We start from the raw sequence: 114,510 nt of genomic DNA, 5'->3' as shown, positions 1-114,510 counted from the left end.
AATTGGATACGGTTCGACACGCAGACAGCGGCGTCCCTTGTGCATCGCCGCGTCGGGCTGCGTCGGACGTGGGTGCGGCCGCCATTTTGCCGCATCCGTGCTTCATAGGCTAGTAACAACTAGCTTTAAAAAATGAACTGCATCACTTTGAATATTTGTCGACTGTTTTATATATTTTCCTATTCAGTTTATTGGCAAAACTTCATGCAGAAAGTTGTGTAGTTAGGACTTAGGAGAGCATTAGTTGCGTGCTACAATGCGCAAACTACATTTCATCCACGGTTATGGTTGGGAGTTACAACTTACTATTTATGTCCAAATTGAGTTCCCATGACTAGATCTTCTTTGTCCCACTTTTTTGCATTTCACTTGCATTTATCCGAGCTCTCTTATCTGAGAAAACTATTGATGACTGAAATTTGTCTATAATTACTAAAAACAACTAACTAAGCTTGGTTCTTAGTTTCCTAATCTTTCAACCCTAGGGAATAATCATGTCATGCAATTTCAAGTCTAAACTGAGTTAAGATTTTGTTGGGTTTTAGGCTTCATTGATTGGGAAGATAGAAAAATGGGGGGATAAAAATGGGGAGCGATGGAAAAGTGTGTGAGTGGTGGGGGGAAGGGGGTGATAGAAGAGTTTTAATTCTCTCATGTTTGGTTGAAGGAGTGGAAAAGTGGAGGGATGAAACACTCATTTATTTGGTTGAGAAGATAGATAAATGTAAGGATAGAAAGTGTAATCTTAATGAATTTACTCTTATGCCCCTATTATATATAAGAAATATTACATATACATATTTTCCTGAGAGAAAATATATATGAAATAGTTTGACACATAATAAAAGTGACACAACCCAATTATTTCTTCATTATTATTTTAACTTCTTTCTTTATCTATTTATTTTTATATATAAAAGATGTGGTTAATTAAATTTTTAAAATAACAAATCAAAGAGAGGGTTGACTCCAGATTTTTAAGCAATTTGTGATATATATATATATATATATATATATATGTGTGTGTGTGTGTGTGTGTGTGTGTGTGTGTAGGCGCGCGCGCTGGGTTCAAGTTACACTTAATGTAACTTTAAGTAATGTTACACCATTCAATAACTTGTTATTGATTTCATATTTTGAAAATTTAATTGTTGAATTACATGTATATATTCTTAACATGCATGTCAATTAGATGTAATTTACTATTCGATCTATAAACTTATCTTTTTTGCTTTTTTTTAAACTACAAAATTTGAATTTAAACAATTGATTGATGACATAGCTATTGATTTTTTATCATCTTTAAATTTTGTAAGCTTGGAGAATACATAAAAATAATGTAATCAAGTGGTAGATTTATTAGCTAAGGGCATTGTAGCTGAATTGACACTTTCCAATATACAAAGTGTTTGGAAGTTTAAGATTTGAGTTGGGAGGTTAGTAGCATATTCTAATTACATCTAAAAAAAAAGCAGTGAATTTATTAAAATTCACATCTAATTAAAATATTAAGTAGTGTACGTGTAACATGTCTATATGTATATATACTTTTCCCAATATATTCCTCGGCTTTAAGTCGGGTTAAAGTTCCGGATCCGGATCCGGATTCAATTTTGTCAGGTCTAGCCCAATCGAACGTATACGAATACGACCCGTCTCAGCGTCTTTGAAATTGTGCGTAACAAGTTCGGCGGCGATAGTGTGTCGTGATTGGGAATAATATGGAAACCAAAAGGGTAAATTTGTCATTTCAAATCGATCTGAATCTGATCATTTTAGGTAGGGGATCGAAGGTCGTTTAGTTTCGTTTCGTTTCGTTTGGTTTGTTTGTATGAATGGCGGGAAGAATTCTCCGACAAATTCCCACCTGAAATCAACAACCTAAATCACCCCAAACAAATCCCTTATCCCCAAAATGTCCTTCCTCGATGAATTGCAAATCAGTAAGCTCCCTCTCTCTCTCTCTCTCTCTCTCTCTCTCCGCTTCGATGGTACTATAAACCCTAACCCTATTCCTCTTTTAGTATTTCTTTTTCCTTCTTTAAATATCTTTCACTTCCTACGAAATTTGTTCAATTTTTGGCAATCAATCCTAGTATACTCTCTTATCAAATTTGTTGAAACATATATGTATTTCTGTTTTGATTGCACAATTAAGGTTAATTTCTTATTAATAATACTTTTCTAGTTTGTACTTGTGCGTGTTTTTTTTTTATTACATTTTTTTTTTCGGTTTCTCTGTTGAATGAATGATAATATGTAACATCATCATCATCATGTTCATGTGCTATGTTATATTACACAGATTTGGAGTCATTGCCTGGTATTCTGCAAAAGAAGTATGCGTTGTTGCGTGATCTAGATAGAAGTTTACAAGGTATGACTCAGCATCAGTAACAACGACATTGTTTTCATTCTCACCATTATCATCCTTATAAATTTTTACTATGCCTATTTTAAAAAAAAAATTATACTATGCCTAATTAACTGCTATAAATGTGAGGAAGACAAAAAAAAATTCAGTCACCACCGGTTTTGTGTAATATGGCCAAGTGCCTTGTAGCTTAGTTGCATTGACTAGTTTCCTTGATGAGAGGAGAACTAGGGTTTAGAGCTCCCATTCTTCCACCAATTCGAATTATTAAAATAAGAAATTAAAAATAATCATTATATATATATATATATATATATATATATATATATATATAAGTAATGTACTTTATTGCATAAGAACTAACTTATGTGTGTTAAAACTTAAAAACACAAGGTAGTCTAAAAAATATATCAATGATTATTTGCACTAGGTTAGCAATAATTATATATATGTCCTGTACCCACGATAATTTGAATCCCAAACCTCCATGTTTGCAAGGAGAATTGCTACTACTCTACAAGGCCATTGGTGGGATAATTATGTTCATGAATGCGTACCTATTCTTAGAATTTGTTAAGAAGGCGTGAGTCAAATCTTTGTTTTGACCAAATTACTAATTAAAGATCATACCTAGTGCACAAATCTCCCACTTCTCTGGGGTCCAGGAGAGGTCATTTGAAGCCTTTCCCCAAATTTCTTTAGGGAAGTTGATTCTTGGACTTGAACCCATGAATGTCACTTTGGGACTTATTATCACATCAAAGCCCGACCTCTTTTGGCCTAATTACTAATAATTCCAAAAAAAAAAAAAGACTCAAATGAGGTTGTTAACTTGAGTTAGTTTTGGAAGAGTAACTTAGCAAGCAATGATATTACAGAATATTACTACAAGAGTTTTATGATAATTTACACAAACTCTGTTTCTACTTTGGTTTTCTTTATTTTATTTTTGGCTTTTGACTTGCATGAGAGAGCCTGTACACCTCCTCCCCTTATAAGTTCTTGGTGCAGGGTGAGGTTATGGGTTCAAGACCCATTGGGTGCATATGTAACTTATTAAATTTTTTTAAAAAAAAGAGAGAGAGAGAAAAAAAAGAAGAAGAAGAAGACGACTTAAGCTTTATGTGCATATGTATAGCTTTTGTTTTACTGGTCTTCTTATGCATTTGAACAGAAATTCAAAGACAAAATGAACAGCGTTGTGAACAAGAAATTGAGGAGATTAGGAGAGGAGTTAGGTCTGGAAATATTACACCTAATTCATCACTTACCAAAATTTCGGATGAAGCACTTGATGAACAAAAGCATAGTATCAGGATTGCAGACGAAAAGGTTGCCTTGGCTGTTCAGGCATATGATTTGGTATGTGAAATCTCCATCTTTCCTTGGACTTTTCACTGCATATTGCTTGTTTTGTATTTTATCTTCATTAACCAAGATTAGCAATGGTGATTGTTATGCCATTCTGGCAATTGTTTTGTCAATTCTGTTACTGCCAAATTTTCTGTTCATGTATTTGTGGTTTTTCTTTCCTAGGTATTATTTTATTAGGCTAAATCATAAGTATGAAGATGCTGCTAGTTTGTTTGTATACAAGTTACACAGAATGGACTGTTCTCAAAGAAATTTTTTATACAAAGTAATATTATGTATGTGTTTGCATGCGCACTTCAAAGTTGAAGCTATGCATGCTTTAATGCATATTTTCCTTAAAATGGGTCGTGCATTTGACATTAATTCTATACTTGGTTTAATTTTCCATGTCATCTGTATAATTTGGTTTAATTTTCCATGTCATCTGTATAATTTTAGATCTATGTTTCTTATGAGAGTTCATATTTGATCTCATAAATCTTGGATGAAAATGTTTGCTTTTCTTGCTTGAGACGACACACTTTCCATGCCCTTGTTGTGAGTAAAATCATATATTTTGATTTTATTCTGTTCCAATACACTTATTAAAAAAATTTCTGTCCCAAGTCATGAATTAGACCTTTTGGAACTGATTGTAGCTTGTAAGAATTTATTGGACATATGTTTCTATCAATAGTTTCTATCAATAGTTAAAATAGCAGTAACTACCAACTATAACTTATATCTTGTGAAGTTTTTTTGTTTCTCTTTGCTGCACAATACCAATAAATGCAGCATGAGATTTAAGTGACATCAGCAGTAAATGATGTCATTTTTTCTTTAGAAAATTGATATCATAGACTATATAATAAAAGATCAGTCCTAGAATTCGTCTCAGATCTGGAATTTAGTCCTGTTGTGCATCCTATGGTGTATTTGGAAGGAGCGGAATTGGAGGACTTTTGAGGATTTGGATAGCTCTAGTGATCAGTTGCTTGCTTTTTTTAGTGGAACTCTTTTTGATTGGTCTCGGGCGTGGGGACTCACGTCTAGTGATTCCCTCCCTTCTTTTCTTTGCTCCCTTTTCCTAGTGTAATTTCTTTGTTGTTTGGTTTTCTCTCTTGTTTCTCTTTGTTTTCTTCTTCTTGTAATTTCTGGGTTGCTCTGTGTTTTTCAGGCATAGAGTAACCTTTCGTATATATATCATTCTTACTTATCAAAAAAAAAAAAAAGAATTGTGGTTGCTCTAAATAGTTTTTTTTTGTTGAAGGTTTGAATAAATTATATATTTCTTGCATAATGTGGGTTGGTTTCAAATTAAAACTTAAATTTTAATAAAGTTTTTAATTAAATCCATGAAATTCTTTCAATTCACATCCTCAATGAGTCTCAATTTCTGTTAATTTATTAGTTGGAGGTGTGGCATTTGAACCCTAGATGTCTCTATTGGAAATATCATGAAGTGTCAATTAGTTGAATTACAGTGTTAGCTAAAAGTACCAGAAATTCACAGATGTTATGACTAAAACTTATCTAAACACAAAAAATCCTTTCACAATATGAGAATTTCAAATTATATAATAATCAATCCTTTATGATGTATTGCCACAAAAATATGTTCAATGAAATTACATATTGTATAAGTTCATGTCCAAATCATTTCATACCAAGTATTGTATTTGGGTCCTATAAGTCGTGGTTGGGCTAAGTTGTTATATTCTCTCTATAACAGGTTGTGACACTCTTCTTTGTCCCTAATGGCTATCCTTAATTAAAGACTTAGTAAATTACATAATTCCCGTAAATTTTGGGTAGTTTCAAATGAAACCCTAAATTTTAAAAATTGCAATTAATTCCAAGAACTTTTTAAAACTTTTCAATTCAGTTATTGTCACCACACATCAATATATATATATAAAAGCAGAGACCTCATGCGGAAGAGCATGAGGTCCTGCCATGTGGCGCACTATTTGAGCTCTATTAGACCAATTATTGCATTTAACATTCCCAAATCACCTTCACTTGAAAAATAAATTCCAACATCCTTTTAGAAATTGAAAAGATGCACATTACTCATTGTTTAGCAAAATCAAATTCACCTCTTTCTCTTTCTTAACTCTTCAGTTCCCTTTTAAATTTGAACCACACTAATATATTTCTTTTTAAATCAATATATATATATATATATATATATATATATATATATATATATATTATCTGTAGCCCTCAAAGCTTGCTGGACACTGAGGAAAATAAATCAATGTAATAATTATTTGGACAATAACCCAAATCCCATTAGATACCTCTACCCTTTCTAGCTCCATTGATGCCAATTTGCTTAAACCATTATATCTTCTTCTTGGAGCTATGCTTTAGATCCCAAATTGAATCGTAAGGTCATTCTTCCTCTAAAAGGTGGGTATATAATCTCTAAAACAACCCTTTCTCTGTCAGTCTTTTAAATTTTTACTTTATTACTTTGATATCTTTAATTTTACTTTGTAATTTTGGTTTGGACGCAATTTCCTTTTATTTATATGTACGCAAATTGTTTGATAAAATAGCTGAGTGTTTTGCTATAGGCAACAGTTAATGCAGAAGCAGCAAACTATTTTTTATGTGCTCATATTGTAAATTGTAGCAATACGCAATAAATATGGTCTGTGCTAGAAGTAACGTTGTAAATTGCTTCAAATAAACACTATTTTGGTTTTGATTTCTTTTCTATAGTTTTTATGATTTGCTTAACTTGACAATTTTGTCACTACACCAAAACAAAATAAAAAAACAAGGCAGGAGAATTCTGTAGCTATGAAATTTATCTTAAGTGATGCCCATTTTGCAACATTTTGATTGTGTATGTGTGAGTGATATTAGAATAATTCAAAACATTTAAGAATATATATATATATATATATATATATATATTAATTACAAATCAATTCTTTCCATTTTTATTTTTATTAGTGTGACTGTTATTTATTCCAACAGTACTATAAGCATGAATTTTTTAGAAAGGTATATAACAAAATCTACCAATTTAAATGTTCAAATTTAAATGCACACTACGGATAAGCACTTGGCAAAGTGAGACCAAGCTTTGCACTGTTAAATTTTAATATATTTCCGTTAAGATCAACCCATCTTAAATTTTTTTATTCAGTTATTCTCTCCCTTAAATCTTCAGTTCTTTTAGAAAATAAATAAATAAATAAAAACTATTTCACTTCCCCTTTCAATTTAAACACACACTAATGTACCTATTCTTTTATCAATTGATGGATCTTCCTTCTATTAATGGATCAACAATTCCACTACGAGTTCATGGACAAAAACTCCTTTCTCAGTGTCTATAAATAAATCAATAAATATTCTGACTCTCACTCTTTGTTTATTTCTTTCATTTTAAAAAAAAAATTATTTGAGGTACCGAGTTTGTGGTTTGCAATGTTTGAGAGAAGATTGACTCGAGGAGATTGAAGCTTCAACTTTACCTATTTTGGTTGGAGACTAAAGTCACTAAACCCAAGAAGAAAAAGCCACCGGCCCCTAATTTATCATACCCTTATTTAGTATCTAAGAGGTACGAAATACTAAAACTCTACATTAGTAGCTAAGAGGTAATGGGTTTTTGATAATCAAACTAGATGGTGGTTTGTTTCTTTTCATTTGAACTATTTACTGGTCAAGATTTTTACTGAGTCACACCATTTTTATAATTTATAATTTGGCTTTTGGTGAGCGATTTAAATATGTTACATGAGGATGTGATTAAGAAAATTAGTTGAATTGGGTACTATTTAGACCCTAAGGCAAAGATAAGTTGAGTAAATAATCCGGTTTTGTTAGGCAGGTAGAAAGATCAATGAGGAAGAAGCTTAATCAACAAATCAAGGTCCTCCATGCCACATGTAGTTGGAGCACATACCCATGTATCTATATGGATTGGATCACATTCAAAATGCCAATGGAGCCAAAAATTTTGTGGGATTTGAAGTGCTAAGAGCCCAGGAATAATTATATATTTTATTTTGAATCTATAGTGTTTGATAAAATGCTTGAAGAAGATTTATAATTTTTATTTGATTGTATGATGTAGCAGCCTATATAATTGACACGAATGAAACAAATTAACTTAACTACGGGTTGGAAAGTTGTTATTATTTTTAGGTGAATAATTGTCTTTTACCTATTGAGAGTTTAAGTATTATTTGGAAGCAAAGTTTTAAAATAATCAACACAATCTACACATATTCTATGTCCTACTAAATAACAAAAACTCAATTGTTAAAAATAGGAACAAAGAAAGAAACAATGAGGACCGCAAAGGTACAAATTAAGAACTAAGTGGGCAAAAAAATTATGTGGTGTCTCCATTATTTGAAGGTTAGCTTATAATCTATATTAACTCAAAATGGTATTAAAAAAATTGTTAAATATATTATACTGATACACCTTTGTTAAAAATTTGTTAAATATGCTGAATCATGTCTAGCTCAATTATCATTGAAGTTGCTTGCTTTATTTATTTATTGGTCAAGTATCATGTATGGCTGTCCACGAGAGCCTTGACAATATCAGTGTGTGTTTGTTGCTTTGCCTAGACATAAATCACTATGCAACCTTAGCACTACTATAATTAAAATATTATTGAAGATGCTTCATAAGATCAATGTCTTAGTTAGACATTTCGTATGACAAGGGATAGGTTCAAGGAGTTTGATACGCAATTATGCATAATGTATCTTTGCAATTAATTGGTTTATGATCAACTGATGGTAGGCAACAAAATATGCCTACATACTCTGAAGTTTCTACTATAATTGTAGGTGATTTTAGCAATGAAAATATCTATTATTTATGCTATAATATATGTACAAAAATTTCCAAAACCATTTTACATAAAAGTTTACAGCATTATCCGTGCAACGCGCGGGCAACCTTTTAGTTCATAATAAAATTTCATAACATATGAGGTTATGTCCTAATGATATCATATCACAGACCGCATAATAAAAGTTATGTCCCACACCTAGTGGTTTTGCCAAAGGATGCCCTTTCGTTTTTTTACATTTTTTTACCCATATTTTATGTCTTGCACTATAAACATATTAAATTTTTAATGTAGTTTACTTTAAGTGAAACTCTCTTACAGATTTTTAGGATAAAAAAATTAAAATTAAAATACCACTGATTAAAAATCAATTACCCAAAAATTGAAGAATTTCACAAAAAAGGTTTGAAAAAAATTTAAAAGGAGTTTCATTATTTATTTTAAATTATTTTATAATCTATCATAATTATTTGATCTTAGACAAAAATACTTTTCACGCCAAAGGTCTTGTAGCTAAATTGGCATCTCCTTATGCACAAAGTGCTTGGGGGGTCTAGGGGGGAAAGGGTTCGAGCTGCGGGAATAATAGCATGTTGTAATTATCTCTCAAAAAAAAAAAATTCAGTGTAACTTGAAGTAATTTTTTAAATTATATATTTATTGTTCAATTTCAATTGAGTGTGTGTGTGTATGTGTATTTGAATTCACATACGTTTTTTTTAATATGTACATCACATGGTCATAGTGTTCACATAATAGATCAGTTTTTTTTTGGGGAATTGAGATATGACATTCATTTTTTTGAGAAAAAAGGTTAACAGTATTTGGTACTATCAGAACAATGCACTCGAAGGCTTAAAGTGTGGATTTTCCTAATTGATTTATTAGCCACTTGAATCACATACAGGAAATGATACCCTCCGCCAATAGCAGTAATTTTCCTGAATTGTCTGTTAATCACTAATAAGGTAGTGACAGGAGTTTCTTTTATATTCTGATTTTATGGCCTCATTGATGAGGTTAGATTGCATATCTTAATTCTAGGTAATCCTTATTATTGCTCCTAGTATGGGGTTATAATCTCTTGCTATTTTGAAGGAATTAGCTTGGAATTTTTGTTGTATACGTTCTCTGCTAATTGTCTGTTCATAATTCTGCTTCAGGTAGATACACATATACAACAACTTGATCAATATTTGAAAAAGTTTGATGAAGAGCTTCGACGTGGTACTCTACTAATTGTCCATATTTCCAGAGTCAATAATATGTATTCACTTCCTTGCACTTTCATAGGTTCAATGGTGTGTGAATACTAAAGTATTTCCACCTTCATATGGAAATTCTTTATTTTTATACAATAATAATATTTTTGACAGAGAAAGAGAATGCTGCTGCAAGTGGGGTGCCCTCTCCAAGTCTTGATGGTGGTGGGAAAGCTGGAAGGATGAGTGAAAGTGGCAGAGGAGGGCGTAAGAAGTATTTATCTGGCCTATACATGCTCATTTGTAGATAGTTTCATGGCAGATTACTTCACATCTTCTTATTTGGCTTAGGCTTTTGATCCTGAATTTTGATTTTTTTTCCGTGGAAGCTCTTAAGTTGAATTTTTATCAAAGTACTTCTGTTTTAATGGCTATCTGCTAAAGTATTTTATTTATGACATTAACGGGATGCGATCCTCTATATTCTTCTTCTCCTAAAGTTAAGTAAAACATTGGCTGCGTTAAAATATAATTGGATATTGAAAAATATTTGAAAAGCGACAAAAAAGGGGAATAGTGCAAGGACCTCACAATATAACATGAAAAGATCTGAAGGGGTGGAGTAATCCCTTTTATGAGAAAAATCCATTAATTTTCAAACAGTAGTAGTAGCTTCACCACATCCAATTTAAGAATGTGAAGTATGATTGCATGTATATTCAACGTACTTGGTACAAGACATGGTGTAACATTGATTAAAATAACATTTTTGTCAGAACACGCCAGGCAACAGCAGCAGCCGCAGCAGCAACAGAAGCAGCTACTACTGCTGCAAATCCTACAGGTATGGATTTAGAGCTGCCAGTAGATCCAAATGAACCCACATACTGTTTTTGTAACCAAGTTAGCTATGGGGAGATGGTTGCTTGCGATAACACTGATGTATGTAATCCCTTTCTATCTTTTTCTTTTTTCTTCTAAATTTCTCTTCTACATTCTCAATTTATGATCTGATGAAAGCCCCTGTTACCCTTTCAACAGTGCAAAATAGAATGGTTCCATTTTGGTTGTGTTGGTCTGAAGGAGCAGCCAAAAGGAAAATGGTACTGCTCAGATTGTGCTGTGCAGAAAAATCGTCGGAAAGGCAGATGATGCTGGGAAGCTATTCTTGGCCACTCTATTATTTACATTTGCACTGCTATATTATGAAATAGAGTTTTTTTTTTTCACTGGATCTGTGTATATTCAACTTTATTTTATTTATCTTTGCAATAACGGCATATGCTTTTGGCCTTGTTTAGTGTGTCATTCTTCTATTATTTTGTTTAAGAGAACTTATGCGGGCTCTTCTTCTCTTTTCCTTTTTATTTTTAAAGAGAGAGAGAGCTTTCAAATGGTTCAACCGCTTAGATGCATTTTGAGATGTTATGGAAGTATGATGACTCAGGCTCTTTTAAGTTAATTTTCCATCTTTTCGTTTTCTAGTCATCTGAATGTAACTTCGTGGTGTTAATTGCAGGAACATCCTGAGTATCTTTCCTTCTGATGAACAAAAGCTTCATCAACCTTTCAAGGTTTTGATACAGTAATTTTTCACTCTTAACCAGATTTTTTTCTGCATAAGCAACTGTGGTCTGTGTAGGACCATAGGTCCGTCATATCCTACATTCATATACCAGTTAGAAGTCATTAACTGATGAGGATGGGTTTCATTCATGATGATGGTACCTTGATGGAAGGCACATAATGCCTGTGTAAGTGTAACACCTCGGGGTTGATTGTAAGCATATTTCTAGAAACAAGTAAATGCTCAACCTCTAATGAAGATGGTTCATTTCTTGGTGAAGACTTAAATTTTTCATGGTCTAAGATGTATATTTTGTCATGTCATTTTAAATGATTAAAAAAATGTACGCCTTCAAATGAATCAAACGTAAAAACTAAAATCTTTGCAATGAAATGGTCCCCCTTCATTTAAAATACAGACGGAAATGGTCCTAATTTGACTAGAACCTCTATCCATTCTAGGCCTGACGATTTTCAAGTAGTTATCCTTCGTATTCTAGGCAGACAATTGAACTATTATCCATCATAATGTCCCATATTACAGTCCAATCATACTTCGCACTAGCTTCCTACTTCTATGGTGATCCCACAATTAATCTAATCAACTCCTTGTGATTAGTCGTAGTTTATTGTTCTCTCTTCTTTTGGTATCCACAGCTTCTACTTAATTCAATGATTCTTGTATTGCCTCTAACTTGAGAATCGCTACATTAATAATATCTAAGATGTCTAATTATAACTTCTAGGGCACCACTTCATCATGGCTTATCCATCTATAATATCATGATAAGTGCAAAGGAATATAACATTTTGTAGCTCTTTTGGCCATGATAAAGATTCCACACCAAATTTAGGGGAAATTAACACTGTCGGCACAAGTAGCCAAACCTGCCTACTTAATGCTCCTGCTAAATTTGCTCCAAAGCTTCAGATTCTCAATTAAAGTTAAAGTTGTTTTGATTCCCTGTTGGAAGTATGAGTTCCTACTCTGATTGCTCCCCACGGAGAATAAAATCCCTCCAGAAAGCACCTGAGGAGAATTTCGCTGAGCTACGATGAATAGTAAAAAAAGTCAATTTTACTATTCACTATTTACTGTTCATTGTTTAAATAGTATTTTTATTTGCCTATAAAGGGGGATGTCCCTTTGGCTATCATCATCTTTTTGCTTCCCCATTTTTCTTTTCCTACTTCCAACCCAGTGACTACTATCCCTTTCAAGCCTTGTAACTCATTGTAATCACTATTATCCTGTAAGTGTTTAATCTGTTATCAAAACTATATTTTGTTAACATCTTAACTATTATTTTTACTTTACCCTTTTATCTTTAGTTTATATATATTTCCCTGTTTTAACTTTATATATATTGTGCGCCCTTTATATATATATATATAAAGGATTTCTATGGGGGCTCAACTTCGTGCAAATCCTTCCTGGATTGTCTTAACTCTCATGTGCTTATCTATCAAATTTCATCATAGATCTCAAAACAAGACGACAGTAAACCCTTTCTATGTGTACTTGCATTCTCTACAGGCATGAAGTTAGGCAAATTTGGGTTGGCTCAATCATAAGGTCAGATTTATTATATTGTGTAACCATTGCACACGCCACTCCTCTCACATGAATGTCGACCTCTCAAGCTTGAGATATACAAATTGTTATACAAGACATCACCTCGTAAAATTAGGGACAATAGGATTAAACTTTTGATCATTCCAAATATAGAATAGACCCGAGATATTATTGTGAAACTTTTGATTATTCCAAAAATAGCAATGCATTACTATAATAATAGACATAAGCTTTTAAGGAGCAATATTTAGATTGATACAAATAAGTTGAGACCAAAAGGGACATTGATAGCTAATATTTTAAAATATTTTAATAGTATATATTGAATTACTGAACTATATTTGAAAGTTTTGGTTAAAAACATTCATATTTGGTCCCCCAACATTAAAAATTAAACCCCTCCCCCCAAAAATTGAAATATGGCTCCAAAAACCCAAAAACAAAATGAAGCGACTTGGATATTTGTCGCCAAACGTATCCTTCCAAAGCAAAACAAAAATCCCTTTCACTAACAAATTAAAACAAAAAAAAAAAAAAGCAAAAATCCCTTTTACTAACAAATTAAAAAAAAAAAATCCTCTTAGTATTAAAACAAATGGCTAATAACTAGTTGTTTTGTATGACGAGTTTGCAAGAATCACAAATCTTGAAAAAATATTGTTGAAAATGAAATTTCATCATTATGAGCATAGTGTAGCTCAACATCTAGACTTTAAAAAATTATTAAATATTTTATAATTATATAAATGGCTAATAAGAAATAGAAAATAAATTCATTTTTAAAGTGGTTGTATGTATTATTACTTCTATAATTTTTTTTTTGTTGCAATTATGGAACAAACATTTTAAAAATACATTTTATAAAAACTGTGTTTCATAAAAAAATGGAACATGATATTCTAATAGATTCTTTGATTTTATATATTAAAAAAGAAATTGAGGAAAATTTAACTTATTTTATATATTAAAAGGGAAATTGTTTTAAAATCTTGAACATAATCAATCATAAATAATTATTTAGATTTAATAAAAGTCAATGTCCATTTTGATGTATTGAGTTTGAGTTGATGTATTAAAAATCAACTATTTTTTGTCTTAGGCAAAACTTAGATACAAATCTTTAGATATAGTTCTCCAATATGCATTATTGCATTAACTAATGACGCCAATGCTATTTACTTTTTGGAGGATAATTAATTTTCACTACCCTTTTTACATCCTTTATTTGTTATTATAATTATATTTTTATTATATTAACTTAGTTTTAAGTTTTAATATCCTTCTCTAGAATGATAAATTTTTTGGTTGATGTTTAATTCGGCCCCAAAAACAAAATCCTAATTACTATATTTACCGTTCATATTAAAAGAACAACCTCCAGAAGCTTGGCCTGTAAAATTGCCAAGTTTGTTTGACTCACTATGATGTCAATTCCGGACTCCGATAAGATTTGAGATATACACACTTCCTCATCAAAATCTGATTCATTCATGTATATACCCAACTCTTTAGGATTGATAATTTATGTCCAATTCCAAAAATTGATTTCTTTTATCATTTGTTAAAAAGGAAGGAAACCGATTGTTTATTTGGAAAAAAAAATAAACATAGTTCCGATACATGATGATTCCTCATTGAAGCAACAATCACAGGTTTCATCCTAAGTTACCAAAGCTACCTACTTTGTTCTCTATGATTACATGGATGCCTTGTGACCAAACCAATTAAGAGATGCAAGAAATATTCATGATGTTTGCATTAGTTATGGATCTTGGAGTGAAAAATAGGGCCGTTGGATGATTGTTCAACCAGCAAAAGAGCCTCAATAATCCATGCCACCCATGCCACCCATGCCACCTCCCATTGCCGGAGCTTCCTTATCATCCTTGGGTATTTCAGTCACAATAGCTTCGGTTGTCGTCATCAAAGATGATACACTATACAGAATGCAAACATGATTAACACATGATAACAATGACAAAGCATAACTGTAAACACAAAAACAGGAGGATCTTTATGCCTACCTTGCAGCATCAACCAAAGCAGTTCTAATCACTTTCACTGGATCAATTATTCCGGCTTTGACCATATCAACATATTCACCTGGTTATGCAATTGAAAGGTAGAACCAACCAAATCAGTACAAATTGAATACACAATTTATTATGGTAATAAGCACCTGTGTGCAAAAAGAGCTGGGGAGATTTAGATACCTTTGGCCGCATCATATCCTTTGTCAGGGTCATTTTCTTCCAACAGCTTACCAACAACAACAGCCCCCTCAACTCCAGCATTACAAGCAATTGTGTACACAGGTGTCTGGCATTATTAACAAATGCAAACAGATAAGCCCAGACAGCCAGATAACAATGTTCAAGATTTATTAAAGCTAAGAGATCTAAGCAGTATTCAACATGAATTTTTTCAGAACTCAGAAAGGGTTTTACTTAGAAAGAGGGGGGTTAGTTGGGATCTCTTTAATACAAAAATAATATAAAAAAAAAAAAAACACACGCCATTAACACCAGCACTGAATTTTTTTTTAATAGGTTACGCCAGAGCTGAAAATTTGTTGGATTAATCTAAGCTAAGTGCTGTTATATACTTTTTTATTCATAAATAAGTGCTGTTAAATACTTGTATATGAAAAGTATTGAGTCAAACCTTCAAAGCATTTTGAATAATCTGAACACCAATCTTCTGATCAAAGTTGGCAGTTTCCAGCTTTTCCAACTCTTTTGATGCATAAAGAAGAGCAACGCCACCACCTGCTTATTGAAAACTCAAGTTAGATTTGTACGCTAATTCAAATTCAACGAGATAACCCAAAAAGAATAGATAGATGATTCACCTGGCACTATACCCTCTTCGACAGCTGCCTTTGTGGCATTCAAGGCATCGGTCACTCTATCCTTCTTCTCACTAACTTCAGCTTCACTAGCTCCTCCAATCTGCAAATAAAGAAAATTTTAACCACTGCTTTGTCCACCATACAACTCCCCAAGTTGCAAGGACAACAAAAGATAAAGATAAAGCTAGTTTGACCAGACCTTCAAAACTGCTACACCACCAGAAAGCTTTCCCAATCTCTCTTGTAATTTTTCTTTGTCATAATCAGAGGTGCTATTTTCAATTGCGGACCGGATCTATTATCAAATTATTAGCAATATTAATCAAGTTAGGATATGATGAGATCTAATTAAGTATGTTTTAATGAGACAACGGCAACATCATTGACAGTTCAAATATCAAATAATGCGAAAAGGTGGTTAAACACAATCTAGGAGGTAGCAAGACAGACCTGTTCACATCTTTCCTCAAGAGCCTTCTTGTCCCCAGCACCATCAAGAATAACAGTGTCATCCTTTGATATTGTAACCTAAAACAAAAACCACTAATCATGCTCTGAAAACCATCATATGCTATACTAAGGATTAGGAAAAGGGAGGAAACCCTGAGCTTTGAGTGCAAAAATCCATTCAAACCACTGAGTACACATAAACTTCAAGTGATAATCAAGCTTACCTTTTTGCATGAGCCAAGCATATCCAGATCCACTTTTTCAAGATTCATGCCAAGCTCTTCAGTAATAAGCTAAATATAAAAGTGAGACACATCAGGATATCAGGGTCAAGCAGGAGCATGAATTAAGAAGTTCAAACTTATACAAGACAGTAGACTTACTTCGCCTCCTGTAAGAATGGCAAGATCCTGCAGATTGGACTTCCTGTTTTCACCAAAACCAGGGGCTTTGATAGCACAAACCTGTAAAAATGCAGTCACTTCAGTTAGTAAATAATGACACCATAGTATAAAGAGTAATACTGCCACCATAGTATAAAGAGTAATACAGGAAACAAGTAATACTGCCAACCACAATAAATAGAAAGTCGACCTTGATTCCAGCACGAAGCTTATTGAGAATGAGAGTTGCCAAAGCCTCACTTTCCACGTCTTCTGAAACAATTAGTAACGGCCTTTGTCTCTGGAAAGAAGGGGGAATAAAGTGAGAAGAAGACAACGGTAAAAGGTGAAACCAAATAAAATTGATTTACCAATAGTTGCCTCACCTTCAAAGCCAGTTCTAATACTTTAATGATGGCATTTAAACTTGAGATTTTCTTCTCATGGATTAGAATGAGAGGATCTTCCAGTTCCTGTCAGCACACAGACATGGACATTGTGAATTGAACATACATAAAGGTCTTTAAAAAATATGAAGACAAAAACATCTTGGACCACTGGTGACTCGAAGCTGTTTCACATTTTCCAGTCAAAAGCATGCCATAAGAGCTTTCACGATATATATGCTAGGAAGTTGTGTCCTGAAAAGTAATGAACTTACACATTTCTGGTTTTTCTGGTTAGTAATGAAGTAAGGGGATATGTAACCACGGTCGAGCTTCATGCCCTCAACAACTTCCAACTCATTGTACAATGTTTTTCCATCCTGCAACAATTAAAGAAAGTACAATCCATGTTTCAGGAAACATTTGGAAACAGCCACCAGGCAGGGGGAGGGGTAGGGTATGGAGGATTTGATAGTGAGAAAAGACAATGTATCAATAGTAAGTTACTTACTTGAATTGTGATTACTCCCTCTTTGCCAACTCTCTCCATTGCCCTTGCAATCAACTCACCAATTTCTCTCTCTCCATTTGCAGATATTGTCCCAACCTGTCAAATCATCATATATCAGACACCTGGATTAAAACTCCCACATTAATCATAAAACCCCAGCAAGAAGGCAGGCTGAGTTACAGGAAAGCAGCTAACAAACCTGTGCTATTTCGTCACTTTTGCTGATCTTTCGTGCACTACTCTTCAAATGATTAACAACGCAATCAACCGCCATGCTAATGCCACGTCTTAGGTCCATTGCATTCATCCCTGCGGCAACTGATTTGCACCCTTCGGTAAATATTGCCCGCGTAAGTACTGTGGCACATGTGGTCCCTGCATACAAATTGAAAAATTCTCAGTTGTTCAGCTTAACATGGTGTCAGAGTTACTAAAGTAAAATTATTTGAGGTTCCATTACACCACTTTCATGGAAAGAAGATCTTACCATCCCCTGCTGCATCATTGGTGGCACTTGCAACCTGCTTCACAAGGCTAGCACCAATATTCTTGACTTTGTCCTTGAATTCAATGCTCTTTGCTACAGTGACACCATCTTTTGTCACTTTGGGGGCACCCCAACTCTGTTCGATTACCACATTGCGTCCCTAAAACAGCAAAATACCAAAATTAACAATTATTAACCATATAAACTGATCCAGCATTAGGAAATTAATTAATTTTTTTTAACAAAGCTGGCTGATTCAAAATCAGCTATTGAAGAAAGCAAATACAGAGAACTTCAAACAACACTGCATCTTTAGATTTCCAACTTTCTTTCCCTAGTTTTCTTTTAGATAGGAAGCATAATATTTGCAATAATTTCCGTAAATTTTAAAAGGATCTGTATATTTTCAATGCTCAAGTGTTCCCCTCCCCACTCCTTATAAAAGTCAGAATTATTCAAAACATTGCCATCGCACTCTCACTCACACAAAAAAGGTAAGATCACAAATATCTTCAGCACTCAAGCAATAAGCAATTTAATAAGAAGCACAAACCCAGATATCTATACATCAAGCTCCACCAAGGAAGCACATTCATTATAAAAGATTATTTTTTGGGCCTAAACTCAGCAGAAACATCAATGCTAATCAAACTTCTTACTGAAATATGAGTTGCATAGAAAGCAAGTGTTGGAAAGATCAATTGATGAATAGTTTAATTAGGTAGTTTAATTCAGAAAGAAGAAGGTAGCTCTTAAATACCTTAGGACCCATGGTGACCTTAACAGCATCAGCAAGCTCCTCCACACCCTTTAGCATCAGAGCCCGGGCCTCCACCCCAAATCTTATATCTTTGGCAGCATAGTTTCTACTAGAATTCAATCTACTACCAATCTAAATCACCAACACACAAACAAAACACAACGCAGATCAATACAAAACAATAACCAACACAGATAATCAGAGCAAGTTTCAAACTTTATACAACCACCGATTCTCTCACCTGCTGGGTTGTGTTCCTAGCAAGCCTGCAAAACCAAAAGGCACCCAAAAAAGAGAAAAAATGAAAAACCACAAAAGCAATAACTTTTAACTATAAACCATGAACAAAAAAACGAAATCAGAGATCAAAGTTATTAAATTTTAAAACTAATTGTCTTTTACGGACGATTTTCCAACATTTTCTCTGGAAAAAGAGAAGAATAAGAAAAACCCAGATGGGAAATAAACGAAATGGGACATACCGAGCTTTAGAGGCGAGACTTGAGGCAAAGCGGTACATGGCTGAAACAGAAAACAAAGAAAGAGAGAGAGTCTGAGACTGAGAGAAAGAAGAAGAAGAGAAAAACGATGGGGTTTTGAGGGAAAAGAGTAGAGAGTCTTTTAAAGTGAAGAGAAGGGTCTAGAATAAGTCAAAGCACATGCGCAGGTTCTAGGGTTTAAGGGTTTTTGTGTTTTTACTCTTTATTTATTTATTTATTATTTTTATTATTATCAATTTTGCGTCTCTTTATATTTTTTTACCATTAGACCAACCCAGGCAACCCTAACTTTTAACTTGTAACTTGGTTTAAGCTGGTCTCTTTGTCATTGACCTTTTAACCCCCTTAATTGGACCGTGCATAGAAACTAGAAAGTCCACATTTGTCATTTAAGCCCACATACAAATTTTTTTTCGAGGGGCTAATTACCTTCTTTATTTTCATTTTCTTTTTTACACTAAACTATTGTCTCGACTATATTTAATCTTTTTTTTTTTTTCTTTTTATTTTTATTTATAGATTTTTAATCTATGTCGTCTATTGTTCTCTTTATCATTAGATCAAGATACCAATAAATTTTTAGTATAGGCAAAAATTGAACTCTAGATTTCTTATTCAATCATCACAATTACACTTAACTTATTGAATTATCAAAATGCACAATCAATCCCCCTAATTTTAAAAATGTTTTATACGTAGCCCTTGTTGGTTTGTTTACTATTAAATTTGATGGAATCTAGCATTGAAATACTAATTAATCCACCTGTCATATGTTTTAGACGGAGGGATAAGTTGGATTTTTTTTAATAATACATTTTTTCATACTTAACACCAAAATAGATAACAAGGGAACATTGAAACAAAATTATAACTTTGGGGGATCAATCGTGCATTTTGATAGTTCCAGAGTTAAGTGTAATATGGGTAAATGATTAGAAAAGTATATTTTTTCTTTATTTTTATAAGATCATCCCATGAAGCACTCCTTTCTTTCTCTTAGAGCATTCATATATGGGAATGCTATCCCATCCTATTTTGTCATTCCAAAAAGTTACTTTATTAATTATATCATACCATTTTACAATACATCCAACATCCCAAACTCTATTTTTTCCCATTTTATTTAAATATTCTTTTTTATTCTTTTTTAACTATTTCTCTCTCTCTCTCTTTTCCCTTTTGTCTCTCTCCCTCAACCTCTGGCACAACCACAATTGATAAGAAAAAAAAATGCCACCACCGTCAAACCAAAACCAAAGTAATATAGGCGAAAAACCTATTTTAGTCCCTACATTTTCACGCGATTCCCACTTTGGTCCCGAACTTTTTTTTCCACCGCTTTTAGTCCCCTGGAAAACGCCTATCGTTTAGTCCCTGATGTTACATTAGAGACGGAACTTGCTGAGCTGGCAAACGGAAAAAAATAGAAATATTAAAATAATACTTACTGTGGCCACGTGGCTTTCCATTTCAACCCCTAAACTAAAAAAAAAAATTATTAATTTTAACCGAATAAAAAAATTAAAAGAAGAAATAAAAACTAAAAAATTAAATTCAAGAACAACAAAACACCAAGAACAACAACAGATTCAAGAACAACAACAAATTTAAAACCAAAAAAATTAAATTCAAGAACAACAACAGATTCAAACCCATATTTCAAACCCCCACACCACTAAAACACTCTGAAACCCACCATATCCACGGCTACATCACACCCAATCAAAACAATCACAGCCAAACCTAGAAATTTGAATCTAAAACCTCCATAATCACATAAACCCAGACCATCAAACCCAGACCACCGTCGAACTAAGACCTAAAGAGGCACAAAAACCACCATCAAACCCAGACCACCGTTGAACCAGACCAGCCACCACTACACTCACTATCGGAAAACTGCCACATCCATGAAACCTATTGACCCACATCCACGAAACCCACTGACCCACGCCATCACCGATCACGCGAAGACAAATAGGGGCTCGGAGAAGATAGATCAGGGCACGGAGAAGACAAATCAGGGCATGGCAAGGTAGATCGGAGCACTATGAAGACTAATCTAGGCACGGCAAGGGAGATTGAGCATGGCGAGGAGGGAGATCGAGCACGACGAAGGAGGAGGGAGATCGAGCATGGTGAAGGTAGACCTGAGCATGGCGAACGCAGATCTAGACGGAGGCGAAAAGGGTGGCGATCGGATTGGTTTGGATTGGGTTTTGGAAAGGTAGAACCGCCGCTCGACTGAGAAACGGCGTGTTTTGGGTGGCGGTTTCCGGTGGACAACCTCAGTTGGTGTTGAGGGTGAGTGAGGGTGAGACATTTTTTCTGATACAAAGTGAGCGAGTGTGGGGGTTTGAATTTGTTGTTCCTGGGTTTGATTTTTTTTTATAACCCTGGGTTTGATTTTTTTTTTCTTCTTTTAATTATTTTATTCGGTTAAAATTAATAAATTAATTAAATTTTTTTTTTAAATTTAGAGGCTAACATGGAAAGCCACATGGCCACAACAAGTATTATTTTAATATTTTTAATTTTTTCCGTTTGCCAGCTCAACAAGTTCCATCTCTTATGTAACGTCAGCGACTAAAATGAGAGGTGTTTTCCAAGATAGGGACTAAAAGCGGTGGAAAAAAAAGTTAGAGACCAAAGTGGGAATCGCGTGAAAATGTAGGGACTAAAATGAGTTTTTCGCCATATATATATATATATATATATATATATATAGGCCATGTGCGGAAAATACAGATAAAGGCCGGCTGAGGCCATGATCAAAAGGGGGTAAGTTACAGACTAAGGCCGGTTGAGGCCATGTGCGAAAAATACAGATAAAGGCCGGCTGAGGCCATGATATTACAAAAGTGAAAATAGGCTAGAGCCATCTGATCACAATGCTAAAGGTTGTAAAGAAGAGGGAAAGCTGAGTGAGGTGTTTTGGAGTTCTTCCTAAAACTGGAACATCTGAGGTAATTGTTGCTACTACAATTGGACCTGCTGAAGAATGGAGTCTTGGCTGCCTTATATAGGTTGGAGGGAGCCTTGGATGCCGTCTGAAGACTGCTGGAATCACAGAAGGTGAAATGCTTTGACGGAGGTGAAAACTCTTTCCACTGAAAGTAACAGTGATTCTGAATGATTATATTTGTGAACAATAACTTTTTACTGTTCATGAATAGTGACTTGTCCCCCTGCTTTTCCGGAGTACTGTTCATCGCTCGCTGTTGGATGAATAGTAGTCTGTCGGGGAATCTGTTGGGTGCTGGTACTGTTCATGATGCGGGTACTGTTCATATCAGTGGCTGGTGCTGAATCTGAATAGTAACCGGATTGGAATCTTATCCTGAGTTACTTGGTCAGGATGCTTTAGTCAGTATCAAGAGCATCTGATGGATATCCATCGTATGGATCCCATGAGGAATCATCATCACAATTATGCTCGTGATACCTGGCATAGTGATTGCAGAGCCCATAGTATAGGATAGGTTCATGTACAGGTTTTTTCCCTGTGAGAAACTCCCTAGGACTATCAGGACCAAGCTTCTTGAGATTTCTGATAGCAGAGTCATATGATCGTCTTCCAAAAACATAGATTCTATCTGTAGAACCTATAAAATGGTAATCTTTCCATAGATCTTGGCTGATATTAAGAATTTGGTTGTTGAAGTAATTCCTCTAGCGTTCTACTAGAGCATTAGGGTATTTGTATGAAATATATGTGTCTCCTTCATACCATGGGCCCTGATAAGTGAAACCATTAATAAGGACAAGATGCTTTGAGGGGTGAACCTTCATCCAATTATCTCTGTCCCATTTTGGTAGAGTACTCCAACATCTGATAGAAACAAAAGGGCTGTTGATTTGCTTAACAGCATTTTGGATGATCTGGGGTAGTTTACTGATTTGGTCATGACTTGTTAGCTTGATAAGTCTGATGAAACCGGATTCAAACATTTGTGAGAGCCAAGTAGGATCTCTTTCATCATCGTCTGTTCCGTCTTCATAGTTGACCAAAAGTCCCGAAAAGGGATGTCTGTTTTCATATACTCTGGAGTTATTTCCAAAGTATTCTTCCCATGTGGCCTGTACTAGGATATTATCAATATTATCTGAATCATCTGGATTAGGGATAGTGGTTGTGACCAGTATTTTGAAATGTTCATATCAAAGATTCAGACTCTCGTTCATAGCCTTACTTTTCAGAATATGGGATTGTAAATCTGAAGGCAAGTTGGCAGTGGCACTTCTTAGAGTAGCTCGAGTCTTAAGACTGAGCCTGGCATAATCAGTGCCCATGATAGTCGTTCTATCCATTGAATAGATATCCTCTTTGCCAGAGAGTTGACTGGTTAAGACCTCATTCATAGCCTCAAGGTTAACTAGGTGAATCTCTAAAGCTCTGAGGGTTTTTTGGAAAAGGTCTTGGTTTTTTCTAGTGTAGGCAAATTGAAGGTTATCAAGGAGACATTTAATGGAGTAGGGTAAGTCTGTGTATGCTCCATTATTAAATTGTAAAGTCTTGGATAAGACTTCCTGTAAAATAATAGTCATATCACCACTGGAATATGTCACTGTTGGAGTGACAAGTTCCTGAAGGGATGTCGATCCTCTATGGCTGGTAGAGGATGCACCTTCATGCATTACAAGAGACTGTCCTGCTGGTAGTCTTTTGTCTTAAGGATAGCCCCTTGCGGGGGCTTTCCCCTTGTTCTTCTTCTCCGCTGAAGAAGTCATTGTCCACTTATTAGTGGTATTAAATATTGTTTTCTCTTTATCCTATGAAGAAAGGTTTGGATCATTTGAGATTTTCAAATAATTGTTAAAAAACCTTTTGTTTTTAAAACTAATGGATGCAAAGATGCAAATTTTTTCATGATGAATGCATGCTGATAACTGGGATCGATTGGAGTCAAAAGAATCATCAATTGTTTTGGCTGAATCAAGGTGCTGGGCTTGATTATAAGATGGAAGGGTTTGGATGGTTACAGTACTGAGAGTTTTTAATATAGAAGCTTTCTGGAGGGAGCTAAGTTCCCAAGGTTCAGGGCTTCTCATGAACTCAAACTTGACTGACTAACCAAAGGGATGGGCTGTGATTCCTTCATTGTCTGTGATGAAAGGGTATAATAAGCATAAGAAATGATTTCCTAAGATGACTCTATCTGTCATGTTTTTGATAAGGACAAATTTTGTCATAAAGGATATGCCACCCTGGCAAACCTCAGCTTGTGGGAGACTGAATTCAATTTGCATTCTTCCGCCACTTGCGGATGTCAACCGCTCCTTAGACTTATTAAAGTATTTAGAGGGAATGATTCCTTCTTGAATGCAATTGAGATCAGCACCTGAATCAATTAAGGCTATGACCTCGAATTCAAAATCTTTGCTAATGACAATCCTGACAATCTTTGGAATGCCATTTATGGAAGTTAATCCTGCTGATAGTATCTAAGAATAATTCTGTGGAAGGTTCATGGGTAAGATCAGCTGTAGGGTTAACTGTTTCTTCATCATCAGAAGGGTTTTGAAATGAGGGACCTTCCTCATTGCTTTGATGAGAAGTGTTTTCCAAAAGTTGGATTCTTCGATTGAGAAGATCATAATCAACCCTTAGAATGGTTAATTCTTGCTTTAGGGTTCTTACATCTGACTTGGTTTCCTTAATTTCTCTCTGAAGGTCGTTGATCGTAACTTCCTTTTTGGACTGGGTAAACCTATTGTAGATTTGCTCTAAATCTACTTTGGATTGTTGGATTCTTAGTTCAAGTTTGCTAGTTTCCTTTACTAAGGTTTGATAAAAAATGGTAAGCTTCTGAGCTTTGATGACAGGATCTTCTATTGCCTCTATGAGGTCTAAAAGAAGTTCTTCTTGCCTGTTGAGAACATTGATGGTTTTGTTCCTACAACAACCATCTTTGCATGGTGTGGGTTCATCCAGGCCACCAGAGGTACTGGTTCTAGAGGAATTAGAGGATGACCTGTAAATCTGCCTAAGCTCACCGTCACTTGCACTGCTAAATGAATCACTATCTGAGTGGTCAAGTTCTAGTAACATGAAGATCTCATTTTTGCTAGATTGGTCGCTAATGAGGGTATTGATAAGGGATTTGGCCTTAGCTCTACACTCGCTCTTGAAATAACCTTTCTTTCCATAATTGTAACATTTGTCTGATGCTAGTGGAATGGGTTCCTTGGATTTTCTTTTCTTATAGAAATCATCAGTCTTGTACTTCTGTTTTCTATAATACTTGGTTGCTTTTTTCCTATAGGATTTCTCAAATGATTCCTTTCTTCTGTGATTGGATTTCTTCTTGGAAGGTTTGACTGAGGGTAAGCCATACTGTGTACAAAAATGTCCCATTTCGTACTTGGCTTTGTTCTTGTTGATTTGGCTTTGAATTTTGAGATCTCTACACATCTTCATTCCTTCGCTTCGAATGGTGCTAGAGATGTCTCCATAGGTTAGGTTATCATAATCTATGACACCGGAGGGACTGCAAAGGGTTTCTTTGACTTTATGGCTGAAAAGTGTTGGTAAACCATTAATGAATTTCTCCTTCCAAAATGGAGAGTTACAATCAGTCTTGTGCATGACTCTGGTAGTAAAGATATCTTCATACCACTTGTAGTCTCCTAGGGTTTTACATCTAAGGTTACTTAATTGCTCGTAAATCCTAGATGTAATATTGCTGGGTTTTCCTATGAAGTGTTTCATGATCGTATAGATCAAGGTATTGACTCCATCAGGAATTCCTTGTTCAACCTCGTTGATGATGGGGGTTCCTTCCTCATCTTTTTGAATTGCATGCTTGATGTCTTCTTTAGACATTTCTGTTAGACAGTTGTTCCACCATTGCAAGAGTTTTCCAGTAAATCCTAAAACCATCATTTCTATGACTTCCTTGTGAGGACGGCCTTCGTCCAGGTAGTTGTTGGCTACCATAGTCATATGCTGGATCTTGTTTAGGATTTTTTGTTCTGATAAACCATCTATGTTCCATTCTTAGAGTCTACCAGATGATACTGAGAATTGGTTACTAACATTCCGTTCCTCATATTGGAGGTCAGGGGGTGTTGGTCTAGGGTACTAATTCTTGGTTGAGCTGGTTGGATTTATACTGGGGTGGTAAAGCCGTTTTACCTATAAATCCTGAAACTGGTTTTCAAGCTGTTCAATTTCCTGGTCAAAGGTTTGGCTAGAACTGCTAGAGGCAGCTTGGATGTCTAAAACTGCAATCGTCGAAGGGGTGGCAGGTTCCTTCTTAACAAGTTCATCTAGCTTCTGGGTAACTATTTCTAAAGCTGTTTTGTCCTTGGGGTAACTGAGGCTGGTGTGCCTAGTTGTGGGTAACTTGACTAGAGGCTTCTCTAAGGCTTGGATAGGTTTGCTAAAGCTTCCTAGCTAGAGGATAACCTTGTTTTCGATCCTATCTTCTATCCTATCAAGCTGTTTTCCTATAACGTTCAAACACTGACTGGTATAGTTGTTTTGTTCAACCATTTTGTTGATAGATTTATCCTTATCAGTGGAGGGTTTGAAGGGAGAGGCTATAACCTCCTACTTGCAGTGGGTAAAGGTTATGGCTTGAAGGGGTGGATGGCTAGACCTGACAACTTCTTTAGTTGCATTTTGTCCTTCTATGGTCCAAGCTTTGGTGAGAACACAAAACTGCTTATGCTGGTCAAAATACCTTTCGAAGTATATGAAAAAGGGGACATTACGGGATATTTCCCTCATGAATGCCGTCCATGCTTTCAATACTTTTTCTTTTTGCTCTATGGTGTAATTGGCTTTGTAGGCTTCTCTCTTGGCTCTGTTTTCCTCAGAACTAAATTCCTTTCCTAATTCTTCTAGGTCAGGAACGAATTCTCTGTTTAACACAAAGAGTTCTTTGTCTGGAGGTTGTTCCATATCAGTTCTAGATGGTGAAGGGGGGGACTGCTCACGATCGTCTTCCTCATTGACAATCGAATCCTGTTTGGCTGTGTAGCAATGTGTGGTAAGTTGGGAATTGGTTCTAACTCCCTGAAGCTGTACACCTAGATCTCTTCTAGACCATGGGAATGGTGATCCTAGAGGTCTGGTTGAGCTACACTGGGATGCAGATCTATCCCTAAGGTAGATGGGTGACTACCTATGGGGCTGCTGTAGATCTGTTGGAGATCTACACCGGGATATATCCAGAGGTGGTCTACACTCATAGTCTAGAGGAGTGCTAAGTCTAGATCTGTCAAAACTTAACCTAACCATGCCGTCGGCTAGCTGCTGGACAAATTCTAGATCTGGATTCTGGGCTGGGTTTTGGATCTGTAGAGTATGGTTCTCATTCTCTAAAGTCCAATTGTCTGGGAAAGTGACCTCTATCCATTTCAGGGTTCTTGGGACCTGAATCCTGGCACTAGGGTCAGTGGTTTGGATGAGAGTTGTCTCACCTCTTTCCCTTCTATCAAGTGCTCCGATATTCATGTTCGTTCTCATGCACTTGTAGTATACTCTGTATATCAAGGCGATCTGACTAGTTCCTTGCGTCATGAGGGCTTTATGTGTCTTGATATTGAGTGTGAGGGCTTTGATAACTGTGCTATCATGGATGTGGATGGTGAAATCCGGGAAACAGTTAAAATGGATTGGTCCATTGCTAAGACTGGTTTCTATGGTTCCTAGGAGGCTGTCGTTGAATCTGATGTGACGAGCATCTCTGAGGGCCATGAGGATTGAGCTGTTCAAACCTTTTCTGGTAAGTGGTTTCACTCCTACCTGGACTAAACCTATATGTAGGAAGTTATGACCTTTGTCCCTATGTGCTTGAATGGCTGAAGAGGATAACAAGTAGCACGTTTCGTACTCCTTGTTTATACCATAGACTTGTTCTATGGTCTTAACTTGGTAATCTGTCTTGAAGGCTTTCTTCCAAGACCATGAAGACTTATAGATCTGGTTGGTGGCTACTTTGGGGATATTCCAATCTCCGATGTCTAGATCTAGATCGGATAACTCATAAGACTCTGAGTTAAGTATTCCTACATCTGCTGGTATCTCTGGGATGGATGATGGTTGGGAACATGTACTGCTGGTAGAAGAGAAACTTCTAAACAATCTATTCATTGTTCAGGATTACAAGCTTAAATTAACAATTACAACCTAGTCACCTTTATCCTCAAACTTCTGGATCTAACCTTAGATCTGAAACAAAAGTATACAACAGTAATATATATATACATATATGTTTGCCCAGATTCAAGCCTTGAATCTATCAAACACATTTTCAAAAATAATGAATCTGAGCAAACATTTCTTTTTTTAATTATTGGGCCATGGAAGGCTGAAGGCTTCAAGCAAGTTTTTTTTTTTTGGGATTGGGCCACGGTTTAGGCCCAAATTGTGGCATGGTTGACGGGGTTTGCAGGTGCCCGACGGGCCAGGTTTGGGGTTAAGAAAAAAATCTGTTTAATAAATGGGCCTGGTCTGGGTTTTTAGGGCATACTCGCGGGTCAAGTCTGGGTATAAAAAAACCAGGCTTGAACCCGACCTGTTGCCATTCCCAATCATTATTCAGTTTCTCCCAAATCAATTGCTGATAAGCACAAGTCCTCCTAAGGTCAAATGAAGTGATTGGTAGTTATGATGTTTCCCTACTTTTGGGCTTGCCTAAACATACCACTCTTTTTTTTTTTTTTTTTCAGGGAATTATTTGACTTTATGTTCGGTTTTCCATACAGAGGGAAATAGATTAAAACATTTCGGTCTTGTTTTGCTATTCATTTCCAAGATTAGCTCATTAGTTATTACAAACAACGCAAAGATGGTGTTGAATTGGCTTTTGAAAATTAAAACTCATTGCAATGTCCTTCAGTGTTTTATATAGTCAGTCATAAGGTGCTAGCTTTGACCTCTGATGTTCTTGGAAAATAAATTCAGTCAGTCATACAGGGGAAGAGTTACTGGGCATGAGAGAGGGGAAGGGCTGTACGCAGAAAGAGAGACCAGGAAAAAAAATAAAGCATTTTGTTTTTAATTGTTTGTAAAAAGGGTGTGTTGGTCTTTAAATAGTGTGACACTTAAGCGAAAATCATGTGCAAGTTATATGATATTAATTTCTGGGGGGCAAGGTCCGAGGTTCAAGTCTCCAGAAGGGAGTTTCACACACATTTACACTTAGATTAGGCTAGAGTAGAATTCTATCTTGGATTTTAAAAAAAAAAAAATTCTGTCTAACTTAACAGTAAAAGTAATGTGAGGGTGTAAAGTATGATAGTTTAGGGTGTAAAATGTGCATTTGAATAGTTGAGGGTGTAAAGTGTAATTTAGTGTATAGTTTAGGGTGATAAAGTGTAATTTCTCAAAAAAAATTTACTCTATATTTAACTTGTACTTATCTCTCTCTCTCTCTCTCTCTCTCTCTCTCTCTCTCTCTCTCTCTATATATATATATATATGTGTGTGTGTGTGTGTGTGTGTGTGTGTGTGTGTGTGTGTGTGTGTGTGTGTATAAAAGGAGGCCTAAAATTACATTAAACCTTGATTTTAACATGGTAACAATTCTATTAATGATTTTTATATTTTTCTCTTTAAAAAAAAGAAGTATTTTTACTACATTAAAATAATTGGACAGTCCTAGACTCATAAACTAATGATGGAAATTAACATAATTATTTTAACAATTATATCAACAAATAAAAGAAAAAAGTTCCTAATTTTTCCTACTTAATTGGTGATTTGTGGCAATGGTGTGCAACACAAAAGATTCTTTCACTCTTTTCGCAATCTCTCTTTTTCTCGTGGGTTCCAGTTAGCTCAACTGGTAAAGTTTCTAATAGTTGTATAAGAGATTGGGGGTTCAATCCCTGCCTATATTAAAATCTGATTGGTGTCTTGGTCTGATGATAAAAAACTATCATCAAGAGCAGACGCTATAGGTTGAAACTCGCTCAAAAAAAAAATCTCTCTCTTTCTCTTAATCTTCGGCATCCAAACTCACTGTGTTAAGCTTGGTTTGATTTATTATATTATATATTATATATATATTATATATATTTTCTGATATATTTTTTTTTTTTTTACTTAAGTCGTTTCTCATTTATAAAGCAAATGTGTGACAACTGGTTTGATTGGCTTCGTTACAAGATTTGGTGGTTCCATTACGTGTATGGTTAAATTTGAAATCTTTTTTTTTTTTTTTGGTTGCCCACAGTGTATCCTCAAAGCTTTCAACCAGAGACTAATCACTGTTCGCGACGGGTGAGCCCATAACGGGGTAAATCGCTGGCCTAGGGAGTTTGAAATCTTCTTTATTTCTTATTAAATCAGTGATGTATTATATATTAATATATAACATTATGAATACTGTTTGATTTAGGCCATTATTATCATTAATTATGATAAAATAAATTATTTCCTCCATGATTTTATGTGTGATGCCCCAAATTGATTAGATATGGATTGAGTGTATTTGTTTTGTTTTTTTTTTGAGGGGATTGAGTGTATTTGTTAAGTCCTACATCAGGCATATATTGCGGTGATCTTAGCTTAATTAACAATTACAAAGTTTCGTTTGTGATTAGATTAGTCCTTTGTGGTATAATACAGATGCGACTAGTACTTTTCTTTAGGTCCTTACGTTATGAATTAAGAATTGATTTTGACCCTAAATTTATTGGATATCCATTCCTTTTCCACTTGACCCAAGATGGTACATGCTTCTATCCATACATCAATTTTTACCTCACTTTTTAAATTTTTTCGACAGTCATCCATATATTTTGGTCATTGCTTTTATTTATTTTTCAACTACCAAACACATTTTGTGTTGTCTTTTTTCTTTCTCTTCCTTATATACTAGTGAACTTGTTTGAGTCTTTTTCAATGAAAATTATGTTAACAAGGAGATGAAATGTATAATAATATTGTAAAATTATATATGACATGTCTTTATTTTATTGGTTTATTAGGTTACATATTTGACACTTGTAAATCTATTACTGTTTTAACAATATATATTTCAAATTGGATTTCAAATTAGATTTATATTTTTTAATTTCTAGGTGAGTTAATGTTGTGTAAATGATAAAGAGTCTAATATAAATATAAAAACTCAATAAAAAGAGTAAACTAATGTGTATATCCAAAAAATAAAATAAAGAAGAAAGCAAGAGTAAAATCATGTATATATTTATGACTTAAACAAGGTATAATTTGAATTCATATATGTGTAATTATGTTATTTTTAATTATATCGTGCATATGCACATATTATACACTAGTTTTATATAATTACAAAGTTAAGAGGTTTGGTGTTGAGTTCTAAAACAAAGATACAGCGTAAATTGTATGTTCGGGCATTTTATTTCCAAAGTGCCATTTTATACTAGAGTGCCATTAATGGTAAATTTTCATAACAAATTAGGAGTCATATATGGCCCCGAATTACAATAATAAAGGGCAAGTTGATCCAAACAAGCCTGAACACAGCCTTTTTTTTTTTTTCGAAAATGAACTGAGTGGTATTCAATTAATCAGCAACAGAAGAGTCCAAATACAAAGCCTCAAGGGCAGGGGGGTAGTTCTTCCAACCATACATAGTCCTCACTTAATTGTTTTGCAAATCGAGCCAAAGAATGGGGCAACACCATGAGCACTACATCTAACGCAACTAGCTGATAAACTTCGAAACCTCATAGCCAAGCAGCGAGCATCCTCATACATATTTCCCAGCATTGACTTGTCAGGACTGGTAGCTGTCAAACCCCTCATTACGATGGCATTGTCTCCCTCAACAACCACTTCTTGGAAGCCTACCTCTACAACAAATTCCAAAGCTTTCCGACATGCCAATATCTCTGCTTCTTCGCTGTTGGCGACTGGAGGACCCTTAGCTAACAGCGCTGCCAACACTTCCCCCATATTGTTCCTCATAACCACTCCAAAGCTCAATGACTTCGTACCCGTAAATACTGCAGCATCAAAGTTTAGCTTGTACATAGCACTTGAAGGTGGACACCACGACTACACTGCCTCCCGGGTTGTATGGATAACCAGCTGATCCTGTGATGCTTTAAACTCATCAAGCAAGTCAGTTGCCCGAATGTTTAGTCTTGAAAGATCCTGGACTTTCCCTCCATGCATCACCATATTTTTTTGGTTCCAAATTAACCAGCAATGGACCTAAAATAGCTCTAACCCTTCCTTGGACAATTTGTGGATCAAGTGTTCTATCAGTTGCATAAAATCCATTTGCTTTGTGCCTACTTGCTGCAGTCTACCTTGACCTCCTACCCACATATCTTGTGTTGCTTTGCACTCCCAAAGCACGTGAAGAACTGATTCTGGGGCCTGGTTACATCACTCACAGTAGTCATCCAGAGCCACTTTCCTGTAAAACAAATTCTCATGTGTAGGCATTATATTTTGGCAAGCTCTTCATGCAAACACACGTATCTTATTTGGCACTTTCATCTTCCATACATTTGCCCAAACTGGAGATCCTCCTGCTACTTTTGTGCTCTCCCCCAAATCCTTTTCCTGCTATAGTATCAATCTAGCTATTTGGTATCCCGATCTCACCATGTACTCCCCATTCTTAGTGTGAAGCCATATCATAGCATCTGACACCAATATGTGGCTCAACGGGATGCAAAGAATTGCATCAGCATCCTCTTTAGACATGGCAAAATGGGCAGGTCGGATCGGGCCAAACGGGTTGCGGGTCAAAACGGGTCATTTTAAGCGGATTAAAAATGGGTTTGAGTCAATAGGGTTGCGGGTCGGGTTGACCCGTATTTTTCACATGATTTTTTTTTTTAATAAATAAAACAACATGTATTTGTCATTTAGAAAATTATGCAACAAATTATTTGATGTAAAATGCATTATTTTGACTTCGCCACTTATATCAAGAACAAATTCAGTTAAACTTATTAATACTTATTCAATAATTTTAAAATTATACAAATCATAACATTGCTATCTAAAACAAAATAACACAAACATAAGTAAAACAAATACACATGTTTTATTTCTACACAATATCAACATTCCAAAATATAAAACAAAATTACAAATGACTTATTGGACAACTCATTTGATAAAGAATAAAAACATATAAAAAATTTACAATCTTGAAAATTAATTTGATAATTTATTATTAATTGTGGTTGACATTCTATTTCAATTTGAGATATACATTAAAATTTGATTGCTTGCTTATTTATACATGGTCTCTTTTATGAATATCATATCATTGTTAAGTAACACGCACTCTAGGAAATATCATAATTTATTTTGAAAAACCGTTTATTTTGAACATAAATTGTTAAAAAATAAGTCCAAGCATTCATAATTTATGCTCATATGATACTTTGGCTTCACTATTTTTACACTTGTAAATATTTCTCACACATGTCTATAATTTTAAATTTATATTTTTAACTCTACTGTAACTATATTATCTTGTCATGTACTTTGTTATTTGATATCTAAAAATCTTTACTCATTACAGAATGCTCAACCTTTTATCTTTCAATTAATTTGCATATGTAAATGTATCAATTGTTTCCTTAAAGCTCACAATAAACAATTAAACTACTATTGTCTTAATTTTACTTTTTTTTTTACAAAAAAAAAAAAGTTTTAAAAAAGTGATTCGAGTTTGGGTCGGGTCGCAGGTCGAGTCAAGTTGACCAGCAAAAAACTCGAAAAACTCGGGTCGGGTCACGGGTCAACCTGTTTTTGTTTCGGGTAAAAAAAAATCGAGTTCGGGTCGAGTATTTTTCGGGTCGGATAAAAAATTTTTGACCCATTTTGCCATGTCTAATCCTCTTTATGAAATGTAGCTACGATGAGTTCCCGATCCCAGGCCTTAACCCGCCAATCAATAAGCTCGGATACTCTCCATTCCCACTCCTCCACATGTGGCGGGTGGAGCACTCTATGTGTAGGATGGTTGGGAATCCAGCTGTCCTGGTGATCTGAATAGAGGACCCGTTGCCCACCCTCTAGCAACCACCTTTCCCTAGGATTGGTTGAGCTGCTAGTAAGCTCTTCCAAACATATATAAAAGTTGTTTGGGACATCTGTAGCTTCTATGAATGTACCACGCGGGAAATATTTTGCCTTAAAGCAATTATACACCAAAGACTCATGTTGTTGTAGCGATCTCCACCCTTGCTTGGCTAACATAGCTAGATTGAAACTGTGTAAATCTCTAAAGCCCATTCCTCCCTCTTTTTTTGGTTGAGACAACACACTCCACTTCTTCCAATGGATCTTACTTTCATTGTCAATTTGCCCTCACCAAAAGCGAGCACACATAGCATTAAGTTCTTCACAAAGTTTCATCGGTAGTTGAAAAACCTGTAAGTGGGGATGGATTGAGCCACCACTTTGATCAAGATTTCCTTACCCGCTCTTGATAGTAATTTGCCCTTCCACCCTTGATTTTTTTTTCCACACTCTATCTTTTAAAAATGAAAAGGTTTGGTATTTTGTCTGGCCAACCAAAGTAGGTAAATCCAAGTAGGATTCAAACCTTTCCACCCCTTTACCCCCAACAAATCTTTTATCCCTTGTCTTCGTTCCTCCTCCACATTGCTACTGAATACACGATCTTTAGGATGGCTTAGATATATTTTTTGATTTATTATATGACGAGTATATATTATCAATTGTGAAACAAAGCAAAATTTCTTGATACACGAGATATTACTTTGGTAGTTACGGTTATTGAAGAGGCATGCTTAGCGGTAAGGTATAATAAGCTTGTGTGTTTTCTTTCTTTTATACTATATGAATCTATTTTTTAATATATATTTTACCACATAATTATTATATTAGAATTGGATATTAAAAAAAAAAGAAAAAGAAAAACAAAAGAATTGGATATTCTACCACGTTGTTTTTTAATCTTTATCTGCTTTTCCACATTGTTTTTCTTGCAGTTGTTTTAGATACAATTAGAGGAGTTGGAAACGCAAGATTTGCTACCTAAAATTTTTCAAGAATCTCATGTTTTGAATTTGTGATGTTTTGAGTTATGTGATAGTTTATTTATGGCTTCTCTTTTTTTAAATGTTTAGAGTTTTATATTTGAGTTTAAAGACTACTTCAAAATCTAATGGTGTTATCTACAAAGTAATTATGCTTTAATATAAATAGGTATTGTACTGTTGATTGTAATTTTCCAGGTATCAATGGCAACCTAATAACGTCATGTGGCTCGGGTGCGCAACAACACAATTTGGGCTCAAAGTGGTGTCAAGAATTTAAATAGGGGAATTGTGATATTCCAAATTGTGTGAATGTGAATGGAATGGAATGTATGAGTGTGTAGTATAGGTGTGTGTTGAGTTCAATATTAGGTATTTATTAAATGGATCTTAGGCATATAAGTAATTACCAATTATGAGAAGTGTCTTTTTCACCTGTCAAAAGTAACTAAACTAATCCCTTTTAGATACAATGCAAAAGTGACTAGCATATATATGCGTTATTACAAATGAAATTACCCCAAAATGTCTGTTGACACAGTATTTTAGTTCGCCTTGATTTGCATGCCAAAAACAGTTGAGCCCTAGAAAGCCAAAAATTGCATTCTTAAACATGGAAAAGCAAGGAATTACAAAAGATAATTTCATTTATCCTGGTCAGAAGTTGGATAAATCATTTTGATAGTCCAAGAATTGAAAATCCCAAAATTACCATTTTTGACTAAGTTTGATCAAGTTGGACCAACTCTAATAGGGGTTAGTCAAATTTTGACCAGAATTCCAACCTTCTGATCGTGATGAATTTGAGCTCATCTTAAAGATAAAGAATTTTTCTTCAAAATGATAGTTCACATGCCCATATTGGACTTAAAATTGATGAGATATCGCAAAAACATTGAAGTCTTAATTTCAATTAAGTTATAATCAAATGAGAACCAATTGGTTCAAGTGATGAGTCAGTGGAAAGGATATGTAATGAATTTCAATTTGACATGCTTGGATGGCCAAAAAAAAAAACCCAGTTAAATAAAAATAATTTACAAAAATATTAAAGTAGGAATTGTATAAAGTTGTGATTTACAATTATATTTTATGTTGGCTTTATTCCATGACAAAATGTGTTGTATTTGCTTTAATTTGTTTTCTTGTATTTTTGTGAGATTTTATTGTATTGAGTTTAGTATTAAGTTGGTGAAGACTCAAGCTTAATTGAAGGTCAGTGCATTTCGCGATTAGCTCACGAGAAGTTCGCTAGAAGCTAATCTGTGAAAGAGCCACATGAGAAGCACATGCTGGAAGCTGAAACGTCGTGCCAGCTTGGAGGATTTCGCGAGTGTCTCGCGAGTAAGGCCTTCTCGTAAGATACCCGTGAAACTCTCTATCTTGAGGATTTTTAAGTGTGACTTTTTTACCCTTCACCCATACTATATAATACACTCATTACCCATAAAAGTATGAAAGGTCATTCAGAGAGAAAAACTCTAGATAGGTTTTCAACAACACACACACCCATCTTTTAGAGAGAGAGCTACTAATCCTTACTGAGAAATCATCCTAGCCTTTTCTCTTTTCTTCTTCCATTGTCATATCTTGAGAGGAAATTTAAACCCAAACACAACCTACACTTTTTCAGAGTTTAGAGAGTATTTTGGAAATTGGGAAGTTTTGGAGATTTGCCAAAAGAAGCCAGTGAGACTTGGCAAATGTAATCAGGCGTATTGTGGGATCTGGAAAACTAGACAAGATACGGTTCCAAGAAGTCTTGTTGGAGTAGGAGCTTGGAGGGCTTAGGTACATTGGGTAGATTAAGCTTGGAGGGTCTCTTACTATTCGTGTATCCTAACTTATTGTTTAGTGGATCGATTTACAACTTGGAGGGTGACGGAGAGGTTTTTCACCAAATTTTTCGGTTTCCTCTTCGATAACATATTGCCGTGTTATCTTGTGTTTGCATCTCTCTTCCCTTATTCTTGTACTTTACTTTTATTGTTTGTTGTTCATGTTTATGCACTTGAGTACTATCGATTGATTGCGCTTCATTTACTTTTGTTTCTGCACTTAGATAAGTTAGAATAAAATCAACTGAGCCGTAATTTTTAATTTGGGATCTAAACAACCTCTTGTATTTAAACACAAAATCGAACTTTCAAATTGTATATTAAAACGTGGTTTTTCCACTATCTTTTCCAAGGCCTCTACCATGATAAATTGAAGGATTTGGGGGGGGGGAACAAGAATCCTTAGAAAATAAACATCATTCCCTTTCCATCAATATCTTACTCAACCAAAACGGAGGTCAGTAAGTCCATAAATAAAAAAAAAAAGTTCAAAAAATTGGAAAGAAATGCACAATTCATTATTTTTCACGGTAAAATATGTTTTTTTTTTAATTTCTTTTTTGGGGGTGTATCGTGCAATAATAAACTGTACAAATCCGTTCACAGTGGGTACAAAAAGCCAGAACCTAGTTGAAGTACGATGAGTTAGCTGCTATTCCACGAAAAAACAGCTTGACGATATCACCTTTGGATTGGGATAAGTGCTACACAATTCTTACACTGTGTCACCTCCCTTAGAGCACTTGCAGCAGTGGAGCTAAATAGCTATATAGCTATTTTAGCTCCACCAAAACACCAAAAAGAAGCATGCAGCAGTAGATAAATCTATATTTTTTTAGCTCATTGCTACAGTGCACATCTATAGATAGATGTGCACTGTTCATGAGAGCTAAAAAAAAATTAATTTTTTATTTTGTGTTCACATTACCTTTTTATTGTGGTGTTTTTATTGTAGTGAGATGTATTATTTTATTGTGGTAGATATATTATTTTATTGTGATGTTTATATTATTTTATTGTGTTGAAAGCTAAAATAGATCAACTGTTGCAACATGTGTGTAAGTAAAATAGATAAAGTAACTTTTGATGAAGCTAAATTGCTAAATTTTTAGCTCCACTGCTGTAGATGCTCTTAGAAGTAAAATATCTTCGTGACCGCTGCTCCAAATTGAAAATGGCTAGACTCTATAGAACCAGACATCCAAACCTTTCCAATGCAATGATATATATGTTTTGAAGAAGTCTGAGTCCCAAAAGACCTCGAAACAACTGCACTAACACCGGGAAAGGCAGAGTATAGGAGCTTCTAGAAAACTAGTGAGGTCGCAGTAGGCCTAGCCGCCTTATGCACCCACTGCTAAATCTTCTGTCCCACTTTTCCTGCTCCACTCTATACTCCACCAATAAAAACTTGCCACGTGTTCACCTAATTAATTAAATACTATTATCATTAACTTATTAATGCTACCGTTATTAATTAATAGTAGTATTTAATTAATTAGGTAAACACGTGGCAAGTTTTTATTAGTGGAGTATATAGTGGAGCAGGAAAAGTGAGAAAGAAGATTTGAACTCAGGTTTGTCACGTGAATTTCATTGCTTTTTTCACCTTTTTTTTTTTCTTGTACAACTAGTCAACTATCCTAACTATCCTATTCTCTACCCAACCTCTCTAGAATTCTCTTTAGACCTCCTCCCTTCCCTTCTCGTCTCTGGACTAGCTTCCAAAGTCCAAACCCATTTTCCACAAAAAATCCACCAGCCTTTTTACCTTCCTAAACCCCCAATTTTTATTTATTCATTTTTCTTTATTTTCCATGTAAATACACTTGAATTTATGAAGTTCATCTATATTCTTGCTCTTTTATATTCTTGCTATTTGTTTTTAAGAAAAATTACAACTTACCTACTTATAGTTTAGCTAAAATTTAAATTGTTTACCTATGATTTGAATTTTGACACTTTATCCTCTTGAGGTTAGCTCAATTAGAGTTTTGTAATCCACTTCTCTTAAAAACATGGCTAAATATGTAATTTTCCTCTATTTTTATGTTTCCCTTCTTCAAAAACACAAAAAACATAAAAATTCAAAATTGAATAAGATAAAAAAGAATCCCGTAGAACACTTGCATCATGGGATTTCAAACTACAAGTAGACAATTTAAATTTCGATCAAATCTCAGGTGAGTAAAGTGTCAAATTTTAAATCACATGTAATAACTTAAATTTTGGTCAAACTAAAGATAGATAAGTTGTAAGTTGTAATTTGTGCTTGTTTTTATGCTCTTCAAATACAAGTCATTTACTTTTATGCTTTTTAAATTCATGTCATTTATTTTCTTGCAATTTAAATACTTGCCATTTTCTTTATTGTCATTTAAATACAAGTCTTTATATTATTGTCTTTATTTTTATACATTAAAGGCTGGGCTTTTCCTCATATTCGTGGGTATATGTTATACGTGAAGGTGAATACCTTTTTTTTGCACATATGAATACTAAATTCCAAGGTTGTCAAAATTGGAATTCTACGTAGAATCGTGGGAGGTTGATAGGATCGTGGATCGTAGGATCAGATCGTGAATCGTAAGATCAGATCGTGAATCGTAAGATCCTACCTATTTTCAGATTTTAAGCAAAAAACCTATTGATGGTGACTATATATGTTGAATAATCACTTAAAATATGAATCCATCCATTAAAAAAAAGATTTGCATTATACAATGTAATTTGCACACACACTCCATTATTACAACATACTAATGAAGCAAAATATATTTAACTTTTGACATAATGTATCTAAAAAGTTCAATACATGTTTAATTAGCAACTAAGTACCAAAATATTATCTACACATATAGAAAATGTTTTCAAATTCTAAGTTCCAAATCCAAAATAAGTTAGGCTAGTTAGCAAATAAAAACTAGCTGATGAATGTAGCCGTACTTCAACTAATTCATCATCATTGCCATCATCCTCTTCTTCTATATTATACCACATCTTATTCTTTATAGATGCTTCAGCTTGGGCATTCAAAATAGGCACAAATTTCTCCTTCACCTTTTATAGCACACGAGGACAAGCTGAAACATTTTTCCTAGTCCCAGCTAAATGATGCTTCAGCCGATATATACCCCCACTATGAATTTCTTTGCAATAATTACATTAAACTTGCCTTGAACCTACTTCAACACCATGATCCCATCCCAAGCCAGACCTATTTTCTTGGTGCATTTTTTCACTTAATTTTCTTTTTAGCCAAAGTAGACATTGTATATTTGTACTAGAGCTGCAAAAAAGACACCAAGATACAAAGCATGCTAAAAAAATCACAAAGAGAATTCATCAAACAGGTTCTGTGCAATTCTAAACTACTAATTGTGTTTACTAATATTTCTCAAAGAATCAAATAATGAAGATCTTGTTTCATAATTTTTCAAATTTTACTTAATTTAGTTAACAAAATGGAAAAATAAAAACCTAAAAAGCTTCATCAAAATCATATACACAACACAACAATGTGGAATTAAGCTATCAAAGCACAAATAAATGATAAACTACTAACTATCCAAACAAAGTACCCTATAGCAGAAAGCAGGCACAGCTGTGGGGCTGAATGTTTCTAAATATTTTAGGTTTTGTTTTTTAACACTTAAAACTTAAGTACTATAGGTTTTTTTAAAGATTTTATGTTGACATAGGGATAAATTTGGGACTTCAATTCGTTATTGGGCTTCTGATAACCCGTTGGGCTCGTGGGTTTAGTTGGATTATCTTAGCCCAAAGGTCCCAAATGAATCTCACTAAAAAAAAAAAACCCAAGCCGAAAATGTGTTTTGGTAGGATCCCATATGATCCTACCATTTTTGTGATCCTACTATGACTCTAAACTTTTTGGTGAGGTGGGATCATAAAATCATGCGATCCTGTGATCCAAATCGCAATTTTGATAACCATACTAAATTCCATGGATTTAAGGGAAGCCAACCTTGCATTTTGATTCTTTATATCCTAAATCAATATGGTGAGTGGAGCTATACCCATGTGCACCACCATTACTGATTTCCTATGGGTATAAAGGTTTATTCAAGATAGATCTTCCGAACCTATTCTTAACATCCTAAAATAATATGGTGAGTGCACTACAAGAAAACTGGGCTATTGCGGCGGGTACAAAAAAAGCCGCTATAAGTCGCCTATTGCGGCGGGTTTTTGGCCCGCCGCAATATACCAGAACTATTGCGGCGTACTACAGCGGCGGGCCAATGACCCGCCGTAATAGGAGACTTGTAGCGGCTTCAACTTACATATAGCGGCGAGCCAATGACTCGCCGCAATAGGCCTTAAATGAAACGCATACTTGGCCCTAAATTTTCCCTCGGGTATTTTTTTCCCTTTTCATTTTTAGCGCCTTTCCATTTCGTTAGTCTCCCCACACACACACACACACACACACACACACACTCAATGCTTCAACAAATTTCTCCTCAATGCAATCAGGTATATTAACAAAGACTTAGTCAATGTTTTGAAGACATTTTTATTTTAGAAAGAATAAAAATGCATTTTTTTAGAAAGAGTACAAAATTGAACTTGAAAGTTTAGTTGTAAGATAAATATTAAAAAAAAGTTCAAATTAAGCAACACCTGTTGAAAATGCAATATTGACTAGCGGGATAACATTTTCTTGTCATTCTATTCCATTTATACGCATTTATTGAGTAACCATACCTTGTATGAAGAATACAAATATTTATCAATATAACTATCTACATGGTACACAATTTATCAATATAACTAGTGTGGGCTGCAATATTTTATAAAATCAGTAAAATACTAGCTGTTACAAACTGGCAACGGAAATTTTTTACAAAAAAAAAATATTAAGTTGAAATTTGGTGTAGATCTCACATGTAAATTCACCAATGAGCTACACCGCTTAAGTCTAATCATTTAAAAATGGGAATACTGTTACCCCATTAAAGCTTCAAGCATTAACTTAAAACCTTTCAATAAAGGCTATGGAACTCAATAAAAGAATATAAGGTTTTAACTATAAAGTACAAACCATTCATTTCATATTTCAATTCCCATCTCCATCATGTAAATCACCATTTTCGCATGAAATTAACCATGAGTATCAACTTCATCTCTAATTTTAGTTCCCATCTCCATCATATAAACCACTTCTAGGCTGGAGTGACGATAAGTGCAAAATCTTGACTCTCTACAGCCCCAAAAAAGAAAATTGATGCCTTAATAGATGTAATGGAAAGATAAGAAATCATATGTCCTATCAGTTTTCATTGCCAAGTCACCAATTTCACATGAAATTGACCATGAGTATAATAGAACATGATTGAATTGTTTTATTCCCTATAGCTAGTGTCCTTGTTCCTTACTTCATTTTCCACCACTTGTTAGAATTTTCCGCGCAAGCATTTATTGAGTTGGTTGCAGGTAGAAACATATTATGGATCCACACAGTCACAACATTTTTTTTTCTCAATGTCATATCATATATATACACAAGTTTAGGATGTAATAGAGAAATGTAATAGACATTTTTTGCCTTGGTAATATTTTCTTATCATTCTATTCCATTTATACATACTAATTGAGTAACCATACTTTGTATGTAGGATGTTCCTTTGGCCGAACATTCTCCAAGTCTGCCAAAATCGTCAGCCGCATCCTATCAACCAAGCAGCTTATAAGTTTTATCTTGCTGTTCGAGGACTTTTTTGTGAACAAAGAACTATGGAAGAATGAGGCAGCATTTTTTGCAAGTGTTGAAGGATATTTTTTAAACACTTTGGAACTTTGATTATTGTATTAGCTTAATTTGAACAATTTGGAACTTTGCAAGACCACATCTTTTTTTGTTAATTTTATAATGGTGGTTATAGACAATGTTATGTATTTAAGAATATATTTCTATGCAAATATTACGTTAGTTTGGAGACATTTGTGGTGTTGTTAATTAATTATATTTGTGGTATTGTGTTAGTAGAGCTAAAGCTACTATATGTTCTTTGTAACAGGTTTGAACAATATATTTGATGCAAAACAGGTTCTTTGAAACAGGTTGTCCCTTATATTTGATGTAAACAGTAGTTTCAAAGCCCACTGGGAAAAAAAAAAAAAAACCTATAGCGGCGGTCAAAAAGCGCCGCAATAGGTCCACATTTCATCTATTAAATGTGGACCTATAGTGGCGCTTTTTGACCGCCGCTATAGGTTCAAACATATAGCGGCGGTTTCACCCGCCGCTAAAAGTGCAATTACAAGGTTTTAGTTGCAAGCTTACAGCGGCGCTTTGCGCTCGCCGCTAAAGGTGAACACAATAGCGGCGGGTTGTTTGAAACGAATTCAAACGTTGTATAGCGGCGGTTTTATGCCCGCCGCAATAGACTAAAACCGCCGCTAAAAAGCGTATCTACAGCGGCGGGTTTTTGTACTGCCGCAATAGAGATATTGCGTCACGACAAGCCTGGCGGGTAGAACTGCCGCAATAGCCCCCACCGCAATAGGTGAAATGGACCTATAGCGGCGGTTTTTGGGGCTTTAGCGGCGGTTTTGGCCCGCCACAGTAGGCCAGTTTTTTTGTAGTGGTAAATCTATATCCTTATGCACTACCATTATTGATTTCCCATGGGTATAAAGGTTTACTCAAGGAAGATCTAGTTTACTTTATGCTTTTAAATACTTATCTTTTCTTTTATTTATATATAAGTTAGATTGAAATTACACCAAGTAATGTTACACTACTCAATATTTTTTTTAATTAAATACAGATTTTGACAAATTTATTGTTGAATTACATTATCTTCGTATATTCTCTAAGTTTGCAATATTTTAAGGTTATCAAAGATCAATAGTTATGTTATCAATTAATTGTTTAATATATACTTTTTGTAGTTTTAAAAAATGCATAAAAGATGAGTTTTGGATTGAACGGTAAATAACATCTGATTGGAATGGAAATTGGCATGAATTTTAAGAATATATAGAACACACAACTCAACGGTGGAATTTTCAAAATACAAATTCAATTAACAAGTTGTTGGGAGTGTAACACAGGCAAAAATAACATAGTATCACTATTTTTTGAAATTATTAGTGTTTTAGTACTGTTTCAGAAATATGTAGGAATTTACCACTTTTTTGGTATTCAAGTTTGGGAAATTCGAGTTTTCCATGGTACTCGAGTTTCATGGAAAAATTTTGAAAAAATTTCATGGTACTCGAGTTTTATCAAAAAATTTACGAAAAATTTAAAGGCTATTTTTTCAAAGAATTTGAATTCATGGAACCCAAGTACCACTGAAAACTCGATTTTTCAAACTCGAGTACCCAAAAAATGGTAGATTCTTACATATTTCCAATACAGTGCTAAAACACTAATAATTTCAAAAAACAGTGGTACTGTGCTATTCTTGCCGTGTAACACGGTTATATATATAACCATAAGATGGGGGCCAGAAGCATAGATATTCTTTGAAAAAATTTAAAATGATTTTGATCACTCGTATGAAGTATATCCCCTTGATCTTCGCCACTAAAATCAAGGCTTCTATTTGGGATGTGTTTGATCTAAATGACTTGGACCAACAAAGTATTTGTTGTTCATAGATATTTTATTCGTACATGTGTTCATTCACGTGCACACACACACAAAACGAGAGAGAAAGAGTACTTGCCTATCTCAATTTCTTTACAAAACACTTCAATAAACAAATTCCCAAAAGATAGGCAGTTTTTGGTTCTTTGTAGCAAAAATGTTGGCAGTCTATAGCAATATGATAGTCTAGGTCATCTTGTGCAATGGGTCGTGCACATAGTGTTGAAAAGCCCAAATCATGCGCTTAATTTCTATAATCGTCCTCATTACCTTTATATGCATGTGGTTTACAACACTCAAGTTGACTGTAATGCATTACAATATTAGGGGAAAATTATAAACTTCTAAGTGATGAGGAATTGTATTTGGAATTGATGAGGGATGGAAAGTGGTGAAGGCATACTTAGTAGCTTTCACTTTAAAGAGAATAAGGATAATCAATAAAATTATCTCTAACAAAAGTTTCCTAAAAAGTTTCCTACCCATTTGTTGATATCGTATTTTGTCCGATCTCGATTTACACTTCAAAAAATGCCAACAAGAAAAAGAAAAAACTAGGCTTCTAAAATTGAATGATTCCCCCCCCCCCCCCCCCCCCGCCCCCCCCAAAAAAAAAAAAAAAAGAAATAAGCCCAAGTCCATGGTTTGTATTTTCTTTTCTTTGAAATTTGCAATGTATAGCCAGTCCACTTCACTGTTGGTTTCTCAAATTAATAGACCCCCACCCAAATAAAACATAGCCTTTTACCAAAACCTATAATAAATGCCGAGTTGGCTTGTGTCCTTTTAAAAAAAAATTAATATATATATATATATATATATATATATATATATATATATATATATATAAATACACACACACACACAAGAGTGTATTGTGTTCTTTGTGTATTCAATTGTTAAAGTGCAGTGTACATAGTGCACTGTTCAAACATATGAGGTTTTTTCCCCCACAAATTTGATCTTTTTCTCTAGTTGATTTTACTATTTGGATCTAGTTGCTTGATAAGTTATGCTAACATTAATTTGTTTTTAGAAGAGAATTTGGGCTGCCATAGACAAAAGATTTATTCATTTTTTAAGACGAATTGAAAATGAAATTGCTAAGAATTTCCCTATAGAATTTATAATGAATGATTTTTTATTTTATTTTAAAAATGAAGGATTGACATTGAGCATAAATTTTATAGGAGATGCCAAGTTTTTTTTTTTTTTTTAATTTTAATTTTGGTACATGTTTATAGCAAATTAGAAAAATTTTGTACACTCATTTGAGTTTAGATATATTATTATATTTTAAATTTGATTATCTTATTTATAACACATTTATGAATTATGACGAACAAAAGAATATGTAACTCGGCCCTCCCATGTAAAAAATCCTGGCTACACCTCTATTTTCTTGGCAGCCAAACACAATAGTCTCTCAAATAATTCTCTCTTAAAAGCTTTCACAATCTTGGACTTATCATTTCTCACTCTCTCATTGATTCTACTTTCTATTCCGAACCGATGCATTATCAATGGATACCACTGAGCTACGAGGACCTCAACATATCCAACACAGAGTTTGAGCAGAAGAAATACTGTGAAGGCTCAAACCAAAAAAAGCCCTAAATCAAATCCAAATCCCAAGACGAACTCGACTACAAACTCAAAAATAGTACCCTCCTTCCTCTTCCTCTTTGCAAAACGCATATTCCGAGAGTATATTAGATTTAATGGATTCATTTAGGGTTAAACTAATTTGGAAAAGAAAAAAAAGTTTAATTTTTTAGATTTTAAATTTATATAATTTTTAGGTTATTTAATTACATAAAATAATTAGATCCACGTCCGCATGATATCATTTCATTGGACCAACCACATGTGGTAGGATTAGGTGTCATATTACGGACACATCAATATCTTTCTAACTGAATGACTGCCAATCAAAACAAGCCATATTGTTAGAGACAAATCAAATTTTTAAACAGGGCAAAATCCAAAAACCCTTATTATGGCCCAAACGATGTGTTTTGTCCTTTAATAAAATATAAAAAAGGCAGTTATATTTTTCTGGTCCTTACATTTTGGCTTCATTCCCTTTTTGGTTCCCACTTTTCTATTTTACCGCTTTTAGTCCCTAAGAAGAAAAACACATTTCATTTTGATCTCTACCATCATCTCACTAACAGAAATTGCTTATGTGGCAAACAACGTGCACTTTTGGCACATAGAATGCCTATGTGGCCTTTAAAATTAATAATAAAATTTTTATTTAGCATTTAAATAATACCACATCAGCATTTTAAATATTAAAACAAACTATGTTATTTTTTATTAAAAAAAGCTACTTTATAAGAACAATTAAGACAAAATTCTAAAGTTGTTTCTCACAAAAAAAAAAAAAAAATCTAAACTTATGATTTATTTAAAAATAAATTAAAATATTTTCTTTTCTTTTCATTAATTTTTTGGAAGAACATGTTCATATTCTTTATGTTCTTCCCCAGAACATTATTGATCATGTTCATGTTCATAGCAAATTAATCCTTATTTTTTTTTCTTGTACTTTCTTTATAACCAAACACATCAAAATTCAAAACTCAAATCAAACAAATATCAACCAATTAATATCAATAGATCTGCATACCAAAAATTTGAACCCAACATACATTAACCAAAATCAATAGATATGCATCCTCTTTGTTCACAAAATCAACACCAATCTCCCAGTTAGAAACCCACCAATTCATCGAAACACAAAATCAGATCCAACTTGGAAACACAAAATCATATTCGCCACAAACCCATAAACTCATATCAACAAAAATCACAACTGAAAAACCCACCATCGGAATTTGCCACCACCTATCTCCACTGCGATCTCCATCACCAAGTTAAGAGATAGAGAGAGAGACCCACTGATCTAAGAGAGAGATACCGATTTGAGAAAGAAAAAGAAAAAAAAACAAAGGTAGAGACTTGTATTTGAAGATGAGTTAGTGAGAGAAAGGTGTTGGATAAATGGGTTATTGTTTTCAATTTAAATTAAAATTGAGAACATGATATTTAGAGAAGAACATGACCAAAATAATGATAAAAAGAAAAGAATATCTTATTTTAGTTATTTTATTTTATTTGTATTTATAAAAAATCGTAAGTTTAGAATTTTGTTTTAATTGTTTTTTTTATGTGGCATTATTTAAATGCTAATTTTTTTAAAATTATTTTAATGGCCACATAGGTGTTCTATGTGCCATTTTGGGATCAAAAGATAACTTCTTCTATTTATTTATTTATTTATTTTGGGATTAAAAATGGTAAAATAGAAAACTAGGGACCAAAATGGGAAGGGGGCAAAATGCAGAAACCAAAAGTGTATTTCTGCACACAAAAAAAAAAAAGATATACAAAATTTATACTTGTGGGACTAATATATATATAGCCAAAGTTCAGAGAAAATCCAATTATATTTTAATTGGATCATTAATTTTGTGCCATGTGTCCTATTTAATTTTTAATTTTGTCCCAAGTGAATTATTGAGTGTAAAAATTGAAGAGTCCAAATTCAATTAGATTTTAAATTGGATTTCAACTGGAGTCCAATTTTCCGCTATGTGTTCATCTAAAATTTTAATTTTTGTGGCAAGTGAATTATTGGGTGCAAAAACTGAAGAGTTTAAAACCAATTAAATTCTAAATTATATATATATCAACAACAGCAAAATAAGGAAATCAACAAGGCATCATCAAAATAGTTTGAATTAAATAGTTTACTTTGAATAAGTGAATACATCAGTGAATACATCAAGATATAGGCTTTTCGAAAAGATATAAACAAAACTATCTGGTTATATTTGCTGTTGATACCATTATTTACTTTGAATTAAATAGTTTTACCAGAGCAAAATAGTAAGGTGGTGTTCTTGATGGTGTTAATACTTTGGTTTACACCATTCTTAAACATTTTGTTGGTACTCCTTCCAATATTTCGTCTCGAATTTCTAACTATTTGAATAATTTGAGATGTCCTACTATGTCTGATTATAGATGGTACCAAGATGTATTTACTTCCAGAGTCATGCTCTTAAAAGACTCTACGAAGCCTTATTGGAAAGAGAAGTTTATTGACGGTCTGCCTCCTATCTTTGCTCATAAGGTAAAAAATGAATTAATTGGTAAAAATGATTCTATTGATTTTGATAATTTAACCTATGAAGATATTTTCAGCACTATTAAGAAAATTGGAATTAATATGTGCAATGATGAAAAATGGTTAAAACAACAGTTAAAAGATAAAAAGAAAGCTAAATATGAAATGGGTAATTTCTGTGAACAACACTATCGGCCAAGGAAAGCTAAAAATGTTGTTTATTTTCCAAGAAAAATATTAACGAGTTTTTGTCCAAGAAAAATCTTAAATATTTACACATCGGTTTGGTTCAAGTTGCTGTTAAACCTTTAACGAGAAAAGGAATTGATGCTTCTGTGCTTATGTGTTTACGTGATGCTAGATTTAAGAAATTCAATGATAGCATTCTTGGCATGATTACTGCTTCTTTGTATGATGGTCCTGTTTACTTTGATTGTTATCCTGATCTTGCTCTTGCTTTAGATGATCCTAATATTATTAAAGCTTTAACCTTGAATATATTGACTTCTGGTTATGATATGGATGATGGTAGTAGACCTTTTACTCTTATTTACCGAATTTTTTATAGATTGCTTGATTCCCAGCTAACTCCTTGGTCTAGAGGACGTGATCCTGCTGGAAAAACCATGTTGATTCAATGTTCCACCTCTGATGCTAAGATCCAAGTTCCTAAAATGATTCAATGGCAAGATATTACTCTTCCCAAAGAATGGACTTTGGAACAAGTTGCACCACCTGTTAAACCTGTTTTTGATGAACTTGATCTTACTAAAATTGCACAGTATACTGATGGAACTGTTAAAATATTTTTTGATGAAACCAAATGTTTTCCTACTAACAAACCTTTAAGAATCAATGAAGGAAGAAAGTCCTTTGTTAGATTTGAAAGTGTTGTTAAAAGAAATGCTGATGTTGACGAATTTTTGAAAAAGAATTTTGAACCACTTGATTTAAAGCTAAAAGGAGTTGCTAGCAACAATTCCCAGGTTAACAATACTTATTATTCAACTAAACCTGAATTTCTCCCAAAAATATGATCAAAAAGAAGAAGAAGATGCAAAATCTGAGGCTCCTTCTAGATCTGATTTTCCACCTATTGAAACTCCTCCTCCTTTCAAACATCTGCGTGTGATAAATTTGATGGATATGGATGTTGAAACCCTTGCTTTTCAAATTGATATGGTTGCTTTGAGTAATGAATTCTTTTCTAAAGCAAACCATGATAAAAGAAAGTATTACCAAAGTACTTTTGCTCAGTCTGAGAAAGAAAGAATCAAAAGGAAATGGAGAGAAAAAATGAATTTGTTAAAACAACATATTTTGTTTTTTGATTATCTTGAGAATTATTATGTTTCAAGAAATGAGGTTCATACCAATTACTTGAACGTAATAAAAAAATCTGCTTTTGTTAAACATGATAAAACTGTTGTTAAATCCAGCCATCCACCCCTTGAATCTGTTTTGATTACTTGCAAAAGTGATAAAGAAAGCACTGAGGTGAAAGCCTCCCCTTTCAAAATTGCTGATGATAAAACTCATGTTTTTGCCATTATTGAACAAAACAATTTTACTAATGAATCTTTACATATTATTGGTCAACAGCTTGACCATATTGAAGAGAAAATTGATGAAAAACCTGCTGTTTCAAAACCTGAGAAACCTTTGATTGATTAACCCAGTCAAAGAAAATCTCTTGATTTTAAAACCTCTTAGAGTAAGACTTTTGATTTAGTTAATTCCCAAGGATCAACTGTTGAAAAGATTGAAAAAATGCTTGCTGATTTAAATGTTAAAACCGAGCAAACTTCGACTTCTAGAAGCGCTACTTGTGCTATTTCAAGAAATGATAAAGAAATTGTTTCTGATGACGACACAAATTCTGACTCATTATCTTCCAAATCTTCTAAAAATTCTTTTGATGATGGCATAAGTTTACCAGAAATTAAAAGATTTGTTGGAAAACCCAATCCAACGTCTTTTACAAAAAATTGGTATTCTAAACCCACTCCTCCTGATGTTCAGTTTGAAGAAAGATCTTCTCAAACTCAATTTTCTGTGTCCGCTGATAAACTTTATGAATGGAATATTGATGGTTTGTCTGAACAAGAAATTATTAACAAAATGGCCCACATGTCTATGGTTGGTATTGCATACATAAATAACCATGACAATCTTGAACATCCTGATATTTTTGATTTGCTTGCATATGGTTTTACTGGTTGTCTTCGCGGATGGTGGGATTCACATCTCACAGAAGAATCCAGAGAATCTATTAAACATGCTATTAAAAGAAATACTGATGGTATGCCTATTTTTGATGAAAATATTAATCGTGGTGTTCCTGATGGTGTTAATACTTTGGTTTACACCATTCTTAAACATTTTGTTGGTACTCCTTCCAATATTTTGTCTCGAATTTCTGACTATTTGAATAATTTGAGATGTCTTACTATGTTTGATTATAGATGGTACCAAGATGTATTTACTTCCAGAGTCATGCTCAGAAAAGACTCTACGAAGCCTTATTGGAAAGAGAAGTTTATTGTCGGTCTGCCTCCTATCTTTGCTCATAAGGTAAAAAATGAATTAATTGGTAAAAATGATTCTATTGATTTTGATAATTTAACTTATGGAGATATTTTCAGCACTATTAAGAAAATTGGAATTAATATGTGCAATGATGAAAAATGGTTAAAATAACAGTTAAAAGATAAAAAGAAAGCTAAATATGAAATGGGTAATTTCTGTGAACAATATGGTTTACCTCCTATTGCCCCTTCCAGGCAAAAAGGAAAAAGTAAACATGATAAAGTTTACAAAAGTTATTCTCATGATATGTTTCACAAATAATGGATAATGTTTACTGGAGACCACCTCCCAGTCTACTTCCAAGGCTCCCTCTACTTCACAGGCCTCAGATATTGACAATTTAAGTAAAGATGATTTATATGCCCTTCTCAAGAAAAAGATTGAAGAAGAAGGAGGTTGAGAACAGAAATTCTGAAGAAGAAGGATCTGTTGTTGAAAGCCCTATTGCCGAAAGCCCTTACTACCCTTATCCTCAACCTTATCCAAAAGATTGGTTTGCACATGATGAAGAATATGATGAAAATACTCCTGACCTAGGAGCCTGATTTGTTCGGCCTGCATAAAGGCTACTGATGTTACAATATTCACTCAAGAGTAAAAGTATTTACTGAAGCTACCATGATTATAGTGTTGACCACTTTTGGCACTACCAGCCAACCTACTTTCGATCTCAAAAGCCGATTTGATTCCTTCCGGATATTGCGTTCCTAATGCCCCTCACGGGTCCTGATTTGAATAAGTAAAATGTCACATTTGTTTGTACTATTTACTGCTTTATTCACTTATATAAGGGGGGTTGTCCCTTATTGTTAAACTCAGAATCTTTTCTAGGATTTCCCTTAGAACTCTCTCTAGGACTTCCTTAGATCAAGATATCTCACTGATTACACAAAGCTTGTAACTAGGAACCAGGACTAGCTTTCAAGTCTTGTACTATTTACCCAACCTGTTGATCACTGTAATCTTGTTGCTACTACTACTGTAAGTATTTTGATGTATATTCAATAAACACTGCTGTTTTCAATACTTTGAATTATTTTGATAAACAACTGCTTGGCTGGTTCTACCGCCTTACTTTCAACTATTATTTACTTTGAATTAATTCCATATATCTGCTATCTGTTGTGCTTTCGCCTTCTGTGCTGTCGTCCTTCACCCTTTATGGTATCAGAGCCATTCTTTCCTTGGCCGATAGTGTTGTTGTGTCTTTCATATTCTGTCTGTGTCTACCTGACCTTGTGATACTTCGTTGTTGTGTTGATCTCACCGTCGTTGGCGCCACCGCCATTATAAAAAGTCCCAGATCCGAACAGTAAGGCCCATGAAGCCAAGAGAGCGTGAGGGCGTGAGAGGAATAAGGTTGATGTCCGGTATGTGTTACGAAATGTAACGGTTGTGAGAAAAACATGATAATTGAGTGTTATAACTAAGTTAGATATTGATAGGATGTGGAGATCCGACTCCTTTGTTAGCTCTAGGACTAGTTGTCCTCTTGATATTGTGAATGAAGAAGACCTCACTGTTGGAGAAAGTGAGTATCCAGATTTTAGAAAATGGAATATTCCTAAAGTTTCTACTAAATCTGTTTATGATCTAAATTGGACTGAAAAAAGTATTTTTTTTTTTCTGAATATAGAGCTAGAATTGTTGAACAAACTTTTTCTATTTCCAAGACTCATGAAAAATGTTGTTTATTTTCGAAGAAAAATATTAACGAGTTTTTGTCCAAGAAAAATCTTAAATATTTACACATTGGTTTGGTTCAAGTTGTTGTTAAACCTTTAACTAGAAAAGGAATTGATGCTTCTGTGCTTATGTGTTTACGTGATGCTAGATTTAAGAAATTTAATGATAGCATTCTTGGCATGATTACTGCTTCTTTGTATGATGGTCCTGTTTACTTTGATTGTTATCCTGATCTTGTTCTTGCTTTAGATGATCCTAATATTATTAAAGCTTTAACCTTGAATATATTGACATCTGGTTATGATATGGATGATGGTAGTAGACCATTTACTCTTATTTACCGAATTTTTTATAGATTGCTTGATTCCCAACTAACTCCTCGGTCTAGAGGATGTGATCCTGTTGGAAAAACTATGTTGATTCAATGTTCCACCCCTGATGCTAAGATCCAAGTCCCTAAAATGATTCAATGGCAAGATATTACTCTTTCCAAAGAATGGACTTTGGAACAAGTAGTACCACCTGTTAAACCTGTTTTTGATGAACTTGATCTTACTAAAATTGCACAATACACTGATGGAACTGTTAAAATATTTTTTGATGATACCAAATGTTTTCCTACTCACAAACCTTTAAGAATCAATGAAGGAAGAAAGTCCTTTGTTGGATTTGAAAGTGTTGTTAAAAGAAATGCTGATGTTGACGAATTTTTGAAAAAGAATTTTGAACCACTTGATTTAAAGCTAAAAGGAGTTGCTAGCAACAATTCCCAGGTTAACAATACTTATTATTCAACTAAACCTGAATTTCTCCCAAAATATGATCAAGAAGAAGAAGAAGATGCAAAATCTGAGGCTCTTTTTGGATATGATTTTCCACCTATTGAAACTTCTCCTCTTTTCAAACATCTGCGTGTGATAAATTTGATGGATATGGATGTTGAAACTCCTGCTTTTCAAATTGATATGGTTGCTTTAAGTAATGAATTCTTTTCTAAAGCAAACCGTGATAAAAGAAAGTATTACCAAAGTACTTTTGCTCAGTCTGAAAAAGACAGAATCAAAAGGAAATGGAGAGAAAAAATGAATTTGTTAAAACAACATATTTTGTTTTTTGATTATCTTGAGAATTATTATGTTTCGAGAAATGAGGTTCATACCAATTACTTGAACGTAATAAAAAAATCTGCTTTTGTTAAACATGATAAAACTGTTGTTAAATCCAGCCATCCACCCCTTGAATCTGTTTTGATTACTTGCAAAAGTGATAAAGAAAGCACTGAGGTGAAAGCCTCCCCTTTCAAAATTCCTGATGATAAAACTCCTGTTTTTGCCATTATTGAACAAAACAATTTTACTAATGAATCTTTGCATATAATTGGTCAACAGCTTGACCGTATTGAAGAAAAAATTGATGAAAAACCTGCTGTTTCAAAACCTGAGAAACCTTTGATTGATTTACCCAGTCAAAGAAAAACTCTTGATTTTAAAACCTCTTAGAGTAAGACTTTTGATTTAGTTAATTCCCAAGGAACAACTGTTGAAAAGATTGAAAAAATGCTTGCTGATTTAAAAGTTAAAACCGAGCAAACTTCTACTTCTAGAAGTGTTGCTTGTTATTTCAAGAAATGAGAAAGAAATTGTTTCTGATGACGACACAAATTTTGACTCATTATCTTCAAAATCTTCTAAAAATGCTTTTGATGATGGCATAAGTTTACCAAAAATTAAAAGATTTGTTGGAAAACCCAATCCCACGTCTTTTACAAAAAACTGGTATTCTAAACCTACTCCTCCTGATTTACTGTTTGAAGAAAGATCTTCTCAAACTTAATTTTCTGTGTCTGCTGATAAACTTTATGAATGGAATATTGATGGTTTGTCTGAACAAGAAATTATTAACAAAATGGCTCACATGTCTATGGTTGGTATTGCATACATAAATAACCATGACAATCTTGATCATCCTGATATTGTTGATTTGCTTGCATCTGGTTTTACTGGTTGTCTTCGCGGATGGTGGGATTCACATCTCACAGAAGAATCCAGAGAATCTATTAAACATGCTATTAAAAGAAATACTGATGGTATGCCTATTTTTGATGAAAATATTAACCGTGGTGTTCCTGATGGTGTTAATACTTTGGTTTACACCATTCTTAAACATTTTGTTGGTACTTCTTCCAATATTTCGTCTCGAATTTCTGACTATTTGAATAATTTGAGATGTTCTACTATGTCCGATTACAGATGATACCAAAATGTATTTACTTCCAGAGTCATGCTCAGAAAAGACTCTACGAAGCCTTATTGGAAAGAGAAGTTTATTGACGGTCTGCCTCCTATCTTTGCTCATAAGGTAAAAAATGAATTAATTAGTAAAAATGATTCTATTGATTTTGATAATTTAACCTATGGAGATATTTTCATCACTATTAAGAAAATTGGAATTAATATGTGCAATGATGAAAAATGGTTAAAACAACAGTTAAAAGATAAAAAGAAAGCTAAATATGAAATGGGTAATTTCTGTGAATAATATGGTTTACCTCCTATTGCATCTTCCAGGAAAAAAGGAAAAAGTAAACATGATAAGGCTTTTCGAAATAAACATTTTGTTGACTATTCAATATTTCTGTGAACTATTGAAACATAAGGCTGAAACATAAGGCTTTTCGAAAAGATATAGTGCTGTCGTGCTTTTAAATAGGCTGAAATTGGCTCTGATATACATATATATATAATGAGAAACCATCACATTTGTAGAAATGATTGATTTAAAAAATATATATAAACTAATACTCTGTATAATTTGAACCTCTTTTCCAAAAAAATAATAATAATTTGAACAGTATAATTGTAATATAATTGTGATTGTTTTTAATTGTATCCGTACATATGCATGAGGCTATACATTAGTGATAAATAAATGAAAGATACTTAGGTACTCCTAGAGTACAGGGATGGCAATGGGGTGGGGCGGGTCGAAGGGTGGGGTCTTCGCCCCCGCCACATCCCACATGACTGGATAAATTTTCTTGCCCTATCTCCACCCCAACCCATAAAATTATACATATCTCTAACAAAGATAATGTAGAATAATGGGGAAAAAAAAAATTATATGAATAAAATGAAACAATGATTTTTAAACTTCCAAGCCAAATAAAGTATATGCTAGTTGAATAAAAAATTACATGAGTACAAAGTTCAATATAGGTTAGATGTTTATCAGTAGATCACGAAAATGTCTATCAATGTAGGTTAATATAAAATCTAATGATATGTTTATTTAAATAGTAGGGATTTAGAGTGTGAAAAATTTACAATTTAATCATTCTCAACATGGGGTAAAGCAAGGCAGGGTAGATCTATAATGTCTAAACCCATCTTTGCTCTGCCCCATTGTACGGGGCTAAATTCTTGTCCTATCCCTATCCCACCACCTTTGCGAGGAGGGAAAAATCAGCTTGAGATAAAGCGGGGCAAGTCAAGCAAAGCGAGACAAAATTGCCATCTCTAACAGAGTACAGTGAAATAGTGCTATTTCTTCTCAAATTTATAATAGACCTACCCATGAATTTATTTCAATGAACCCTATCGTGAATGTAAGAGGAGTAAGCAATCTGAGAGTAACCTAAGAATTCCTCTAATAAATAATAAATAAATAACAAGCAAACCAAAAACTCAGCGTTTCAGAGAAATAGGGCATCAGTAAATTATCCTTCTTCGGCTCTGCCTCACGGATCTCTTCCTTCACAACCCTTCTCCTATACAAAAGTTTTGAACCGACTTTCTCCAAAAAATAAAGAGAAGTTTTGCACCGACTTTCAAATCCTTTATATCTCTCTCTCAGGAAATTCAAACCAAAAACCAAAAATCACTGCCTCTCCGTGACTTTAGATTCCCAATCCCAAAAGAAGTACTTGTTTTTTGGGTAACTTCAAATCCTTCACTTTAAACCCAACAAATACTTCTTCTTCTTCATCTTACTTACCTTCATGGCCAACTCCTCTAAATCGAAACGCCAGAAACTCAATTGCAGAGAAGAAACAGTGGGTGCGGATAGGATCAGTGATCTTCCGGATTGTCTTCTCATTCACATCCTTTCACTCCTCAGAACCAAACAGGCCATCCAAACTAGCAGGTTGTCAAGTAGGTGGAAACTCCTCTGGACTTACGTCCCAAAACTCAACCTCGACATTGACAGTTTTCCAAAGTTTGAGTGTGATAAAGTTGCTTCGATTATCAACTTTGAATGCTATGTGTTCAAGGTTTTGGCTAAACACAAAGCAAAGTACCTCCGAAATTTTCGCTTGAAATACAACTTAAATCATCAGAAATGTCTTGACAGATGGATTTCCACCCTTACTACTTCTGCTCTTAACCTCCAGGAACTTGATCTCCAGATTATCAATTGTCCTACTCCTACTGACTGCTGTTGGAAGTTGCCACATAGCATATTCTATTGCAACAAATTAGTGGTTCTGAAAATAGAAGGGCACATTGTTCTCGATCCTTCGTCTTCATCATCCTTTCAACTCAACACACTAAAGATATTGCGTCTTGAGAGTATTACTTTCGCAAATAGCGACTCTTTCGTGACACTCCTCTCTTTCTGCCCGGTCCTTGAAGATTTGACCTTGATAATAGATGATAAAAAGGAATTCAAATTTAAAATTTGTGTACCTACTTTGAAAAGATTAAGTGTCTCCTATTTAAATAAGAAACTCGAAATAGACACTCCATCTCTTGAGTACTTTGATTTTGAGGTAATGCCGTCCTTATTTCTATTTTTTCGTTCTAACCATTGTTACAAGCTTTTATATATATATTGTTGTGATAAAGATCTCTCTTCCTGCAGTGTCAACGCAGCTATGGTTTGATTTGTCCTACCAGATTCCAGAATTTGGCCTGCCTGGTTTTCAAATATAATGGGCATAACTTGAGTGTGCTAGAGGCATTGCTCCTACGGGCTCCTAATCTACGAGTTGTTTTAGTTGATAAGGTTAGTTTAGTTAATCAAAGGTTTTTTTTTTATTTTTTTTATATACTTTTCCCTAAATTTAAATTATTTATCTGTTGTCATAAGAAGTACCATAATCATGTGTCGTGTCATCATCAGATTGCTGAAGGTCGTACACAGAAATTATACTGGACCGAGCCACCAAATGATCCTAATTCTTTGTTATCACACCTTACAACATTTTACTTCAGAGGATATAAAGGATTAAAACATGAAGTGGATTTTGTAAAATTTATTCTAAAGGAGGCGAGAGTCTTGAAGGCAATGAGAATCGAAGTTCACCGTCATTCTAAGTTGAAGAAAAGTGTTTTTGAGGAACTATCCATATTCCCAAGGCGCTCTAGCACATGTCTACTTTTAGTTAAATAAGGCATGGGTTTGATATCTCTCTCTAAACTAGTTTATAAATGGTAGTCATCAATAAACTCCATAGGCATGTAACAAACTTTTTTTGTAGGGAGGGGGAGTATATGAAAGTGGTTCTAGAGCTAATTAAACATTTTGAATTACTTATTTTACCCTTCACCATTTATAGCAATTATAAAATATACATGTAAAAATTTCTCTCAAATCTCTTTTACGCTCTCTACCCCTCTCTCTCAGCTCTCTTCTCTGTCATGCTGATCTCTTGCTCTTCTCTTTGACGTTGCTCTCTCACTCTACTTTCTCAGACCCAGCTCTCTTTCAGAGATAAACTCTTTATTTCTATTGGGTTTTATTGTTTTTTTGCTTTTGCTGGATTTTTTCAAACTCTAGTTGGTTTGTGGCTTGAGGTATGTATACTACACATATTTGGTTTGTGGATTATGTAGAAATGGAGATTTCTGACCTGATGGATTTTTTTCCTAGAATTTTAAAGTTTGGAAGAGTTGTTCACAGTGTTTTTGATAAATTGCTTGATTGATTGTGTATACTGCGTGAGTTTGATTTTTTGGATGAGAAATCAACTTTTGATTTTAAAGACAATAAGCTGCCAAAGAACTTGAAATTACCAACTCAACACCAAGCCTCCCCATCTTTCTTATTCTTTCCCTTCGACTTGCCCACATCCAAAGCCACCTCCTCCTGGATTTCACTAGGCTGCAAAACCATCTTCCAAAAATCTTTATAATGAAAATCTATATTGTTTATGAGCAATTGATGTATTATCACTGTAGCAATTGAGGGATTGGTTGTTGCGGGGTCTGGTTATCCAAGGCTTCTATGCTATGAAGCACGGGTGTGAATTCGGATTCGGGTGTGGGTGTGAGTGTGGGTGTGGATGTGGATGTGGGTGTGAGACTCGGCAATTTTTGAAAAAATAGGGTCCAAGTGCGGAGATTAAAAAATTATTAAAAATATTTTTATTTATATTTTCTATACATTGCTAAGGATACTTTTTCACATTATATAAACATATACCAATTTAAGAGCAATAGCAGATAATAGCTAAAACATGATATTCATAAATTAGAATACAACCTAAGTTTGAAACTAAAACATTCCATGATGGAGAGATTAAGGCCGAGAGATGGAGGGTGAGCTTGGGCAATGAGGCAAGTGAGAGATTTTGACTTCTATGTGAGTGGCCGTGGGTTAATGAGTGAGAGAGGGGAGACAGAGAGTGAGATAACGAGAGAGACAGTGATTCAAAGTTCAAAATGGTGAGTTTTGCATTTTTTTTTTTTACTAGAATTTCAGCATAATTCATAACCGGTTTCGGCCCTTTTCGGCTATTTTGCCTAGTTTCGGCTGCCAGCCGATATGATCTGATTTAGTCAAATCAGCGCGAATCGGCCTGGTTCGGCGCGAATCCGAAAATGAAAAAAAAAAAAAAAATCAACACAGTATGGATGCGCAATTAGCGGCGTTGCACACCACACACCGCGTTGGTGTGTGTCGGATGCGGGTGCTGCTGCCTCGAGCCACACCCATGCTTTTTAGCCTTAGGTTGGGCATTTGTGAACAATCGGCATAACACTAGGGAACATTTTTATGTTTAGCTTTGATCTTTCAATTTCTCTTTATGTCACCAATCAAGCAGAATTAAGGCCTGAAGAAACAAAATTTGTATAAGCTCTTGTCAATGTTTTAAGAGTTTAATTCCTTCTCTTTTTCTTTTCTTTTTCACCTTTAGTAGCTTTATAGCTTAAGAAATAGTGATATGATCTGTCAACTAGGAGTATTTATATTATGCTCCTGAAAAAATGCGATTATGCAGTAACTGAAGAAGACGTGCAAATCGCACAAAGGCAATTTGAATGTTTGAGCTAGCTTGAGCTTCCCTTGGTTCGGTGGACATGCATCATGCATGCATGGGTTGGTTTTTTAAATTTTAAAGTGTGTGGACATTGCAATACAAGGGAAAGGTTTTACTGCATACTGTATGTGGCAATTACTGAATATAAGAGTAGGCGATAGCAAAAAGAAGGGACAAATATTTAACGTCTACCTAATCATGTGCATTGCCACCTAACTCTTAAATACATATTCCTTTCTTTTTGCTGCCACATACCTTTATATGCATTGTACATGACCCTTGAATACCATGGACCAACATTGCTAGTCTATTTTCAAATAAGGGTTAAATTGTTAATTTAAATATATTTAATCATTTTCTCTTATTCCCATTCTATTTTTTAAAACATCCAAACCAAATGAGGAGTTAATTATTCCCCTCCCTTTTTACTTAATTTTAAAAACATCCAAACAAAATGAAGGATAATCATTCCCCTCTACTCTCCTCTCTATCCAAACTTCCAAACATAGCATAAGTGATAGTTTAGTAGTAGTTGTGATGGTTTATGGTTGTGATTCAAAGCCCCCTCCCTTCTCCCAGTCTTTCTATAAATAAATAATTAATAAAAATGAATTTTTTTAGTATTTCAATATGCCTCTTGAATGCTTATTTGAAAATTACATATCTCCTCTCTTTTCTTTTTTCTTTTTTATTTTTTTATTTTTTTAAAAATAAATTTTGAGAAGAACTCTCATTGAATTTTGTGATAGAGCAATTTGAAAGAAAGAGAATTTATCTGTTATGTCCGCTCTATAGAGTGAGTGCAAAAAAGTAATTCCTAAATGTAGAACGGTGAAAAATGAAGAGACAATAAATAAATAAATAAATAAAGAGATGGAATGGTTAGACGATTGGGTTGGGTGGGGATGGGGCTTGGTCTTGAGCTTAGGGATGACAATTTATATCCGACCTGCGGATACCCGGTCCGGCCCGACCCTAATGGGTCGGATTTTACCCACCTCGATAAATTATAGGGTCGGGTCTGGGTTTTTGCAAAAACCTGGTCCGAACCCGGACCCAACCCGTTTATATATGAGTTAAAAATACTAAAATATCTCATGTGTGTGTGTGTGTGTGTGTGTGTGTGTGTATATATATAAGTTAAAAAAAAAAAAAAAAACCCTAACCCATTTTCTCATCTCATTTCACTCCTCAGCCGCATCTCTTTCCCTCTCCCACTCTCTCGGTCACTCCCTCTCACTCACCCCCAACCCCCGATCTGTCACCGTGTAGAGCGAGGACGTTCTGGTCCTTCTGGAGACCATTAACCTTGATGGTTTGAAGAGCGTGGTCGATCTTCTCAACATGCATGTTGGTGCAGGTGAGATGCATCATGGACTCAACGCAAATCATGTTCTGCATCCTGTTGGCGATGTCGAGAGTGAGGTCAGCGGTGGAACCACTGGCTCCCCAAGTGAAATCAACGGTGAGATCAGCAGTGTCTTTATTACCTTCATTTTTCCCACTCCACTCAGATCTGTAAAATCACTACCGACACTCTACTAATGATAATAATGATGATGAATTAGATTAAATTTCGCTCTGTTATAAGTAAGAAAGAAATTAGAGATTAGAGAGGAGTGAGAATAAGGACATAGAGAGAGATTGATTGTGTGTTAATTGTTAAGTGCTTCCCATTGTTCATCCATGATGTCTTTTTTATTTTTCAAGTTTTCAATTTCATTCTTAGATTTTTTTCTGTCAATCCTCAAATCTATATTATTTTTCAACAATTTTTCTGCTGATCCTCAAATTTTTTTTTGGGATTGGGCCACAGTTTAGGCCCAAATTGTAGCATGGCTAGCGGGGCCTGTGGGTGCCCGACAGGCCGAGTTTAGGGTTAAGAAAAAAAATCCGTTTAATAAACAGGCCAGGTCCGAGTTTTTAGGGCAGACCCGTGAGTTAAGTCCAGGTATGAAAAACCCCGGCCCGAACCCGACCCGTTGCCATTCCTACTTGAGCTTGAGTTTTACCCAAATTGAGCCCTAGCCTAACTGACAAAAGTAATCTCAACTGAAAATAGCCCAACCGAAAATAAAGCCCATAAAATCTTCCCACAAATTGCCTTTTACTATATTGTTAAGAGAAATAATGTCTAAGTAAAACAATATTATTTGCATCTTGGTTGTCATAAACCCAACAAGGAGTGCAGGCATAGAATCGTTGTCTCAGCTTCATATGATCCAAATAAAGTAAAAATTCTTAAATTCAAGGAGTTGAACTCGTCAGATTGCCAAAAGAATTCCTTTACTCATTGATTAGTTTTAATTTCAATTTTACATCTGCAACTATACAAATACAATTATACATGGAAAGATTTCATGATCCTTGGTACTAGAGTAAGATTCAATTAGACTAATTGGAACATATAATCAAAAGATAATTTCAACATGGATCAAGCAAACATTTTAAAACATTACTAGTGAAGCTATTTCACTGATATTGGAATTAATGGATACATCAATGCTAAATGCAATGACAACTGCAAATCAAAGCATAGTGTGACGAGTTGGTTTTCCTTGTCCATGACATTAACATAATTTATGTTGACGCTTCTGATACTGTTCCTTCAAGTCCAAATTTTAAGGTGAATATAAAGAGTAGAAAACAACTTGGGAGTAACATTAAACAATAATTGTTGTAGCAGCGTTTGCAAAGCAGGTTTTGAAAAGTTTCAAATACAATTTTATTTTCACTTCAATAGGGCTTGAGACGGAGTAACATAAGAAACTTGCATGAAGAGAAAACAACCAACTCTTGATGATAAAACAACCACCACATAAATAACTGCAGTTAGAATAGTATCACCAGACCTCAGAACGGAGCTCGCCTGTTGATGGGGCCACCCATCTCCCAGAGTGGTACACATTTTCACCAACTTTCCAACCAGGCACATCTTTCATTACTTGCGCCTCATACTCAAGATACTTCTTCCACTCTTTGACAAATCTGTAGAAGGTAGACTGACAGAATTCAGTATTCTAAAGTTGAATGATTTAATAATAAGGCATGGGTGATGGAAGAGGAGTATCAAATATGTTCTGTTTACCTTTCGTCTTCCTCAGCTTGAATAAGAGGCAGTATGGCTGTCCGAGCAGCATATTTTTCTTCTTTAAGTCCCCTACAAAATGAACAGTTGCATTACTTTTCAAGGAAATCTCACTGCAAACGTAGCAAGTTTTGGCCCATTACATGTATCATTAATTGTTTTTCACAATATCAGTCAATAGAACAGGAATAGTATACAGGATAACCAAATATATCATATATGACCAGATATATAGAAAGACATTCCATGTAGTCCAGCTACTAAAAATTCATACTTCCGATCCAAACCCCAAACTAATATATATATATAATCTCAATTCTGATTTCTGAGTTAAAAAGGGGGGGGGGGGATTTTATGTAATACAGCAATGGGAATTGTTTCTAAAGATGACATACCTTTCTCATTGAATATTAAGACAGTTGAAACTCAAGTGCCATAAGTATGATTAAATAAAAAAAACCCAAGATTCAATGGAGTACTACAATGGAAATTGTCAGAGTTGGATTTTCCAATCCTACGGTTCATCGACAAAAATCATCTTGCTCTCAAGGACAAAAAGTCTACTCAATCTTATGAACTTTATGGTTCATAAAGAAGTTAAAAATCAAGGCATTTAATGTTTGTTACTCCCCATGAGTAAAAGCTATTAATGAACCATGCTCACCTACTTCCTCCTAATCTGCAAGACCCCACAATATTGGCAGTGAAGAAATATTTTGTCAATAAGTAACAAGTCTCATTTAACAAAAAATGCAATGAGGACATGAGTACATAGCCATAGAACTTAGGATGTATACAAGATAAATAACCTCAAAGAAAACTAGCATCTTAAGATTCAAAAGATCAAAGAACTCCAACAAATGTGAGGAAGAGTGTGAATCAATAGCGCCATCCTATTCAAAAGAGACCTTAAGAACAATAGCTTTAGCCTTATGACTATTAATTTACAGCCATCATCCTTTCTTTCCAAAGACACCACAATATACACAATGTCATAGATGACCAAATTTCAGTACTAATATGTTTACTTAAGTGTCCCCTCCATAGTTTCAACAAAACAATCACCATAGTTGGCTGACCCTCACCCCTCTAACTCCAAACTTATAAGGTCTTAGACTATATAATTAATTGACTTGCTACTTGCATGTAACTTGTTTCTAGAGCTTTATATGCATCCTTTCATTGGAGAGATTGGATGTGATAAAATTTCTTTAAAGAAAATATAAACATTATAGCTTTGACTTTATGGGGAGTTTTGGATTACCAGATGAGCTTAACTAGTGCTCAAGGACCCAAAGAACCTGACCCACCCACCCAACTCAAAGGTTTGAAGCAGGTCAGATATTGGATGAAGCAAAATCTCACCCAACAAACCCAAGTTACCAAACCCACTGATAATATAATGCTAAGTGAGATTTATGTTGACAGGGCTTGTAGTTTTAGGCAGGAGATTTATGTTGACAGGGCTTATCCTTCTTTTTTTCCCCTCATTTCTCCTCTATCAGATTAGCGTTCTCTCTCCCTCTCGTGACTCTCTCTGCCTCTCACTCTCTTCTCTTTCTATCTCACTTAGGGTCCGTTTGGATAGAACTTATTGCTGAAAACTGAAAACACTGTAGCAAAATAATTTTTAAATGTGTGAATAGTGATGCGAGACCCATTTTCAATAATAAAAAAATTGACGAAAAAGTACGTGAACAGTGCACGCACAGTATGCGCACAGTGCGCGCACTGCGCATATGTCCCCCCCGCAGCTGCAGCAGAAACGAAAAAAAAAAGAAAAAAAAAAAAGAAGCAAAACGTGAAAACGCAGCAAATTTTAATCTGTATCCAAACGCCACCTTAGTTTGCAACAACACAGCCTTAACGCCGCCGTTTACCTCACACTCTCTTCTATCCTCTCTATCAACAGTTTCTGTCACTCTTTTCCATTGACAACACATTTGACCTCATCTAGACAGAGATGCCAACAATAATGGGCAACAGCGACTTATGGTCATGGCTTTCTTCCACCTCAATGAGGACAACTTAAGCTCTTGCCTTAGATTATAATGGGTTTTTTTTTTTTTTTTTTCATATGGCTGAAATCTATTTATATCTTTTATAGGCACTGGACCTATGATTTTACTTCTAATGGCGGATGAGAGTGAAGGATTGAAAATTTGAAAGGAAATTCGTATAAATTTGGATTGTTTTTGGTTGTTGGTTATGGAGATCTGTCATACCCAATAACCTGACCCAGACCCAGTTGGTCGCATAAAGGTTGGGTGTGGATGAAACCGTCCAATCTGCTGGACAGCCATGGGTTGGAGAGTTCACAACCCAAAGGGGTTGGTTGAGTGACTGGTTAAGCCCCAACCCAAGCCTGACCAACCCTAATCACCCCTAAGCTTAACTGGGAAAAGAATTAGAGGAAGCCAAGTCCTGCTAAATTAACAATGACAAAGGTGTAACTTTTTTTTTTTGATAAGTAATCAAAAAGCTTTTATAAATGAAAGAAAGAAAGTCATACAAGAAATTCATGATGATGAACAACAAGAGAAAAGCTACTAGGGAACTAAGCTAAGAGAGGACATAAACACAGAGAGAGAAGAACAATTAGTAAACCCCCAACATCGAGACCACTTTAAGAGACTACGCTGGCATAAAAGATTTAGCTCAATCAAGGTCTTCTCTTTGTCCTCAAAGGAACGGCGATTCCGCTCCAACCACACAATCCACATTAAGCACCCTGGAACCAAGTTCCATATGTCCGACTTATCCTTTCCATGCCACTGATGCCAGCAAGAGATCAAATCCGCCACCGATCCTGGCATAACCCAAGGAATCCCAAAGGCCTGAAGCATACAAGACCATAGGGAGTGGGTAACAGGACAATGCAAGAGAAGGTGGTTAACCGACTCTCCATCCTTGCAACACAAACAACACCTATTAACCAGAGGCCGACCCTTAAGCATGAGGTTATCCAAGGTGAGAATCCGGCCATGAGCAGCAGACCACAGAAAGAACGCCACCCGCTTAGGGATCTTAGGTTTCCAAACCCCCTTCCAAAGAAGCCAAGAATTCGAAGCACCCCGGATCGCGAGGTAATAAGACCGAGCATCAAACATACCATCCCCTTTAAGCCTCCAGCAAAGGGTGTCTCTCCTACTACCCTGAGGAATACGAGCTTGGATAAGCCGGAGAAGAGAATACGAAGCCGCCAACTCCCAATCCTCAAAAGCTCTATAAAACGTTAAATTCCACACTCTAACAGTACCCCCTTCTGGAATCCACAAAACCTCTGAGATACAGGCATCCTTGACCGCTGAACACTCATAAAGCTCAGGATAGAGAGCTTTTAGAGTAGCGTCACCAATCCACCTGTCATGCCAAAAACGGATACGAGTGCCTTCCCCCACTACAAATGAAAGATGTTTAGAAAAGTTCTCCCAACCTTCGTTAATGCTTCTCCAAAGGCCGCACCCATGGGACCTCCTACAAGCCCTAGTCCTCCACCCCCCTTGACCCTCGCCATATTTTGAAGAAATAACACGACGCCACAGGTGGGTATCTTCGTGGCCATATCTCCACAACCACTTCCCTAATAAAGCCTGATTAAACGACACCACCTTTCTTAACCCCAATCCACCCATCTCAACGGGAAGACACACCTTATCCCATGCCACCAAAGGAGATTTGAAACCCCCCTCCAAAGACCCCCAAAGGAACTTCCTCTGAATATTTTCCAATCTAGCCACCACTGCTTTAGGAATAGTAAAGAGAGATAGAAAGTAAGTCGGGAGACATGAGAGAGTACTCTTAATTAACATGAGCCTCCCACCCTTAGATAAATAGAGACGCTTCCACCCAGAGAGCCTCTTCTCCATCTTTTCCAAAATAGGATTCCAGATCAAGGGGGACTTAAAAGAAGAACCCAACGGCATCCCCAAATACTTCATAGGCAATTTGCCTACTCTACATTGAAGCACATTAGCCAAAGCATCAAGATTATTCACCTCCCCCACGGGGACAATCTCGCTTTTCCCCACATTGACCTTCAAACCCGTAAACGCCTGAAAACAAGACAAGACCAAACCTAATTGATGCAGAGCTGCTCCCTAGAGGCCTCACAAAATATGATGGTGTCATCCGCAAATAACAGATGGGAAATACTCACCCCAAGAAGTTCACAGCCTCCCACCGGAAACCCCCGAATAAGATTACACTCCTCTGTCTTCTTTAAAAGCCTACTTAAAACCTCCATTATCAAAAGAAATAACAACGGAGATAGTGGATCCCCTTGTCTCAACCCACGAGAGCTACCAAAAAAACCCTCAGGGGAACCATTTACAAGGATAGAGAAACGAACAGACGTAACGCAAGCTTTAATCCACCCCCTCTATTTCTCCCCAAAACCCATCCGGCCCAACAAATAAAAACAGGCCTCCCAAGGCCACGTGATCATAAGCTTTCGCAATATCCAGCTTGCAAACCACACCTGCACTCGCTCTTCAACTCGCTATCCAAACATTCATTTGCAATAAGCACTCGAATCCAGACCGCCTTCCGCCAACAAACGAATTTCCGAGTCTCGCAGATGAGATTATCCAAAACCCTCCTCATCCTATCGCCCAAGACCTTAGACAACAATTTATAAACACTACCCACCAAACTAATGGGGCGAAAGTCTGTAATGTTAACGGCACTACACTTCTTAGGAATTAAAGTGAGGAACGAAGCATTCAAAGACCGTTCAAACGTAGAATGCCGATGGAAATCTTCAAAAAAATCCATTACATCCCTTTTCATGACACTCCAACAAATCTGAAAAAAGGCCATGGTGAAGCCGTCAGGACCAGGGGCTTTATCCCCCTCCATCTCCTTTAGAACCTGGAAGACTTCCTCCTTTGTAAACTCCTTCTCTAAGGACACCCGATCCTCCTCTTCAATACGGGCAAACTCTAACCCATCCATAGAAGGACGCCCCACCTCAGTTTCCTTATACAACTCTTGGTAAAAGAGGACTATTTGAGAGCGTACATCATGCTCATCCTCATAAAGGATACCGTTCACCTCCATCCTTTTAATTTGATTAGCATTTCTATGTGATGGAATTTTTTTTTTTCACAATAAAAATGGGCATTACTAGAAACTTGTTGTCCTAAAGTGGATCTTGGGAAGGGTAGCTTGGGTGTGGTCCTATGATTCAATGTTTTACATGAAAAGCCCACTCTCAAGACTTGAATCCTCACTTGTGCTTGGTACCCTGAGACTTTTTTTTCATCACAATAGTTCTAATATTCAAATCAGAGGCAGCATATATCAAGACAGATTGCATTAAGATAACTACTCCAAAAACATTCCTATAGAGAACAAAAAACAAAACACTGCTCTTTTGTTGGAATGAGCACGCCCAATCAAATGAACAATTTGAGGTCAAGGCTGAAAATTATTTTACCTTTTGATTTGTGCTATTTCTTATTAATCCTTTATAAACATTATATTAATTTAACATTACAATGATCACTTTGCTTCACTGGCTCTCCACTTGCTTTGCCTTGTGTAAGACAATAAGATTTACTTCATCTGGAACTTATCAAAAAAAAAAAGATTTACTTCATCTGGTGCCTAAGAGGGGCTAAAGCATCATAACATGCAGCTATTTAATACATGTAGATAATTGTGATGAGAATTCGCTCCATTCGTTTCAAATGTTTGGTAGCATTAGAAAAAATGAGTCAATGAAAAACTATATTTGGTCAACATAAAATGTATGGCTTTTTTCAGAGATTATTTTCTACTTTTTTTTTTTTGAAAAACGACTCTATCTCACAGCATGCTAAATAAGTAAAGTTCGGAAATCGTTTTTCTACTCATTTAAGGTTGCTAGCAAACATAGAACAATGAAATACTTTTATCGAAAATGCTTTTTGGAAAATGCCTCATTTCTAAAAAACATTAACATCGAAACAAACAGAGTTGATAACGAACACCATGATGTGATGCTATCTTGGGCAATGAACAATGCATTCTATACTAGGGGAGCTTTGTTGGCCTTGTAAAATATTATTTTTGTCATTTGTTTCATGTATTTCCTCATTAACCAACCTTTTCTCACACAACTTGGATCTTCTTATCTTTTTTCACTATTTAATTTTGGAATACTGATTGATTGAAATTTGAACCATCTAAACGTGTAAATTTCTCTATATGGCCAATCTGGATGTCTTTTCTGAATAATTTCTTCTCTCATGTGCGTCAAAATCCTCATTATACAATAAATCATATACCAAAAAATGTCTAAGCAACCCAGCATTTTTACTCAATAGAGCACTAACAGGTTTTGCTTTTCACAATAAATCATCATTTGATATCGACACATTCTTGGTCTAAGAATCTTAAGACCATCCAAATTCTAAAAATGATTCCTTCAAAAATCCTAAAAAAGACCAATTCAAAGTTCGAACAGTGACGGCTAATTTTTTTTTTTTTTTTTTTTAAATTGAAAATTCTCAAAGAATTGCAAAAGCCATAAAGACCCATCTCATTTCTAAAGGTTATCTCAAACCCACAAATCCAAAAACACCAAATAAACAACAGAACAGAACAGAACAGAACAAGGATGTATGTTCCATTAGCCTATTTCAAAAAATAGAGAAAACCCAGATGAGAAAATCCATAAACTAAAACAAAAACAAAAACAAACAGAAATCAGTTAATTTTAGGTTGAGAAAAATAACGGACCTTCGGATCTTGTTGCCCTGGCCGAGGCGGTACATGCCCCAGGACCAAGCACCGACGGCGACGAGGAGGATAGCCATGGCGCTGGGACCATTGCTGGAGATCCGACGGGCGTATCGGACCGGAGCGAACCCGCCCGGTGGGGGTCCGTCTTGGAGGACAGGCATGTCCCTCACGCTCGCCATCCCTGGCTTCTTCCTTATCTGTGCTTCAGTCATTTTCTCTGTGGGATTTTGGTGAAATGGAAATGGTGTGAGCTTTGCTGGGTGGAGCAGAGGAGGAGAGCGAGGCTTATGTGTGGTGTGGAGTTATGCTGGTGTGTTGCTCTTTGTACGAGAGTTACACTTTTTGGGTCCAATTGGGAGGAGCCAAGTGGTCACTCATTTTATCGCACTAACCCTGGCTTAGATTAACTATTAGTATTTAATGTCAATGCCTATTAATTAGTATTTTCAACAAAAACATCTGGATTTAAATTTCTACTAATAAATAAATAAAATACTTTTATTATTTATAAAATTAACTAACCATTGCACATTTTTGATGCAATGATCATTTCACAAATATAAATACTTATAGAGTAGAGAGTAATTGCAGATAATCATAATTGGAAGTAGCTTATATTTGTATTTAGAAAGAGTAAAACTTTAAAAAAAAAATTGTATAAGACAATAAGCTAAAAAAATCTAAAGAAAAAATTATTGTAAAGCAAGAACAGGACGTGGGTTTGGTCCCCCTTCTCCTATATATATGTGCGTGTATGTGTTATTCTCAAATAAAAATGATATTCAGTATTGTTGAATCATCCCATATTGGCAAGTGTGATATTGAGAAGGGGTTTATCACTTGCTCCGCGATATTAACTGCCACATGCAATTTTGGTGTTGGCGTGTAAGTGTATTCCCTTCTTTCATCCTCTGCCCCTATATATATGTGTGTGTGTATGTGTGTGTTATTCTCAAAAAAAAAAAAAAAAAAAAAAAAAGATGTGGGTTTGGGGTTTTTGAAAATGTGCATTTTGGAAAAAACAAGGATTTAAAAGTATTTTTTTATGAGATTTTTTTAAATATTGTTGAGATTTGTTTTTGTTAATTAAGCGTTTTGATAGCATTGGTATAGAAGAATTCTTTTGGTGTACATTACCATATATAGACTTTTTCTTTCGTTTATTCCAAATATGGACTAAACTATTTTGTTAAATTTTTTTTTGGTTAAATTACAAATTACATTATATGTTTTCAATTCAGTTTAATTTAAACCTTACACAATGTTTTGTCAAAAATAAAAAAAGTTTAGTTTAGTTCCGTCCAATGCAATCATTTTGTCAACTTCCATCCTACACCTAATTGTAAAGTCCACTAAAACAACATCCTTTTGAAAAGTGAAAATACTAAAACAAATGGTGAGATTGGATGTAACTAAAATAAATGACTAAAATTATTAAAATGAAAAAAATATATATATAAAAAACTTAAAGGACTAGATTGAAAATAGGATATAATTTGTGATTTAGTTTTTTTTTTTAATAAAAATTTTTGTTTGTTATTTTTCCCCCTTTTAAGGCATTCAAAGCTAATAATGAAATATTTGAAAATACTAATAAGTTCATAGGGAGAAACACATTAAAGTGTTTTCAAAACCCACAATATATATACAAATCAATGCATTATAGCTTTAAAAAAAAAAAAACCAATACATAGAAAAAAATATATTATAAAAGGATATAATTGAAATAGTCTGCACACCCCCCCCCCCCCCCAAAATTATACGAGATTTAAGTTTCTCAAAAAAAAGAAAAGAAAAGAAAAGAGTTTGTCATGTTTTTACATAAATTTCATAATATTTTCATTTTGGTTCATTGTTGAAACATGTTTGGACTAATGGTGTACTCGATTTATATCCATGATAGTGATAGTGATAGTGATATCTTTTTATTTTTATTTATTTTGTGTGTGTGCAGAAGTTTTGACATTTACAATTGGCATGAGAGATGAGAAGGGTATTGTCTACAACTACACCAAGATGATTACCATGAGAACTTTGTATTGAAGTATCTGTTTGGAATCCATTTATTTTGTTGAAACTGAAAACTTTTAGCTGAAAGCTAAATAAAGGTAAAAATTTGCTGAAATAGTACAATAAAATCCATGAATAGTATAAAAAAATACAGTAGGACCTATGAATAGTAATAAAAATAAGTTGAATAATAAAATAAGTTTCCAAAAATAATTTTTGTCAAACGCACACAAAATCTAATGAAAGTTAGCCGTTGAATTAGGACAGATGACAAAAGAGTGGCTTGGAGTGTGAATCATGTAGTCTGGGGCAAAGCTACACACATTTCCCTTCAGCCCTCCCCCCCCCCTAAATTTCCTTTAATATACATAATTATTTTAACAATTTGAAATTTTAGCTTAAAAAAAATTGAAATTGACCCCCCAAATATTTGAGTTAGTCCAATGATACTCTTAAAAAAATAATTAGTCAATTGGTCTAATAGTTATAGAGACACTGTTTATTTTTCTCAATTTCATTTTTTATAGTAAAAATGTGTTCTTAATTTGTTAATTGTGCCTTTTTAGCTGAATTTGAGAGGATTTACAACTAGAAGATTGATTAAAGAAAATTATTCTACACAAGTTGTTATGCTCAATCCTCTTGCAGGAATGGTAACCCCACCATAAAATTAATTAACATGACTCCGTGTCAAGTGAGAGGAAGAAACATTGTTCCTGAAGTATTAAATAATAGGGTAAATTCCAAATAGCTATCCTGAGGTTTTGGGTAATGTCAAACACATCTAAGACAATTAAAAAGCAATCATTTTAGTCCTTAAACACAAACGATGTTACAAGTTGTTTGTTCACTCCACATAAAACAAAATCTCCACAGTTTTTTTTTTTTTTTTTTTCATTTGCAAGACTGCATGTTCAGAAATTTTACTGCACACCATCTATTCCCGCTAGCCCAAAATCATCACATTTTAGTCCAACACATTCACATCAATTTTTGCTCTTCCTAAGAGCAACAAGAGCTCTTAATATAAACAAAAAGAATGTAACCCAAGGCATGGTTGGTTCAATGGCTCTTTGCAGTCTTCATCAGAGTTAGAATTTAGACTTTCACTCAAAAAAAAATATCGGACTGAGCAAAGAGAAAGAGGGCTTCTATTCAAGTTTTAATCTTAAGAGAGGTACAAATTAGTTCTTGATATCAAAACATAGCTAAGATTCTTGTGATGGAAGAAGTATTAATTACTTGAAAAATAGTTGATTCAGTTTTTGTTCTAGTTTCTTTAATTTGTAGGTTTCACTTTTAGCAACTTTGCTCTTATGCTTGGTAATTTTGACTCTTTTAGTATGTAATCTTGGATTTTTTTTTTCTCTCTAAGTTTAAGTTTTTGGTATGTAAAGAACTTGATCTTTATGGAAATTAAAGGATAAACACTAAAAAGAAATTAGGATCAACTAAGGAATCCTTGAACTTAACAGATTGTTTTTGCTTAAATTGTTTTTCAGATGATTTTTTTTTCCCAATAAACTATTACTACTTTTATACAAGATGACCCCAGCATTTTAGGAACAATTTATCTTAATAAAAATCAAAGAGCTCCACTACCCGTTACAATCTTATTGAGGATATTTTGGAATTAAGGTTTGTTCATCATTAATACCATTTAGATGAAATGATATTCTAAATGATACCATTTATGTATTTCTTATATTTAGCACATATCTGACTTTGGCTACCAGGCTTGGTGTAGTTGCTTGATTTATGAATCCTTGATTCAAGTGTGCTTAATTAATGGTGAATAAAATTTGATTCTAAAATATCCTCAATAAATCCTATCAAACGACTAACATATTCCCTTATCCTACAAAAATGCAAATACAAATGCAATAAATCCTAATATCATGCAACAACTTATTCTGATCCTAAAATTATGAAAAATATCTAAATACTATCCACGTAATAGGCGTAGAATGTTTTATTGTTTTCCCTTTTTCCTTTTTAATTTTAATTGATGCCAAGTAACCCATTGTGTTCAAAGGCCACTTTGTATCTTAGTTACTATTTTTTTTTTTTTCAAACTTTGTTTTATATATATCAATGGCAACAACACCAACTTTGTTTTCTTTGCTTGTCCATCATGGTTCAATAACATTGATCCTTCACGATGTTGATAGGAATCAGTATTCATATGGATATGTGTCAAGATGTATTAGAGACTGCACTGGTGGACTTGCCTACAAAAATAGGTGCAAACATTAACATCAAGTGTGAAATACCAAATTCAATAGACATCATGAATGTGAATAATGATATTGATATGCTACATATGTTTGATGCATGTGAAGATGAAGGGTGTCGTAAAATTCACATTCATGTTTCATTTGTGCTTAATGTGTCACAGTGCACTACTTCTCAACCCACTCAAGAACAAGCTATAGTTGGTACAACTTCTTTATCTGAAAATCCTGATTTTAGAGACATTTTTGGCAATGATCTTTTGGCTGGGGCTGCTATGAATTTTAGCCATGACATTAATGCCGTTAAGGGGAAAGATGTAACCGATGAAATGCTAATGGCATTGGCTAGTTTTCTTGAGGATTTTGATATTTTTGCTCCTATGGGTGTAGAGTTTGATTATCCCGAATAAGAATTACATATTAGTGCTTCTGATGAAGAGTGGCGAGTTAGAAGCGAAGATGAAATTGACAATGATAGTGACTTAGTGAGTGTGGAGTAGATGGGTCTATGGTTGAGAAAAATTATGAAGGTGAGGATGGTGGCCTCTCAGACTATGGCTCTGAAGAAGTTCATGAGGATGGGTTTGATTTTGATGTTGACATAGAGCAAATTCATGTGGATAGGGCTATTCAAGGAAGAAGGTTCATTGTAGAAGAAGGCTCAATAAGGCTAGAAAATGGCATGGTATTTACAAATGTGAATGAGTTTAGGGAAGCATTAAGGGATTTTGCAATTCAAGAAGGATTTGAACTTGTTATGATGAAGAATGATAAAACTAGAGTGACTACACATTGTGCCAGTGATGGATGCCCATGGTGGATTCATGCTACTATAACACCCGGCGAGATTACATTTAAGATCAAAACCTGTGATTTACAACACACATGTATTAGGTCCTCCAAAAATTCAAATGCAACCTCCACTTGGATTGCTAGGAAATTCAAGGCTTTGTTTGAGAGTTTATAGGGGAATGGAATGAAATGATCATTAAAGGAATGGAATGAAATGTATTAAGTAGGGAAAAGAATGGAATTAAAAAATCTTGTTTGGATATTTTAAAATAAAGAATTAAAGTCCCAAAAAATGGTAATTTACCGCTATGAGCTGCTTCCAAACTTCTAGTTCAGTTTTTAATATATTTAAAGAAGTTTAAAGATGGATTGAGTGGTTTTGGATGAAATGATTCTTTAAATATATTAAAAACTGAATTAGAAGTTTGGGAGCAGCTCATAGTGGTAAATAACAGTACTAGCGAAGAACGAAAAATGGTAATTTAAAGATGGATTGAGTGGTTATGGAACAGCGGCAGTAGCTTGAAGAGAACAGTAGTACTAGCGAAGAACAATAGCAGCAGTGTGAGCAACAGTCCAAGAATGATAGCTACGTTATTTTGTAGGGCTGGTTGAGAAAAAAAGGTTTTGTGATGTGTAAAAAGGCCTGAGATTGAAGGGGTATTTTAGAAGTTTTAACAAAATTTTCATTAAACCAAAATTCATTCCCTCCCATTCCTCCCAATTTGAGGGGAACATAAATTTGAGGTTTTGAGGGAAAAGGAAGGAATGAGTGTTTCCTCCTAACCATTCCATTCCCTCATACTTAAATTCCCAAACAAGGGAATTGACTTTTCATTTCGTTAAAACTCCCAAACAAGGGAAGGGAAGAATATTCTAAAAATATTTTTTTCATTTCATTCCATTCCCTTCTCCCAAATGAAAGCTAAGGAGCAAACTTTATACTAACCCTGACTTAAGGTATTCTAGTATGCAACAAGACCTGCTTGGGAGGTTTAGAGTTTAAGTGAGCCAAAGGAGGTTATATCGAGCAAAGAGAAAAGCTAAAGAAGAGGATTCTGGCAACCATGCTAGGTCTTATAAGAAATGACCAGCATATGCTAATGTGGTCTTTGAAATCAACCTTGGCAGTATAGCAAAGATTCAGTAAGAGAGACCCGACATTGCAATGCTTTGATGCTATGAGGAAAGGCTTTATCAATGGCTGTAGGCCATTCTTAGGAATTGATGGTTGCCATCTCAAGGGGTCATTTGAGGGTGTTCTACTTGCTACCATTTTTCTTGATGGCAACAATGGCTTATTTCTAGTTGCAGTCGCCATTGTAGAGGTTGAATGCGAGGATAGTTGGCTATTTTTCTTGCACCATTTAGATGCTGCATTGGTTAGCATGACTGATGAGCCACTTTGTATTATGTATGATCATCAAAATTATGTAGATTGATTCTTTTAAAACTTTAATTTAATGTGTCAATTTTTTAAATCCTCGAGGGTTTATTTTTTTATTTTTTTTATTGAGGATGTCAAATGCATCTAATATGCTAGAAGTCTTTATTTGATATAGTCTTTATTTTATATAGTGACTTGAACATTGATAATTTTGATCTTATTTAATATAGCCTTTTTTTTCCTTTGTTTAGATCATAGTGTAATGCTAGCACTTGCCACATAGTAATCTAGTTAGATATTATTTTGTAAAGTTGTTTTATTTTTTAAGAGTTAGTATTATTAGATATACATTGTATGTTTGTGCTATGAACATATTCTATTTTTAAGAATAGCATTTTCGAAAGGTAAGTTGTTATTCATTTCTTTGTTATTATGGTTTCTTAGGGTTTTACTGATGCAGTGACTCAAGCATTCCCTGGAGCAAGTCATAGGCTATGTTGTAGGCATATATATAGTAATTTCATGGTTAAATTTCTAGGCCTTATGCTTAAGATAGATTTATGGGCTGCTGCAAAAGCGTATAATGAATTTTTGTTTAACAAGGCTATCCAATGTATAAGAGTGAACAATGAGGCAACCTATGTTTGGTTGATGAGTAAGCCCAAGGAAATGTGGGCGAGACATGCATATGATCCAAGAATTAAAATAGACCATGTAACTAATAACATGGAAGAATCATTTAATCAATGGGTTGGGGACCTTAGAGCTAAACCAGCTCTTACCATGTTATATGGAATCCAGATCAAGAATATGGGAAGAATAAATAAAAGGTTTGAGAAGGCCAATATATCAAATTCTCTGCTAACTCCTACGATAAAGAAAACATTGGATTTGATCCAACAAGATTCGAGGTTCTGCAAGGTAACAACAGCTAGTGATGATAAGTACCAAGTTGTTGATGGTTTTACTATATTTGTAGTGAACTTGATTATGAAGACATGTGCTTGTGGTTATTGGAAGATAAGTGGGCTGCCATGCAAGCATGCAACAACATGTATTGTGCATAAAAGGGCAAATGTAAAAACTTATTGTGATGAATACTTGACAAGGTTCACCTAGCTAAAAGCATATAGTGAAATCATTCATCCTTTACTTGATTTGAATGATACTAATGCAGATGAAGATGTGGAGCCTCCTAGCCTTCGTAGGTTGCCTAGTAGACCAAGGAAAAATAGGAGGAGAGAGCCAGGAAAGCAACCAACAGGTTTGAATGTTGCTAGGAGGTCAAACACTATAAAATGTCAGACTTGTAAAAGGTTTGGTTATAATAAACACATTGGTCAAAGATATTCAACTGTTGGCAGTATAAGGGGTACCAAGGTTGTAAATAGTAATTTTATTTCTATTAATTGTAATTGTATGTGTTTTAGTATTTGAGTTTCTAATTCTCTCTTAATTTTGTAGGAAACAAGGACTAGGGAAAGCTCTAGTGTAGGGGCATGTGCTAATGTGATGAATAATGTTGTTGAATATATTGTTGGGTTGGTTTGGATGCTACTACCCAACAAAGTATAAATGTTGCTGCTGCTAGTATGAATGAGTTTATTCCATTGGCTAATGATGAGCCTAGTAGAAGTGATTATGCTGCCTTTTGAAGTTAATGGAATTTGGAACTATTTTTGGACACTTTTTTGTTGTTGTTGTTGTTTTGGTGGCTATCAGTGTTGGTTTGGATGGTGTGTTTTCTTTTTTGGCAACACCAATTGACAGCATAGTGGACAACTTATGTATATATTTTTTTTGTTAAGTGATGCACAACAAATTGGACATAATATAAATAGCTTACATACACAATGGACCTAGTGGTTCTTAGACAGTTTTTTATTTACATTTTATGTACAGTTTTAACATAGATTGATAGTTTTTAGTGTAAGCTTTTGTAACTAATAGATGGTACAATGCTGTGAATATAGCTAATGATATGTATAACTTTGAAAAATGCTATCAATGAATATCTATTATGAACTTAATGGGAATGCAAATGCAAATTTAATCTTACTTGTCTATAGCTGTTACTTATTAATTTTTTGAAAAAAATGTTTTTGGTTGTTAATGTTTTCATCATAGGAATGTGAATGTGGATTATCTTATTAAGTGCATAATAGTATTTAACCTATTGACATGGTTGTACAATCATGAATTATCCTATTTATATGTAAAAGGTGTTGTTGTCAAGGAAATTCCTAGATCAAAGAAAATTCCCACATTAGGAGTGTTGATATATCAGGTAACAAAAATAGATCAGATATTAGAGGCTATGCAAATATCATGGAGTTGATTGAAGAATCCTCTTCTCACCCAAAGTCCACGACTAATCAATTGAACAACTCTTAGGCCTCGTTTGGGAGGAGGAAATGGAATGGAATGGAAAGGAATGAAAAATAATAATTTTAGAATATTCTTCCCTTCCTTTGTTTGAGAGTTTTAATGGAGGAAATGAAAAGTCTATTCCCTTCTTTAGGAGTTTAAGTGGGAGGGAATGAAATGGGTAAGAGAGAACACTCATTCCTTTCTATTCTCTTAAAACCTCAAATTTTCATTCCTCCCAAAATTGGGAGGAATGGGAAGGAATGAAATTAGATTTAATGATTTTTTTATTAAAACTCCCAAAATACAATAGAGGTCTAATAGTAATATTATCATAAAATGATTCAATTCCATTCCCTCCTTGTTACTTCCAAATAAGATTACTTATATTCCATTCATTTTCATTCATTTTCATTCATTTCCATTCCTTAATTTTAAAACATCCAATTAAGGTTACTCAATTCCATTCTTTTCCATTCCTTTCCCTTACTTAAATACATTCCATTCCATTCCATTCCTTTATGATCATTCAATTCTATTTCATTTCATTTCCTTATAAATTCTCAAACGAAGCCTTAGATTACCACTATCAAGGAAATACAGTACACATGTTCACAACAACCTCATCAAATGAAAACATATCCCCTTAAATCTCTCATATACCTATGTAATCCCATGAAATAGAAATCTGCTTTATAATTTATATAGAATTTGGAATCTTGTATATATCCAACTAATTCATCACACGTGATTTGCTAGACCATTTGCATTTCAATTAAGTTTGTTTGGAATAAAATTTCATTTATTTATTATCAAACAATGGGTCTCATAGTTGGACTAAAATCGACTAAAACTAGAAACATTTGCATTTGCAAAATGCATTTAGCCTGGCAGGAACAAATGAGTGTGGGGTACCCTGGCTGGCGTGTCCGTTTCGTAATAAATATTTTTGCCAACTTATTTTATTATTTAGCTTATTTTTGCTACTATTCATGAGTCTCACTACATTTTTTGGTGCTATTCATAAGTTCCACTGTACAATTTTAATTAATTTTTACATTTATTTACAATATTTTCAACAAAATGTTTTCAGTTTTAGTAAAATAAGTGGATCTCCAATGGCTTATTTGGGAACAAGCTATGCAGATTTTGTTTTAGGTGGAGTGAACAAACAGCTTGTAACGACATTTGTGTTTAAGGACTAAAATGGTTGCTTTTTTTTTTTTTTTTTTTTTATAGGAAGAAAATGGTTGCTTTTTGTAGATGCTCATTTTTTGCGAGCTTAGCAGGGAAGTAAGCCCAAAGTCATAGGCAAAAGAAAGTAGTATGGAGTGCCATTAAGCTAAGTGGCAGGAATAACGGATAGTGGGTCTAAAAAGCAAATAAATGGATCATGAGGAAGTAAGTGGGCCTAAAAAGGCCCGGAAGAAAGTAACAACAAACCCATGGGTTATATGGATGTGGAAAAGTGAGAATGGGCCGCGGCTGCTACAGCAAGCCCAAAGTAGTGCAAATAAAAAAAGTAAGGGGTTATGGAAAACCTATGAGCCCCAAGGGAAAGGTGAGAAATACTTGGGCCGAGTAAGCCCAAGAAGTTAGTAAAAGCCCATGAGAAACACTTAAAATTGGAAAAAAAAAGGGTCAAGGATGCCCAAGAGAATAAGTGGGCCAAGGACGCCCAAATGAAAGTAGGCGAGACAATAGGAGCCCGCGAGTAGCAAAGGGCCCAGGTGAGATCATTGGGCATTCGAAGAAAGAATAAACAAAAAAGGTCTAAAGTGGCCCAGCAGGCTTGGGTCAGGTAGACCCCACGACAGGCACAACAGAATTGCATGGCAGGAAGCAAGTAACAGGAGCTGGGAATAAAGACATGAAACGGCCCACAACCAGGCAAGGCCTAGCCCTTAGAAGATGCAAGCCATAAATGAGGAGTCAAATGAAACAGCCCATGCTGAAAGAAGCCAAAAACAAGCAGCAGACTAGGCAGTTTGACATTCAGACCGCGGTAGACAGATGAGAAGTGGGCAGAATTTTGAACAAGCATGAAGGCAAGGCACGCGTAAGGCCTATGCACCACCAGCCTGTACCCAGCCAATACAGGAAATGGTGAGGTCACGGGTCAGAGATAAGGGGGGTATGGTCTGGCGGTGGGGAGGAGAAAAAACTCATTTTCATGTTTCTTGCTCAAGCCCTTTTGGAAGTACTGTCCTACTGGGGTGACATACAACCCAAAAGAGGTAAAATTGGGTGGGAACCACCAGGTGCACGCCAAGAGTGATAAAGGGAAGGAGAGTATTCACACCGTGGCAGGTAAGAATGCCACAAGGAGCAAGCAAAACAAAAAAAGTCTTCTCTGACTGAGGCGGAGGGGCGCTAGCTGGGTGACTGACTAGTCAGTGACGATCGGCAAAGGAACCCATGCCAGACAAAAACGGTTAAGGGCTAAAATGGTAAAAAGCCAAGCACGGCTGGCCCTATATAAGGAGCCCTACTGTGCACGGCTAGGAGGGGGGGGGAAGAAAGGAGGGATGGCAAAGCCTCTGTGAGAAAGTGGCTAGAATCACAAAAACAGGGGAACAAGAAAACAAAGGGAAAAAGGAGAGAGAGGATAGAAAAGAGAGTTAAAAAAAAAAAAGAACAAAAGAAAAGAAGGGATAAAAGAAACAGAGAAAAATAAGTAAGAAAGAAATAAAGGGAATAAAGTGACTGGCATGCACTGAATGGGTTAATCTCCCTCTCCCCTTCCAACCCATGCTCTCTAGTAACAAAAGGAAGAAACTTCATTCAACCCAAGTGACTTAGGCCTGTTCCTTCAAAGTAGCTAATTTTCTCCTCAGAGAGATTAGTTGCGTTGAAGGAGTGGTTTCCCTTCCTGACACAAACTCTGTGGAACGGCTTAACGCGGCAGGTTGACATTTGTTTCTTTAATACGCTCCTTATTCTCCATCTAATACTCATTATTTTGTTACCATCGTGTAAAACGGGCTCCTTCATTAAGGCCCACTAACTATTTTGCCTAAATTCTTATTCTTGTCTTTATTATATCTGCTTGTTGTAGTTAACGTCATAGTTCTGCCTGTCGTAAGCGTACGATCAAGACCTGACTAACAAGGGCATCGTTTGTGCACAAGTCGGACCAGGAAGGTTTGCTCTTGGACCGATCCCAACTCTTCGATCCAGAAAACTTAGGGCCTAGTGTAGCGGTAGGTGGCCCAGCCCAACACTTGCAAAAAAGGCCCACACACTTTTTAATTGTCTTGAATGTGTTTGACATTACCCCAAACCTCAAAGTAGTTATCTAGAATTTTCCCAATAATAATTAGAGTTTGCCTAAGACGTTGAAAGTCCAACACTAAATAAAGGAACATGTTTACTTTGTGCCATGTGTTAGATTAGCTGAAAGTGTAGTATTGAAGAGAAGTGCAGGTGGTAATTAAGAAGGCCTTGTTAAGCTAGGCTTGTTGTGAAACTGGAATAATGTGTAAAGCCTACAGTGCTTAATCCTCATTTACATAAATAGGGTTCTTTTTTTTTTTTTTTTTAATTTTTTTTCTCGAAATAACACTGATTTTCAAATAATTTCATTAATTAGCATGTTTTCAAAATTATTTAGGAAACTAATATCTCGAGTGCAATAAACTCGATTTTGGAACACTAAATCGAGTTTATTAGACTCATTTTCTATCATTGAAATTGAGTTCGTAGAAATCGATTTCCTTTAAATTGAAATTGAGCTTTACAGACTCGATTTTAGTACTCACTCAGCAAGTACAACTTTTCTTCTCCAACAATCAAACACAACAACCAGAGAGAAACAACATAGTCAACAAATCCAAGCAAAACCAGAGACCCACAATGATGTTGACTTGGAACTCAAAGTCGAACTCAGTAGGCCTTGGCTGTATTGTGTTCGGAACGGTGTGGTGGTTCATCTACGCCGGTGTAGTGCTTCCTTGTCCTTTTCGCTAGAGCTCGTAGTGTGGGTTTGGGTGGGTTGAGGTTTCAGTGACGAAGAAGAAGCTCGGACCTCACAGTGTGGAAACAGATTTGTGTGGGCTGAGGTCAATTTCACTTTAAGGAACTCAAGCTTCACAGGCTCAAGTTCCATGCTTCGCAGAACACAGAAAATGAGTCTCTTAGACTTGAGTTGCTACAGTGAACTCAATTATAACATGCTTGACATGTTAGTTTCCTAAATAGTTTGAAAACAATGCTAACTAACGAATATGTTTGAAAAATGGTGTTATATGGCAATTTTGGCCCACACAGTTGTAAGGGGAAAGAAACGGCAAATTCTGAGACTGAACGGGTCAGTGCTTCTATGTTGGGATTCTGCTTATATATATTGAAATATCTCCTCGCCAGCACTAAGCAAATAAATACCTTGAACTTTCCTCTATGATTGACAATGGCAAGACCACAAAATTATTTTCTCAAGTTATTAAAAAATCTCAAGTTACAAAACGTGATAAGTAGATTTCAACACCAGGTTAGTAATCAAACCATCCAAGACATAAAACACTAGTGCAACTAAAAGATCCAAGCGCTGAATACAGATAATTGTCACTAGAACAGAATCAAGAATTAGACACAAAATCTTCTATTAAAAAAAAAAAGAAGAGAGATTTAGACACAATACAATAATGGAAACGTATGAATAATTTGCTGAACAACACAAAACCATAATGACCAGTGTCATTAACTATAGTAGTTTAGATCAACATTTACATGATTAAATTATTGCTCCCTGCCATCTCCTAAACCAAATTCAAATACTACCAGATTCAGAACAAAGGATATAAGTGTGCACACACCGGATTTAAATTGTACAAATGTACCCTACTTGAGGGTTGTGATGTCAATGCACGTCCTGAGTAGGAGTAAAACACTTCACCAAATAAATAACCAATCTACTATTTGACAATCAAAACTTGAAGGGAAACAGAACAAAAGGGGGAGAGAAGAAGTGGATATTGAGCATACTCAAGCAAGCAACAGACTGGGGCTCAACAAAAGACACGTGGTAAATTTATCCATTCTGTACAAAAAAAACATTATGAGCTTAGACCATGTAATACAACACTAACAAACAACTTATTGGAGATATGTATATACTCTTTGGCAGATATCTAGCAAATCCAAAAACTTAATTTTTACAAGTGTAACAAAACGAAAACATATTTAAACATCATATAGTGGCCCAGTCCCACCTTCCTTGTCAGCATCAGGGATGCTGGAGTAGGAATAAAGGTGGTTTGACAACTCCCAGCTCCAATCCTGCTTCCTAGATACAGACATTCGTGGCCATCGGTTTATCCTGACATAGTGCTCCCTGATTTTATCTTCACCGACAATACTAGTGACAGTCAAGTAACAGCATTCATGACCGCCCCATACCTTGTCACCAGGATCGGCACTTTGGCTCCCATCTGGATGGAAGTAGCGCCGCATGGGACGGCCAGTGCCCTTCCAGTAAGGATCAAGATTTCGCCAATAGTCTGGTGCCGCCTGAGGAGAGATGATATTTTGTCAGATTGATTGGTCAATTTGGCTTCTTCCAAAAGAGTAGCAATTGGCCTCATGCAAACTATAAGATTGCTAGTTTATCAAAAAAAAAAAAAAACTATAAGATTGCTACAGATAGGTTGACAAACATGATTCATGAGCTGGCCAAGGCTGAAGAGATAGCAGAGTTTGAGAATTAGTGGAGAGAATATCATGAAAACATTTGAAACCAATAGTAACCGGAAAATCGGGTAAGAATTAGATGGAATGATGAGGAATTATGTTAATGAAGGTAATGCTTACTCAACAGGGTTTTTACCATCTACTTCATGTCAATGGAGGTAGTGCGTGTAGAAAAAAATGTGTTCTTTGTCCTTACAAGATCATTCTGTAATTTGCCAGTAGTGGGGAATTAATCAGAATATTCAGAGACATCATGTTCGAATATGAATTTATTATTTATACTACCGGGGGGGGGGGGGGGGGGAAGTATCATTAGCTTTTTTTTCTTTATAATATCTGTTAACTTCACAAGCTTACATTGACAAAATAGTTACCCATGAGAATCATACTTTTGACTATTTCAACTATTAGACCTCACTACTCTTGACATATTGTAGTGAGAGTTTCAGCCATATAAATCAACACTGTAGTATGCAATTAATGATAAGGTAACATGTCAATGACCAGACTTAAATACATAATTTGACCCAAGCTAAAATGCACATACCTTGTTAAAATGAAACTCCCAGACATGATCACACAAATCTTCCTTCATGATGCGGTTCTAACAATAAAGGAACAGGCCAGTTAGGAAATGCCCCTTAAATACAATGCATATATCTGGGATGAGATTTTTGTATGCCTGTATACATATTACATGGGCGCAGATATGTCATGTTAGTGGGTGTATGTGTATGCATTTGTGTGTGTGTGTGAGAGAGAGAGAGAGAATAAAAGAGTAATGAGATAATTACACGCTTGCCATCCACGACAGCTAATGAATAAGAGGCCAATTTGGATAATCCACGGATTTGTGACAGGCGAGGTATGTGTGCTTTCCCAAGCCACAGTTCCTCCAACTAAAAACAAAGTTAAGGACAAAAGTGGTTTAATCTTCCTTATCATATTACTGAAGTTACAAGTGCAAAAAAACTTACATGGCATCATTCATTCAAACAACTTATCATTCCAAGTAATTAATATCTTTGAAGATGGCCCCATGCAACCAAACTCTCATGAAGTTACCAAACCCATAATGCTCTCATACATTTTTTTTAACATGTAGTGAGGAGTCCATGAAGGAAAAATAAGAAAGGAGGGGAGGGGGACACTTCCATAAACATGATCTGTGACATTATCTAACCAAAGATTATACAATTTTTGAATTATTCCCAAACAGCATCCACCATCCAACTGTTATTCAAAGAACATGAGCCTATAAACCCAATATTTGTTAAAAAAATTGAACTAATTAAAGCATCAATGCAATCTTAATCTTCATCGCTTTCTTCACATCTTTAAACAAGATAATCAGAAAAAAAAAAAAAATCTGTCAAAGCCTTGGGTAATGACAAAAATTGGCATCACCTATGAGTCATTAACCTTATAAGGAGATATTTTCAGTCATGTACAGTCACAACATTTTCACACAGCTCAAACATACTATTTAGGCCTTCCTCTAGTACTTGTAATTCCTCTAATCATATTTTCTCCACATAGATGCATTCATGGCCTGAATTGCACATTGCTTAATCTTTTCAAGTCCTTGGTGCTAAATTTACCTCCTCACAAATGAATTCATGGAAAAAATACACTTCTGTCCTTGAAAATCAATCCAAGTTTAATTTTTGTTCCTCAAATTTAAAATTTAAAATTTTATCCTTGAAAATTTTTAAATGCATCAATTTCTTAATTTTTCCTGCCTTAAATGAAAATGCATATGTGACAAACAGCTGCAAACATGGCACATCAAAAAGCTGAAGTGCCTTGTAATAAACTTAAGAAAATAAGAACAATATTGATATCTTTTAAATTTTTCTTAAGAACGAGATTAAAACTTCTTTCATTTCAAGAAAAAGTTTTGGACTTGGACTAAATATCAAGTACGAAAAGTACGTCTCAACCTTTTTCTATTTAACTTTCTACCCATCAATTGCTCATTCTCATTTTATCTACTCTCCTTTGATGGACAACTTTCTTAACTTTCCAACATTATGTACCATTAAGTACAGTTATCCTTATTGTGGTGTCCAACATTTTTCTTTAAACTTTCTAATTGCCCACTAACCATACCACGCTTCAAAGAACTCTTCTGTTTCATCAAAAGCCCAACTTAGTCGCCCCTCCTCACAAATGTTCCTAGATAGTGGAAAGAACCACCATTCATCTGTCACTGCTAAAGACTATTACAATTCCATGCTTCCACCATTTAATGAACTTAAATTATGTATATGCCACTATGAACATGTTGATGAAATCTAGCTCAAATGGCACCTCATCCCCTTGAACGAGCAAGGTGGTGGGTGCAGTTATGGACTTATGGGGGTTCAAGATCCACCTAGTACATGTGTAACTTTACCAATAAAAAAAAAGGACTGGGGGGGGGGGGGGGCATTTTTGAAGTTATACTTATACAGACCCCATTAAGGCTTGCCCAGGCTATATATATAGCTTACAACCTAGACTGCCAAAGGTCGAATTTGGATGAGCAAACTCAACCACCAAACCATGTCCAACACCACCTAACAACATCCTGCCTAACATCCACAACGCAGCCAGAGATAAAAACTGGCCGGTAGTGGTGGAAAACATTCAAATGAGAAAAATGGTGACCAATAAATCCATATCAAACTCTCAAGTTCAAATTAATGGTAAATGTGCAATTAAATCACGGGGGTGGTTGAGGATTAGCAACACATGTAAGAAATGATAAATTCAAAGGATGGAAACCCCACTTTTGTGAAATAGAGAACTAAAACTAACAAAAACAAGATATACTTAAACTATAATCCAAAATCATAAAAGGATGGAAACCCCACTTTTGTCAGGAATTGAACTCACAAAGAAACCCCAATTTGAAACACAATTGTCCCTGAAGTGTATTTAACACAGAAGTGAATTATAAAGTAGAATAAACCCCAGATAGCTATTAACCAAATTAACCTCAAAACCACACTTAAACATAACCCAATACCTAGCAAAATTAATGATTAATCACAAAAATAAAGTATATAACAAAATCAACAATAATTCCGTACTTAATTAAAAAAGAAACAAGACCCAATAATCAAAATTTCATTGTGTGTCTAAAACAACCAATTGGGCAAAATTTCATTGTGTGTCTAAACCCAAATGTCTAAATTTGATAGTGAATCTAAAATCACAAGGAAGGCCACTAGAAAGAAATAAATAAAAATAAAAAAAAAAACGAAAAATGAAGGGGAAGAAGGAGCAGCAAGCGACCTTGGAAGCCCAGAGACGATCGGTGGAGGAGACGGCGTGCCAGGCACGGGAGACGAGGAGAGAGAGTGCCACGCTGCGTGCGTCGAGGTAGCTCAGTATCTTCAACATGATGTCCATACCAAACACCTCCAAAGGGTCCCTTCTTAGAGGAACATCAACAACTTCTTCTTTCCACTTCTTCCTTCGCTTCCTATGCCTCTCCATTTCCATTTCCATCCCAGCGGGGTCGTAGTCGAAGTTGTTGTGGTTTTGTTGCAGCGGGGTTGTGTGAGCCATTGAGAAGAGGGAGAGTGTAAAGGAGAGACAGCAGTAGTAGTAGAAGTAGAAGAAGAAGAGAGTAAAGAGAGAGACAAAAGTGAATACTATAAATGAGAAAGAGGACAAGAAGAGAAGCGTTGGAGATGAAGTTATGTGTTTTGTGTGAAGTGAAGTGATGGATCTTTCATGGGCGTGGGAGAGCTTGGCTTTTGGATTGTCTGCACCGACAAAGACAAATGCCCGCATGCTCTATGCTCCATTCCTTACTACGCATTTGAGGTTTCGCAATGTATTTGTGGGTGGCCCTGCTCCTCCCTCTAACCTTTGTCTATGGGGAAGGACAGATTTTGGACTGGCGTGCTACGTGGCTCCCCCGATTTTATCATTTGCACGTGCCAAACCCCCCATTTCTATCATCCTACGTCCTACTTCCTACTTCCTACTTCCTAGCAAGTTAAATGTTAATTTCTCCTTCTATGAGCAGCGACCATAGTTTTAAAATTTTTAGTATTTATCATCTAAAAACTTAACTTTATAACATTTAATATATCATTTTTCATATCAAAAAAAAAAAAAAATTTATTTTCAATACTCTTAATATCAAAACCAAAAATGAGGATGTCAAATTTTTTAACATATGGTATCTTTGATAGAGCAGATTTTGTGGTTATAAATGTTAAAAATAGTATTTTAGTATTTATAACCTTCTTGATGAGAATGGTTTAATAATAAAACAAAGAAAGATGAAATGCTAAATGCCACTCTTTCCACAGTTAAATTATTTATACTTGAAATGGATAAAATCTCCTCTTTTTTTCGTTTTTATTTTTATTTTATGTATTCTTTAATTTATTTACCTATACAAAATCCTGAGGTCCAAAATCATGCTAAATAAATCAAAAGCAGAGCAGTTGAGAGACCACCTAGCTAGCTAAGTTATTGGTAGTGGAAATTAGCCTTTCGTTGAACCCAATTGAAATACAAAATAGTAAAGTGACTCATAGTGAGCTGGACTTCAAAGTTCAAAGACAAAATTCAGTAGTCTCCATAGGATTGACTGTTTTGGGGGGCAGTGCTTCAATACTTGGTTTGATTTTAATAATTATGCTTTTGGTGTAGTAATTAGTGCATTTACGTTGTCATTTTCGATTATGAAACCAAATTGAGTATTGAACTGCTGCTGAGTGTAGTATTATCGACTTTCATTTAGGAAACAATCTCAAGGTCAAGGGTCAAGCAGAAGTTATAAGGCATCCACTTGAGGCTTGCCTGATAGATCTCTCAAGCGACTCATTAAAGTTTGCACAAGCAAAACCCTCAACTCAATACACACTTTTTGAGCAGAATTTTATAGACTGTTTATATTTTCTCGCAACTTAGTTTTAAAAGTGTTCCAATTTTAAAGCTTATGAGTTTATATTAACCAAACTATCAAAATTCATGAATTATGTATAATGTGAATCGTAAGTGGAATCTTGAATTTCAATTTAAAAATCATAAAATGGCTCATACATGTTTAAAAAACCTCTAATAGATAAACACACTATAACAAATATGTTTTTTCTATATGTTTGAATTTCGCTTCTATTTTTAAATATAGTATTCTTTGAAAAATCACCCAAGTAAATTCCCTAACTAACCATTTACTTTATTTTAACAAAATACAATGCTTAAAAAAAAAATTAACGAGGATAGTCCAAGAAACTTGTACATATTAAATTCAAAAAGACAGTGCATTGCATAAAAAAATTGGATTCTTTAGTAAAAGACTAACAATATAGGATGAAAGTAATATTTAGATTAGCCTCAACTCTCAAGTACTCGTGTTCATGCTTGTTTCACTTGAGGTATGTTTGATTTGGTGGATTTTAGGGAAGATAGAAAAGAGAATAGAAAAAATGGTTTTGTGGGTGTTTGGTTGGAGGGATGAGATGAAGAAAAACTAGTGAGACTCTGGATGTTTTCTCCAAAGGCCCACAAAAATTCAATCCCTTCAATTTGGTGAGATTTATTATAACTATACCCATAGGGCAGGGTATCCTATCTCTGGAATGCTTTACATTTTTTTTTTTTAATTATAAATCTTTTAAAACTTCAATCTTTATTGAAACTGAAAAAGACTACCGTCTGCCTTGCCTTACAAACAAACGCAAAGGCAACAGGCAGATTGTGATTATTAAAATAAAAACATTTGAGGGAGGCAAGAGACAATCTTGCTGCCTGGGCCACATGATTAAATTCACTTTTAACCCAAGAAAAGGAAAAGCAACTAAAAGATTCTCTCTCATCTTGAATGCTTACATACTTATCCCAAGCCCACCAACTCCAATTGCCAAAATTCAAAGTCAAACAAAAAGAATATCGTCAAAACCAAATAACTAAATAGAAGTAATAGCAAAAATGTAAACTAAAGGGAAAATAAGCAGAGACGCAAACCCCTTTTGACTTCAATAAATGTTTAATTGAAGCTGTAAGGGACTTACATCAAAGAAATTTGAAGCTACAAAGCTTATTGCCCAAGCAAGACGACTAAATTGATCATTATAAAATCACACTGTGAGTTGAATTGCTACCACATTGCTCGCTCTCTCAAACATGGGTGAGGAAGTGAAGCTACATGGAACATGGGCAAGTCCATTTAGTTGTCGAGTGATCTGGGCTTTGAAACTGAAGGGCATACCGTATGAATACATAGAAGAAGATCTTTCCAACAAAAGTTCCCAACTTCTACAACACAATCCAGTCCACAAGAAGATCCCAGTGCTTGTTCATGGCGGAAAAGCAACTTGTGAGTCCATGATTATCCTTGAATATGTTGAAGAGATGTGGCCACAGAACCCATTGCTGCCTACTGACCCTTGTGAGAGAGCTGATGCTAGGTTCTGGATCAAATTTGCTGAAGAGAAGGTACTTCTTCACCCGTTGGCACTAGATCTTCTGTTTTTGGTTCATTTTATCTTCAGATAATAAAGTCTAGTATTTTATGGTAAATGAAAATGATAGACTATTACCTCACTTTTTAAATAATTTCGCATGAATTGCTTACAAGTCATTTATTAACATTGTCATCACCATTTTTATTTAACAAATAATGTCAATGTTTCATTAATTTCTAGAAAATGTAACAATGACTTGTTTTATTGGCAAATAAGAATGATATATAATCAATATTTTATAAGTGATGTACTTAGAGATGTTATAAATTTTATAATATAAGTTTTACAAACTAACATGTCAGTCACAAATAAATAATTAAAATAGTTTATTGTAGCGTTTAAGTCATGCCAAACATATTCTTATCGCATTATTTTGTATGAATATCCTTTTTTGATTTATTTCTTTGTTGATAAGGATCTGTACTGACCATGTTTAGGATCTATGTTTTTTAAGTCATATATATATAAATTGAACCAAGAAAAAGAAACTACAAATAAAGTAACGCAAGTTTGATGGAGCTGAACCAAGCATGGACTCATTGACTTCATAACAATGTTCCAAATTCTAGCAGGGTCCTGCAATGTGGACAGTCTACCGAACTAGTGGCGAAGAACAAGAGAAGGCTGTGAAGGACACGTTGGAGATGCTAAGAGCCATCGAAGCACATGGTCTTGTAGACAAGAAATATTTTGGTGGTGACAAGATTGGGATAGTAGACATTGCCTTTGGACAGATTACTCAATGGTTGGGAGTCATTGAAGACATCGTTGGGGTCAAGCTGCTTGAAGCTCACAAATTTCCTCGCTTGCATGCATGGATCAAGAATTTCAAGGAAGTTCCTATTATCAAGGAGAATCTTCCTGATCGTGATGAAATGATGGTCTTTTTTAAGCATTTCAGGGAAATGTTTCTGACATCTTCGAGAGACTCTTAGCCGTGATAAAATTTCATATGAGCCAATATATACATCTCAGTGGGAACCACACGTCAGTGAGAGAGATGTTATATAATTAAGCAAGCTTCAGTGTTTTGGTTTTGCTATGGCATTCCCATACTTTCTTTCATGGCTATTTTTCAATGATATTGAGGTTAAGATAATCATCAGTAGTTGTGCACTTTTATTGATGTTGGCTTGGAGGCTCGAAGTTGGTAAATTGGTAATATACGACTATTATATTACGGTATATATCATCTTATTTAATTGATGACTTTTTATTTTATATGACGGAAATATACAACACACCACTCACATAGAAGTGGATCCAGTAAGTCTACGACTCAATCTTTTGTGAGTTAAGGTTTTGTATAATTTAGTGATACAAAATGTCACGGTTACCACCAACTAAATAAATAAATAAAAATAGAAAAGGATCCTTTATGTTTTTTAATGATATTTTTTGAGGCATTTAAGAAAAATGGTTTAACCAATTAATCTAATCAATAAATCTAGGGACAAAGATAACTTGCTCCAAGCCAATTTGATGAATTTTCTCAAACTCAATACATGACAATTTATATAAGATTATACATGTTTATTATTTAAATAAATCATATAATTCATTAAAAAAGTCATGTAACTAAAACCACACATAGGTAATTTAAGGGGTTTGATGGGTCTTTGGGATTTCATTTTGATGGGGATTTGATTGCTAAGAAACTTCAAGAAAGAATATGTGATCTTAATTATTTTTTCCTTTACAAATGAGAAAGGAAGATTTGTGTTTTTTATTTGGATTTTTTTAATTCATTCAAATGCTAATGTGGCATTTTTAATGTCAGTTAATTAAAATTTTCTTATTAACCATGTCATCTTTAAGTGTCCTAGTTGTGTAAATTCGTCAACCACGTAAGTTTTTTCTCTCATTGATAGGGGTGTCCAACAAGACTCGGCACCTAGCCCACTCGCCCAACTCGGCCGATCCGGCTTGAGACCCGTCCGACCCAACACTAGAGACGGTCGGCGGCAGATCTCAAATCCCAAAACCTGAGACCGGCAGGTCGGTCGACAAGTTAGAGCATGGAAACCTGATTTTCAACCGACCCCCAAAAAAAACTCCGAAAATAGGTTTCTCTGCAGATTGAAGAACTTTGCCCGTCTAATTTTGCTTGATCTATCGAGATCCGGTGAGATCTTGTCGAGATCCGACCTGATCTCGTCGAAATCTCGCCAGATCTCTTCGAGATCGGGCCTGATCTCGTTGAGATCTGCTGAGATCTCTTCAAGATCGGCCTAATCTTGTTGAGATCCGCAAAGATCTCTTTGAAACCCGGTCAATCTAGCAAAAATAAGCAGATTTTGACAAAATTCAGCGACGATTTGCACAATCCGAGCCCGACCGGAAAACGACGACGTCCCACCACCCAAACCGTTGCCTTCAGCGGGTCGGCGGCGAGTCCAAGTTTAGGAGACCTAATGTGATCGGGTTGGTTCAGGGTTGGGCATAAACCCAACCTGGACCGACTCATGGACAAGCCTACTCATTGAGATAAAGGTAATAAAAATAAAAATATAGCCTCAAAATTTAAGGATCAAAGGTTGTAAGGTTGAATTTATTCAATCATGTGTTGGTTTTATTTCGTGCCAAATTTGCTTGTAATTTAGCAATTAGATATCCTGTATTTAGGTGGGAATTATGTAAGGGTAGTGTGTGAGAGAGTGTGAAGAAAACTCAAGATGTGTGCACTCAAGAAGAGCCTCGTGACTGGATCTCACGATTGGCAAGTCGCCAAAGGTGACACACGTGTGAAGTATGCAGGGAGCTGAAGGGTCACGACAGCTGGAGCACTACAAGACAAAACTTCTAATCTGGCCAGATAGTTAGCTCGCGACTTAAACTTGTGACTCATTCCAATCGTAAGATTGAGTTGCCAAAATGCCCTGTTTGGATGGAAATTGACTTTTCACATTTCTCATACACCTTACTATAAATACCCTTATACCCACGAAATGTAGAGAGCTTCTAGAGAGAATTTTGAAAGAAAAACCTTAGAGAAAAGCAAGATTGACTCATCCACAATCTTCACCATTTGATTCTCTAAATTCCTCCATTCTCACACTCTCCATTGACATATCCTTGAGAGGTACATTTAGCCAAATCCTATCTTACCATACCCATATCAGTGAAGATGTATTTTGGTGCTTGGGAAGTAGTTCAGAAGGAACCAATTCATTTAGTTAATGCAATGGGCGATTGCGGGATCTAGTAAGCTATGGAAGACAAGGTTCGGCGTAACCCTATTGGAGCAAGAAGCTTAGAGGGCTTAGGTGCACTGGGTAGATTAGGCTTGGAAGGTCTTCTGCTATTCATGTATCTCAACTTTATTCTCTAGTGGATTATTGATCGCTTGGGGCGGCAGAGAGGTTTTTCGCCGAGTTCTTCGGTTTCCTCTTCGATAACATATCGCTATATTATCCTTGTGTTTGCATTTTTCTTCCCTTACTCTTTACCTTCTAATTACTGCTGTGTTTGTGATTAACCATGATTTAGAGTGGTTTACCAATTTGGATATAGCTTATATTTCATATCCCGCACATATATTGTTTTATTATAAGCTTGTGTTGGTATTTTTGTATGTGGAGGTCTAAATGTTCATAGATGTTTTACACGCTATTTGAACTTTCAAAGGTGTTTTTACTTAAAAGGCAAAGTTGTAAAGATAAAAGAATTATGGAAGCGAGATACAATGTATGCAGTAATTTAGTGTTAAAGGCAATTTGTTCCCTACAAGTGCAATTTGATCCAATTGATACTTTATTTTCTTTCTATACCTTTTTAAAAATCTTTAGCGACGACTATGAATAGAAATGTAAATTTTGTAAACAACTAAGAGCCTTGCTATTATTTTAAATTAAATTACGAAAACACATGCACATGGGGGACAAATTAAACATATTTCGCTTGTGATACTCTAAATATGTGGATCTGACTAACTTGTAACTTATATTTGGGTGTTTATTAGGAAGATCCTGGATCTATGAGTGATTATGATGACCTCAATTGTGACTTAAAATTTGACTTGTCCTTTAGGATATAAGCATACATGTGGCTAAAACTTTCCTTGGGTTGTTATACAAGTTGTGATACTCTGGATTATGTATATTTGATTGGATAAGTGTATGTTGAGTCACACATGAGTGTTGAATAGTTCAACTTGGGATATATGAGTGATTAGGAAGGCTTCAATTATAACTTAATTAGTCCTTTTGAGGATAAACATTAAACACAGATATAATTAACATTTTCCTCAGGTCATTGCAATATATCTAGCTATAAAAATTCAAAACACTTATGGTCCGTTTGGATTGAGGGAAGGAGAGAGGGGAGTAGAGTAGAGTAGAGTAGATTTAGCCCAAAATTAGCCTATTTTTAGCAAACTCTACTCTACTCCCCTCCACTCCTCCTCCTTCTCCCCTCCATCTAAATCGGCCATTAGTTATCTTTTGCGAAGAAAAGAAAAACCAATAAGGGAAGCTTAAAAGACACAGCTCTAATTGCTCCAAAAAAAAAAATCACACACACACAGCTCTAAGCGTCACTGAGATGCCATGCCAGCAACATTTCTCTGCGCCTCTTGAAAGAGACTAACATTTGTGGTTTCACTATGATCAGGAATGTTTTCTGTCATTACAGGAACTTCCTTTAAATTTTCCTTGCATACAAGCAAGGTAATGCATGGGCATCAAGCAAGGTAATGCATGGGCAGTATGCAAATTCTACAAATGCTATGTCTACTTAGTAGTGGCTCTAGGAAGTTTTCTTAGGATAGTCATTTAAGAAACTTAAATTATATAAAATTTAATTAAAAAAATAACCTGAATATATTGACATAAAAAAAAAAAAAACACGCAAATATATAAAGTTTTACAATTTCTTTCTACCAACAAAAAGAAAAGGTAAAAAGGGACTATTTGTTAGACAAGTTAAGAATATGAATAATTACATGTTTTCATTTTTTGTTTTGAATGAGCTTTTTGTTGAATACTTTGTTAATTTGTTATTGTTTAGCCTAATCTTTTTTGTTGTTTGGACTATTTTTACTGTTATTTGGGCTATTTTTTAGTGTTGTTATAGAGATATAACAAATTTTTGCAACAGCTAAAGTGTCAGTCTCTCATAAATCAAAATAAAATAATAAAATATTAAACTTAGACCTATCACAATTAAAAACAAAATTATTATGAAAATGTTATGACATTTTGTTGTGTTTATAGAATTTCCCTAATTAAGGATTAAGGATTATGTTAGGAAGGTCAAGATTATTTTTAGTGAACCAAAATTCTTGAAATTCCCAACAAAAGTTCTCTGCTTCTACAGTATAATTCCATGCACAAGAAAATCCCAGTACTTGTTCATGGTGGAAAACCAATTTGCGAGTTCATGATCATCATTGAATATATTGAACAGACATGGCCACAGAATCCCTTATTGCCCAGTGACCCTTATGAGAGAGCCAAGGCTCGATTTTGAGTTAAATTTGTTGACGAGAAGGTTTTTTATTTTTTATTTTTTTTTCTATTTATAAATACTCAATAGGAAAATCAGAATCACTTATTCTAATTACATTCCTTTTTTAAAAATTTAATAATTGAGAATAAGAGAATTTAAACCTTGAACATTTTTGTTGAAATAACAAGAGGTTTTAAAATTTAGTTGAGCTATTGAACTTTTTGCACATGTATTCCATTCCCAAAAAATGATTAAATCTTTTACATTAGCTATCAATCTAAAAATAATGGCAGTACAATTAAAATTAACGAAGTTATTAGAAAGATAAAATTCATTACCTAAGAAAGAAACCAAACCAAGTTTCATATAATTAACCAACTTAATACTAAATTAGTCTTAATTTTGATAGGCTCTTCCAATTTGGTCATTCTTCAAATTTAGTGGTAGGGAGCAAAAGAAGGCACTGACGGATTGTTTGGAAATACTGAAAATTGTGGAAGAGCATGGGTGAGAAGAAATTTTTCGGGAGAAACAGAATTGGAATAGTGGACATAGCATTTGGAATTATTGCTCACTGGCTTGGAGTCTTGGAAGAAATAGTTGAAGTGAAAGTGCTTGAAGCTCATGCATTGCCCCGCTTGCATGCATGGAAAGAGAATAAATGTTATTAGCTGAAAATAACTACCACCTATTTGCTCCTTTTGCTCAAAACAAGTAGCAAAATACTATTGTTCTGAAACTATTTAGCCATATATCTTTGTTTAAACTTGATATTTTAAAAATTGAGTTTCAATGAAAAATTCAATTTTTAGAAAATTGCGTTATTGGCAAAAAAACTTTAAAAAAAAAATTACATGGAACTCTTTCATTGCAATGCTGACAAAATTTATATACGCTTGCTTGGAGTACAAACCCAATTTTTAGGCCACTGGCAATGATATATATATATTTTTTTTTTACAAAGTGAGGCAAGACTTTTCTCAAAATGTGTTGGGTTCGGTAATTGCCTAACTTAATAAGACTTAAACATGCACAAGTTACCGATGAGACTGAGAGAATTAAATCGAATCAAGTGCACAAGTGAACAATAAAAAAATATTAAACAATACAGCTCACTTGATAATATATTAACATAAATACAATGTCACTTAATTCTAATAGAATATAATTACAAACTGAATTTAACAAAGATCGAAGTACCAGTTGTCTACTCCTCCTCCTAGATAGTCATGCGAGGGGCAAAGGCATCCCTACAAACATGCCATACTGGGGGAGTTCCATCCCTGCGGACATGGATTGGTCACTCTTGATAGATGATTTTTGGAGATGCTTTGCTTGTAGACTTCAATCTTTCTTTAGTAGGCAATAGGTGGTAGTTATTTTCAGTTAATAATTAACCACAAATCAAAGTGGCCAGGGATGGCTTATTTGTATGAAATAATTATCACTTACGAGTGTCATCGTTTTGCCAATTTGTCTAATGCATGGCATAAGTGACTACTACTAGATATATATATATATATATATATATATATATATTTGATTTTCATACAAACACCGCTTCTTCTTGAAATACACCAACATCGGCAAAAATGGGTATTTGCCACTTTCGCCCAAAATAAGTAGCAAAATGCCCATGTTCTGAAACTATCTAACAAAATGCCTTTGCTTGAAATTCAATTTAATAAAAATTGAGTTACTTGCAAAATGTTACATGGAACTCGAGTTATTCATAACTTTTTTTAAAAGTTTTTTGCCTATAACTTGATTTTCTAAAAATTAAGTTTTTCATTAAAACTTGATTTTAAAAATCGAGTTTAAAACAGGGGTATATGGCTAAATAGTTTCAGAATATGGGCATTTTACTACTCGTTTTGGGCAAAAAAGCAAATGCCCATTTTGGCTGTGTTTTAAGCCCCTTTTGTCTTTTCTTTGTCATCAAAGATATTTGATATGCGAGTAAATTATGTTTGTATTGACCAGCATAGTTTTTGGTTTGGTCATAAATGTGCGTTTTTTGTTACCTAAATTTTATTTATTTTTTAGAAACAAATACACACACGAAGAAGAAGAAAAAAAGTTCTAACACAAAAGCATACCACAACTCCACTCAAAAGCAATGGTAAAGTAAGTTGAAAATCTTATATATATATATATACACACACACTATAAAATCGAAACTTTTCACGTTTTGTTGACTTCATAATATATTGACACATAAATTTGCATTAATATATTGTAAGGACTGGATTTAACACTGAAACCCAAACGAATGAAGAACACAGGCCCAAATAGTCCCACACAATGAATTTGTTAGAGAGTGGGCTTCGAAACTAGGCTTTTATAGTGAGATAGCGCTTACCTTGGGGCAAGAAACTCAAGTTTTCTTTTAGTCAAGGAAAAATAGAAGGCAATCACCGTATTGATGAGGATAATTCTCCTCCAAGGAGATTCTGTTCTTGAATATATTACTATCAGACTTGTTACAATTTTCTTTCTTTGTTATACAGTGTTTTTCTCTATTGTTTTTCTGATCCCTTGTCTCCGGGGGACCTTCTACCTTATATAGGCCCTTTTGGATGATCATGTCCTTCCATTTGTTGATCATGCAGGCCACCGCTCAAGTGCCAGTCCCATCAACCATTTTCCCTGTACCCTTGTGAGATGCGGCAACCAAGACAGAACTGTTTAAGGGTCTTCTCCACATAAATGTGGCCAGGAGGTTTGGTGGAATGCATTGAATGTGGTGGCAGCCTCTAGCTCTTTAGTCACGTCAGTGCTAGCCCCCTTCTCGAAGCTCTTTTCGCACAATAAGACCTTCTTGATAATGTATTGATGACGCAATCATAGAGTCCAAGGACGTGGACTCTTTAGTGCAGTTGCTGCCCTTCTCAGCCATGCCATGACACATGGCGTGACTACTTTACTCAGAATTCTAGTATCCCACATATACAGTTGTACAACTTGTGTTAATGTTTTGACAACTTAAATTTTCTTTTATTTTTTTTTTTCTTAAAAACATTTCTATTATTATATGTGTCACTTACTAGAGACTAGAGTGTCTTTCAACACAAAAGAAAGACTACAACTGTATAATGTTTTGATAAGTGTGTATAGTGTTGTACAACTTGCATTAATGTTTTGACAACTTAAATTTTCTTTTTATCTTTTTTTTATAAAAGAAATTCTATTATTTTATGTCACTCACTAGAGACTAGTATGTTTTATTATTATTATTATTTGCTAAATCTAGAGACTGGAGTGTGTATGATATTTTGTTTACAGCTTGTAATCTTTAAATTCTGTAAAATTTAATTAAGCACGGTACAGTCATATGTTTATTTTTTGGTTTCTCATGGTGTATATAGGCATTTGTTCTTGATATGGTATGTTTTTCTTTCATACATCGTAGGTACTGAAAATGAGTGTTCATCAAAAAAAAAAAAGCACTGAAAATGGGCTTTCAAGCTTTCATCTTTTCCTTTGTGGGGGTGGCTGCTAGGACATATGCCAAACATGTATGTCATTCACTTGATGACCACAAAAAAGTCTCCATGTAGATCTCTTTGTATTCTTGAAATTTTTACACCAACATAATTATACAAGAACAAATTTTATGGTCACAAAAATTCACTTTGACTTGAGGTTAAAAAAATGAGTAATTCTTAAGTACTCTCAGAGTACAATGCATGATGCTTCCTCCTCTCACATTTATGGTGAGGTCCACTCATTAAATTCATGATGGGGTCCACCATGAATGTGAAAGGAGGAAGCATCATTTCTCCTACTCCGAGAACACCTAAGAATTTTCCTAAAAAAATCTGTGACTAAGGTGTTGTAAGTTACGAAAAATATGCCAATAATTGTCGTTATTTATTCATAAATTCCACATGGCAATGCCACAATAACATATAATTATTACAAATTCAGGTATAGAATTCCATTGAAGGTTGAAGATAGCACAATATTGACCATATATGATAACTTCATATAATGATAATCTCTCAGACTATTACACACAATAAAAAAAAACATAAAATTTAATATAATATTCTTTGAAATCTCATATATAATTGTTTTTCTGTGCATTGCACAAGTTAGCCACTAATTATTAGAAAAACCAAAACCGGAAAAAAAAAATTAAATTAAATTAAACACACATAAGAGAAGCTTAAAACTTAAAACACATTTGAAATCATCTCCAAGCGTCACTGAGATGCCATCAACATTTCTCTGCGCCACTTGAAATAGACTAACATTTCACCATGATCAGGAAGGTTTTCTTTGATTACAGGAACTTCCTTTAAATTCTTTTGCCATGCATGCAAGCGAGGGAATGCATGGGCATCGAGCAATTTCACTCCAACTATTTCTTCAATGAATCCCAACCAGTAAGCAAATTCTACAAAGGCTATGTCTACAATACCAATTTTGTCTCCGCCAAAGAATTTCTTCTCACCTAGGCCATGTTCTTCCACAACTTTCAAAATTTCCAAGCTCTCCTTAATGGCCTTCTCTTGCTTCTCACCACTGGATCGGAATAATAACCAAAATGGAGAATCCTATCAAATTTTAAAAAGTAATCAGTACCAAGTTGGTTTAATTTTTATGAAACTTGATTTTGTTTTTCTTGGGTAATGCCTTTTAATTTTTTCAGTTTATCTTTCTAATTAATTACACACATCTCCATTTTTAAGCTTCCCAAATTAATGGTTGCAACACCCAGTATTACTCAGAAAATATAAATTTTTCATTCTCTATATTAATTATTGAAGATCAAACATGCAACAAAGATTAATATGTGTGCATACATACACACAAAAGATGGTGAAAAACAGATAGGTACCTTGTCTGTGTTGTCATCAGCAAATTTAACCCAAAACCGAGCCATGGCTCTCTCATAAGGGTTATTGGGCAGCAATGGATTCTGTGGCCATGTCTGTTCAATATATTCAACGATAATCATCGACTCACAAATTGGTTTGCCACCGTGAACAAGTACTGGGACTTTCTTGTGCACAGGATTGTACTGTAGAAGCAGAGGACCTTTGTTAAAAAGATCTTCTTCAATGTATTCATATGGTATTCCCTTTAGTTTCAGAGCCCATATCACTCTATAAACATATGGACTACTCCATCTTCCATGTAGCTTCACCTCAGCCATGCTTGAGAGAGCAATGTGAGAGAGCTTAATTAGCTAACAGACTCAACTTATAGTGGCTCTATTGCTCATGAGGTGTTCCACCCGATTTTGCCTGGGTAGCAAGCTTTCAGTGGATTAATCAATTACAAAAATTTAGAAAAAACAATATAATTTCGATTAAAAAATTAATTAGTCCTCATTGTCGACACAGACTGTTGACTTGTTCAATGCAATTGGCGTCATTCATGATCATAATGCATCTCACTCAACTGGATGCCCCATACTTCAACGACAAAAAAGGGCCTTTGTCAAATTTAAATAATTGAGATGCATCACGAATGAGGAGATTGCATTGAATAGCTTATGCTTATTGCCCAAGCATATGAAGACTAATGAATTTTTTAATGGAGATTGCAATTGTTTAATCATGCCAAAGCTTGGGCTTGTTGCCCAAGCAAGATGTGGACCACATTGGCCACTATAAAATTGACTTGGCTGGGTAATCAAGCTCTCACATTGCAATTTCAAACATGGCTGAGGTGAAACTACATGGAAGATGGTATAGTCCATTTCCTTACAGAGTGATATGGGCTTTGAAACTAAAGGGTATATCATATGAATACATTGAAGAAGATCTGTCCAACAAAAGTCCTCTGCTTCTGCAGTATAATCCTGTGCACAAGAAAATCCCAGTACTTGTTCACAGTGGAAAACCAATTTGCGAGTCGATGATAATCATTGAATATATTGAAGAGAAATGGCCACAGACTCCCTTGCTGCCAAGTGACCCTTATGAGAGAGCCAAGGCTCGATTTTGGGTTAAATTTGTTGAAGAAAAGGTATAATCTGTTTTTTCACCTTTTGTTTTGCATTTCATTCTCCTCTGTTTCATATATTGGGTTATTTTATAGTATACTATATTTATATTTCGAGTGTTACTGTTTGCTCCATACGTAGAGACGCATTTTCTTGTTATACTATGATATACTATGTATTTATTTGTCCCTCAAAATGTTTTGGTTTTCACGTAAGAATTAGTACCAATTTCTAAAACAAAAGTGGGAATCTTGTTCCCATTTTTAATGTCCATGATCTGTTAACACTCAAAAGGATAATGTATATTAAATAGAGTCTCATACACGCGACTGAGTCCCGGTGCATAAAATAGTTGTTCCTAATTGTATACCAAAGAAATAGTTGTCCCTTGAAAATTCATATATTACCTAAGAAATAATCAAACCAAGTTTCATTTAATTAAAACAACTTAACACTGATCATTACATCTTAAATTTTGATAGGCTCCTGCATTTTGGTCATTATACCGATCCACTGGCGAGGAACAAAAGAAGGCCCTGAAGGACAGTTCGGAAACGCTGAAAATTGTGGAAGAGCAGGGTCTAGGTGAGAAGAAATTTTTCGGTGGAGATTCCATTGGTATAGTGGACATAGCATTTGGAGCGATTGCTCACTGGTTTGGAGTCTTTGAAGAAATAGTTGAAGTGAAAGTGCTTGAAGCCCATGCATTTCCTCGCTTGCATGCATGGAAAGTGAATTTTGAGGAAGTTCCTGTAATCAAAGAAAATCTTCCTGATCGTGATAAAATGTTAGACCATTTCAAGAAGAGGCGTATTGAAAGTTTGTCTGCATCTCAGTGAAACTTTAGATCAAATGTGTTTTGAGCCCCTCTTGTCTAATTTCTCATTAAAGTTCAAAGCTTATTTGATATGGAAGTGTATTATGTTTGTATTGATCAGCCTCTTTTATGGTTAGGTGTGTGTCTGTACTGTTATTTGGAACTTTGGAACAATAAAGATCGAGAGGCTGTTTTTTTTTGTTTTTTTAAATCAATAAAGAGAGGCCGTTAGTTGTTTGCATTTTTATAGTTGTCATTAACTTATTCTTAAAGAAAATATGAAAATATGTCACTAACATATCACTCTAAATATATGGACTACTCCATCTTCCTGGTAGCTTTACATGAGCCATGCTTGAGCTTGACAGGGCAATGTGATAGCTTAATTAATTACCTGCCAAACAAAATTTAATGTGGCTCTATTGCTCATTAGTGTGATTAAAAAAAATTGCTACGTACAAGAAAAAAAATACAATATTCTCGATTAAATGATTACTTAGTCCTCATTGGTTGAAAAGGTTGTTTACTTGTTCAATGCAATCTGCATCGTTCATGATGCATGCACCTTACTTGGCCTTTGTAAGATTGAATTTAATCACTCATTTTGTTGGGTTTATTCCATGCCAATTTGCTTGTAATTTAGCATTTAAAAACCTTGTATTCAAGTGAGATTCATGTACGGGTAGTGTGTAAGAGAGTGTGAAGAAAAACTCAAGAGTGTGCACTCAAGTTGGGCCTCGTGACTGGATCTCGTGACTGGCTCGCGGTTGGCAAGTCACCAAAGGAGGCACACGTGTGAAGCATGTAGAGGAGCTGAAGAGTCATGCCAGTTGGAACACTACAGGACAAAACTTCTAGTCTGGCCAAACAGTTAGCTCGCAACTCAGTCAAGTCGCGAGGTCAAGTCGCCAAACCACTCTATTTGAGAAAAAAATTGACCTTTCGCATTCCAAACACACACTAGTATAAATACCCCTTATACCCACGTATTGTAGAGAGCTTTTAGAGAGAATTTTGAGAGAGAAACCCTAGAGAAAAACAAGATTGACTCATCCACAATCTTCATCCTTTGATTCTCCAAATTCCTCTACTCTCACGCTCTCCATTGTTACATCCTTGAGAGGTACATTTAGCCAAATCATTTTCTCACCATACTCATATCTGTGAGAATGTTATTTGGTGCTTGGGAAGCAGTTAAGAAGGGACCAATTGATATTGGTTGATACTATGGGCTATAACGGAATCCGGTAAGCTAGAGAAAACAAAAGTTCGGCGTAACCTCGTTGGAGCAAGAAGCTTGGAGAGCTTAGGTACACTGGATAGATTAGGCTTTGAGGGTCTTCTGCTGTTCATGTATCCCAACTTCATTCTCTAGTGGATTATTGACCGCTTGGAGGGCGACAAAGGTTTTACGCCGAGGATTTCGGTTTCCTCTTTGATAACACATCGTTGTGTTGTCTTTATGTTTGCATCTCTCTTCCCTTAATCTTTACATTTTAATTGCTGCTGTGGATGTGATCAATTTCGATTTAGATTATTTTACCAATTCTGATTTAGTTTATTTTCATATTCTGCACATACATTGTTTGATAATAAGCTTGTGTTGGTAATTTGTAATTTGAGGGTCTAAACGTTCATAAGTGTTTTACACACTTTGTGAACATTCAATTGGTATCAGAGCGGGTACACTTGTTTTGGTTTCATTACTATAGTGTGATCCTTAACCCGCTGTGTTTATTTGCCATGGTTAGTACTTTGTATGCCTCTATGCATGACTTGGTTGATGATGAATGTAACATGCCATGTGTTTGTAAAAATGCCTCTATGAGTGATAACCCTCATGATTGCGATGCTATGTTACATGAATCTTTGGATGTTGTTGATATTCCTATCATCAAACTCTTGAAGAAAAATTCTAAGAAGTTTCAAAAGAATTTAAGCAAGTTATTTTGTAAAAATGATGATTTGATTGCTAAGCTCAATGAATCCAACAAATTGGTTGAGAAATATAAGAAACTTGCTGAAAATTCTCTTGAAAAGCTGAAAGAGTTTGAATGTTTGAATATGGACTTAGATGCTAAACTTGTTTTGTCTAACAAATTTGTTGATGAGCTAAAATGTAAAAATAATTCTCTTAAGATGCATGCCAAGTGTTTAATTGCTGAACCTATTACTAAAAAGGATGAAAACATTTGTTGCAATCATGTTGAGGTACCCGATTTTGTGTCTATTGTGTGTTCTATCTTAAAGGACAAATCAGTGTACATTCCTCCACACAAAAGAAATCAAAAGGTGGAGGGAAAGACTCTTAAGTTAAAGCCTCTGTTTAGGTGTCAACCTAAGGTTTTGGATGGATCTAAGTTTGTTCCAACTTGTTACCATTGTAGTGTGATTGGTCATATAAGACCTCAATGTCATAAGTTGGAGAGAGAACAAAATCATGTTGCTAGATCCCTTTCTAAAAAGCTTAGTGGACCTAAACACATTATTTGTCACCATTGTGGTGCTTTTGGTCATCTAAGACCTCATTGCTCTAAGTTTCATGCTCTTAAAAGAATCAAAAGAAAAAAAAAAACTTGAACTTCTTGGAAGTTGTGCTAAAAAAAGTAAACCAGATTTGAGTGAAAATAACATGTTATTAAAGAAAGTGTTTAATACTCTTAACTCCTTGTCTATATGCATCTCCAGTTCTCATTCTTCCAACCCTCGTCTCACTTCTCATAAGATACTCATTCTAAACAATCGTTCCGTTTGGATGAGAAAGGGTTCCTATGGTTGAGCTTATGCTCTCTTGGTCCTTGATCTAATTCTTTCGATCTTTGTAGGACTCATCATGCATTGGTTGTCATGTCTTCATGCATCTTGCACATCTTACATTTCCATTATATGCATTGTTTTTCTCTTGATCTTTTTTATTTTATTTTATTTTATTTTATTTTATTTTTAGTTTTGTGTGAGTATAAAATCCAAAACCACATAAAAAGTGAAAAATTCAAAAAGTTTGATCGTATATGTATAAGCACATATCACATGTGAGTTTGGCCTAGTACCTTCATACTAATAGCGTAGTGCATTTACGAGCTTAGCTTATTATGTATGCACATCTATTATGTGGGAAAAGTCTTGACATCTATGTGTGATTATTGTAAATCAATCTTCGAGCTTATCATGAATGATAAGTCAATAGTCATGTTGGTTTTGATACATGCGTAGACTTGTGCTTATATCTCTTCCCACTCTTTTATTTTATTTTTGCTTAAAGAGCTCAACCAATGTAAATCTCAAAATAAAAAGAGATAATGAGCTGCAAAAGCCATCGCACATACTATTATTTGAATAGAAAAAGGAGAAAGCGACTTATAATGAAAATGTATGGTGCCCAAAAGCCAAAGGCTTGTTCATTAAATTGAAATATCAAAAATTTCAAGTATCGATCTCAAAAAGAGATGTAAAGATAAAAATGATCAAATGTTTTGAATTATAAAGAAGCCAAATGAAAAGCTTTAAAGATCTATAATCATTTTCTTGTGGGAGGTCATAAATGTTCATTTCTATAATTAAGATAGACCACTTGACTTAAAACTAGTTATGTATGACTTGGTTGAATTGATCATTGAAGTTTCACTCTAGACTAAGGACTATTCCACATTTGATACACACATACAACACACATGCCTAATATTCAATGAATGCCTTATTCATTTGTTCAATTGTCCTTGTTTAAATGTGATGTGTGTGTGCTAAACTATATATGGATCAAACCAAAAATATTTTTGATCATTTTATATGTATTTGGAAGTGATTTTTATCACTTTTTGTGTTCAAGTTTAGTGCTTACTTTGTTTTTCACTGTTTAAACATGTTCTGTATTGAAAAACAGGTGTCATAATTTTTGGCTACTCATTCTAGCTACTCTCGTGAGTAGCGAGTTTTGGCTACTCATTTTGGCGACTCACCTAGTTGCGAGTTTACACAGAATGGTTCACGACTCACATGCGACTCAGCTCGCGACTCGCCAGTCACGAAAAGCCTAGAAACAGCTTTTTAAGAACTTTTTAGTGGGAAACCTGTTTTAAACCTCTCCCATCCTCTCTAAAACCTCTCTTTCAATATTTTTATATCAAAACCCAATCAATTTGAATGATTTTTCATTCCATTAACATTCTAAGGTAATTTTAAATTCTTTTTATTGTTTTAAATCCTTAGATTATGTTTTGGAGAGTTTTGTACTCTTGATTGAGATTTTCATCATAGGGGTTGGGAAAACTTATCTTTTGTCAAATTTTTGTATGGGATTGGTTTCTTTTATGATTTCTTTGATGTTGGCCTCTTGTGGCAAAAAGAACATGTATTAAGAGTGGTTTTCATGATGTTTATGCATTGTTTCACATTGTTGTTCATAGTGTGCATGCTAGGTGTTTGAATGATTTTTCATTCCATTAACATCTCTAAGGTAATTTTAAACTCTTTTTATTGTTTTGGATCCTTAGATTATGTTTTGGAGAGTTTTGTACTCTTGATTGGGATTTTCATCATAGGGGTTGGAAAAACTTATCTTTTGTCAAATTTTTGTATGGGATTGGTTTCTTTTAATGATTTTCTTTGCATGTTGGCCTCTTGTGGCAAAAAGAACATGTATTAAGGGTGGTTTTCATGATGTTTATGCATTGTTTCACATTGTTGTTCATAGTGTGCATGCTAGGTGTTTGACAAAATGCCTCTTAGAAATTTTCTCGCTTGTTTGGACTACGATGAGTACCAAACTTTGGGGTTTATCATGTTTTTTCATTAGGAACATGTTTGGTTCATTGGTTGTGTATTTAACACACCTTGTCCCGCATGTGCATTTTCCATGCATAGGTCATGCATTGCACATAGCCATCTATTGCACACACCTTTGCTACCCTTGTCATGCATTGGTCTATACCTTGTTTCTTCATCCTAGCATGTCATGTTTACCTTATGTTTTGTAACATTTTGATTTGTCTTTGGTTTGAGCTTCATTTTCTCATTCATCTTGCACTCCTCATGCATCTTTATCCTTGTTCATACCTTTCATCTCTTGCCATCTTTTCCTCTTGACCCTTTGTCTATTCGTGTCAAAAAAGGGGAAAGTATACTCTAGAGTAGTATAAAGAAGAGTTTTGTCATTTTTATATGACTCTTATGCACATTCTTAAGAGAGAAATTCTATTTGTTGTGCACATTTGTAGGGGGATAGATATTCCATAGGGGAGATGCATATACCAAGGGAGAGAAGACATTGAGTTAATAAAAAAAACTTTGTTTTGTTTATTTTTCTTTATGGTTGTTTTCTTGTTTGCTTTATGGTGCTTTGAGTTATGTTTAGTATCTATGCTTTGTTGTTCTCATTACATCGTGTTTGTGTGTTGAACATGCATACTTCCTCATGCTATTGTGCTTCATTGATTGCATGTTTGGATGATCATTTACTTTGCAATGTGACCATTGTAGTCATTTCTTTATGACTGTTTTGGTGTATGATCAAGTTGCTCATATGTTTCACATCATGTTTACTTGATCGCAATTTACGTGTTACATTATACTTGTCCTTTTATTACTTGCTTTACCTTAAGGGTCTAATGTGTTTTGTGCAAGTGTTTCAAGTTACAGGTATATATGTTACAAGTTCATCACAGCTCCTATGATTTATGATAGGGGAAGTGATATGATAGGGAGAGAAAGAGAGAAAGATCTTTGTGTTATATTAACTATGTTTTTTCTTTACTCATTGTTCATGATTATGTTCTATATTTTAATTTGTACCCATGCTTTATAGCTTAATACTTCTTATTAATGTTATGCATTCCTTTAAGTACATCACTCTTGTGCCCTTGTTGGATTTTATATCCTTGATGCAATTACCTTGTGTTGTTGTATCAGTTAAGTGTTGGAAATGCAAATGATATTTTGCATTAAGCTTATTTGCTTGCATGTCCAGTTGTTCATTCCTTGTGAGAATGATCATTGTAGTCACTATTTATAGTGATTGCTCGTTTTTGGTCAAGCCATACTTTACTGTTGTTATTCATTGTTGCTTGATCGCATTGGGATTACTCCATATGGATTTCAAGTTTTCTGCTTACAATGATCATATTGTGTTGTTGTTTTTAGGAAATACTTGTTCGTATGGTTCAAGAGCTTCACAAATTCTAGAGTTAGGTGTGAGTGAGTTTTGTTCAACTGTTCCCAAGTCACATGTTAAGTCTAAAATTTGTTTTAGGGTTTTGTCACAGAATAGCCAAAGGGAGAGATTGTAATATTGAATTTATTCAATCATTTTGCTGGCTTTATTCAGTGCCAATTTGTTTGTAATTCAACATTTAGAAATCCTGTATTTAGGTGGGAATCATATAAGGGTAATGTGTAAGAGAGTGTGAAGAAAAGTTCAAGAGTGTGCACTCAAGCTGGGCCTCACAACTCGATCTCGCGACTGGCTCGCGGCTAGCAAGTCGCTAAAGGAGGCACACATGTGAAGCATGCAGAAGAGCTGAAAAGTCACGCAACCTGGAGCACTACAAGACAAAACTTCTAGTCTGGCCAAGCAGTTAGCTCGCAACTCAGTCAAGTCACGAGGTCAAGTTGCCAGACCACTCTGTTTGAGAAAAAAATTGATCTTTCGCATTCCAAACACACACCAGTATAAATACCTCTTATACCCACGTATTGTAGAGAGCTTTTAGAGAGAATTTTGAGAGAGAAACCCTAGAGAAAAACAAGATTGACTCATCCACAATCTTCATCCTTTGATTCTCCAAACTCCTTTACTCTCACCCTCTCCATTATTACATCTTTGAGAGGTACATTTAGCCAAATCATTTTCTCACTATACCCATATCTGTGAGAAGGTTATTTGGTGCTTAGGAAGCAGTTAAGAATGGACCAATTGATATTGGTTGATTCTATGGGCTATAGCGGAATCCAATAAGCTAGAGAAAACAAAGGTTCGGCATAACCTCGTTGGAGCAAGAAGCTTGGAGAGCTTAGGTACACTGGGTAGATTAGGGTTGGAGGGTCTTCTGTTGTTCATGTATCCCAACTTCATTCTCTAGAGGATTATTGACCGCTTGAAGGGCAGTGGAGAGGTTTTACTTCGAGGACTTCAGTTTCCTCTTCGATAACACATCGTTGTGTTGTTTTTGTGTTTGCATCTCTCTTTCCTTAATTTTTACCTTTTAATTGCTGTTGTGGTTGTGATCAATTTCGGTTTAGATTATTTTACCAATTCTGATTTAGCTTATTTTCATATTCCGCACATACATTGTTTATAATAAGTTTGTGTTGGTAATTTGTAATTTGGGGGTCTAAACGTTCATAGGTGTTTTACACACTTTTTGAACATTCAGCCTTCAACGACAAAGAAGGGCCTTTGTCAAATCAAATTGATTAATTTTTTAATCGAGATTGTAATATATTGTTTAATCATGCCAAAGCAGAGTTTGGACTACATTAATTAGCCACTATATATAAAATGACTTTGTCTGGTAATCAAGCTAGCTTACTGCTCACGTACACATTGCTCTCTAAAACACACCAGTCTTACCCTGTTCCAGTACAAACAAACCAAAGGCTAGGATTTAGAGGATTGAAAAGAAAAGACTGAGTAAAGAAGACAAATTTTGAGCTGTATACGTTTGTGGTGGTATATTTGTTTGCTGCAATAGTACAGACATAGGCCAAAATAGTACACAAGCATAACGGTTAGGAATTGGGGGATCAAGAGATTTTAGGGGGTGTTTGGTAGAGCGTTTAAATAATAGTTTTCAGTATTTAAATATCACAATATGTATTTTCACAACACTTTTTAACCCACACATATTTCCACAATACTTAAATAAAGATACTAAAAATCTCTCACCAAACAGGCCCTTAACTTTTATTTGGGTGGCAAGAATTTGTAGCTCAAATCTCCAAAATATTTCATCTTTCATTCATTTGTTTTCGGGAGAGAGAGAGAAACACAGAGTTCAAAGATATACCCATTACAGTCACAACTCACAAGACCCCTTCACCCACCACTGAAATAGAAATACATAGCCCAATACTCTTCACATTTAGCCGTTCAGTTCACAGTGCTACTACTGGTGTATATTTCTAGAACTCACCTTCACTTCTTCTTCTTTTTCTTCTTTTTTTTTTCTTTTTTGACTCAATGATGTAAAAAGCTTGCTCTTTAATTATGTGATGATCCTTCATTCTTGTACTGGAAATTAGTAATAGAAGCTTTAATCTCCAACAATCAACAATGGGACTGGGCGGTTTAACTCGGCTGGGTTTGTGGATGCATGACTCCTTTAAAACTTAAAACACAAATGTTTGGTTACTTCTTTTATCTATATCTAAGCTATTAAGGTGTCATTCGTGTCAGAATAAGATCCACCCATTAATGCCAAATCTTCCTCTTCAAATTTTAACTAAGGCTTGAAGTCTTTTTATAGCCTACTTCCAATTGATTTTGACTAAGGCTGTAAACCATGTATGTGTGAAAACTCACTTAGTGTATAAAAAACTTGTGAATGTTTAGACCCCAAAAACAAATTTTCCAATACAAGCTTATATCCAAACAATATATGTGCGGAATATAAAATATAACCAACACCCAAATTAACAACCTACTTTAATTCATTAATTAATCACAACCAGCAAAAATTAAAAGCTAAAAGTAAGGGAAAGAGAAATGCAAACACAAGATAACACCGGCACATATTATCGAAGAGGAAACCGAAGAACTCGGTAAAAAACCTCTTAAAAACCTCTCCGCCGCCCTCTAAACGGTAAATAATCCACTAGAAAATCAGTTGGGATACATGAATAGCAATAGACCCTCCAAGCTTAATCTACCCAATGCACCTAAGCCCTCCAAGTTTCTTGCTCCAACAAGGTTACACTGAACCGTGTCTTCTCTAGCTTACCGGATCCCACAATTAGCCCATTGTATCAACCAAAATGAATTGGTTCTCTCTTGAACTGCTTCACAAACCCCAAGAACCTTCTCACTATTCTGAATTTGGTGAAGTAATGATTTGGCTTATAATCCTCTCATGGGTATGACAATGGAGAGGATAAGAGTAGAGAAATTTGAAGAACCAAGTGTATAACATTGTGAATGAATTAATCTTGTTTTTCTCTAGGGTTTTTCTCTCAAAATTCTCTCTAGAAGCTCTCTCTCTGCTCTCTACATTTCATGGGTATAAGGATATTTATAGTAGAGTATGAGATGAAATGTGAAAAGTCATTTTTCAACAAAACAGGGTGTACTAGCGAGTCACTCGCGACTGGGATAAGTCGCCAGTTACTAGACTAGGCCAAACTGTACTTTTGTCCTATAGTGATCCAATTGTCTTGACTCTTCATCTTCCTGCATGCTTCACACGTGTGCTTCATTTTGGCAAGTCACCACTCGCGAGTCAGTCGCAAGTTCCAATCACGAGTTACCTTCTTGTTGCACACTCTTGATCAAATCTTCACACTCTCTCATACACAACCTTACATTATTCCCACCTAAATACAGGGTTTCTAAATACTGAATTATAAGCAAATTTGGCATGGAATAAAGCCAACACATAGTTGAATAAATTCAAGTTTACAATCTCCCCCTTTAGCTATTTCGTGACAAAACCCTAAAACAGACACTAAACTTAAAAATGTGAGTTGAGAACAGTTGCCAAAACTCACTCACACCTAATTCTAGATCTGTGAAGCTCTTAAACCATATGAACAAGTCTCCTGAAAACAATATCACAAAATGCATTTATTAAGTTCATTGTAAGTGGAAAACTTAGAATGCATATGGAGCAAGCACAATACAATCAAGCAAGTATGAATATGATAATGAAGCATAACCTGACCATACAAGAACAATCACTATAAACAGTGACTACAATGAACATTCACACGGTGAATGAACATCCCGACATACAAACAAATAAGCTTAATGCAAAGTATCATTTGCATGTCTAACACTCAACCGATGCAAAAACACTAAAGCAAGAAGCATTAGGTTTTAAATTGCATCAAGGATACAAGATCCAACAGGGGCACAGGAGAAATAAAGAAAATGCAAGACATTAACTAAAAGTACTAAGCTACATAAGCATGGGTACATAGTAACATTGACAGATACACAACATAAGCTTAAGCTATGAAATATGAACATAGACTAGTAATAGCAACAAGGAAAAGCTAAAAGAGCTTGTTGTTTGATTGCTTGCTCTTGCATTTCTTGCTTCCCCTTTGATTTAGCTCTCTCCCCATATCATGGCTCTCCCCCTATCATGAACACCATCTCCCCCTTTTTGTCATGGAGAGAGGTAAACCTTGTCTTAAATCAGGTGCCCTGAGAGTGCATGATAGTTGTGAGGCTGGACAATTTTGTGCCAATGTCTTGCATGGAAGCCATGATGTTTTCCAACTTCTCATCATAGGAATGTGAGCTAGAGCTTGTATCATCTTGAGGAGCATTACTCTCTTGCTTGACCTTCTTTCGGCTATGACCTATTATAGCATTGAGAGTGCTAATGTTGATTGGTCTTTAATTTGATTGAGGAAGCTTATCTTCCACTGTGGATACTCCTTTGACCTATTTAAGCTCGTGACTCGCGAATGAGTTGCCAAACTAAGTCGCCAAATATCCTTAAACCCAAATTTTGAAAATAAAAATTCTGTTTTTTCACAACAAGAACTTTCACCCTCTAATGAGTCGCAAAACCCTCAGGGTTGAGCTCGCAACTTGAGCTTAAAACTCGCAACTCGCGAGTGAGTCGCCAAAATGCAAAGTTGCAATATTGGATTTTTGTCAAATATTTTTTTTCAAATCAAAATACATTCCAAAAACAACTAAAATACTCAAAAAAAAAAATTTGGTTTGATCAATAGATGCTTGAATATGTACATCACATTTAATCAAGTATAAGCACACAAATGAATAAGGCATTCATTGAACATAGATATGTGTGATGTGGGTGGGTATCAAATATGAGATAGTCCTTAGTCTAATGTGAAGTTTCAATGATCAATTCAACCAAGTCATACACAACTAGCACTAAGTAGAGTGACCTATCTCAATTGTAGAAATGAACATATATGACCTCCTACATAAACTTGATTACATTGAGTTAGAAGCTTTTCATTTGGCTTCTTTTCTTTTG

The 114,510-nt window shown here is 34.9% G+C and overlaps 10 protein-coding genes across 12 annotated transcripts; 5 read left to right on the top strand and 5 right to left on the bottom strand.

The window, feature by feature from the left end:
• Positions 1-1,679: 1,679 nt before the first annotated feature.
• LOC142625892 (PHD finger protein ING1) lies at positions 1,680-11,249 on the top strand. Its single transcript, XM_075799641.1, has 7 exons — positions 1,680-1,943; positions 2,306-2,377; positions 3,549-3,736; positions 9,725-9,788; positions 9,938-10,037; positions 10,540-10,705; positions 10,805-11,249. Exons 1-7 carry the CDS (start codon positions 1,916-1,918, stop codon positions 10,913-10,915), a joined length of 729 nt encoding a protein of 242 aa, XP_075655756.1. The 5' UTR covers positions 1,680-1,915; the 3' UTR covers positions 10,916-11,249.
• Positions 11,250-14,437: 3,188 nt separating this feature from the next.
• On the bottom strand, positions 14,438-19,389 carry LOC142626360 (chaperonin CPN60-2, mitochondrial). Its single transcript, XM_075800183.1, has 18 exons — positions 19,216-19,389; positions 18,975-18,999; positions 18,734-18,865; positions 17,974-18,133; positions 17,686-17,861; positions 17,487-17,582; positions 17,251-17,355; positions 16,976-17,062; positions 16,801-16,890; positions 16,590-16,670; positions 16,431-16,499; positions 16,207-16,284; positions 15,956-16,051; positions 15,757-15,856; positions 15,570-15,673; positions 15,119-15,224; positions 14,930-15,008; positions 14,438-14,842 (listed from the first exon to the last, which is right to left on the bottom strand). Exons 1-18 carry the CDS (start codon positions 19,251-19,253, stop codon positions 14,728-14,730), a joined length of 1,737 nt encoding a protein of 578 aa, XP_075656298.1. The 5' UTR covers positions 19,254-19,389; the 3' UTR covers positions 14,438-14,727.
• Positions 19,390-31,813: 12,424 nt separating this feature from the next.
• LOC142625088 (uncharacterized) lies at positions 31,814-32,209 on the bottom strand. The gene has a single exon (XM_075798795.1). The coding sequence runs from the start codon at positions 32,207-32,209 to the stop codon at positions 31,814-31,816; it is 396 nt and encodes a 131-aa protein (XP_075654910.1).
• A 24,646-nt stretch (positions 32,210-56,855) lies between these two features.
• Positions 56,856-58,762, top strand: LOC142623191 (F-box protein At4g09920-like). The gene is made up of 3 exons (XM_075796587.1): positions 56,856-57,854; positions 57,947-58,090; positions 58,208-58,762. Exons 1-3 carry the CDS (start codon positions 57,084-57,086, stop codon positions 58,475-58,477), a joined length of 1,185 nt encoding a protein of 394 aa, XP_075652702.1. The 5' UTR covers positions 56,856-57,083; the 3' UTR covers positions 58,478-58,762.
• A 4,225-nt stretch (positions 58,763-62,987) lies between these two features.
• On the bottom strand, positions 62,988-70,545 carry LOC142623531 (NADH dehydrogenase [ubiquinone] 1 alpha subcomplex subunit 13-B). Its single transcript, XM_075796968.1, has 3 exons — positions 70,162-70,545; positions 63,436-63,507; positions 62,988-63,335 (listed from the first exon to the last, which is right to left on the bottom strand). Exons 1-3 carry the CDS (start codon positions 70,374-70,376, stop codon positions 63,191-63,193), a joined length of 432 nt encoding a protein of 143 aa, XP_075653083.1. The 5' UTR covers positions 70,377-70,545; the 3' UTR covers positions 62,988-63,190.
• A 5,836-nt stretch (positions 70,546-76,381) lies between these two features.
• Positions 76,382-78,162, top strand: LOC142625087 (uncharacterized). The gene is made up of 4 exons (XM_075798794.1): positions 76,382-76,582; positions 77,032-77,641; positions 77,765-77,967; positions 78,052-78,162. Exons 1-4 carry the CDS (start codon positions 76,382-76,384, stop codon positions 78,160-78,162), a joined length of 1,125 nt encoding a protein of 374 aa, XP_075654909.1.
• Positions 78,163-83,954: 5,792 nt separating this feature from the next.
• Positions 83,955-88,536, bottom strand: LOC142626277 (uncharacterized). 2 transcript variants are annotated; one of them, XM_075800082.1, is made up of 4 exons: positions 87,925-88,536; positions 85,437-85,541; positions 85,190-85,246; positions 83,955-84,462 (listed from the first exon to the last, which is right to left on the bottom strand). In XM_075800082.1, exons 1-4 carry the CDS (start codon positions 88,426-88,428, stop codon positions 84,136-84,138), a joined length of 993 nt encoding a protein of 330 aa, XP_075656197.1. In that variant the 5' UTR covers positions 88,429-88,536; the 3' UTR covers positions 83,955-84,135. The 2 variants fall into 2 exon arrangements, with proteins under 2 accessions (XP_075656197.1, XP_075656196.1); XM_075800081.1 differs by lacking the exon at positions 85,437-85,541 and having other exon boundaries at positions 87,925-88,480.
• A 2,057-nt stretch (positions 88,537-90,593) lies between these two features.
• On the top strand, positions 90,594-92,303 carry LOC142625776 (putative glutathione S-transferase). 2 transcript variants are annotated; one of them, XM_075799488.1, is made up of 2 exons: positions 90,594-91,089; positions 91,688-92,303. In XM_075799488.1, the coding sequence occupies exons 1-2, from the start codon at positions 90,778-90,780 to the stop codon at positions 92,051-92,053; spliced, it is 678 nt and encodes a 225-aa protein (XP_075655603.1). In that variant the 5' UTR covers positions 90,594-90,777; the 3' UTR covers positions 92,054-92,303. The 2 variants fall into 2 exon arrangements, with proteins under 2 accessions (XP_075655603.1, XP_075655604.1); XM_075799489.1 differs by having other exon boundaries at positions 90,600-91,089; positions 91,691-92,303.
• An 8,294-nt stretch (positions 92,304-100,597) lies between these two features.
• Positions 100,598-101,815, bottom strand: LOC142623949 (putative glutathione S-transferase). Its single transcript, XM_075797441.1, has 2 exons — positions 101,413-101,815; positions 100,598-101,128 (listed from the first exon to the last, which is right to left on the bottom strand). The coding sequence occupies exons 1-2, from the start codon at positions 101,728-101,730 to the stop codon at positions 100,775-100,777; spliced, it is 672 nt and encodes a 223-aa protein (XP_075653556.1). The 5' UTR covers positions 101,731-101,815; the 3' UTR covers positions 100,598-100,774.
• Positions 101,816-102,215: 400 nt separating this feature from the next.
• Positions 102,216-103,583, top strand: LOC142623950 (putative glutathione S-transferase). The gene is made up of 2 exons (XM_075797442.1): positions 102,216-102,548; positions 103,008-103,583. Exons 1-2 carry the CDS (start codon positions 102,240-102,242, stop codon positions 103,362-103,364), a joined length of 666 nt encoding a protein of 221 aa, XP_075653557.1. The 5' UTR covers positions 102,216-102,239; the 3' UTR covers positions 103,365-103,583.
• Positions 103,584-114,510: the final 10,927 nt, after the last annotated feature.

Source organism: Castanea sativa, chromosome 2, assembly GCF_040712315.1.
Source record: "Castanea sativa cultivar Marrone di Chiusa Pesio chromosome 2, ASM4071231v1".
NCBI classification, from domain to species: domain Eukaryota; kingdom Viridiplantae; phylum Streptophyta; class Magnoliopsida; order Fagales; family Fagaceae; genus Castanea; species Castanea sativa.
Note: the sequence above shows the minus strand (reverse complement) of the source record. Positions and strands in the feature narration are given on the sequence as shown.

What these genes read in the sequence shown, in the direction of transcription:
- LOC142625892 (XM_075799641.1), top strand. Translation starts at nt 1,916, where the DNA reads ATGTCCTTCCTCGATGAATTGCAAATCA. An exon ending in CCTCGATGAATTGCAAATCA is followed by an intron (nt 1,944 to 2,305) that starts GTAAGCTCCCTC and finishes TATATTACACAG; the next exon opens with ATTTGGAGTCATTGCCTGGT. An exon ending in TTGCTTGCGATAACACTGAT is followed by an intron (nt 10,706 to 10,804) that starts GTATGTAATCCC and finishes CCCTTTCAACAG; the next exon opens with TGCAAAATAGAATGGTTCCA.
- LOC142626360 (XM_075800183.1), bottom strand. Translation starts at nt 19,253, where the DNA reads ATGTACCGCTTTGCCTCAAGTCTCGCCTCTAAAGCTCG. An exon ending in ACCAGAAAAACCAGAAATGT is followed by an intron (nt 17,063 to 17,250) that starts GTAAGTTCATTA and finishes GTGTGCTGACAG; the next exon opens with GAACTGGAAGATCCTCTCAT. An exon ending in TATTAGAACTGGCTTTGAAG is followed by an intron (nt 16,891 to 16,975) that starts GTGAGGCAACTA and finishes CCTTCTTTCCAG; the next exon opens with AGACAAAGGCCGTTACTAAT.
- LOC142625088 (XM_075798795.1), bottom strand. Translation starts at nt 32,209, where the DNA reads ATGTACAAGCTAAACTTTGATGCTGCAGTATTTACGGGTACGAAGTCA.
- LOC142623191 (XM_075796587.1), top strand. Translation starts at nt 57,084, where the DNA reads ATGGCCAACTCCTCTAAATCGAAACGCCAGAAACTCAATTGCAGAGAA. An exon ending in TTGAGTACTTTGATTTTGAG is followed by an intron (nt 57,855 to 57,946) that starts GTAATGCCGTCC and finishes CTCTTCCTGCAG; the next exon opens with TGTCAACGCAGCTATGGTTT. An exon ending in GAGTTGTTTTAGTTGATAAG is followed by an intron (nt 58,091 to 58,207) that starts GTTAGTTTAGTT and finishes TGTCATCATCAG; the next exon opens with ATTGCTGAAGGTCGTACACA.
- LOC142623531 (XM_075796968.1), bottom strand. Translation starts at nt 70,376, where the DNA reads ATGACTGAAGCACAGATAAGGAAGAAGCCAGGGATGGCGAGCGTGAGG. An exon ending in CAGGGCAACAAGATCCGAAG is followed by an intron (nt 63,508 to 70,161) that starts GTCCGTTATTTT and finishes TTCATTTTGTAG; the next exon opens with GGGACTTAAAGAAGAAAAAT. An exon ending in CAAGCTGAGGAAGACGAAAG is followed by an intron (nt 63,336 to 63,435) that starts GTAAACAGAACA and finishes TACCTTCTACAG; the next exon opens with ATTTGTCAAAGAGTGGAAGA.
- LOC142625087 (XM_075798794.1), top strand. Translation starts at nt 76,382, where the DNA reads ATGAGGAAAGGCTTTATCAATGGCTGTAGGCCATTCTTAGGAATTGAT. An exon ending in ACCATTTAGATGCTGCATTG is followed by an intron (nt 76,583 to 77,031) that starts GTTAGCATGACT and finishes ATGGTTTCTTAG; the next exon opens with GGTTTTACTGATGCAGTGAC. An exon ending in GCAGTATAAGGGGTACCAAG is followed by an intron (nt 77,968 to 78,051) that starts GTTGTAAATAGT and finishes TTAATTTTGTAG; the next exon opens with GAAACAAGGACTAGGGAAAG.
- LOC142626277 (XM_075800082.1), bottom strand. Translation starts at nt 88,428, where the DNA reads ATGCGGGCATTTGTCTTTGTCGGTGCAGACAATCCAAAAGCCAAGCTC. An exon ending in ATCGTCTCTGGGCTTCCAAG is followed by an intron (nt 85,542 to 87,924) that starts GTCGCTTGCTGC and finishes CTTTGTTTTTAG; the next exon opens with TTGGAGGAACTGTGGCTTGG. An exon ending in CTGTCGTGGATGGCAAGCGT is followed by an intron (nt 85,247 to 85,436) that starts GTAATTATCTCA and finishes CTTTATTGTTAG; the next exon opens with AACCGCATCATGAAGGAAGA.
- LOC142625776 (XM_075799488.1), top strand. Translation starts at nt 90,778, where the DNA reads ATGGGTGAGGAAGTGAAGCTACATGGAACATGGGCAAGTCCATTTAGT. An exon ending in TCAAATTTGCTGAAGAGAAG is followed by an intron (nt 91,090 to 91,687) that starts GTACTTCTTCAC and finishes TCCAAATTCTAG; the next exon opens with CAGGGTCCTGCAATGTGGAC.
- LOC142623949 (XM_075797441.1), bottom strand. Translation starts at nt 101,730, where the DNA reads ATGGCTGAGGTGAAGCTACATGGAAGATGGAGTAGTCCATATGTTTAT. An exon ending in CTGATGACAACACAGACAAG is followed by an intron (nt 101,129 to 101,412) that starts GTACCTATCTGT and finishes AAAATTTGATAG; the next exon opens with GATTCTCCATTTTGGTTATT.
- LOC142623950 (XM_075797442.1), top strand. Translation starts at nt 102,240, where the DNA reads ATGGCTGAGGTGAAACTACATGGAAGATGGTATAGTCCATTTCCTTAC. An exon ending in TTAAATTTGTTGAAGAAAAG is followed by an intron (nt 102,549 to 103,007) that starts GTATAATCTGTT and finishes AAATTTTGATAG; the next exon opens with GCTCCTGCATTTTGGTCATT.